The sequence below is a fragment of the Gymnogyps californianus genome, unplaced genomic scaffold, assembly GCF_018139145.2.
Source record: "Gymnogyps californianus isolate 813 unplaced genomic scaffold, ASM1813914v2 HiC_scaffold_51, whole genome shotgun sequence".
Taxonomy (NCBI): domain Eukaryota; kingdom Metazoa; phylum Chordata; class Aves; order Accipitriformes; family Cathartidae; genus Gymnogyps; species Gymnogyps californianus.
Genome location: NW_026114411.1, coordinates 2,455 through 124,350, shown reverse-complemented (window position 1 = coordinate 124,350; position 121,896 = coordinate 2,455). Strand labels below are relative to the sequence as shown.

Here is a 121,896-nt window from a genome sequence, read left to right as displayed (position 1 = left end):
CAAGCACTAAAATAGAAAGGCCCATTTCCTCAGTTTCTCCACTATATGTGAAATTATTTGGCTTTAGAGGAATGAGACACTGGTGTCAATGTCCTAAATGTATTTAAACTTCTTGCCCTGATCCTACAAACTCCGGCTGGAAGGCAGAGGAAGTTCTTATCAGTGAATTCCAGAATTTTCTATCCAACTCCTTTGAACTATCCTGTTCAGATAGGTATTTTTGAGATTTAAAAACATCTCCCCTTTATGTAGAGTTATATACTGTGACTCACAGCAGGATGAGCCGCACAGCAAAGGAAAAAGATGCTTTTTTTCCTCCAGAAATAACAGGGACCTGAACAGTTCCAATAGCATGTCCTGCCAGAAAAAGAGCAAATAGCAAATCTGTCAGCAGACACTCAATTAAATTTAAAATAAAAAAAAAGCTGATTTTTAACATTTTATTTTCCTTCTCCTACACATACATATTTACACATACTGGTTTTAAAAGTATATAATAAAATTTTTAGTTTAATATAAACTTAAAAAATTAATATGTAGAATTTTATACAGCTTAAAAGAGGGTCTTCTAAAAACCCCTTTTGAAGAAGAAGTGCTTTTGTAATCCAAGTAGTGTTGTCTGGAAAACAGATACTAGATTTCATAAGTGACTGAAGAAATGCTGCCCTGAAATGATAATTGGATGCAGAATCTGTTCTCAGATCTATCTTTTACCTGCTTGGGCACATTTTCCCAGTCTGTAAATGGTGGTGATAATTTTCCTTTGTTAATATGCACTTGGAGATCCAGAGATAAAAGTACTATCTAGATGCTATTGGTTGCCAGCTAAGTCCCTCATCTTATTTTGGAGTTAGTTCAAAAAGAACTGAAAGCTGAGAAATGCTACTCCATCTTTGATTTAAACAATTTTATGGGGAGAAGTAGAACTTCATTATAAAACACACATATAGCTACTAACATGACTCATAACTGATACTGCTATGCTAAATACAACAATCCTAACTTTTTTCATGTGTTTGCCATAAACCAGATAAAAAGCAGATGCAGAAATCTCACAGCTGTTTCAGTTTACCATGCCGGTTTATATAGTTGACTGCCATCCAGAGGCAGGAAGCTTGAAAAGGTTTCAGTTGCTACCATTGATTATGTAGTGTTCATCTGTTAATCTCAATGTAGGTAGGATTTTAAGATTTCAAACTCAAGTTTCATCTGGGGGGGGGAAAAAAAAACCCCCGAACAAACACAACACTACTAGAAAAATTTTATGCTAAAAAAATCTTTCTAGAATTTTGCTGGGTAGGGATATGAAATTGGTTTCATACTTTGTGAAAAATAGGTCTTGTTAAATGCTTTTTATTTAATTTTTGAGATAACAGATGTGGTGGATTAGGGATTACTTCACAGAATTAGGAGTTTGTGTTCTGTAAGATGTTTTCCTCTACTACACAACAGTCTTATTAGAAAAAAAAAATTATAGTAAGGCGTATACTAAAAAGAGAGCAGCTACCTGATAAATCTGAAAGGTATGATGATGGAAAGGATATGAAAGCAATTTCTAGCGTTTGGGAAGAACTGTGGATTTGTAAGAGTTTAGGATGAAGTCTATTGTCTGTGAAATGCTATGAAGTTAACATTTTCTGGTTTGTCTGTATTTGAAAGTTAGTTCAAGTTGAACTGAGGTATAAATCTGAATTGTATTAGCTATTTCAAAAGTCCTACTTCCATGCGCAGTTTTATTAAAAAAAAAAAGTGCTGAAACAACTGTAGATGTAGGGAAAACATATAATGTTGTTTTCAGATTTCACGTTAATCGCCTACTTTGACGAGACAGTTCATGCTATTGGAACTGAGGTTTTGGCCACACAGAACTTGGTAAGTGTCTCTGCATGAATTTATACATTGATTAAAATTCCTGACTGATTATGAGAGGCAGAAAAATATCCTGACCTGGGGCACGTGTCTAAGCAAAAACTGATAAAATTATTGTTGGAAGTTGGCTTGAACAGGCAGTCTACTGTGAGTAGGAGACTGGCATTTGAATACTATGCCTCTTGATTAATTCACAAGAGAAGGAATATTTGTGTTGTAAAAGACACATTTGTTTCCTGTGTTCTGCATCCCCCACCTATGCAAAACGTTAGAATTCTGGTTGTATGATAAGGCAAATGGTGTAAAGTTATTGTGTATGGAAACAAACTTATGTAGCAAAAGCTATACAAATACACTGGCTTTTCGTGGCACTCTAGTATTGCTTGTGAAAGAACATTCAGAAGAAAAAGGCTTTATTTTTATTTATTTTATTTTATTTGGATCTCTTCACCAGATTGATACATGTCGTTTTAATCACGCTGATATACTGAAAGATTAAGTTAAAAATATAAATTCACCATCTTAAATAAATAAAAAGTAGTATACTTAATACAACTTGAATGCTTTAATGAGACCCAAAGATGCTAGCTATGGTTAAATGATGGCAGTATTTTAAACGTTTGTACCATTCACTCAAACTTTTCTTGAAGTCTCAATAAGATGTCAAAAGTTCCCTAAATTCAAACTGGGTTATACAATGGTTATTTTAATGTTTGGACATTTTTTTCCCTAGCTCTTTTTGAGTTCAGTGCATAATTGCAGAATTATGAAAGCCTGACTGAAAAACAGAACAAAGAGTGTGTTGTTTAGCATCCTGCAAATATATTAATGTGAGTTGATACTTAAATAGCCTACACTGAAACATCTAGTCATTTGACAACCAAAATCAGCTAAGAAACGTCCACTGAAAGGAATATCAGTCATACGGCCATCCTACCACCACGTGTGCGGTTCTTCCCTGAACAATGTACCTATCGGTCTTTTTTCTTTGTTTAATAGAGCATTACAGTAAGTCAGGTGAGTAACAGGTGCTACACCACCACACAAAGAATAACTGGTGATTGAGAAAAATATTATGACAAGTGGGAAAAGCAATTTGACATACAGGCAAATACTTTGACAGATACAAATCTCTGAGATTAGCTGTTTTTGCTGACAGTGATGCAAATTCATTGAGATTTTCATGTACCCACAGAAGGTTTCTCAAAGCTCTTTGTAGACTATCTTACAGTTGTACTTAGGTTGACAATAATATGCTTGATATTCTATATGCTGCTTGGCCAATACAAAGTATTACTTTATATGACTTACTGAGCAATTCCAAACATTGTTTGCTACAACATTAACCAGGCAATTGGCAGCTAGGCTTTCCTTGCAGAAATGCTGTTTGTTCTTAATGGCATCTTGGTGGAAGTCAAGCATTATTCCTTTCTATTATAGGAGAACAGAAAAACAAAGAAATTGTTCATGCTTGTTCTCCTATTTGAATTAGTAACACTAGTCTCACTTGTTGATCACATTCCTTCAAATCCTGTTCAATGTAGTTGTAATTGAGCAAAGCATCGCTGGTTCTCTCTAATCAATGGTTTTGGCAATGACAGTAAGAATTAAAGTCTGTTAGATTCTCTCTCCTTGAAGAATCATAGAATATCTCGAGTTGGAAGGGACCCATAAGGATCATCGAGTCCAACTCTCTGCTCCTCACAGGACTACCTAACACTAAACCATATGACTAAGAGCATCGTCCAGACACTCCTTGAATTCTGACAGGCTTGGTGCCATGACCACTTCCCTGGGGAGCCTGTTCCAGGGACCGACCACCCTCTCAGTGAAGAGCCTTTTCCTAATGTCCAGTCTGAACTTCCCCTGACGCAGCTTCATGCCATTTCCACGTGTCCTATCCCTGGTCACCAGAGAGAGGAGATCAGCACCTCCCCCTCTGCTGCCCCCTTGAGGAAGTTGTAGACTGTGATGAGGTCACCCCTCAGCCTTCTCTTCTCCAAGCTGAACAAACCAAGTGACCTCAGCCATTCCTCATAAGTCTTGCCCTCGAGACCTTTCACCATCTTGGTCGCCCTCCTCTGGACACACTCTAATAGTTTGATGTCCTTCTTATATTGAGGTGCCCAAAACTGCACACAGTACTCGAGGTGGGGCCGCACCAGTGCAGTGTAGAGTGGGACAATCACCTCCCTCGACCGGCTAGCTATGCTGTGCTTGATGCACCCCAGGACACAGTTGGCCCTTTTGGCTGCCAGGGCACACTGTTGACTCATATTCAGCTTGCCATCGGCCCAAACCCCCAGATCTCTTTCTACGGGGCTGTTCTCCAGCCTCTCGTCCCCCAGTTTGTATGTATAACCAGGATTGCCCCGTCCCAGGTGCAGAATCTGGCACTTGCTCTTGTTAAGTTTTATACGGTTGGTGATTGCTGTGTGAGCCGACACAGGCAGGGCACAGGAACAACCACAAAACCACGGCTGAAATGCAAAGAGTAAATTTATTTTCATTCCCTTGCCAACCGGGGGATCCCCAAAGCAGCACTCAGGCAGAGGCACACAAGCGGGGACGCAGGCACTGTGGAGCTTGGTCCTTGCTAGAGGATCACTGAACCTGCTGTTTGCACCTGTATTTCAGGGATTCACACAGGCGTAGTTTACCACTGTGCTTTGATCTTTCCCACAGCAGGGCAGGAATCTCAAGCATGTTCAATAGGGTGCCTCTGAGTCTATCACAGGCCTATGTTATCTAAACACAGATGTTCTACTTGTCAAGCACACAAGACTAAACAACAATTAGTATGATATATATGTTTTTCTACACCCCAGCTGCAAGTCACTTGAGCATGTTTACAATCCTCCTCACCAATCTTCTGTTATTTTCCCACAATTGCCCAGTGAATAAGTGAACTCAGTTCAGGAAAGCACCTTTTATTCTCACAGAATCACAGAATTCCTGAGGCTGGAAGGGACCTCTGGAGGTCACCCAGTCCAACCCCACCCTGCTCAAAACAAGGTCAACTAGAGCAGGTAACTCAGAGCCACAACCAGTCAGGTTTTGAATATCTAATATTCCTGTATTTCAGTTTGTGCCCATTGCCTCTTGTCCTCTCATTGGACACCACTGAGAAGAGTCTGGCTGTCTTGTTTATACTTTTCCATCTGGTACTTATTCACATTGATAAGAAGCCTCCTGAGCTCAGCACTGGACACAGCATTCCAGATGTGGCCTCACCAGTGCTGAGTAGAGGGCAAGGATCACCCTCCTCAACCTGCTGCTGATGCTCTTGCTAATGCAGCCCAGGGGGCTGTTGGCCTTCTTTGCAACAAGGGTGCATTGCTTGCTCATGTTAAACTTGTTCAACAGGATTCCCAGGTCCTTTTCTGCCAGCTGGCTTTCCAGCCAGTTGGCTTCCAGCATGTACTGGTGCATGGGGTTATTCCTCATGCAGTCCTTAAGGTGACTTTGCATTTCCCTTTGCTCAACAAGATGAGATGCCTGTCAGCCCATTTCTCCAGTCTTTTGAGGTCCCTCTGAATGGCAGCACGCACACCCTGATGTATCAGCCGCTTCTCTGAATTCTGTATCATCTGCAAACCTGCTGAGGTCACACTCTGCCCCACTGTCCAGATCATTAATGAAGATATAATAGTATTGGACCCAATATTGACCCTGGGGTACACCACTGTTGACTCATCGCCAGCTGGATTTTGTGCCACTGATCCCAACCCTTTGAGCTGGGCAGTTCAGCCAGCTTCCATTGCACCTGATTGCCCACTCATCTAGTCTGCACTTCATCAGTTTGTCTATGAGGATGTTATGGGATGCAGTCACAAAAGCCTTGCTAAAGTCAAGATAAACACTATCAGCTGTTCTCCCCTCATTCATGAAGCCAGTCATTTCATTGTAGAAGGCTATCAGGTTGGTCAGGCATGATTTTCTCTTCATAAATCCATGCTCATAACTCCCAATCACCTTCTTGTCCTTAATATGTTTGAAAATGGCTTCCAGGAGGATTTGCTCTGTCACTTTCCCAGGGATTGAGGTGAGGCTGACTGGCCTGTAGTTTTCCAGATGATCCTTCTTGCCTATCTGGAATCTAGGGGTGACATTCACCTCCCCCAAACACCACAACCTTTCAAAGATAATTAATGGTGGTCTTGCAGTGACGTTGGCTAGATTCCTCAACACTCATAGGAACATCCCATCAGGTCCCATGGACTTGTGTATGTCCAATTCATTTCAATATTCCCTAACCTGATTCTCCTCTGTCAAAGGTACGTCTTCCTTGCTCCAGACTTTCCCACTGGTCTCAGGGGCTTGCAATTTCCAGAAGCAAGTCTTACCAGTAAAGACTGAGATGAAGAAGGCATTAAGTACTCTAGCCTTTTCCATATACTTTGTCACCAGGACCCCTGCCCCACTCAGCAGCGGGCCCATGCTTTCCCTTGTCTTCCTTCTGCTGCTGCTATGTTTGTAGAAGGCCATCTTGTTGCTATTCACCTCCCTCACTTGATTCAACTCTAGATGGGCTTTGGCTTTCCTAACCCTGTCTTTGTACACTCAGATAGTGTCTCTGTATTCCTTCTGGGTGATCTGACCCTGCTTCTACCTCATCTATGTTTCTTTATTATGTTTTACTTCTGTCAGAGCTCCTTGTTTACTTCTACAAGCCTCCTACCACCTAGGCTTGACTTCCTGCACATCAGGAAGGACTGTTCCTGAGCTTGGAGGAGGTGATCCTTAAAAAAACCCCAGCTCTCTTGGGCCCTTCTTTTTAGAACCATCTCCCATGGGATTCTTCCAGGCCAGTCCATGAGCAGGCAAAGGTCTGCTCTCCTGAAGTCCAGGGTTGTGATCCTGCTATTTGTTTTGTTCCCTCCTCTCAGGACCCGAACTCCACCATCTAATGGTCATTGTATTTAGGCTGCACAGCCTTAAGTGTCCCAGGAGTAGTTGAATCTGAAGTTAAATTTTACCTTTTGTAAATTGCTCAAGACTTAGAACTATTTGATTTTATATCAAATATATGCGCTCTGTGGATAACATTCTTTTGGAAGTCTTTAAGGCTCCGTTTAAAGAAGGCTTTCTAATGTTTCTGTCTTTATCTTACCTCATTTGATTTTCATTCCCTAAGCATGGAAGTGCAATAAATGCCATACTGATGTCCACCTCTAACAGACTACCCACTGTCTACTTTAAAGGTGACTTCTTGTAAGGAAAAAGACTTTTCTCCTGATCATTTAAAACAGGTTTTACTGTAACCTCCTTCTGAATTGCAAATATTTTGCTACTGCTACTTGCAATTAACATTTCCCAGTAAATGCTTTTTAAATCTTGTATTTCCTGGTCTTTCCACAATCTTAGACAAAAGGTTAATAGTTGCTTTTGTTCAAAGACTTTACCTTTTTACACATAGGTAACATGGAATTTAAGTTTCATGATCTCTGTAAGGGTAATGTATTGCTGTTGTTTTTTCAGAAGCTAAAAGGAAGAGGGAATGATGCAGTTTTAGGGGAAGATTATTTTCTATACACAGGAAAGACTCAGCTGATTAATGAAACAAAAAAAGTATGTTGTTGTAAGGGCAAGCAAATGCTCCATATTCTGAGATTTGCCCTGTACCTCTAAAAAACCCCCACTTTTTTGTTTTCAGAAAGGATTGCTTATTTGTCCTTATGAACAGTCATATTGTTGATGCATGGATGGTTTATCATTTATCATTTGCCTTCACAGTATCTGAAAACTGTGCTCACCAGGGGAACCCTATGAATTGCAAAGTCCCACTCAGTCTAATTTCTGGAGCAACTTTGAAGGAAAGGGAAAGAAGAAAGGGAATGTATGTGTTTTGACTATGCAATGGTTGCTGATAAATCAGTTCTCTTCAAAGCATAGTTTGCACCTGTTTTTACACATTAAGAATAGGAATTATTAAGTAATAACTTTCCTCTTCCAGGAAAGGTGTTAATGCATATTTTTGAGAATTTAATGCAATGACTGTAAAGCTGTTCTCTCGAGCACCCCATCAACTCTGGATAACTCCGCAATTGCAAAGGGCTTTCTGAAATCATGGTTAGAGTTCCAGGATTGGAGCTCAGTCAAAATCTATTGTTTGGATTGTCAGGAGATTGATGTTGGAATCCCCAGCTGGGAGAAGTTTAAGGATTTCTGCACTGCAGGCATGGAATACCTTGGTCTTTGCTAGTTAACCTGACATTATTGCTCGTATGAGTAAGGTGAAGGTAAAATTAAAGAATTTATTTACTGAATCTAAGTGCAACAATCCAGTTACTAAAAGTATAAAAACAGGTGAGCAAAACTGAAAAGAAGCCCCTACATGTATTAATCCAGCACTTAGATCACAGCTAAAGTTTTCTCTTGGCCTACATCCTGTAAGAAGATGTTAAGGCATGTCTGTTAACCATTGATTAGAGAGAAGATGATGTTAGGGCACTGCTTGTACATTGATTCCCCTCCTGCATGTCTACCCATTTTATTTAACTTTTTTTCCTCAATAGCTGTTTTTTATTATAGGAGAGGGAATGGCTCTTAAATACTTTTAAATTTTGAACAGTTTGGCTAAAACAGATTCATTGTTTGCTTCTGGCATTTTAATGGCAGCCTGTGTGAACCAAGGCTTTTGGCATTGTTTCTTTTTTTTCTTGCTATTTTTCTGAAATCCAAATTAATTTTTTTCATATTATTTTCCAAGCTAATTTTGTCCTGTGGTAGGGACTGACAAATATAAAATTTAAAGTGTTTTGCTTCTGTTTTGTTTTTGGGAAGGAGACCAGTAGCTCAGAATTTCATATTTACTATTAAAGGTTTTACCTGAGGTGGGGTATCCCAGTCAGTTCTGACAGCACAGAATTTTTCTATTATTTGTGAATTTTAGAGCTCATTTTTCTGGTACCCTCCACTGAGAGATGCAAGGAGAAAGGACACAAATGTTCAAAGCAATAATAGCTTCTACACCTCTGCTAACTGTCTTTGGATGAAATGTACTAGTCAAAACACAGGAAATCTTTATGTAACGTTCCTATAGATAGAATAATCATACCAGAGTTTAATTTTGCATAATATATAACAAAAGATCTTGAATTCTCCAGTTAAATTTCTCTAAGCTTAAGCTAATTAAGAAGCTATCAGGATGGCTGAAAGAAAGGATTTAACTTGGATCTTAAATCTTGTATTTTTGGAATTTGGATTCCATTTAGAAAAAGAATATGAGTGCACTGATTAGCATTTTGAAATAAGTACTACCTGAAACATATGCATAGGCATTTTTAAATAAAATAAATCTCTGACAATTGCTTGGAATTAAATTCCTGTAACATATTAAGCATCAATAAAGGAAGCACTACCCAGGCTTATCTATGGAGATTCCATAACAACTGACCTTGTTGGAGATATGCGAGAAACAAAAACAAAGGATGCTATTTAGTTAACGAGGCGTGACCTTGAGAAGAGAAACAAGATGACACCATAAGTCAGTGGGTAAAGACATACCAAGATAAGCACAGGGGCAACCAAAGAGCTACTTGAACTGTGAGTGAACTATCCTAATTAACATACTAGAAAACCCACCCTTGAGTAGGGAGAGCCCCCTACCAACAGAAGCCCCTTCCTCACAGAACATGCGCAGTAAAAAAGGAGGACACTGCGACTTTAAGTGGAGATGAGACTTGCGAGAACCAATAGGAACGAGAGTAACTAAGCAAAACTGTAAAAATACTGATAACTGTTGCTTGAAAGGTATAAAATGCTTTACCGTGTGTTAACCAGGTGTGCTAGCTTTGTGGAGTTACCACCTAGCACCCATCTCTGCGCAGACATGAAATAAACAAATATCTCGGCTCTGTGTGTTAATCGGCTTTTTTGCACACCGGGTGAAAGAATCCTGATTTTTTGGGACAACATTTTGGCGACCCAGATGGGACGGCCATAAGGCCTTGCCCGGATCGTCTTGTCGTCCCCGACAGCGGACCGGACCAGACTGAGCTCCAGCGCGCACCGACCTATTGATCGGGGACTCCTCCGGATTCCCTCCAAAGCCGGGGCGACAAGCGACTCAAAGGTGCAACGCCAACCAGAGATATTTGTATCAGGGTGAAAGGGGAATGAATCCTTGGATTGGTGAGTATAAAATTTAATTACAAATTCAATGACTCCCATGGAAGGTTAAAGGGTAAAGTCGCACGTAGACGCTTGGCAACGGGTGCCGTAATTGACCAGGGGGGTCAGAGCCGAGTGCGCATCAAGTCGCCAGGGGGGCGCATAAAGTCGCACGTAGACGCTTGGCAAAGGGTGCCGTAATTGACCAGGGGGGTCAGAGCCGAGTGCGCATCAAGTCGCCAGGGGGCGCATAAAGTCGCACGTAGACGTTCGGCAAGGGTTGCCTTAATTGACCAGGGGGGTCAGAACTGAGTGCGCATACTGACCAAGGGGGGTCAGAGCGGTACTGACCAAGGGGGGTCAGAGAGGAAATTACTGACCAAAGCGGTCAGAGTGGTAATTACTGACCAAAGGGGTCAGAAGGGTAATTACCGACCAAGGGAGTCAAAGCCGGCAAATAGGTAAATTCGGTTAAAATGGGAGCAAGCCAATCCGTGATTCCTCCCTGTAGCCCTTTGGGGTGTATTTTGAAAAACTGGAATAAGTTTGGGGGAAATCTAATGACTAAAGATAAAATGAAAAGATATTGTAATCAATGGTGGCCAAATTATAAATTGGGTTATGATGAAGTCTGGCCAGAAAATGGATCGGTAAACTATAATGCTATATTACAATTGATGTCGTTTTGCCGTTGGATGGGGAAATGCGACGACGTACCTTATGTTGATGTCTTTATGACTTTGTATAGAAAATCTGATATGCGGGAAAAATGTAAGCTAAAGACTGACCTAGTGATGTATACAGCTTCTGAGAAAAAGGAGAGTGCTTGTTGCATAGGCTGTGATGATAGAAAGACTGCAGGGGGAGAAGAGCAGAAAGATGTGCAACTGTTAGTCCCGACAGCCCCACCACTATACAAAAGCAGTGCTGGACAATTGCCAATCGATCCTAATTTACAATCGGGCAATGATAACTTTAGCCCCATTTCCAGCCGGACTAGGGGGCACGCTGAACCAGTTGTACAGGCTCCCCTGAGACAAGCAGTGGGACCGGAAAGACTGCTGGTTTTTATACATGTTCCGTTCACTACCTCTGACCTGTTAAATTGGAAACAATCTGTTGGATCCTATAGGGGAAACCCTGAGGGAGTACATCAACTATTAGAAACTATAATGTTAACACATAATCCCAACTGGGGAGATATACAGGCTCTGCTAAATACATTCTTTGCGGCAGAGGAAAAGAGAATGGTGATTGAAAGGGCCGGGGAAGAAGGGGGAAGGAGAAACAGGCAAGAAGATTCTGAGGAGTTTCTGCCTACTAAAAGGGACCCAGAATGGGATCCTAATAGGGGGGGATGAGGGCTCAACTGAAGCAGTATCAGCAGCTGATACTATATGGGGTTCAGCATGGAGTGCCTAAACCGAAGAATGTGTCTAAGCTTTACGAGGTAAGGCAGGGTCCGGAGGAAAATCCATCAGCCTTTTACGAAAGGCTATGTGAGGTAGCTAGAAAATGGACAGACTTGAATCCGGATGATGAGGCAAATCAGAGGATGTTCAATATATGTTGTTTATTGGGTAGTCGACTCAGGATATAAGGAGAAAGTTGCAGAAAGTTGATGGAGCTGGGGAATGTCGATCTCACAATTGATAGAGATAGCGTATAAGGTTTATAACAATCGAGATGAGAGGGAAAGAAAAGAAAAACAGAACAAAATAAAGTTGCAAGCATCTTTGCTGGCAGCGGCAATAAATGGAAATGATGTTGAAGGGAAGGGTAGAGGAAAAAGTAAAGGAAGAGGAGGATGTGGTGGCATAATGCAGGGAAGAGGATCGCAAAAACGAACCCCTTTAGGGCTAAATCAGTGTGCAGTCTGTAAACAGGAAGGACACTGGAAAAATGAGTGCCCGAAACGAAAGAGGCCAAAGGAACGGGATCATATAGAAAATTCTAATCTTATTATGTTAGAAGATTCAGACAATGAATGAAGGGGACCGGGGGAGAACATTAAAGTCTCCCCAGCTGATCCCCTGGTTCCAGTTAAGCTGGGGAATGAGACCATAGATTTTTTAATTGACAGTGGGGCTACTCATTCAGTGGTCACCAGTTGTAAAGGACCTCTAAGTAAAGTAACTATACCTATTGTTGGGGCAAAGGGAAAAAGAACAGTAAGGCCATTTTTACAACCAATGGAATGCACAACTGGGGGAGCTAAATTAATTCATGAGTTTCTATACATGCCAGAATGCCCCCTACCTTTACTGGGACGAGATATATTATGCAAACTAAATGCACAAGTAACCTTTTCTAAGAATGCTGTACAGCTCCATATCCCACCTGAAACTGCCTGGAGAGCTCAGATCTGCTTGCTGACAGATGAAACATCAGAAGAAATTGAAGAGAATATTCCAGATGCTGTATTAAATGCAGTAATTCCCCTGGTATGGGCTTCAAAAAACCCAGGTAAAGCAAAAAATGTGAGTCCGATTAAAGCAGAACTAAAAGAGGGGGCAAAACCAGTAAGGGTGCATCAATATCCTATTAGGCTGGAAGCTCGCAAGGGCCTCGAAGCCCTGATAAATACCTTTATTCAATATGGATTACTCAGAGAATGTCAATCTGAATACAATACACCGATTTTACCAGTGAGAAAGCCTCACTCCCAGGATTACCGATTAGTGCAGGACTTGAGGGCTATAAATCAGATAACGAAAGATATACATCCTACGGTGTCCAACCCTTATACTTTGTTAGCTTCTGTACCTGAAAACAATGCCTATTTTACAGTGTTGGACCTAAAAGATGCCGCCTTCTGCATTCCAGTGGATGAACAGAGTCAAACACTCTTCGCTTTTGAATGGGAGAATCCGACTACTGGAAGGAAAGGACAACTGTGTTGGACCGTTCTTCCCCAGGGATTTAAAAATAGTCCCACTTTGTTTGGTGAGGTACTGGCTAAAGAATTAGAACAATGGCGAACTAATAATGATAACGTTACTCTCTTACAGTATGTGGATGATATCTTAATTGGAGCAGATACTGAACAGACTTGTACTGAAGCTACAGTAAGCCTACTAAACTTTCTGGGACTGGCTGGATACAGGGTCTCGAAGAAGAAGGCCCAAATTGCTAAGGAGCAAGTCCGGTATCTTGGTTTTAATATATCAAAAGGACAACGAGCACTAGGGGAAGAAAGGAAGGAGGCTATATGCCGAATAGCAGTACCAAAAACAAAAAAGCAGCTAAGGGGGTTTCTGGGAATGGCCGGATTCTGCTGGATATGGATCCCCAATTTCGGACTTACAACCAAGCCCTTATACGCAGACACAAAGGGCCTTGTGGGGAGTTGTTAGAAGGGACTCCAGAGTGTCGGAGTAGTTTTGATGAAATTAAAAAAAACGATGGAAGCTCTCCTCAAGAAACTACATGAAGAAACTCACATGGGAGCCGATGCTATGATAAGCAGTGTTAAGAGATACGCCGTAGGGCCAAAAATGCAGACAAATGCAGATATAATAGTAAAAAGATGTCAAATCTGTTGTGCAAATAATCCCAAAATACAAAGAAAGCCACCAGCAGGTGACGTAAAAAGAGGAATAACCCCTAGGGAATACTGGCAAATAGATTTCTCTGAATTACCAAAATGTGGACAACATAAGTATCTACTTGTTCTAGTGGATACGTTTTCCGGATGGCCTGAGACTTTCCCTTGTCGCAACAATGGGGCTAGGGAAGTAATTAGGATATTACTAAAGGAAATAACCCCCCAGATAGCTAGAGTTGGACCATATGTCGTTAAAAGGGTTGGACAACAACGACTTTTGTTTAATCCGTCATGGTCCCTCAAACGGGTAGAGCTATCAATGCAGATTAATATCTCTGCAGTTAAACCAGCCTGTTCACCATTCGTAAGTGCGTCCTATACAGGATGGTTAGCATGGTTACATGGGCAGTCTCTTACTCTTCCAAATCGAGTAAAAAGAAATGTAACTGGTATCCTAGGGACAGGATTGGGAGTCTTAAACAGCATAGATATGAAATACTTGCAAACAAACTCAGTACAGCCACACATGATCTAAAAAAATTAGAACATCCATTGCGATCCTCCCTGTCAGGTTTAGGAACTCGTCAATGGCTGTTATCTGATATATTGCCTCAGCGGGAAAGGGTTAATGAAAAGGACCACCAATAATCATAGATGCACTTGGTATAGCCCAAAATAATATTTCTCTAGCTCTTAGTTGCATCCAGGCTCAACTGTGGGTGCAATATACAATAGCAGCAATTGTAAGAGAAGGTGAAGACGGCACCTTACCTACTGAAATTCGGAAAATAATCTGGGAAAAGGCAACTGCATTTGAAAGAGAATTCCAATCATGGTGGTATCTGGGCAATTTCACTCACAATCCTATCCATAACAAAGCCACGGCCTTTGTTGTAACCATACAGAATGCATCGGTAAAAACCATCTACCCGATCATTGCGTTAGGCTTAAATCACAATGGGACTGTACTCTATCCATTAGAGCATAGAGTATGGGCCCAACGAGACAATAACAGATGGCAGACTGTTGAAGTTGATGCATGTGTGGTACGGGAACAACAGGGATTTATTTGCAAAAGTAATACCATCAAAGCTCAAGACACTTGTCTTGACACTGGGGAAAATGTTTGTCACTTTGAGATACATCCAAAAGAAATCCCTGGAACTGTACTCATATACATTGGGAAAGGATGTGTGTGTATAAGAACTCTATGTAATTTTATAGTTGTAGATAATATTACTGTCGGGATAAAAAATCACTCAAATACTTGCATTTGTAACTTTTACTAACATTATAGGATGTGATTTCAACTATTCAGCTCCAGTTATGACTTATCAGCTAATACAATCCAATTATACTTTAGTTAAGGATCTATTGCTTACTTCCATTGGGATGGATCTCACACTGGTGAAAAAATTTTTACAACATAATGATCTACGCCAGTTGCTGGAACGTGCCCGAGAAGAGGGACAAAAGACTTTCATCACCGTTCACCATGACACAGAAGAGATACATCGTGTTTTGGACCGGGTGAGGAAAGATGGAGAACATAGGTGGTGGGAAGCCTTCCTTGGATGGTCACCCAAGACAACAGGCATTCTTAATCTCATGCTACACCCTGTTGTGATCTTGTTATTGCTAACATGTTTATGTTTACTGCTTATAATCATACTGTATTTTAAGGTTTGGCACATGATGAAGAAATTGCTCTAATGCAATCACCCAGGGTATGCACGCTCATGACAGAGGGAGATAAATCCCTCAAACTTGAAAACTTCCCTATAAAGGACAGGAAAAAATTCCAGCGAGACATATGTCAATGGGAAGGAACCTATGAGCAGTTTTGGAAAATTTTGAAATCTCCCAGAGACTGAAGTTTTAGAATGAAAATATCTAAGTGAGACTTATTTTAAATAAGAACTATTTATCTAAGTCTCAAAGGGGGGAATTGTTGGAGATATGCGAGAAACAAAAACAAAGGATGCTATTTAGTTAACGAGGCGTGACCTTGAGAAGAGAAACAAGATGACACCATAAGTCAGTGGGTAAAGACATACCAAGATAAGCACAGGGGCAACCAAAGAGCTACTTGAACTGTGAGTGAACTATCCTAATTAACATACTAGAAAACCCACCCTTGAGTAGGGAGAGCCCCCTACCAACAGAAGCCCCTTCCTCACAGAACATGCGCAGTAAAAAAGGAGGACACTGCGACTTTAAGTGGAGATGAGACTTGCGAGAACCAATAGGAACGAGAGTAACTAAGCAAAACTGTAAAAATACTGATAACTGTTGCTTGAAAGGTATAAAATGCTTTACCGTGTGTTAACCGGGTGTGCTAGCTTTGTGGAGTTACCACCTAGCACCCATCTCTGCGCAGACATGAAATAAACAAATATCTCGGCTCTGTGTGTTAATCGGCTTTTTTGCACACCGGGTGAAAGAATCCTGATTTTTTGGGACAACAACCTGAGCTCAGGGAAGTATCACAAATTTGCAATCTTTTTCAGCCCAGATATAGCTTAAAAAATACTTCAGTCCCTTCTCAGTTCAGGTTTGGGGTATGGAAGGTCTTAAAAGCTAAAATATTCATGTCTGAAACCTTAAGTCTTTCAGTGCCAAGATACACAGTTCTTTACCACCTAAGCAAGACTGCAGTTAGATCCTTAATACTGATCACCCACATGCATAGTGCTCAGTCTCATTTTCTCCAGTCAATTTAACTTTTAAAGAGAGCTTGAACTGTAACTCCAGGTAAAATCAATTTAATTGGTATAGATTCCCAGTCAAGTTATAACAAAACCATTAACAACCTATTCCATTACAACCCTTCCTGTTTAAACAGTTAGGGTAAGTTTTCAAGGGTTTATTCCCTAGGGTAATTAAACTACCTCTTATTGAACTTGGCTACCAAAAGAGCATTTAAATGAGAAATCTATTTTTCCTTCCATTTCTTGTGGTCATATTTTAATTTGCTAGCAGAGCATTCAGTGGATTTCATGCCAAATCGATTAACAGAGCTAAACTTGACCTATTAAAGGTGGGGGTTTGTACCTAGACTCTTTGGTATTCCGGTTTTAAAATAAGAAGCCTTTCGCTTTGCTAAAGAACAAGGAAACCAGTTAACAAGGTACTCAGGCCTCGTTCGTGCAGGGATTGGTCAGACGCGCTCACAACTGCACCTTCCCCACGTGTGATGGAGCTATCTAACCGCCTCAGTCACCCCAGCAGGGCGCTGCGTGCGACGTCTGGGCTGTCGTGCTCGCTTCCTCCGTTATGCGGGCGCCGGGGCTGCTCCTTCCCGCCCCCCCCCCGCAGGATCTGCGGTCCGGTCCCCTGGCAGCCTGGGGCGGGTAGCGTGTGCGTGAAGGGAAGCTGGGGGAGGGGTGGACGCGGCCCCGCGCTGGTCCCGCCCTGGTAACGGCGGCCTGGCTGGCTCCTTGGGAAATCGGAGGGAAGAGAGGTTTTTTTTCCTCTCCCCTCTTGCAGGGGGGCCCTCACGGCCGAGCTTGCAGTCCCATCTGCGCGGAGCGAGGGCGCCGGCTCCCTGTGAGCCCCAGCCGGCACGGGAAGAACGGCTGTCTGCCCAGAAACACCTCTAAGGAGCAGTCGAGTTTGCCGCTAGAGCGCCCGCATATTAGGACGCTCTGGCAGGCGCCGCGTGCTTCTCTCTCTCGTCAGGCCCGCCTCTCTGGTTGTGTGTGGCACCGCCGCGAGCGGAGCAGTCGTGCAGGCTCCGCCATGATGAACAGTGGAGGGATTGGGGTGCCGCTCGGCTTCCCCTTGGGCCCCACGTCTGTTATCCAGGTCACGAACCTGTCCTCGGCAGTGACCAGTGAGCAGATGCGTACTCTCTTCGGCTTCCTGGGAGATATCGAGGAGCTGCGCCTCTATCCCCCGGAGTAAGTAGGGTCTGCGCCGGCCTCCGGAGCGATAGAGACTTGGGATGAGGAAGAGGCCTAGGGGGGTCGAGAGGATGGAGGGAAGGAAAGAGGCAGAAGGCCCTATGTGCCATCTTGAGTGTGGACACCAGAGTTTCCCGCACGGGGGGGGGGGTTGCGTGGTCCCACCCCTTTGTATGGGGCAGGAGCGCTAGGGGAAAGGGGCTTCGCCCGGACCTAAGATGGCGGCCCCGGTCTGGAGGAGGGGAGCAGCCGCCGCATCTCCGGAGCGGCCTGTAGAAACACGGCGGGTTTTGTGTTCTCGTGGTGGCGGCCAGGGCCGCGGCCACCCGGTGGAGGCTGCCGGCACTGAGTCACAGCCTAAGGCCTGGCGAGAAGTGTGCTCCCAGGCTGCCCCGAAACGCTTCCCCGGCGCAGGTCTCGTTTCCTCCCTTTTTCCGAAAACCTCTTTTCTGGGGCTCACCTTTCTCTTCGCTCGGACTCATCCCAAGTGGAGGGGGGTGGGGCGGGAGCGCCCCAGGCCCGACTCCCGCCCGGCTGGCTGCCGGGCCGTGCCGCCCGGGCGATGCGTGCCGGTGGGACCAACTCTTTTTGTTCGAAGGGCTCTTTTCTCCTTCGAGAAAGGGCCGCTCGAACAGAAGCCAGCATAGCTGTTAACAGAGGAACGGTACCTGCCCTGTGCTCATAAATGCTCCCGATAAGACGTTTGCAGTAAATGAAAGTTAATAACGGACATTACACATTTCTCTAAATTGTAGCTGTCCTCATTATGTCAGCTGCATGCGAGGGATCCGCTCAAATGGGGGATAATATTGTTATTTTGCGAACCTCAGTGTTTCTTCCAAGCAGATGGTGGCCAACAGAACAGGGGAGGAAAAGAAATAATTTTTACTTAACGCATCTGTTGTATTAGGAAGTGAATGACAGACGTGCCCTTTCAAACCTTTTTTTTTTCTTTTTCCTTATGAAAATTAAATAGGAATAGCAAAAAGGGGCAAGGGGAGTCATTCACATCCATACTTCAATTTTAATACAAAAGACAGAGGAATAAAATTTCAATTTTTTTAAAAACTAAATAGCAAAAACGTTGGTATTTGTCCATTTTTAGCTGTTACTAGATTATACTTGGCTAGGTTTGAATGAGGACCATTCAGAAAAACTAAATGTGATTTAATATGTGTATAAAGTATATGTAGTAGGCATCCATTCATGTAAAGATAAAACAGCCTTACCAAATTTTAAACACTCTTTAATAGATTTACGGTGATTTTTGTACAGTTTTCTAGGTTTTTACTTTGGACTTGTTCCACAATACAGTTAATACACTTGTTTTCTCCTGACTTAATATTTTTTTTGTTATAGCTGTTGCTCTTATTTTTCACTGTTATATAGCAGATTTTAAGGCAAATAGCTATTTTCTTGACATTTTGTATGCAAATAATGTTTGTGCCTATGTATAAAATTTTGCCAGTCTGTATACACATAAAATCTTAAAATCCAGTACCATAGCAGGATTTGACTTGGAAATGTCAAGGTTATAATGTAGTAAACATCAGTTCTAAATGACTAATTTCGTTTTCAGAGATAGGATGTGGGATTGTGATTATTTATTTTACTCTTGGTTTTATTTACAATTTTTATGCATAACTTTTGGAAATATGCATTTACTTGCCAAATAGTTCTGGACATTTGACCTGACTTTCAAATTATTACCTTGGAAAAAAATTAAGTATTTAATCTAATGCTCTTCTTGTGAAACAGTAAAAACATGCTTCCTATTGACTCTGAAAATATATTTTAATATTATGATAAGTTCAGAAAATAGTGTTTCATTGATAAGTGCATGGATAGCAAAGGTATCTCAAGCAAAAAGATGCTATAATAGATGTCTGCAATTTGTTAAAATTATTTTCTGCTCCTACTTTTTCCTTAGGCATTTAATGATTTAAGGCTTAGATTTTTTTTTTTAAATAAATTCTTTCTGTTAATTCAATTAGAAAGGAAGTTTGCTTTTTACATTAGAGTCAACATCAGACAAAAATTCATGTCATCCCAGTCTTAGCTTTAAAAACATTTCTGTTAAGCAATCCAAACTTCCGATGTATTCTAGAGCATGAATTTTGTTACCTTCATGGAACAGTGGTAAACTCACTTTTCAGTCTGGTTTCTAGCTGAAAAACAATTCACTAAATTGAATTAGTGGATTACAGATCTCATGGATATTGACTACTGAATGACGAATATTAATATGCTCTTTTAAATTTATTTCATGCTGAGGAATAAGAGGAAGGTGACATGGTAGCTTTCAGTTGTTCCAGAATATTTGTGTTATCTAAGTTAAGTAAAAGTTTTCACTGAGATTGGGACCCCGTTTGCTAGCCTTTTGCCATGGTTTGACCCCAGCCAGCAACTCAGCACCACGCAGCCTCTCCCCCCTCCTCCCTCCCAGTTGGATGGGGAGGAGGATCAGGAAAAAAAGTAAAACTCGTGGGTTGAGATAAGAACAGTTTAATAACTAAAGTAAAATAAAATACACTACTAAGAATAACAAAACTATAATAATGATAATAGTAATGAAAAGGAATATAACAAAAAAAAGAGAGAAATAAAACCCAAGAAAAGACAAGTGATGCACAATGCAATTGCTGACCGATGCCAGAGCAGTGATCCGTCCCTCCCGCCCTCCCTGTTTATGTACTGGGCATGACATTCCATGGTATGGAATACCCCTTTGGCTAGTTTGGGTCAGCTGCCCCGGCTCTGCTCCCTCCCAGCTTCTTGCACACCTGCTTGCTGGCAGAGCATGGGAAACTGAAAAGCCCTTGGCTTAAGATAAGTGCTACTTAGCAACAACTAAAACATCAGAGTGTTATTAACATCATTCTCACACTAAATCCAAAACACAGCACTGTACCAGCTACTAAGAAGAGAGTTAACTCTGTCCCAGCTGAAACCAGGACACCTTTGTACAGAAGCACATAGTTAAAATAAAGCCAACAGTTCTTATTTTAAGAATAATATATAGTGTAATATTAAAAGAGTATTATCCTAACTTTTTTATAGATAAAGTGATGTGGTGAAATAAAGTTACATGTTGCATTGTGTAGAATTGTAACTTGTTTTCTCTCTAATTCTGTATTGAAAATATTCAGCGTACATGCAAAATATTTTTACTTAGTCAAGCATGAGTTTGCAGAGCAGAGTGAAGTTGTGTTCTCTTCTGTATGCATCATCTCATGTATAAAAAAAGAGCATTCAAGTTAAGAGATTTACTGTAATATTTGTAATCCCATTGCCTTTGCTAGGCATGTTTATTTCTAATGGATATGAACTTGTAGTTCTGTTGATGCTCAACAGTAAACAGAATATATAGACATATATATGTATATGTACATGCATACACACACTTTATAAAACATATGAACTCCCCTTTTTCTAATCTAGCATTATGGTCTTTCCAAATAAAAGTGTAAATTATCCTTCACCTCTTCCAAGTCAATCATGTTTGTCAGCCTTCTACTTCTTCCCTTAATCTTCTGAAGTCTAATCCATAAAATCTGATTGTATTAAATACTTAAATTTTTTAATAACACAACTACTTTTTTTTTTTTTTTTGATTGAAAGGAAATAAATCTCATTCTGGTATTTGTGAATTAACTTGGTCAAGGACATGGACCATTTTGGAGCATTGCTCTTGATAATTTAATTTCTTTTTTAAATATTTTTTCCCATTCTTGGAAGATGCAGCATTACATGTTATCTTTGGATTTTTTTTTTCCTAATCCTCTGATTTTTTGCTCTGTCAGAGCAACCCAAGAGGTTTGTAGAAGTGGTGAATTTGATCAGATGATCATTTCAACCTTATAGGAAATTCCTTTGATAACACTGTTCCAGTATAATTCATTGTGCAGCACCCTACTGCTGACTTGAATGAAAAAAAAGAGAAGATTTATGACTTACTGGGGAGTGAGGATGATGTATCTGGCACCTATAGGCTCTTCAATGATTGTAGAACAAAGTATAAGGCTATGCTATGGTTGTCTGAACTAGCATTATGAGAGAGAAGAGTTCCTTTTTATCCATTTTCTACATTTTTCCAGTCTCCTGTCATTAACATGTCCCTTGGTTTTATAGGGAGCAACAGAGAATTTCTTTAAAAAACTAACAGGAAGTCTCAATTGTTGAATATAATTACTTACAGATTACATTAAATAGAAAGCATATTAATGTTAGATTAGTTCACTTAAAGTTCTTGTAAGCATGCAAAATGTGGAGGGGAAGAGAGAGAAACCACCTCAGTTTTTTTAATGCATTAAATAAAATGCAGGTTCTTTAAGATGACTCTTCAGTATTCCTAGTGAGCTTCCTGAACCCGGTGACTTTTCCCAGCAATTAATATCTTAAGACTGTGGTTTTAAAGTAGTAGTTTCTGTTAGGGTCCTTTATTTTGTATACTGAATTGATTGGGAGGACTTTTATGAATGTTGAGTTAAATCACACTGTGCTCTTTGGTAGTTTGTCACTTCATGTTTTATCTTCATTCATCAAAGTCCTTCAGTTTCTTCAGTCACTGCTAATCAGACATCCCTTTAAGAAGGATGGATTTCATACCTGTTGTGTTCCTGAAAGCCTAGTTCTCCATGAGGAAGTGTCTATCATGTATTAGAGGTTTCCGCACTTTATGCAGATGGCAGTAAATGCTACTTTATTATTATTATTTTCCGAAGAGGCCTGTGTGAACTATGAGTAGTCCACTTTCAGATTCGGCGTTGAGGGCATTGGAAACTCTTGGCACTGAAGAAGTTGTTTCCATATGGTCATCATCCTGATTTTAGCTACTTGTCAGTAAGGCTTCATTGGCACTGAAAGCAATATTCCTTTTTATTGAAAAACCATTAATGTGAATCATCTTTCAGTGGGTCAGAGATGCTTGTTACTGGTGGCTGTTTGTATTTACCTATTTTCTTACAAGAAAATTTTAAATTTGACTTGATTGTATAACTATATACTGTTCTGCTCTCTGGAAGGCTTTCCATTGGAACTTTAATCTAAAAATTGAAAGCACCTATTTGATGAATAACATCAGTAAACAAGTATAAGTTATATGGAGGTGGGAAAAGAGGTGGTATTTTTTTATCCACTCATTTTACTCTTAAGTAATTTGTATTTGATTATCAAATCTTAAAGAGATTAGCTGAGTTTATGTTTTATCATGCTGCAACTGTCTGCTGTATTGGTTTAAAATTGGTGTCAAAAACTTGCCTAAGAAACTTTGACTTCATGAGATTTTTAACCCTTTCCTTGTAAGACTTGTCTCTTAAAGACTGCTGTAGGTGGCTTTCAGTGCTCAAAGGCCCCTTTTATTCCATTTCATTACTATTGCCAAGCATTTTGGTCACCTCTTCTTCCCTGTCCCATAAACAGAGCTTTAGCCTTGAGAAGAAGGATATTCAGAGAATTTGTGTTTTGTTTTGTTTTTTTTTTACCAACTGCTCAGAAATGAAAGTAAGGGATGATTGTAAAATCCTTTCAGAAAATAGGATTTCTATGTTGTTGGGTTTTTTAATTTACTTGTATGTATAGTATTTTCCCTTTTGCTTACATCTTGAGGAAAATAGGATGACTGAATTGCAGGTTTCTAATTTTACCAAATGAGATCTGGTTTCTTCCTGAAGCTAAAGACTTAAATATCATAAAGAAAAGTTAAAGGTATATATGAAAACGACTTGTAAAATTATGGTTAGATAGGGTGAAACAGTCAACAAGAACAGAAAATAATATTACAGTCACAGCCTGCGTAAGAGAATTAGTTTATGTACTAAGAGTTGTTACTACGTCAAGGCCTTGGTGTGGATTTGCCACTTCTGTGTAGAAGAGGGTGGCTTTAGTGGGGCTTTGCTGTCAGCTTCAGTGATATTTTGTCATCAAAGTCTGAGGAAAAATTCCTGAAGTTTTGAATATCTGTGTATGGTCCTGATTTGGCTAGAGATCTGAATTCCCATGTTGAGAATGGAAAATTGCTGTCATTGTTTAACAAGTGCTCCTCAGTTTGCCATTTGCAAAACTTTCCGTGCTTATTGAGTTTTCTCAAGTGGGAATACACAGAGGCCATTAAGGAGGTAGGAGGGAGGCATCCTGCAAGCCCCTGTGTGCAAAAGATCTCTGAGAAACCATGCTTGCGTGGTGATGCCAGGAGCATGAGAGGGTATGCTGTGTTCCCTGCTTTGTAGAATATTCTCTGAAACTTTTGTCTCTTTGCTGCGTGGTTTTTTGTTTTTTTTTAATCAGCCTAAAGTTACTTACACTTAAACTTACAAAATGTGTTGTCCAAGAAAGTATTAATTTGGTACCTTTCTGTTGGCTGTTTAAATAGACTTTTGTGCGAAGATGAAGTATGGCTTCTTTTTTTCACAGTTCCGAACAAGACCGAGACCAGTCTTTATAGATCAGTTTGCAGTACAGTTGAAATCTGAAGCTGGTTTGCAGGGTGTGACAGGTCTTTTGCCTTGGGTATGTACTCCAGTATGCCAACTACTCATACAGCTTAGAATTGTTTTTTGGCACACTAGGAGATCAGTGACGTCTGTAATCAGATTCTTAGTCTCAGTCATGCTTTTGCGTTATGCTTGTCACCCAGTTGAAGTCTGTGTTTCAGAGAAGCATTCAAAATTACATTTGTAGCTATAAGCTTTCAAATGTGGCTGTAAGAGGATTTTTGAACAGTTAAATATTGAAAAGCTTTATTGAGCAACAATTGAATTTTTGCAGAATGAATTGTTTGAAAGCAGGGAGGCACAAACTGTCTGCATTAGGTGTTGAAAACCCTGCTATAATACTGTTTGCTTCTGGATGTTCTGGAGTGGTCTTGGAGGCTAGTACACATGAGTGTTTCTTAGACATCGTTATATCCCGCAGTGACTGCAGTATAGATAAGGCCTTTGAGGTAAAACACACAGAGCCTTATTTAAATGTGATCTGCACAATTATTCCAGAACATCTTATTTTGATAGGTTATTCATTTCTGTTGTTGTCTCCACCACTACCACCATCCTGAGAAAATTTGGACCCTTAGAGGGATGTTTTGTAGCCTTTTATTTGATTTTTCACTGTAACTTTCTGAATAGGTCATTGTTATGTTTTTGGTTGGTTGTTCTGTTGGGAGATGGATGTTACTGTCTCCCTACAAAGGAAAACAAAAATGGCAGAAACATCTGAATACTATTCAGATCTTTATTTCCTTTTTGAGTTTTCTTGCTTTCCTAAAGAAACTGGATTATAGTAACCTTAAATCAGAGATGTAGGACTTGCTTTTTTGCATCAGTGCTTTGTAACCCTAGGAAGAAGACTATGACTCTACCTCAGTTCAGCCTCAGAAAAGATTGGCAGAAAAAAATGGAACAAAAGGAATTAAAACAGAATAGGACTTTTCTGTTTTAAGAAAGACTTCTTACAAAGCCTACTGGGGAAGTTTAGGAGGCCCATTTTGTAAAAGGAGAGGACTCAATCACTGTGAAACCTCTTAGAATTTTAGATCTTTTGGATCTTAATCATCTCCCTTGATGTAGATGCAGCATTGATGTGTTTTCAGCAGAGGTGGTCTCCTTATAAGAGAATTTCTCCTCTTCATCGCTTCTCCAGTGAATTGCATGATTAGCTTAACCTTCAGAAAACACTTTGTACCAAGACTTCTTTTTAGAGCCTTGTTGCAGCAGTGTTCTGATGTTAATATTTTTTAACGTACTTTCCAGATAGCTTTTGTGATTGAAATACAGGGGGGGAAATATTATAAAAAATACATTTGTCATAGCTGGCTCTATAGATGTTGAAATTTATAAGGATTATTTATGGAGCCTGGAACAGAATTATGCTTTTGAGTTAGCAATGAAAACAAAAAAGGAAAAAGCCAAGAGGTGTTAGAAGGAAGTCTGGACCACAGAATCTTCAGTGGAGGCTTCAGCCATTTGGATTGTAACACTGGCGTGTGTATTTAAAAACAAACAAACCCCAAACAACAACAAAAAACCCAAAACACCCTCCCCCCAAATCTATGCACACAGACCCCCTTCTACCCCCCCACCCCCCAAACGAAACGAAACGAAAAAAACTGTGGCCATTTAAAAAAAAAAAAAAAAAATCTTTGCAGTGGGCAAAGTCTGGCTCTTCAGAATATGTAAGATTACAAGTTGTATGCAAACATTTCTGCTGAGTACTGAGAGAGTCATAGCTCTTTGTCAGCTCTGGTGGAAAGTGTTCTGAACACCTTACAGATAGCTCAAAAGCCATTTTATGCGTTTATTTCCTTCCTAAACATGAAAGCTTGAAACTGTGAAAACATTGTCCACTACAGACAAACTAAATGGACAGAAGAAATGTAGTCATCTTGCAATGTTTTTCTAAATTGTATAAGGTTGACTTTCATATTTATGTTTCTCTCCCTCCCTGTTTATTTTTGCTTCCTCAATGTCTCTGTTTTCACAGAATTTTCCATCATAAATGTTTCTGATTGCCATTCTGAAGTTGGCTGGCTCTCTAGATATTTTACCTGGATGTTACCTTTCTGGTAACCAGAAATGTACCAATCTGCCTGCCTCAGACTAAGTTCCTGGTTCATTTATGCAATTAATATGAAGAAATAATGTGTCTAAAACTTCTGAGTTTGTATTTAAATACTAAAGCCTAGTTAATTCCATACAACAACTTTGGGAGTACCTGCTTGGAATTTGAGGGACTACAAGATGGACTGGGCTAAACTTGAACTGCTTCTGGTACTCCAGAAAGTTGACAAGTGTTTCAGTTGAGGGAGGGTCAGGATTAAACAGTTCATGCAGTGTACTTTCCACGATTTACTACTTTTCTAGAAGACAGATGTTTTTTTCAAATGGAACTTGCTGATGTTCCAGCAATATCCTATTGTATTCTGTCTTTGAAGGCTTCACCTGTACTTACTTCATATGAAGACATAAACTGCTTGTATAGAGTATAAACCTTGACTAGGGAATACATTTTTTTAAAAGCAAACTTCTTTGTTTTTGATCAAGATTACAAAGTTTACATATTGTGCTTTCTGATGTCTGTTGGTGTACTTTCTAATGGAAAAGCAAATTACCCAACATACATATTTTTAATTTTCTTCCTTATTCTAGCCTAATAGTGAATTCCTCCTACCTCCTCCAGTGTTATCCTGTACTACACTATGCCAAACTAAGGCAGATGATAAAAAGGATTTTTGTTACATTAGTGAACTAAGACCTAACATTTGAAAGAACTCTCAAGAACTGCTTTTATCTTAATATGAATTAACAAAACTTCTTTCGTGAAGGCCTAAGAAAGAGTATCGGTTAATATGGGCTAATATCTGAAGGACCCACTAAAAAATGACTGGACTTATTGTTTGACTTTCTTAAACAAGGATTATTTGGAGAATAAAATATAAACTATAAATTTTTTACTCGACAGATGTGTCGAGTGAATGTGCTACTTACAATAGTAATTTGGAATGTACCGGTGAATGTTGTTTAGCAAGATTTGTAAAGAAAATCAGCCTTGTTAATTTGGGATTTTGGCTTCTGTAAGTTTCCATTAAAAAGGAGGAGGGGCTATGCTATGCTTTTTTTAGTGACATAGTAAGTAGGCAAATTAGTAAATTTCTATACTCTTGTCTTTTGGGTAACTTTTCCAGGAAGTCTAAAACCTTTTTTTTTTTTTTTTTTTTTTTTTTTTAAGAAATAATAGTTGAAAATACATGCATACAATTATTTAATATGGCTAATTGTTTTTTTTCTTTTATCTTGCAGCAACACACCTCTTGCTTTTTCCTCCAAAGTATGTTATATTAAGTTTCGTGAAGCATCAAGTGTTGGTGTGGCCCAGCATCTAACTAACACGGTTTTTATTGACAGAGCTTTGATAGTTGTGCCCTGCGCGGAAGGTTGGTATTTTAGACATTCTTCTGTAATGTTGGTCTTTGTCCTGTCTGCTAATTGTTTTAAGCTTTCTATGTAAGGAGGTGGTGCTCTGTTGTTGTGTTATTTTATTGCTTTTTAAAAAAAAGTCTTGAAACAAAATTGAAAATTGAATGAAGAAACCCAATTATATAGATTTAATTGAAATTCAGCATTATAAAAAATTAGTTGATTTAAATTAGGATAATTCAATTTTCCATGGTTATTACATATTTTGGGGGAAAAGAAGGTAAAATAATTCCCTTCAATATGGTTTGTGTTGGCAAGCTTATTCCCACACAAAGTTCTCACTGAAGTCAATGGAGCACTGAAAAGATTAGGCAATTTCCTGGCACTGATAAAACTGCAGTTTGGATCTTAATGTATTGCCCTTGGTGTGGTGGTTTTTTTTTAAGATACTAATTATTTTTCCATTTTTTTTTAGACTGAATCCCAATTTTGTCTTGTAGACATGATATATGCATTTGACCATTTTAGATTAATCTAATTAAAATATTTTGCATTTGTGGTGATAATTACTGTTTGAATATAAATGTTTACCTGCTAGTTTAATAAAAAAAAAAATTTCAGTTTTCCTTTCTTGTTTCTGTGGAAAATATTACTTTGTGTGCAATAAAAAGGCTTTCTTATGCATACTGGTACTCCTTTTTGATTTTAGATATCTCTTTAAAAATGCAATCAGCTGTACAGAATGCTTCTAGTATAAAATATTTTTATAACTCTTAATAAAATAAAATGTTTGGTGAATACTAAATTTACAAGTGTTCCTTTAACTAGCTTTGAGGTCATGCTTTTACAGATGTGTTGAATACAAGGTAGTTCTTATTGTTAGTATACTATCTCAGATCTGAATACAGTTCTATGAAGCATGGCTCTACTGTAGGCAGATTGCTGGAGTTAGGCAGAGCCCCATTGACTTCATTGGGATCATTGTGGGAATTGAGCATCTGCCCATTTGGATCTGGACTTTTTGTCTCTCTGGAGTGGAAACATTCCAGCTGGTGGAGTGAAGTTAACTTAACTTTGAACATGGTAGCTGTTTTGCCATGAACAACAATATTTAGAATAATTGATCCATAAACTGCAGCAAGTCCAGAAATATCTCCTATTAACAGGACTTTTCTAACTGCAAGAGTCAGATTTTGGTTCAAAAAATAATGTTGACTTCTTGGAGTTTGTTAACAGTGGTCCCAGAGTACCATTTTTTTGGCATGTTTGCCACATCATGATCTGGATAGTATGAGATTAGTGCTGCTGTAATAATGGTCTGGGGTGTTCCTAGCAAGCTCTGACAAGTCTCCAAAATTTCATAGACTCTAAAATGACCTACAATATACTGTCTATTCTTGTAGCCTTGTTAATATGGGCATATTAACAAGTCTTTGTGAAGCCTAGATTTTTAGTTGCTTTTATGCTTTGTTTTGGGGACTTTTTGATTTTATTTTTGGAACTACTTCTTAAACCACAAAGAGGATATTGCTGTATCCACTTGAAGCTTTGTAGAGGCTTTGGGTAGGCAAAATGTATCAGACCAGAGTCCTTATTGAAAAATTGCCCTTAAATAATTGACGACAAATTCTTCAGGATCTTAGTTTTATGTTTCATTGAAAAGACCTTAACACTGGTTCAGTACTGCCAGAGAGGAAAGATTGCCGCCTAATGAATGAACAATACTTCCTGGTGTTTTTCTTGTGATGAGATCACTGCCTGATGTGATATGGCAACAGGCAGGTAAAGCTACATTTTCCTGTGTCTCTTGATGGTAGACAATGAGTGGAAGGAGAATAAAATCAAAGTTCTGAGAAATCTTGTTCCAACCCTGTTTGTAGCTGACTTATTAGGCGTTTCTGAGAAAATGTATTACAGAAAAATTGTCACTGTTCCAGATCATTCTGGACCCCACAGAGATTTATGCATAATTAGGTGAACAAGTGATTGGGTTGTGAGGTCAAATTTTTTTTAAAGTCAGAATGCTGTTTCCATGTAACTTTCTAACAGAATCACTAATTTTAATTTGTAAAGATGTGAATTCATATAGGTTTAACTTTCTGAGGAATTTATTCTGTGGAATAAGTATGGCTTTGGAAACCACAGTGCAACATTTTTTATTCACTATGTATCATTAATGGAGTCAGTAGAGTGTATCATGGGCTTTAAAAGTAGCAATGGCTATATTCTACTGGAAGGTTAAATTATATCCATGGCCAACAGTGCCAGTAATAAAACATTTCATGTGCTGAATCGAATATAGAGGAGGGGTAAAACAGAACTCTGAAAACTTGGTTTTAAAAACCAGAATAAAATCTGAAATTTGGAGTGTATTTAAACAGTGGTAAATCAAGGGAGTATGAGGAGGGAATCACTACACAATGAAAACAATGTTAATTTTGTGACATTTAATAAACAAATTAACAAAAATATAATTGTAAATGAAGTAACATTATCGAGTTATCAAAATATGACTTTCTTTTGTGTGTATCAGTAGGTTTTTCTTTAAACATTATACTTTGAGAATGCAAAGGTTGAAAGATAAACAAAGATGTCACCCTAATCATTCTAAATTTTATGTCCACATTGTCTAGTAGATGGATTTTGACTATTAATTTGGTTTTGTATGTTTTCTCTGTGTGATATTTGTGCATTATTAGATGACTAGACTGGCCAAGGCAGACCTGTTACACTTGCCTGATTTAGGCATTGTTTGCCATGCCACTAAACCTGCCGCCAAGTGAAATCTTCATGGGGGAAATGAGATCGAAGTCTGGCCTGCTGAAGATGGACGCCCTGTCTCTGTTTTTATTTTATTTTGCTTTCTTTCCTTTATTTCTTTTATTTTTCTTTTATTTTTTTCCTTTTTTGTTTTGTTCTGTTAAATCTCTTTCCCTTGTACTTGTGAACTGGTAATTCAGTTCTGAAAAAATGATGTTTTGTAAAGGGTTCACAGTGTTTCATTTTGAAGTTGACCTGAAGCTGCTTCTGGATGGTATACACAGAATTTAGAATATGATTAACTAAGTTTTATGCTGTGAATTATGGATCAATTTGGTTTGGAATACATTTAAGCATCTAAATTCAACAGATGAGCACATTGTGTCAGACTGAAATAGTGAAAAATATATCAGTTTTAAGATGCATTCTTTCATATGTTATGCTTTATGAGCTTATCTTGGAAGAGGACAGTTAAAACACTTCCTGGAGAAATTAACTTTACAAAGTAAAATCATGATCTTTCTCTGCTATTTTTCCTCCTCTCAGCAGAGTAGTTTTGTTTTAGGTTGCATGGTCTGTTTGTGGTGGTACAGCCCCCCACCAGTGATCTAAACCACTCCATTCGTGAGAGTTTAAATGAAGGCTTTCTATTTATATCTAATATGAAGAGTTTAAAATAATTATTTCTAATATTGAACTTTCATGAATATTGAATGTCATGAAATATTTGTTTGCTTCTGATGAAACCTTGCTCCAGTGAGGTCAGTGGCAGTAAGATTTCATCCTTTTGTTTTTGTAATTTTTAGAAAAAACTGTTTACCACTCATAAGTACAAATGCAGCCTGAGGTTTTGGTTGGAATGTGTTATGTGAGGCACGTTGTCTTTTAACACTGTTATTTGTGGGAAGATTGAAAAGTTCTGTGTGCATGTGTGTGTATGTATGTGTGTATTGTGCTTTTACATGCTCCAGTGGTGATTATTTCAAGAAGAGATTAAAAAAAAAAAAAAAAAAGTGTCATCTCTCAATCTCAGAAGCCCTGGCAGTTCATGCTGGAGTGATTGAGAAGGTTCTCATCCCTAAATGATGTTCATTCTTCTTTCTTGTGAAACGGAAGCCCTGAAACAGAAGTGCTGGACCAGGTGGTGTGTCTAGTCCTCAGGCATTGCTCTTCCCAGACAGCTGCATTGGGACCAATTGGTTTCACTCTGGTAATGCACCAGGCTGTGAACTGCAGCTGGGAAGAGCTTTGCTTCATGATCTCTGTTGGATTTAGCTGTGCCAGTTGAGGTAATTACCAGTAGTTCTAATCTCTTTAATCTCTGCTGCTAAATCCAATAAGAATCATGAATTGGATTACACAGAAATTATTTTATTTGTAAGTGTGCGTTTTCCATTGATTTTAAAATAGTAGGAAAATAACAATTCCTTTAATTATTTTTCGAATAGATGTGAACAGAAAGTATTTTTAAAAGAAACGTACTTATTGCTGAAGCAGTTTTGGGGAGAGGGGAGGATTAACCATGTAGTTTCAGTACAAAGAATAGGAAATTAATTTCTTCTGAGCACATGGAAGGGGATAAAAATACTGTGATTAGTACCTGCTTAACACAGATACTTCTCTTCAGCATTTAGCAAAATGAATTCTGGTATGGACTAGGTTGACTAGGGCTCTTAAGCACTTTGATACAAAAAAAGTGACAATCATAACTGATATTTAGGACAACTGTACATTTCTGAAGAAGCATAAGATATCTCTAGGCAATGCAGAGCTAATCTACATTTGCTTCCAGATTCCTTTGCAAAGCGAAGAATAAAAAATAAATGATCATAGAATCTGTAATTTACTAAACACTCATAAGCTTCAAAGACATATTTCTAAGGATGTGGTATAGATGTGGCATATTTATTTTGTCTGTTTCCCTTATTAGAAAATAAATATCTTTACCTCATTTCCATTCAGCTTTTAAATACCATGAGTTTAAAAACCAAAACAGTTATTCTTAAATTGTCCTACTTTGTTATGTCATTACCCACATGTTTTGTTGTCTCTTTGTGGGCTTGTATTCCTTTTATAAATAAATTCATGGAGATAACACTCCAAAACTTAAAGGCTGTAACTCGTGAGGTTATTTGACCTCATATTAATTTGTTTTTCAAAACTGTCTAAAGAACAGGGAAGTAAATTTGCAAGATATTTCAGGTTTTCTTTTTTTTTTTCCACCCACAACAGTTTATTTTCTATAGAATTGTTAAAAAATTTGACCTGATCTTAAAAACTAGAGGGGATCTTTTGAAAAGACAGTATCTCTGAAAATACGGGCAAATTTTCAGGGTTCTATCTGTAGAGATAGACCCTTCCTCATTCTTGAATAAAATAAATGAGCAGATCTTTGTTTGTGGCATGGAACTGACCAACTAGATTTTGTATTTAAAATAAAACATTATGTTGCTGAGGGACCAAAGTATTCTGGAAATAATGCTGCTAACTTTATAATTTAGATATGTATGTTATTCATTTTTTGAACTGCTATAATAGTTTACTTAACTGAAAGTGTTCAGTTGATTCCTTAAGCAATGCTTGAGCAAATGAATAATTCCAATTATTTCAGTAAGATGACCCATATGCTTAAAGTTTAGGATTGTATTTAAGTACCTTTCTGAACTTGACTCCCTGTCTGTTTAGTTATGTGCATAACTCAGTTCCTATTTAAAAGGGCTAAATGCCTTAAGCATCTCTTAAGTTTATCTGGTTAAGTGTATATTGAATTGGCTGTATGTAAGTGCATACTTAAGTTAGGCATATGCTTATGTACATTACTGACCAAGGATCTAAATTAGAATGCAGATGCACCACTTCAGGAGCCATTTCTGCCATTGGATTTACTTGAGCCATGTCTGTTGATCCCGTAGAAACCTGTATGAGTATCCAGTTAATTGCAAGATGCTGGCTGTTCAGGATAAGGTCTGGTTCATCAATCATTTGAAAACACTTAAGTATTTTGATTTTCAGAAGAACTGGTATATAATTGTATGCCTAATTTGCACACACAATTGCTGGAACTGTATATTTGGAAGCCTGTTAGTTAGCTACATAGTAGGCAGGATGTGAGGCAAGGTACCTGATTCTCATGAGCAGTCAGGCAAATGAGGTACACCTCTCGTTGCATGCCTGACTTCAAAATGAGACCTGTAAAGAGTGCTGAACATTGTGACGATGACTCAGATTCATGCATGTTTTTATAAAAGCCCTGGAAGACATAATTGCACAGTTAATTCTTAAGTGCTAATAATTTTCCTATTTTTCTCCTTTAGATAGCAAAATCAAGTGGTTTGTTACATGTTAAGGAGCAAGGTGTCTCAAAACTTAACATAAATAAAATAAATCTAAATAGGAGGCATGAGAAAAAAAAAAAGAGAGTACTGTTATTTTATCTTTTCTATTCCACCCATGCTATGTATAAATTTTCATTTAGATTTGTTTTGTCCTTTGGTCATATCCAACTGTAACCTAGTCCTTGCTGCAGATCTGTAGAACAGATTTGCAACGCTTCTGTCTTTTTATTTTTTTATAGTAGTATGATTCCTGTGGGGTTTATTGCAATTTTAGCTATACGAGTTCCAGTGTGTTTTGAAACTTATATTTTGCCTTTTTGATAACAATATTTACATATTAATTTTTAAATCCTGAAGTTAGGGGTTTTATAATTAAAACATATACAGTTTGAACCAAAGCAGTAAAAGCCACTGGCACAGTATTTGTATATACCTTGACTTTTAAAACAATGTTTTAAAATGGGGAATATAATATGCTTGAAATAGTAGGAAATACATATTTTAGGAAAATATAGCTGATCAGTTATGATTTTCTTCAATCTCAGTAAATTTAAAGCTGATTTATCAGTTTCAGATAAACTGAGGTGTAAACTGAATGTAAGACAGTACAAATCTGAGTTTTTCTGCCCTCGCCTCCTCCACTCCCAACTTCACTTGTAGTATGTCTTGTGTGGAGTCACAGTAGTTTTTATTTTATTTTTATTTATTTTTACATCAAAAGTAGGTAACACCAGAGGGGGAAAAAGCGCACTAATTTCAGTTAGCACGTACTTTTTTTTTTTTTTTTTTACACTGGTTTGGTTATTTGCCATTTCTGGGGATTAAACTTTAAAAAATGTTCTTCTTTTCTGTATCTGATGTTCTGTGTGCTATTAGTGATGCAGCCAACACGAACGGTTGTCATGTGTAAAACAACTTTCGATCACCGTGAAAACACCGCCCTGGGAAAGCGTCCATGCTTGATATCGTTTGGTTCATGAACATTAAGTTTCCAGTACAGGTGACCCATAGCTCAAAGTGTTAAATAATTGTGTACATTATTCAGTTTTTAAAATAATAATCCATTAATGAGACTGCTAGTCTTTGAAGTTTTGCTCACTTTTGTTTTTCCTAGTAGAGGCAGGGTAAAAGGAAATACTTAAGTTCGTATTTGTTTCTTTGTAAGGATCTGGTAGATAGATTCATTCTTATTTATTACTTCTTTAAATGAAAGGGTAATTGTAAAATCATAGAAAGAGTAACATCTGTGTAGTGTTCCAACCCTGCGTAACGCTTTCATTTGCTTCTTCAGGTAAAATCCCAGATGAAGCCAAAGCCCTTTCTCTATTGGCGCCTGCTCCTACTATGACAAGCCTGATGCCTGGTGCAGGGTTGCTTCCTATACCTACACCAACCCCTTTGACTACAGTAAGTAAAATTCAGTCCCTGTTTTATTTCTGGTTTTCCTCTATACTCTGTAGCCTTTCTGTGTTCAGAGAACAAGAACTCTGATCTGTGGATGTTGTCCTCTTATATGCTAAATCAGTGAGGAATAGCTGTGGTGCCTCTCTTGAGGGTAGATCACAAGATGTCCATGCACTACCTTTCCTGGGTGTTTCTTTCAGATTCTTGTTTTGCAAAATAGTGGGTAAATACTGGTTTTGGTTGTGTCCATTTTAATTGTTGTCCCTTCCCTAGACCCATTAATTTGATCCAGTGGCAATGCTATCCACCTCCTAAAAATTTGTTAAAACATAATAGTTAAATTGACACAGTTCTTCGGAATATTAAAATGCTGCATTAGGGTGCTTTTACTTGATATCTCTATGACAGGGTTTCTGACTGTTAGCCTAACAATGTTTTCACTGCAAAAAGTATAGGAGCTAGCTGCTGCTGCTTCTGCTCAGTTCCCTTTTGCCTCTGTAAGCCTTTCTTGACATCAGCAGGCTGCTGTGCCCTATTCAGGGAGAATTCTGGAAATAGTAAATCCTACTTCAAAAAAATTGGGCTTAATGTCACTAACCCCATGTTATTTGAAGATGAAAGTCCTCAGTCTTCCAAACATATTGCAACAGTGTGCATATTGTTGTTGTTACTGGTACCATCCTGGATTTTTGACTCGTGTTAAGGGAGTCCTGCAGATTCCCAAACCTATCTGTCCTTAAATGATTCCTCATCTGTCTCCATTACCAGAAACATTATTCCCATTCTCATATTCTTAGCTGATACTGATCAGCATCCTAAAATAAATGAATGTATTTAGTGTCTTCCTTCTTTCCTTCCTTCCTTCCTTCCTTCCTTCCTTCCATAAAAACATTGCTTTAACCAAGTTTGATTTCTTTTGCACTATTTCAAAAACCTGCACAAAGGTCAGCATCCTTTTTGAAGCTTGTGCTCCAACAGCTGTTTTAGAGTGTACAACTTATATAATGAAACAGCGGGACCAAAGTCACCAGTTAGAGGTTTAGGCTAATTCTGTTTATGGTTCATAACTGTCATTGTATAAGAGACATTGCATGACTTTGAAAATCATTTTTAGTTCACAAGAATGTTGGCTTGCTTTGTCTTAAAATGGGTGATACTGCCCTCATTGATATGTGAAGTAATAGTTTAGGCATTTCATTAAAAAAAAAGTGCTTACTTATGGTTCCGCTGCATAATTGCTGCTAATGAAGCATAAAGAATCATAGAATCATTTAGGTTGGAAAAGACCCTTAAGATCATCGAGTCCAACAGTAAACCTAACACTGCCAAGTCCACCACTAAACCATGTCCCTAAGCACCACGTCTACATGTCTTTTAAACACCTCTAGGGATGGTGACTCAACCACTTCCCTGGGCAGCCTGTTCCAATGCTTGACAACCCTTTCGGTGAAGAAATTTTTCCTAATATCCAATCTAAACCTCCCCTGGCACAACTTGAGGCCATTTCCTCTCATCCTATCACTTGGTACTTGGGAAAAGAGACCAACACCCACCTCGCTACAACCTCCTTTCAGGTAGTTGTAGAGAGCGATAAGGTCGCCCCTCAGCCTCCTTTTCTCCAGGCTAAACAACCCCAGCTCCCTCAGCTGCTCCTCATAGGACTTGTTCTCTAGGCCCTTCACCAGCTTCGTTGCCCTTCTTTGGACACACTCCAGCACCTCAATGTCTTTCTTGTAGTGAGGGGCCCAAAACTGAACACAGTATTCGAGGTGCGGCCTCACCAGTGCCGAGTACAGGGGGACAATCGCTTCCCTAGTCCTGCTGGCCACACTATTTCTGATACAAGCCGGGATGCTCTTGGCCTTCTTGGCCACCTGGGCACACTGCTGTCTCATGTTCAGGTGGCTGTCGACCAACACCCCCAGGTCCTTTTCCACCGGGCAGCTTTCCAGCCACTCTTCCCCAAGCCTGTAGCGTTGCATGGGATTGTTGTGACCCAAGTGCAGGACCCAGCACTTAGCCTTGTTGAATCTCATACACTTGGCCTCGGCCCATTGATCCAGCCTGTCCAGATCCCTCTGTAGAGCCTTCCTACCCTCAAGCAGATCAACACTCCCACCCAACTTGGTGTCGTCTGCGCTCGATCCCCTCATCCAGATCATTGATAAAGATATTAAACAGAACTGGTGTAATAGCAGTGTTTAGAGACGTTTGTTTCTAAACTAGCCTTCTAAGGTAAATTCACATTGTTTTTATATACATCTTTAATAAATTATCTGTGAACTTTAGAATATCAAAGAGGAAGTCAAGCTGTATAACTGTTCAATAATAAAAGGATGATTTCAAGTAAAGACAGAGTAGTTTTCTCTTGTTACATAAAAAAAAATTACTGGTGGCTTGTTGAGAAGTTCTAACACTTGTTAGAAACTTCGTTTGCTGGAAAGGCAGTTGCTTTTTTGGGTGGAGAAAATAAAACTCAAACCAGGAACTCAGCAGACCAATTTAGTAGTGATTTTTAAGTGACTTTTTATAACATTCCCCAGGAGAAATTTCAATTCCCAATTCTAAAAATGAGAGTTGTATTATCCTCATTCTCTAGGAAGTGACTGTGTTTGTAGGGAAAGATCTTAGAATTAATGTCCTTCGCATTTCAACTGTAATTAATGTTGCCTTACATGATATGTTTGTCCAAAAGGTACCTTATCTGTCCCTTTGATGGACTGATGTTTGCTATGGAACAAATTGGCCCTGGGCACTGCAAATTCCCTTCTTCCCTTGCTGGGCAAGGCCTCAGCAATTCCTTATCCACTTATAATACTTGTTGTGGCAAAAAAATATTAGCAGTGTTTGAAGGCATCTTACTCAATTTGATTGACTGTTTGCATTAGAAATTCAAGCCTGTATGTTTTCTGATTGATATATTGCATCCCTGGCCAGACCTCTTTGATAAGATGGTAACTGATAGCACACAGAAAATCTTAACTATAGAAGGTTATTTATGGGTAGATTTTTATTCCTTAAAAAAAGTATTTGTGGTGGGTTGACCTTGGCTGGCCACCAGGTGCCCACCAAGCCGCTCTATCACTCCCCCTTCTCAACTGGACAGGGGAGAGAAAAATATGACGAAAGGCTCGTGGGTCGAGATAAGGACAGGGAGATCACTCAGCAATTACCGTCACGGGCAAAACAGACTTGACGTGAAAAAATTCATTTAATTTATTGCCAATTAACAACAGAGTAGGATAATGAGAAATAAGAACAAATCTAAAAACACCTTCCCCCCACCCCTCCCTTCTTCCTGGGCTTAACTTCACTCCTGATTTTCTCTGCCTCCTTCCTCCGAGTGGCACTGGGGGACGAGGAATGGGGGTTGCGTTCAGTTCATCACACGTTGTTTCTGCCACCCCTTCCTCCTCACACTCTTCCCCTGCTCCAGCGTGGGGTCCTTCCCACGGGAGACAGTCCTCCACGAACTGCTCCAACATGGGTCCTTCCCACAGGCTGCAGTTCTTCAGGAACAGACCACTCCAGCATGGGTCCCCCATGGGGCCGCAGGTCCTGCCAGCAAACCTGCTCCAGCGTGGGCTCCTCTCTCCATGGGGCCACGGGTCCTGCCAGGAGCCTGATCCAGCACAGGCTTCCCACGGGGACACAGCCTCCTTCAGGGCACATCCACCTGCTCTGGCGTGGGGTCCTCCATAGGCTGCAGGTGGATATCTGCTCCACCATGGACCTCCATGGGCTGCAGGGGGACAGCCTGCCTCACCATGGTCTTCACCATAGGCTGCAGGGGAATCTCTCTGCTCCGGCGCCTGGAGCACCTCCTCCCCCTCCTTCTTTCCCTGACCTTGGTGTCTGCGGAGTTGTTTCTCTCACATCTTCTCACTCCTCTCTCCCAGCTGCTGTTGCACAGCAGTTTTTCCCCCTTCTTAAATATGTTATCACAGAGGCGCTACCACCGTCGCTGATTGGCTGAGCTTTGGCCAGCAGTGGGTCCGTCTTGGAGCTGGCTGGAACTGGCTCTATCAGACATAGGGGAAGCTTCTAGCAGCTTCTCACAGAAGCCACCCCTGCAGCCCCCTCCTCCACTACGAAAACCTTGCCACATAAACCCAATACAGTACTCAGCTGGGACCTTACAGTTTAAAGTCTTACCTATATTCATTAGATTTATTTTTACAGAAATGCACAAGGCAGGCAAGTATTAACAAGTGAAATATCTCCCACCAGTGCTTGGTTGCAAAGCATATTCTATTTTTGTGTTTTCCAGCTCGGTGTTTCACTTGGCACTTTGGGGGCTATACCAGCAGCAGCATTGGACCCTAACATTACGGCACTGGGAGAAATACCACAGCCACCAATTATGGGGAATGTGGACCCATCCAAAATTGATGAAATCAGAAGAACAGTCTACGTTGGAAACTTGAATTCACAGGTAGCTTTTTTTTTTTATTGGCAATACTAATGGAAGATGCAGAATTGTAATTTATGAATTATAATCTTACATTTTAAGAGTTTTCGTTAGTTGATGCAAATAGGAATTTAAACAAAACAAAAAAAATACTCTTTGTTTACTAGTGATATTTCAAATTCTGAATGCTCCTTTGCCAATCAGATCAGACCAGACTGTGGAATTCATTCTAGCAGGATACCAGAGAAATCACACTGTAGCTGAATTCAAGAAACATACTTATGATTGTGTGTGTTGATCAAATGTCCAGCTGGGTTGTGTTAGCTGAACAATGCTTCAGAAGTCGTGAGATCATGGTAGCTGTCCCCCACAACACTGCGCAGTTGCTTAAGTACAGTAAGAAGGAATGATTTGTCCTAGTGGAAGTTGGAAAATTAGCATAAATACCTTTGAGTTTCTCTGACAGGAAAGTTAGGTCTGTCAGAAGTTTGTTTTTTCAGCAATTGATTGAATTAATTGAAAAACAATTTGCTTTTGACTGATGGTATTTGATTTTGGGTTTTTTTGACTGCCAAAGTAGCTACTAAAGTGTAAAAGTACTATTGATCGCAATAAAATAAAACAAGCTGGAAGCTAGTAGAAAAACAGATAAAAGTGAAGTCTTGTAATACTGTTTGGATTTTTTTTTTTTTTTTTTTTTATTTGATCAAAATTCACAATCAATAGCTTGGATGTAGGTGTATAAGGAAATTCCTCATCAGTTATTTCAAATGAGTTGCCTGAAAAGTGCAAAATCCTGTGCAAGTGCTTTTTTAACCTAGATGTAGGACTTGAGGGCTTGTGGTTGCACTATTTTAAATTGTAGTATATTCTTTAGATTAATGGAAGAAAAAAATACCTTTCTCTCTCAAAGTGTAACATTGCCAAATTCATGTTGCCTGCGTAATAATGGTGAGATGTCTTTCCAAAATCTGTAGCTCTTAGATTACCTGATATGTTGGATAAGTGGTTTTCATTATATGTTTTACTTCAGCTGAGCTCTTTGACTCTTTCTAGACTACAACAGCAGATCAGCTGCTTGAATTCTTTAAGCAAGTTGGAGAAGTCAAATTTGTGCGAATGGCAGGTGATGAGACACAACCAACACGATTTGCTTTTGTGGAATTTGCAGACCAAAATTCTGTACCTCGAGCTCTTGCCTTTAATGGAGTTATGTTTGGAGACAGGCCACTGAAGTAAGAAATTAATTATCCATGTGAATATTGAATGAGAGATTTCTTAGTATCCTTATACATTTATGACTCTGATGTGCAGGAAACTGCTGTGATGAATATTTTTTCAATATAAGGACCTATTGTTAGTAAACTGGAACACTTTTATGAACTCCAATTTCAAGGTTGGGCATAACTTTCTCCAAGAAGAATATGGATGGCATTGAGTAAAATATTTCTACATCTAATCTTGAGTTAGTGAAAGCCATAACAGTGAGAGAATCTGCAGTCCTTGGTACTAATTAAGCTTTATATATGATGTGTATGTAATTAGTAGGCCTTAATGTAGAGATTTGATCTGAAATAGAGAAACAGATTTCTAGACTTCTACTAGAAAATATTTTAACACAGAAATATCATGCCGCATTTATTTAAAAGTGGTAAGATTTGAAAGCAATAAAAGATAGACATTTCAGATACTTAGAACAGATGAGTGTTAGGAAAAATCTGTAGTTTTGCTGAACTTTGAAGTTTTTAGTCATATGTGGAAGTTGAGGTGTTTTCTTATTTGTTTTTCATTTTCCCTTTTCAAGAGTTTGGGAGTTAAAGGTTTTATTTTTCCTTAATTTAGAATAAATCACTCCAATAATGCAATAGTGAAACCTCCTGAAATGACACCACAAGCTGCTGCCAAGGAACTGGAAGAAGTGATGAAGAGAGTAAGGGAAGCCCAGTCTTTCATATCTGCTGCTATTGAGCCAGGTAGGTGTATTATGTTTATTACCTAACAGACATGTTTTGTGTGTACCTTGGCACATGCTTTTAAGAGCACTTTCAAACACAGGAAAAGGGTACTCAAAGGTAAACAACATGTGTGGGAGAAAAAAAAAGAAAATAATCAAAATTGTCTTCATGCAACAAAGCAGTGGAATGAAGCTATTTCATCATATCTTTTCAGATACATGCTCACTGAATGTTTTCAAAAATACGAAGTCAATACTAAATTAATACTTAATGTTGGTGCTTTTAAAGTTCAAAGTACTTACAAACTTTAATAAAATGCTTTATATTTTGTTTTGTTCTCCTCTAGCACCCATTAATGCCATAGTTTCATGATCAGAGGGAGCTAGCATGCTGCTGAAAGCAACGATATTATGTTTTCTTTCAGCAGGTTAATTTTGTCACTGTGCTATGCTCTTTTTCATGCTGGCTCAAGACTATGTGCATCCTCATAGCAACTGGGATCAGAGAATGAATCTGGGATAAAACTTAACATATTGTAATGGACTTTTTTTCATCCAGATTGGTTCCCTGATCCCTGTTAACACTGAAATGCCAGGTCAAGGAGGAAGGTGTTGGTGGGTTGAGTGGTTAGACAGACATTTCAGTGCTGATTTATGCTGACTTAAACTGATTGCAAAACTACAGCATAAAAAAATCTCAACTTGTTAAACTTGCAGTTGAAATCCTCCTTTTTCTTTTCATCAGCAAGATTTTGTCATTCTTCTTGGGGGGGGGAAGTATTTTCTGTTGTTTTTTAAGGTTGGGAGAAAAATAGTTCTAACATTTCCTCAGTGTTAAGCAGCAGAATAATAATCTTTTAGAGTCTGAACCAAAGTCTGCTGAGGTCAGTGGTAAGCTTTCTGTTGACTTCCTGGCCTTTGGATCAAACTTTTCACTCCCTTCTCTCCATCCCTTCCTCCCCCAAAACAGTGTTTGAGGAATAGAACTTCAATATTTGTACAGTGGTTGGAATATCTAAAAGTATAAAAAGTACTAATTATTATTTACATTTTATGCTTTTTTTTCCAAACCATGCCCTCTAAATTTATTCTTCTGAGGTTATTTTAAAAAAAAAAAAATGTAGTTATATTAAATAATATACCAGAGGAGAACGTATTGTAATCTTGTGCATTGTGGCAGCAACGTAAATCCCATTCCTAACAGAGCTAGCTGTTTATAATTATCTGGTTTATGTGTACTGCTGCAGGATGGCTGCACTCAACGAGTATATGCAATGACTTTCTTGGATGTTTCTGAAGGATATTTGCAAAGAAGGAAGATGTGCAAAGCATAGGCCCCTTGCACTATATGTGTGGTACATTCCACTTGTGCCAGATTGTTAACTGGGATCTTTAAATGTTCTGAGCTTACACTGCAAAGTGGTTTTTTCCTCTCAGAGTCTGGAAAGAGCAGTGAAAGAAAAGGCGGTCGATCTCGTTCCCATTCTCGTTCAGAATCCAGGTCTAGCTCAAAATCCCGATCTAGAAGGAAAAGATCACACTCAAAACACAGGTAGGTATGTTTTTTATTTTGGACTAAGAGATCATACTGGGTCTTTTTGAGTGGTGGTGGTTACTGAGATTTCTGACTGAGTTATGAGACAAGTATCCCTGTAGAGAAGATTAGTAACTTACGCTGACCAGATCGGAGTAACTAGGAACTTTGTCTCTGAACAGATACTCTTTCCCTCGAAATGCTAAATGTTTTCAGGATTACTTTCAGGTAAAACACACTAGAAGGTACTTTTTGTGCCATGTAGCATAACCATTTCTATGGTTTCATGGTACATTTTGTGCAATGTAGCATAATTTCATTTTGTGACCTCTGTATTTTAAAAAGAAATAGTTATCTGTGTTTTGTGGATGGAACATTTAGTTTACTGATAACACCCTGAACAGATAGGCTGGCTGGTTTTGCTAGTAGAAAGTTCCTGCTGTCCTGAATTTCTAAACATCTAGTTAACAAATGCAGTATTTTTATTTACTGTACTGTAAATGTAAAGCTATATTTTTTTAAAAGCCAGAAGAAAAAGGCTTTAGGGGCAGTTTTTCATTCTTCAGAGTTTGTTTGCTTTGCTAATTTGTTCAGTTCTGAAACAGGCTTTGAGATATAGGAGGAAATAAAATTACTAGATCACCCTTAAAGTTTACCCATTAAGATTGTTTTCTGAGAATGAGACAGTCTTGCTATGTGAGACTTACAAACGCTTCCTGAAATTGTTCAATGTCAGGAATGTCTTCTGATCATTTACATAATCAATCTAAAGATATTTGGCTCCATTAAGTATCAAAAAAAAGGAAACTCAATGTATTTGATAGCTTATACTTTAAAAAGGTGAGTGTTGCAGCGACAGCACTGTTGCATTCTTTCATCCATTGTCTTTTAACAGGGCAACTAGAATTCTTTTACATACAGAAAAGCTGGCCAGAGGGACACACCACATCAGTTATACTACCAAACAAATAAGATCTAAGTGCAGGCTTCAGTTTTGTAATGGTGTTACACGGTACATGTTATCTAATGACATGAAAACATTGGGTATCTTTTTAATGCAAGAAGAATCATTTGTTCGTTTCCTTATTGCTTGCTTCTCTTCTGTTTCTCTAACTCAGGACATAACTGAAAAACAGTCCTTGTTTTGTGTAACACTAGTAATCTCAGTGCTATTTTGTACTGACACAAACCGAATTGATTTTTAGAAGATAAATTTGCATTTTATTTTTTACTTGCAGAAAACCTGTGCTTTAAACAATTGTTGATAGTTATATTTTTTTAATGATTTTACCACTGTTACTATCAGTTTTGAGAACGTGCTGAAAAAAGGCCAGTCTGATCTGTTGAGGCAACTTCATCCCTAAGAATAAACTGTCCTTACCACTTTCCAGTTTTACTGTTTTATAAAACCCCTAAATCACTTTCATCTCTATGATATAAAATTTATTCAAGGTCTTATTTGGACTAAATTGTAATTAATTTTCCCTATAATTAGTTTGTATTTCTACACTGATACGTGGAGCAAAGCTGTAGGTAAAAAATGATTGCCTCTCCTCTCCTCTTGGTATATCTTACCCTGTGTGTCTTGAGCTGCAGAAGACAGGTGGAGCTGGTATTTTTTGTATCTCCCTGTTCTTCAGGATTTATTGAGTAATATACATGAATTTCTGTCTTTGGTAAGTTTAACTTCATCGTACCTTAACCTCTCAGGCAAAGTATCCAATGATGTGTTCTTTTGAAACTTAATGTTCAAATTCAGCTTTTTATTTTTGTTTTCCTAGGGAATATGATCTTCCAAATATAGGGAATATTTTGGGAAAAAAGAGTATAGTAATTTTTAAAAGTCTTGTTTTCTTCATCAAATCTGAGACTATACTATATATGTTTATCAGAAGACTTTAATTGGATTTCTATTGGAGTATCTGCACATTATTTGCATTCCTTATTTATCGTGTAGTAAATGCTCATTCCTTTTCTTGAGAACTCTTATAATTCAAATCCATGCTAACATATCCTTTCAACTGAAAAGGTAACTTGACTAAATGCTGAACCACAGATAGTGGGGTTTTGGTTTTTTTTTTTTTTTTTTTTTTTTTTAAGTTCAATTAAATTGTAAGGCTGGAGAACAAAGAGGCCAGTTAAAGCCATCTTTCTTCATTGACCAAGACTGCAATAAGTGACTGGGCCTGGAAAAGAAGAAAAATGTAACTAATTATTTTTACAAGCTGCTAGAAATTGTCTATAGTAGATTTTATGCACTAGATTTACTAAGGACAGCTATCCTAATATGATATGAATTTATATTTTCCAGAACATTCATGGAAGTTATTATGAAACATGAGTATTACTTAAATGGTGCATTGTTTCAAAGGAGAGCATGTGCACCTGGTGAAGCTTAAAGTATCCATATTTACAAAAATGTTGGTAGGCAGTATATTACTGAGGTGTAACTCTCTCTATATATATGTAGTGAGGCAAGATTTATGTGGGTTTTTTCCCTTCTTGGTTGACCTAATTTTTACGAAGTTTCAATATTAAAGTATTTTTCTTCTGGCGTTGTTCATATAGAAGTAGATCTGGCAACAGATCGCTCTCAAGACACAAGGACAGACGCAGATCCAGAAGTCCCCTGAAAAAACGGTCTAGATCTAGGGAAAGGCAGAAATCAAGAAGTCGCTCTCATTCTTGGTGAGTTCCATTCCTAATGATACTGTTCTTCTTAGCACACAGTACAAAGGTTTTTGAAAAAAATCTAACAAACCTTTTAAGTGATGGCAAAGGATGGAATCTCTAAATGCTTTAGCCTGTCCCTAGGCTTTGTTTGTAGGACAAAAGAATAGAAAGTAAATTTTTATGCTGAGTGTACTGGTTTTGGCTGGGATATAGTTAATTTTCTTCATAGTAACTCATATGGTGCCTATGGAGGTTAAACCACAACACTGAGGTACCTAAACTTTGATACCAAAGTCTAGTCTACATTTATACCAATGTGCAAGCTGATCGAAAATAGGTAACTTTAATTGTCAGACTTCAACCAACGGATTAGGTATGTTCTGTGTAGCCTGTGCAGCACACAAAAAAGTGGATGATGCTTCTTCAGCCTTCTCAACAGATATAGATTGGATTCAGGCTGAACTTGATCCCACGTTCTGAGAACACGTATAAAGCTTTTGTGCACGAGCTTTTATTTTTGCCTTTGGCTATTTCATATTGGCCATACACTGCTGTAGGCACAAATGTATATGTCTGTTATGTGGCATATTTACATTTCAGGATCTAATACATCTATATTTTACCTAGTCTATTAATTTTTAAGTCTGATTGTCTAATTATTGAACTGTGAAATTCCAACAAGATAATTCCTTTATCTCCTTGGATGATAATAATTTTCTGAGGGACGAAATAGTGAATATTCACAAAACAAAAGTGCCTATGAAAGTAGCTTCATGAATAGAAGCCTTGGTACTTTTCTTTCTGTTTCATCTCTGTAATTCCCCTGACTCATTTAAAGGGAGCTTCATACTTAGGTTGTGCAGTTGTCTCTTGTTTTCTGAGGGGAGAAGTTTTGTGGGAAAGAGAACTACAGATCTGTGGACCTCAGTGGGAACAGTTAGGAGTAGGCTACGTAGCTGGGCTTCGTTGATGGATCCTTTTGCCTCTGTTGCTGTTGTCTGGAGCTTCTTGAGATATCTGCTCACTGGAAGGGGCAAGTCCAATGAAATCTCTGTAATAAATAACTGGAAGGCACTTCTTGGGTCATTGTGAGACCCCTTGCTATTGCAGGGATTGTGTGCTGTTTCATCTTTATGATCTTATATTCCTTCTGTGAGACATCTAAAGAGGTATTTGCCAAAACCTGATGGGAATCAAAGTCTTCAGGTCACAGACCATGAAACAAGCCTATTATTTATTAGTAGCCAAACACTTGTTCCAATGAAGAAAGGTGAGGGCTGTATGTAGGGCCTTTCATGTCTGAAGGAGTCTCTTTGAGAATCTTTAAAAATCCTAGAATAGGTACCAATAGACACAGCAACTTCTGTCAATCTGGTTCTCTTGGACATGAAAAGGCCTGCTGATCAACAACTTCTCTTGTACTTTCTCCTGTTTCTCTCTCTGAACAGTTGTTCATTTTCATATGTCCTAGAGGCAGGTTTAGGAGTTGTGTGTCTCTCTTCTCTTTGCTAGAAAGGAAAGACGGTTCAGAGTCTCGCACTTCCAAATAATCCTTTACCAAAATGTAATCTTCCAGCCAAAGCTGTGATCTAATATATTTTTATTTGGCTTGACTACTAGAACATCCATTGGAATTTTCCTCACTGTTTTTATGAACATGTATCATTCTGCCTGTCCTAAAGAAGCTGACTTGTTCTGTTACCTTGCTTCTGTTTTTACTGTCTTACCAATTTTTCAATAATTTTCAAATTCCTAATGACATTACAGATGATTGAATTGTCTTGGTTGAGTTTTGACCTTACATTTGCCTTTTGAGGGAATTTGGTGAAATTTTATCCCTTTTTTTTTTTTGTTTCTGTGTATTAATTGATGTTGGACTTTCAAGTAGTTCCAGGATATTTATGTGAGAGAACACTGTAGAATAAAGACTTCTGTCCAGTCAGCTGTCATTATTCACGTGGGGGTGGTTAATCTGCAGTCCATTTTACGTGGACACACTTTTAGTAAAGAATGGATTTACAAATTGTAGAGTTTCTCGCTCCTGACAAAATGTAGAAAACTTATGTATGTATAGTAATGTAGCTGTGAGGTGAAAAGACATATTCTTTCAAAGTGTAATAATATCACTTTGAAGATCACAGTTTGATTTGATTTTGGCCCTCCCTTCCTCAATTTGGTTTCCAAATTTTTCCTAGCTATATAGCCTCTCCCTCATGGTGAACAGGGGTGGAAAATTAAAATTTTGAATAATTACTATTTTTCAACAGAAACACATATTTTCTCTTGAACAATTAATGTATGCTAAAGAGTTAGTTGTAATTTTTATTGGAAAGTTCAAAGATGAATTAATGGATTTGTGTTTGGCTTTTCACAGGGACAAGAAAAGAGACAAAGAAAAGGTCAAGGAAAAAGAAAAGGCCAAAGAAAAGGAGAAAGAGAGAGACCGAGACAAAGAGAAGGAGAGAGACCGGGACAGAGACAAAGAAAGGGAAAGAGAGCGAGATAAAGAGAGAAACAGGGATAAGGAGAAGGACTGGGAGAGAGAGAAAGAGCGAAACAAAGATCGAGAGAGAGTCAGAGACAAGGATAGGGACAGAGATAGGGACAAGGAAAAGGAAAAGGACAAAGATAAGGAGAAGGAAAAAGACAGGGAAGAGGTAGACCAGAACAAGGAAAAAGATGATGTTGAGAAAGAGGAGAAGGACAGAGAGAAGATTAAGGACAAGGAGGGAGATAAGGACAGAGGGGACAAAGAGAAGGACAAAGAAAAGGAAAAAGATGAAGATAAGGAGAAGAAGGAGCGAGAAAGAGAAAAAGAGAGAGATGATAAAAAGAAGAAAGAGAAGAGATCCAGAACACCCCCAAGAAGCTATAGCTCTTCAAGAAGATCTCGTAGCTCCAGCAGGTTTGTTTAGAATTTTTTTCATGCTTTTTTGGACTTGTCAGTACAGTGATGCACCATGAAGAATGTGCATCCTAATTTTTATGTATCAATATCATCATTTCACTTATTCAATTTGTATTTCTGTTTTGTAGATTTCCCTATAAAGTAAAATCTATTACAGAGAGCTCTGTATGACGCTTGATAGAAAATAGTTTCTTGTTGGGCAGCTTGTGCTTGCCTTTCACATAACTATATAGTATAGACCTTGAGGACAGTAAGTAGATGGTTCTTATGCCATTTCTCTGTGTTGGAGCCATCCAAAAGTTATGATAGAGGGACATCAAACATCATCTTTGTCCTGATGAAAGTTTGAGTCACTGTTACATAGTTCCTTGGTAACTTACATACTGTACAGTGTCGGTCTGTAGAGCAATTTCTTGGGTTTACGAACAGTTGGGTGGTAGTATTTGCCACTTGGCCACCTTAAGGATGGCGAGCAATGAATTTTCTTGGCTGGATGGCTGAACAGCAGGAAGCAAGCATGTCACTTGGCTGGCTAGCCATTCAGAAAGTGAATGTGTCTCAGTTGGAAGATAAGGATACCTTGTTTAGCTGGTTAGATGGCCAGATACAAGTAAAAATTAACATTCCTTAACCATGCTGATAGTAAACAGGAAAGCAGTCAGGGTTAATCTAGCTGTTGTTTTTGCCTCTGAGGGAGGGTAAACTGGGTGGAAGTCTGGATAAATTCAGTACAGCAAAAGGAGACTATGAGATTGATTATAAGCTCTGTAAGTGGACTAACTCAGGCATATTCTAAAAGTGTTGCAGCTAACTTAAGTTCAGAAGCTTTGGTGGAAAAAGTCCTTTCTGAATATCTCAGCAGTTACAGAGTTCAATAATATCATGTGTCAAATTTAGATACCAAATTTTATCTGTTACCTTGAGAGAATGAAATGCTGGATGAATTGGGAAAAGTTCTGTGTATTATAATCACTTCCCTGGACAAAAGCAAAATTTCCGTAGCCCTCAAAATTCGGGAGTTCATGGTACATATAATGCAGAAAAGGCTGTAATGGTTTCTGAACATTCTGTTTGGGTTATATGAAATGTCCATGTTGTTTTGGAGGTTTATGGGCAAAATATTGTGGCTTCTTTAAGCATATGCAGCTTCCTATTTTAATGCATTGTTAACATTATTTCATGGGTTGAATACCTGCACAGAGTAGAGATAGTTCTGTCAGCTTTGAAAACATAACATTTTCTGCCTGTATGCCTCAGGAATGTTGAATTAGATAAGTAATTGTGCTGGGTTGACCTTGGCTGGATGTCAGGTGCCCACCAAGCTGCTCTATCACTCCCCCTCCTCAGCTGGACAGGGGAGAGAAAATATAACTAAAAGCTCGTGGGTCGAGATAAGGACAGGGAGAGATTCACTCACCAATTACCGTCACGGGCAAAACAGACTCGACTCAGGGAAATAAATTTAATTTATTGCCAATCAAATCAGAGTAGGGTAATGAGAAATAAAAACCAAATCTTAAAAACATCTTCCTCCCACCCTTCCCTTCTTCCTGGGCTCAACTTCACTCCTGATTTTCTCTGCCTCCTCCCCCTGAGCGGCACAGGGGGACAGGGAATGGGGGTTGCGGTCAGTTCATCACATGTTGTTTCTGCCACTCCTTCCTCCTCAGGGGGAGGACTCCTCACACTCTTCCCCTGCTCCAGCATGGGGTCCTTCCCACGGGAGACAGTCCTCCACAAACTTCTCCAACATGAATCCTTCCCATGGTCTACAGTTCTTCACAAACTGCTCCAGCATGGGCCCCATCCATGGGGTGCAGTCCTTCAGGAACAGACTGCTCCAGTGTGGGTCCCCCATGGGTCCACAGGTCCTGCCAGGAGCCTGCTCCCAGTGCAGGCTCTCCACGGGGTCACAGCCTCCTTCAGGGCACATCCCCCTGCTCCGACGTGGGGTCCTCCACAGGCTGCAGGTGGATATCTGCTCCACCGTGGACCTCCATGGGCTGCAGGGGGACAGCCTGCCTCACCATGGTCTTCACCAGGGGCTGCAGGGGAATCTCTCTGCTCCGGCGCCTGGAGCACCTCCTCCCCCTCCTTCTTCCCTGACCTTGGTGTCTGCAGAGTTGTTTCTCTCACATATTCTCACTCCTCTCTCCAGGTGCAGTTGCACAGCAGTTTTTCCCCCTTCTTAAATATGTTATCACAGAGGCGCTACCACCATCGCTGATTGGCTCGGCCTTGGCCAGCAGCGGGTCGACCCAATACAGTAACGTGTAGCTTATATAAGAGCCTTGGTGGAAGACCCAGTTCCTAATGTCAACTAGCAAGTGTAGTTAGCTGGATGTTATAAAAAATTCATACTCTAGTTTGCAACAGTTATGCTCCCCTTTAAGCTTCCCGCTATTTAAGAAAGTGTCATGGAAGGCTCAAATGTCATGTACTTGGGCAGAGAATTCTAGTTAAATTTAGTGCATCTCTTCTAATGGACTCGCAGTACAAAGCTCTACTTTGATATGAAATTAATTTTTTGTACAGATGCCATTAAACAGGGATAATCTTCTTTTTGAAGATGGAGGATGAGAGAAATACATTGGTTTTTATATGTATCTGTCATACAAGGAGAGGCTGAGAGGGCTGGGATTGTTTAGCCTGGAGAAGAGAAGGCTGAGGGGGTGTCTTATCAGTGCGAATTGAATACCTGATGGGAGAGTGTGAAGAAGATGGAGCCTGACTCTTCTCAGTGATGGCCAGTGACAGGGCAAGAGGCAATGGGCATATATTGAAATATGGGAAATAAAAGGTTTTTTCTAATGTTTAAATTGTGTGTTTTCTGGGCAAACTGGAACCAGTTGGCCAGAGAGATTGCGGAGTCTCCATCCTTGGAGATATTAAAAACCTGACTGGACATGGCCCTGAGTAACCTGCTCTAGTTGATCCTGTTTTGGGAGGGTGGAGGTCTGGACTAGGTGGTCTCCAGAGGGCTCTTCCAACCTCAGTAATTCTGTTATTCTGAAAAATATTTGTCAATAGGTTGGGCTACCAAGTCCCAGTTAGCTTGTATTTAGGGGTGTCCGTTTACTTTGGTGATTGACTTTGCCTAGTTGAAATGGTTACAAACCATTCAGGAGAAGATTATCCAACAACCTGGCATGTCAGCTGTCTGGTTTTACATTGCAGCACTGAGTTGGGACTGTTTTTGAAGATGCAGATCCTTTTTCTGAGGAGTGTAAAATATTGGACAAATAGTCTCCTAGTCTTTTTGGAGAAGAGGTGGAGGTGGAATAGAACATACAGGACCTTCTAAGAACTAGGTGGCAGCTCACCTTGCTTTACTGACAAACAGCATGCAAGTACTAGAAATCACATGGCTATTTTTGATTCCTAGCTGAAGGAAGAGACACAGACCAGAGGAAGAGGAGAATCAGGCTCCTTTTCCAAGAGACATCTACAGGCTAGCAAAGGAGATAGGTAGGGACTTTGTCCAAAGAGAAGACTTCTTGATGGCTGAAGTGGTATCTTCCTTCATAACCATAACCCAGTAATGGCCCAACCTGAAGGTGGTAATATCAAGTCCAGTCGGTCTTACCCGTTAAATATTGTTTGTCTGGGATTTTTTCTTAATTTTTTTCTTTAACCTAAAGAAGGCAGAGGGACCCCATATATTCCACTGGCAATTTCTGCTGGCATTAGCAAGGCTCAGATTCCATCAGGGTCAAAACCAAAATTTGTGCCTTAATTAGGGGCAAACAGAATATGAAGAGGCTGAAAGCTACCTCTCTTTCCAGGAAGTTAGTTCACACTGCCACAATTCTTCCAAGTACTGTTAGTTGGAACAGGTATCAAGAAATCTCTCTGCCCCAAAGCTTCTGTCTGTCTCAGAATTAAAAGATTCTAGCAATGCTAGACCTGGTGTTGGTCTAAGGCAAATCTCGGAGCCATTCCTAGTGAACTTTATTTAAATCAACAGGAAGTTGCCTCCAGTCATGAGCCTGTGGGATTTTTCCTTTGAGACAAGAATGTTAGTTCTGTGTATGATTTAGAGACATGGGATCACTATCAAAGTTTTCAAACTTCTTTTTCTTAAATTTTGCTGTATTAGTGTTGCTTAAGAGTGTTAATAAAAACAGGCGCACAAAAATCTTTGTATAGACAGATGTAACATAGATGTAGGAACGCTGTCAGACACAGCTGTAGTTCTTCAACTTGAAATATGAAAAGCAGAAACTGAAAATTAGATTTCATGAATAAACAGTTTCTAGTTTGAACACAATTACTAGGGCACTTACTTGGTTGCTCACAGATACATATGCAGGAAAGCAAAATAAAGTGGGGATGTACTCAATGTAGACCAAGTGGGAGCACTGTCAGAATAATATATTCATTTCCAATATCCTCATTTGAAAAAAGGTGATGATAAATGTGAGTGTCCTGGTTTCGGCTGGGACAGAGTTAATTCTCTTCTTAGTAGCTGGTACAGTGCTGTGTTTTGGATTTAGTGTGAGAATGATGTTGATAACATGCTGATGTTTTAGTTGTTGCTAAGTAGCGCTTATCTTAAGCCAAGGACTTTTCAGTCTCCCATGCTCTGCCAGCAAGCAGGTGTGCAAGAAGCTGGGAGGCAGCAGAGCCGGGGCAGCTGACCCGAACTAGCCAAAGGGGTATTCCATACCATGGAACGTCATGCCCAGTATATAAACAGGGGGGAGTTGGCCGGGAGGGGCGGATCGTGGCTCGGGAACTAACTGGGCATCGGTCAGCGGGTGGTGAGCAATTGCATTGTGCATCACTGGTGGGTTTTTTTTTGTGTTTGTTCGGTTTTTTCCCCTTCCTCCCCCTCCTTTTTGTTATATTCCTTTTCATTACTGTATTGGGTCTAGCTGAGATGGAGTTAATTTTCCCCACAGCAGCCCTCGTAGTGCTGTGCTCTGTATCGGTAGCTAGAACAGTGTTGATAACACACCAGGGTTTTGGCTACTGCTGAGCAGTGCTCCCACAGCATCAAGGCTGTCTCTCCAACATTGCCCCCCCCACCAGTAGGCTGGGGGTGGGCAAGATCTTGGGAGGGGACAGAGCCAGGACAGCTGACCCAAACTGACCAAAGGGATATTCCATACCATATGACGTCGGCTCAGTATAAAAGCTAGGGGGAGGAGGAGGAAGGGGGGGGCATTCGTTTGTTTACGTTTGTCTTCCGGAGCAACCACTACGCATACTGAAGCCCTGCTTCCCAGGAAGTGGCCAAACATCGCCTGCTGATGGGAAGTAGAGAATAAAATCTTTTGTTTTCCTTTGCTTTCGCGCGCGACCTTTGCTTCTGCTTTATTAAACTGCCCTTATCTCGACCTACGAGCCTTTCGTTATATTTTCTCCCCCGTCCAGTTGAGGAGGGGGAGTGATAGAGCGGCTTTGGTGGGCACCTGGCATCTGGCCAGGGTCAACCCACTACAGTCCATTTTGGTGCCCAACGTGGGGCAAGACAACGGCAGTTTTGTATTAAGCGTGCTATAGCTATAGTAGTTATTAAGTGGCAAGCTCCTGTGCGGGTCACGGAGTTTGTTGGCTGCACTGCTTATCTCTTTATTTTGCTGAGCTTGGGAACATGTTAATAGAAATAATGGCTCTGTGCTTTGCCCTGGCATTGATGGCCTTGCTGTGCTGGGGGAGCTATTTTGTGGGAAGGATGAAGGAACTTGGGAACTTGCTGGTACAAAAAATGGCTATGTGCTTTGTCCTGGCATTGATGGCCTTGCTGTGCTGGGGAGCATGGTCTCACCTGGAGCCTCTGGCAGAAAACATCAGGAGAAACCCGAGGTCGACCATTAGGGTTTTGGAGCCGGGGGTATCGAGGATCAGAAGCCCACTACACCCCAACTGAAAAAGAGATACTAGCAGCATATGAGGGGGTTCGAGCCGCTTCAGAAGTTGTTGGTACAGAAGCATATCTCGTCTTGGCACCACGATTGCCTGTGCTACACTGGATGTTCAAAGGAAACATCCCCTCTACACACCACGCAACCAGCGCTACGTGGAGTAAGTGGGTAGGGTTGATCACGCAACGAGCTCGACTGGGGAAGCCCAACCGCCCAGGAATCCTGGAAGAGATCATGGACTGGCCAGAAGGCAGAGATTTTGGAGCATTGCCTGAGGAGGTGGCTCATGCCCAAGAGGCACCACCACCATATAATGAGTTATCAGAAGATGAAAGGCGTTATGCTTTGTTTACTGATGGATCCTGTCATGTGGTAGGAAACCATCGGAAGTGGAAAGCTGCTGTGTGGAGTCCCACACGACAAGTTGTTGAGGCCACTGAAGGAGAAGGTGAGTCAAGTCAGTTTGCCGAAGTGAAAGCCATCCAGCTAGCCCTAGAGATTGCTGAACGAGAAAAGCGGCCAGTACTCTATCTCTCTGCTGACTCCTGGATGGTGGCTAATGCCCTATGGGGGTGGCTACAGCAGTGGAAGAAGACCACTTGGCAGCACAGGGGTAAACCCATCTGGGCTGCTGCATTATGGCAGGACATTGCTGCCCGGGTAGAAAACATGGCTCTAAAGGTACGTCATGTAGATGCTCACATGCCCAAAAGCCGTGCCACTGAAGAACATCAGAACAATGAACAGGTAGACAAGGCTGCCAAAATCGAAGTAGCTCAGGTGGACCTGGACTGGGAGCGTAAGGGTGAGCTATTTGTAGCTCGATGGGTCCACGAAACATCGGGACATCTAGGGAGAGATGCAACATACAGATGGGCTCGTGATCGAGGGGTGGACCTGACCATGGAGGCCATCACACAGGTCACTCACGAATGTGAAACATGTGCTGCAATCAAGCGAGCCACACGAGTAAAATCTCCCTGGAACAGAGGGCGGTGGCTGGGTTTTCAATATGGCGAGGCCTGGCAAATTGACTATATTGGACCACTGCCACGAACACGCCAAGGCAAGCACTACATACTCACCATGGTGGAAGCAACCACTGGCTGGCTAGAAACATACCCTGTAAACCATGCCACTGCCCGAAACACCATCTTAGGCCTCGAAAGGCAAATTTTGTGGCGACATGGTACTCCAGAAAGAATTGAATCAGATAATGGGACTCATTTCTGGAATAACCTCATAAACTCCTGGGCAAAGAAACATGGCATTGAGTGGGTGTATCATATCCCCTATCACCCACAAGCCTCTGGAAAGATTGAGAGATATAATGGACTGTTAAAGACTATGTTGAGAGCATTGGGCAATGGGGCATGGAAGCACTGGGATACAAATTTAGCAGAAGCCTCTTGGCTAGTTAACACCAGAGGATCTGCTAACTGTCCTGGTCCTGCCCAAACAAAACCGTTAGATACTGTGGGAGGAGATAAGGTCCCCGTAGTGCACATGGGGAAGTGGCTGGGGAAGGCGGTATGGATTGCTCCTCCCATGGGAAAAGGCAAACCCATTCGTGGGATTGTCTTTGCTCAAGGACCTGGGTGTACTTGGTGGGTAATGCGGAAGGATGGGGAGACCCGGTGTGTGCCTCAAGGAGATTTAACCTTGGGGGAAAAATAATCTGTGATGTGAGTTGTATGTTGTAGGAAGTAATGCAGCAGGAATGACCTGAACTAACGAAGAGTGAGTTTCACAAGGAACAAGATGAGTGCAATGATGACTGAAACCAAGCCAGTGTTGGTGCTCAACAATCAAACATACTGCTTCTCCTGTCCTGAATGCCCATCTTGACAGACGGGGCCCAAGTCATAGCCTGTTTGTGAACATCTGGAGGAGTGCAAGAAGCCCATGGAATGGGAGAATAATATCTCTCTGTTAAAGGACAGAAGATAGTAGTTAATGAGAATGTGTAAATCTGTATGTTGGGTATAAAGATGGTTTAAGTATGTAGTTTAAGTCGTAAGTGTTGGTAAGAAGGGATTTCAGTAATGAGAATTAAATACGATGGGATGGTTAGAAGATATATGTATATGTATGTGTGTATTAAATTATGTGGGACCTGAGCATGACGCAAATGGTATGGAATAAGGGGTGGAGATTGTATTGGGTCTAGCTGAGATGGAGTTAATTTTCCCCATAGCAGCCCTCGTAGTGCTGTGCTCTGTATTGGTAGCTAGAAAGGTGTGGATAACACACCAGGGTTTTGGCTACTGCTGAGCACTGCTCCCACAGCATCAAGGCTGCCTCTCCAACATTGCCCCCCCCACCAGTAGGCTGGGGGTGGGCAAGATCTTGGGAGGGGACATAGCCAGGACAGCTGACCCAAACTGACCAAAGGGATATTCCATACCATATCACATCTGCTCAGTATAAAAGCTAGGGGGAGGAGGAGGAGGAAGGGGGGGGCATTCGTTTGTTTACGTTTGTCTTCCGGAGCAACCACTACGCGTACTGAAACCCTGCTTCCCGGGAAGTGGCCGAACATCGCCTGCTGATGGGAAGTAGAGAATAAAATCTTTTTGTTTTCCTTTGCTTTCGCGCGCGACCTTTGCTTCTGCTTTATTAAACTGCCCTTATCTCGACCTACGAGCCTTTCGTTTTATTTTCTCCCCCGTCCAGTTGAGGAGGGGGAGTGATAGAGCGGCTTTGGTGGGCACCTGGCATCTGGCCAGGGTCAACCCACTACAATTACTATTACTATTATTATATTTCATTATTACTATTGTTAGTATTATATTTTATTTTAGTTATTAAACTGTTCTTATCTCAATCCACGAGTTTTACTTTTTTTTTTTTTCCCCCTCTTTCCTCCTCCTCACCCCACTGGGAGGGGGGAAGGGGGAAGCGGCTGCGTGGTGCTGAGTTGCTGACTGGGGTTAAACCACGACAGTGAGGATGTTCAAAATGAGGTGCATGTTAACCAGTGAACAGCTGATCAATGATTGTGGGGGTTTTTTCCATGATTTTGAGGCCACTTTATATTTTTGTATACCAAAGATTGAATCAAACTTAAGAGCTTGCTGAACAAAATAGTTATGAACTTTTGTCCTGTGCAGCTTCAGGAGGTCAGGCTAGATGATATTGTCAGAGTATGAATCCAGATAGTGATACTAGGTATATCTTAATATATCCTTTTGTAATTTATCTAATAACTGTTGTTTTCTTGGCCTTTCTAAATATTAAAGAAATTAGGTGTGAATTGCAAAAGCTGGTATGCGTAAGTGTAGCTTTTGTGCTGTATCTTAAAGTGCCCTGTCAATTAGTTTTTAACTTCCCTGTTTTTCTTTGATAGTTCTTCCTGTCTGCTTTTCCTGCTCTATGAAGAGGTGATAGGAAAGAGTCATCTTACTTTGACAGAGATAGGGTCTACATTTATGTTGAATGAAGCTTTACTTGCTCAATTTTTACTTTATTTTAACGCGTGCCTCAGTATGTTTGCAACCAGTTATTTAATGTTCTGTTCTATTCGAGATTAGACTCCATAACAGCAACTTTAGCAAATTCCATACATCTGTGTAAAACAGCTGTTTTGTAAAATACTAAGAGCTCTTCAGTGCGTTATAGAATGATACATAGGTTTGCTGAGCATGGACTGCTAGGAAAACAATAGATATTAACTTATTTGTTTTGATTTTGACAATAGCTTGAGCTTCATTTTGCACTGTTTGCTTCTAAACCAATAGGAATGCTAGCTCATGTATTCAGGAATTAAACTTCAGTCACGCTGAACTGAAATTCCAGTGATCTTAAGTTTGTAATGTTAAGTTTTGAAGTTTGTATTGCTCAAGTTATGCCTTTTGTCTTAATGTGGCTTTTCATTCAATTGGATTCTTTTCTTGACTGAAGAAACTCTTACTTAATACAGGATTGGTGAATTCAGTGTGTTTCCGTTGTTATCAGGTATAAGTACAAGCATGTGAGGATAAACATAAAACTAAAATCTGAAAGGGCACAACTTTTTTTTTTTTCCTACTTCCCACTTCCATTCTCCCCTTTCCTATCAAACTGAAACATATGAAATTTTTTCTTTGCTTTGTACAGTTCATATATTATTGGTGATATATAATGTTAAATTCAGGGATATTTACTTAGTTGTGTCAGATGATTTTAAGAGCTTTCTGTTTTTATGCAATTCCTGAGTTTATTATTTTTCTTCTTTGGTGATCTTGAACTTCTTGGTCCTGCAGAGAAAGGCGTAAAAGGAAGAGTAGAAGTCTCTCCAAGTCTCCTAAAACAACAAAAAGAAAGTCTTCACAAACTCCTTCTCCGAGAAGGTCAGTTTGATGTAAACATAAAAGTTAATGAGCAGTAAAGGAGGAAAAAGTTATAGTATTTTTGTTAAATTGAAATGTGATATAGAGATCGGTGTTATGAAAGGAGCTAACTCAGTTTGTGTTTCTTCTGGATTTTTTTTTTTGTTATGCAAGAAGCTCTTTAATAATAATTTTCTTTTCTAAGGAAAAGGTCTGTTTTTCAATAAACAGAACATTCGAAGGTAGATGCAGATACATATATTGAAAACAACTTGGGAAGTATTTTCATTGATTTACTGCCTTTTCACTAGTCATCTCAGATAATTTCAATTGGTCAGTATGATTCAGTTCTGATTTAAAACAAAACAAAAAAAAAAACCCTTCATGGATTTGATCTTTGGTATGCTTTCAACTGGAGAGTTTTAAATCTGTTAGCGATGCAAATTTGCTTCAAATCAATAAAAACCCTTCATCGGATACAGATTAATTTGGTTTTCTCTTTGCAATTACCATGTATACTGAACCACATGCATTCTTTAGCTCTCCTCCCTTGTCTTTATGGTTTTTTGGAAACCCCCCAGATGAGAGTTTAGTTTGCAGTTAAATGGTTTGAAGGTGACTGAACCTTTCTGAAGGAAAGCAAACCAGGATACCACCATTCTTAGTTATTGTACTGTGCAATTTACTGTACAGTACACTCAGTGTATGCATTGGTAGTACATTTGTTGCTGTTGGATCAAATTCTGATTTGAGTAAAAATTTTCTTAAACAGAAACAAGAAAGAAAAAAAAAGAGAAAAGGATACAAATAATGAAAGAAGAGAAAGGGAACGCTCCACCTCCAAGAAAAAAAGTAGTAAAGAAAAAGAGGGAAAGGAGAAATCTGACAAAAACACCACTACTTTGAAGGTAAGCTGTGTGACCAAGTGATAAGCAGAGTGGAGTGCTGCAAGTGGAATGATTATTGGAATTCCCTCCTGTCCTGGTTTCGGCTGGGATAGAGTTAATTTTCATTTTAGTAGCTGGTACAGTGCTGTGTTTTGGATTTAGTGTGAGAATGATGTTGATGATAACACCCTGATGTTTTAGTTGTTGCTAAGGAGCGCTTATCTTAAGCCAAGGACTTTTCAGTTTCCCATGCTCTGCCAGCAAGCAGGTGTGCAAGAAGCTGGGAGGGAGCAGAGCCGGGGCAGCTGACCCGAACTAGCCAAAGGGGTATTCCATACCATGGAACGTCATGCCCAGTATATAAACGGGGGGAGTTGACGAGGAGGAGCAGATCGCTGCTGGGGCATCAGTCAGCAGGTGGTGAGCAATTGCATTGTGCATCACTTGTCTTTTCTTTGGTGTTATTTTCTTTTTTTTTTGTCATATTCCTTTTCATTACTATTATTATTATATTATTATTCTTAGTTAGTAGTGTATTTTATTTTACTTTATTAAACTGTTCTTAACTCTCAAGTTTTACTTTTTTTCCTCCTCCCCACCCCACTGGGAGGGGGGAGGGGGAAGCGGCTGCGTGGTGCTTAGTTGCTGGCTGGGGTTAAACCACGACACCTCCCTTCTTTTTCTTTCTTTTCCTCACCCTTCTTTTTCCCCTGTTGTCCTTACCAAATTATTGCCACTTGGGTTTAGGTTTTGCCAGTTGGGAGACATGAAAGTCATTCTGCAGTTGATGTTAGTAGGCCAGTTTGAGAAGTCTGTGTATTTGAACTTTACTGGACCTATAGGAGCTTGTGTGATTAGGTTATGGAAACACTTTGTTTTGATTTCGCTCTCTTTTCTGTTCTGTGCCATATGTTAGGAGTTGGCTGGCTGCCTATCTGTATGAGCAGGCAGGAAGCAGACTGTGTAACTAAGCAGCAGGGTTCAGGGTTAGTTTGGCTGTGTCGTGGTTTAACCCCAGCCAGCAACTAAGCCCCATGCAGCTGCTCGCTCGCTCCCCCCCCCCCCCCCCGATGGGATGGGGGAGAGAATCAGAAGAGTAAAAGCAAGAAAACTTGTGGGTTGAGATAAAGACAGTTTAATAGGGAAAGCAAAAGCCGCGCACGCAAGCAAAGCAAAACAAGGAATTCATTCACTGCTTCCCATGGGCAGGCAGGTGTTCAGCCATCTCCAGGCAAGCAGGGCTCCATCATGTGTAACGGTTACTTGGGAAGACAAAATGCCATCACTCCAAACGTCCCCCCCTTCCTCCTTCTTCCCCCAGCTTTATATGCTGAGCATGATGTCATATGGTATGGAATATCCCTTTGGCCAGTTGGGGTCAGCTGTCCCGGCTGTGTCCCCTCCCAACTTCTTGGGCACCCCCAGCCTCCTCGCTGGTGGGGTGGTGTGAGAAGCAGAAAAGGCCTTGACTCTGTGTAAGCACTGCTCAGCAATAACTAAAACATCCCTGTGTTATCAGCACTCTTTCCAGCACAAATCCAAAACATAGCCTCATACTAGCTGCTATGAAGAAAATTAACTCTATCCCAGCCAAAACCAGCACAGGCTGTCAAGCTGAAAAGATTTTTAATAAACTTTCACTCTGCAGTTCAGCCTCTCCCTGGTTGCTTTGGTCCTGGGCTGCATATTGGACTCTGCAGGGGTGAAGTTGAAGGTTTGAGGAAGAGTAGTATGGGTTTTTTCCCTTGCAAAATAGAAGGTGGTGTGATTAAGAAAAGAAACATCTTGAAATTGTTTAATCTTAGAATTTGAAAAGCAGCATGCCTTTAAAGAGTAGTTTGAGGTACTCAGAATTATTCAACTGTTATAAACCAGCTGATTTAGGTGACTCTGTCCACATGCTTAAGTAATTGTCTTACCCAAGAACCCAGTTACCTGACAAAAAATATGAAAGAAAAACTGTAATCCTGTTTTATTTAAAAAATATGGTGAAGTCTTAATTTCTGGAGCTGTTTCTCATAGGTCCCATGATGCTGCTTGTTCTGTTTTACCTGAATATTGATGATAAAGACAGATGACTTTATGGCAATGATTTCTTGGGTGATGGGTTGTTATGAGTGCCTAACTTCAGCCAATTGAAAAGAAAGCTTTTCTTTAAAAAAAAAAAAAAAAGAGCTGACGCCTCTATTCTGAAAGTTGCTGAGACAAGATAGGCATGTAAAAATTGAGGCAATCAAAATACCAAGAGTTGGTTGGAAGTCATATCCTGTAATGCTAAGAGTATGATTTTTTTTTTTTTTTTTTTATAAAATAATTTTATCTTTGGTAGGACAAAGATCACACTAAAGAGGATCCGAATTCAGAAACTGACAAGGAAGTAGGCAATAGAGATACACAAAGGACAGATCAAGTCAAGCTGCAACAGAATGGGAACTGTCAACCAAATGATGAAAACCTCTCAATTAAAATGGAAGAGGTTTAAAGCAAAGAATGGACCTCTGACTCAAGTAAGGAATGAAATCCAAAGCTTTTTATTTCCCAGAATGAGGAAGAAAATGTCAAAGCAATTAACCTGAACATGGTGATAGTACTAGTAGCTCTTCCAGTTCTTGCGATAGCTTTGTCAATTTCTTGCTGTAAAGCAAGAGAACACGGACTGTGAAAAGGCAGATCCCATCAGAACTACTCATCTCTAAATATCCATGCATTTCCATGATGGCTGTACTTATTTGTAAAATGATTTATGTTAACTTTTGGTATAAGCTGTTACAAATAAGTAGAAACTGAAATATGTAAAACTGTACTATCCAAAAAAAGCTGAAGATATGCATTGAAGGTTGTTTAAAATACTGCTTGTTGATGAATTTTGTATTGTTTTACTTTGTGGGTTAAAAAAATCCACAAAAACTTCAATGTGTACTGTTTGATGTGCTTGGAAATGGTGCATAAATATACACACTTTCTTTTGTTGTAAATGAAAACTATAGAAAAAGGGTTTTTAAACATAAACACAGTTTTACGGTTCTTATGTTAAATGCCCACTGACTAGTTTGTTTTTCATTTGCTCACTGCTTGAGATTCTTGGGTTTTATTTAAAACGATTTCTTTTCTTACTAATATCCCTAAAATGAGTATTTCTTTTAAAGTATTTGAACAACGCATGCTACTTTTCTGTTCCTAAAAGGAACATTGCCATGTTATAGATAATAGGTTAGCTTACTGGGTTATTTTGTGGTTGTTTTGTTTTGTTGTTTATTTTTGTCCTTCCAGAAGTGAGCACATCTGTATGATATTATTAGAACTTACAGCTTTGTTTTGAGCCGTACTGCAGTGTGTCTGTTCAGCTGCAAATAGTACAGGTGCCATTATGAAAATAATTTTTTTCTTATTTGTTTAAAAAAATATGGGAGCACAAGCAGAAGCTTTAGTGCCTTCTTAAAATAATGTGGTATTTTCTAGAAATGTATATGTGCTATTACTCATTTTCAGCTAAATCTTACATGATCTCTATTGCTATTTTGCCACCACTATACTGTAGACAAGAATGCAAGTGATTTGTCAGAAGGATTGTTTGATTCACTTGTTAAAATACTAAAGCTCCATTTTTACTTTTATTTTTTATTTTTTAGAAGAGATTTATAGGTGAAAGCAAAGATGCATTTTGGGGACCACCACTGTACAAAAGTAGTAGCCGAATACAAAGCATTTTCTGATCACCTGCATCAAAGACAGCCCTTTAGACATTTAATCTACATTTGGATGGCCTTAATTGTTACCTCTCCATCATCATCTCTGATACCTGCTGGGTGATATAAAAGGAATCGTATGCAAAGCTGAGGGGATAAATAATTTGGGAAAGAAAAGTTCTAATTTACACAGGAGTTACGGTAGAGATTCTTTTTTCATTCTTTAAAGAGAAAGCATGTAAGAAGAGAATGAATAAGCAAATATTTTTGTCAAGGTAAAACATGGCTTGTGCTCTCTGAACTAATTTAATCAGTTTCATCATTGTGAGATTTCTTAAGTCATACCTTTAAAATTTATACCTAAAATCAAGTAGATTATTTTTAATACAACTTAATACAATCAAATGACTTAATTGCCTTACCTCATGGGAAGAGTTATTTCTTTCAGTTAAAAAAAAATCTTAATAGCATATTAGCTATTTGCTTTCAATTTGTTTTTCTTTTCCTTTGCATAGTTAATTCTTACCAAAAAAAAAAAAAAAAAGCAAAGCATATTACAGGGAATGAAAAATTTGCCCAGTTCCTAAGGTAATGAAACCCAATTTGATTGTGAAGCTGCTTAATCATTCTTCTTTTTTTTTTTTATAGGATTTTATGTTCTTGCCACTGTGTACATTTAAGACTATAGAAAATGCTTTACTATGTAAAGTATAGACAGTCATTTTTGTGATGCTTAAGCCACATGCTGTTGACTGGTAAACAGCTTATTCTGATAAAAGAATGACAAATCTGTATGCTTATAGAAAGACTGTGAAGGATTGTGTCTTGCAACAACAGCTGTCTTATTTATGATGTGTAAGTAGCATAGAGCAAAGAGATTCTTTGTATACTTGTTATCTTTGGTACCATTTCACTAATAAAATTAAGTATTTTAGAGGGAAGTTTCTGCTGTTATATATTTTTAGTTGATCTGGTCTTATTCAGGCAGCTTCTTTGATTTGAAATGTGGATACAAGTGAAAATATACATGTATTATTTATAATATCTTTGAAAAGCTAAGTTTCTCCTTTGGGAGAAATTAGAAGTCTTGCAGTGTATCATGTTTCAGCTGAGATTAGTTTGATTTCCTGAGTTTTGTTATCCTGAAATTGCATAGCTCTATTATATAGCAGTTACAGAATATGTAAAGGATTGTGTACAGTTAGCTAAGAAACATGCCTTTGAAAATTAATAGTTAAGGATGGCAGCCTTATTAGCTAACTTATCACATGTGTAAGTCCATATGCAGCACATTGTTATATTGTATGTGAATTAATGGTTCCCTTACAAAAAGTTGTTGTTTTTTTTTTTAAAAAAGGCAAACAAACAAACAAAAAAAGAAAATCCACCAAACATAAATTTCATCCCCACCCCAAGTCATATTTTATTACACATGCTGTATTTTCTGGTTTTGCTTTGTAAATACTGTGCAGATCTGTTGAAGTAGTTAAGTTATATCTATTCGTATTACATGTTTTACGGTTCCCTCTTCCTAAAAAGCCACCACTAGAGAACTATTATTTTGTAAAATGCCTATCTCTGCAGAGGGTAGCTCATTTTTAAACTAGTAGCATAGCACAGTAACAAAGTTCCTGCTTGCTCTGCCAGGATCGTGTGCATCATCCATTAAATGTGTACATCTTCCACTGGAAGTTCATTGCCTTCATCGTTAATAAGTTTGCATGCTGTGCTGCCATGTCAGGTTGTTTGGTTTTGCACTTTATAAATGAGATGAAATTGAGTGGAGGTTTTGAGAACAGTGTAGTTCATGATAGCTGTATTGTTTTAAATGTAATTTCATTTGAATCAGCCTTTATTTGAAAATGTTGTGACTCGTAATTGCTCAGAAAAGCAGTGATATGATGCCATTTTGCTAAGACCATGTAAAGCACTTATGTGGAAGCTTCCATTAGTGACCACAGTTATTTCACAACGGTGTTTCTGGAAAACAGATAGGATTTTTGTTTGGATTTTAAAAGAGGAAGGTAACAGAAGACAACTGCTGGTGGATGAAGCAGGATTCCAAGCTCAAAATAGAGGTGGCTGTGACTTAAATTCATTGAAGTAAATGGTAAACCCAGATGTGAGGGATGAAATTTTGTTTGCGAACACTGTTAGTAGTATGGTGTGTTTAAAAAAAAAAAAAAAAAAAAAATCTTGGTTTTCAGATTTCAGAATTAGAACTAAGAGGGGAAAAAAGCACTTAAGTTGGAAACTAGAAACATCTGAACAATGCCTGAGAAATCAGTGAGACGTGAATTCTGCCTACTCATTAGTCGCCTGCTAATTTCTTTGATTGCAATTTCAGATAGATACATCTGAACTAGCTTTAAATTAGCTGGCTAACAGTGGCAACCTACATACAGCTTGGATTCTGAAATGAGGCTGACCTTTTGAGTGCATTTACTCTGCTGCTAAGAAGGTAAATTCTGCAGTCTGAAGCATGCTTGTCATTGCTTGCTAGTGTTCTCCAGCCCAGTTACATCCAAGGCAATACCTGAAATTAATTTGAAACTCTGTAAATCTCTTTGGTAGCTTATCTGTGTTGCCCTTAGCTTGAACTGGTATTTTGTAATAGTTTTTAGATTTAGGGATTTGTGTGATTTTTCTTTTGGTCTAAGGAAGAGATAATAAGTAAAGGCTGCTTTGTATGATACAAATTCTTGTATACTGCATACTTGTCCTTATTGCTGTGACCAGTTTTTTTTTTTTTTTTTTCATTCATGTGTATGTTGCAAGCAGTAATGCTATAGTGATGTGTGTATCTTCTGCTTTTAGGTCTGAAGCATCTCTGCATCACTGTCTTTTTGTTAGTTTGTAATGAATTTTTTTTGTTAGTTTGAAAATTGCATTATAATGGTAAACCAAATAATTTTAAAGACGTGAATTCTGAACAATGAAGTATTGCAAATTGGGGCATATTACGGGTCCTGTCTGCCACTTGGTGATACTTTCAGTTTTATAGCAATGTATTATTGCCTTTGGTGTTGTCATAATTTTAAAAGTGAGAACTGGACTTAGTGACAGAAATGCTGAGATCTGTAAATGGCTAAAATAATGTAAATCAGTAGGCGCTCAGTTCAGAGAGATGTAGTTTTCTCACCAGAGAATGGAGTGTGGACAGTTGAAATTTGTAGATATTGTTAGTGTTATTACCTAAAGAGAATCTAAAACTTAATTTTGTTTGCTAATATGTAAACAGAAAAAAAAGTTTTCAGCCTGTACCTTAGGTTTATTTTTATATGTTGAAAAGTGTAATTAAAATAATATTGAAAACTAAAAGCACTGTATAAAAGGGATTTTTTTTAATGTAAGAGAAATACACTTTCAATTGTGTTTAATTTTAAACTTCTCAAAAATGTCTCTGCATGCGGTATTTATTTTTATTTCAAATTCAAGAATGCTTCATTTGTAGGTAAGTCCTATTGCAGGATCTGAGCATGTTAGTATGGGGTTTTCTTCTGTACTCTCTTCAATATAAAATAGCTTAATAAACTTGTCTGACAATATGTGGAGGCAGCTACTTTCCCCCTAGTTTGAGGAGGCACAGCTCTAACTTTGATTCTGTATTGTTTAAGTAAATACTACAGTTGAGAAGCTATCTATGAACTTCAGTTTTCACATTGTTTTCTGAAACCATGAACTCTTGCTATCGGGGGGGGGAATTGTCATGGCAGTTTTATGACTGAGCTTAATACAGGAGGACACTGAAAGCAAAAATGAGTTTTTAGCTGTTTATATATTTTCTTCTGGAAAGTTTCAGCTTACAGTTATTTTTTTATTAGTTGCATTTTTTCCATTAATCTAGTGCCAAATAATTACTCACTAAAGCAGGAAATAGAAATAAAGAGAAATTATTTTTAGAGGAGGTGATTGAAAATTGACTAAAAAAGTGTCAGTCTTTTAAAAATCAAACTTTTTTGTGTACATGGCTTGTTTGTCTACTTGTTTTAAGAAAACAGGCAGACATGAGTGTTAGTATTAGTCTTTCCTTAAGTGTGCTGCTTCAGTTTCAGACCTGGGGAAGACTCCGTGCTTCTCCTCCTTTTCTGTTTTTCTCTCTATAAATCTTACGTTTCTTTTTAAAGATAGAGCCTAAAGAAAACCTTTAATTTTAAAGTAATATTTTAAAGGGTTGATTCAGATTACTGGATTTAGAAGTTCAAAGCAAATGCGTTGGTCCGCATGAAATGTGAATGTTGAACAAATGTATAATCATCTGCTTTCATCAGATTTGTGTATTACTGTGGTGACCTAGCATTTTCCATAATTGCTCCTCTGCTTTGTTCAATTTTAAGGGGATACTATTATTTTACTAAGACTTGTTTAATAAGTCTTCTGAGCTGTTAAATACTTGTCTTTCTACTAGCTTGGCATTTTCCTCACAAGTATTCAGTTCTCATGCATCCCAGTCATCCTGCCTAGTCTAGTCTAGACTACGTATCTAGTAATAGACTAGACTTGTCTGAACCGTGCTGTAAATCATACTAACCCATGTTCCAGGTCAGCCTCAAGCAAAATGATCTGTATTTCTGAATGAAACATAATACAGAATAAATAGAGAGATGTTATGAGATGTATATATTAACCAGGAACAATCATGAGGTGCTCTTTGGTGTATTTTGGTGTGCCCACTTTAATTCTCCTCTTGCCAGAGGAGATTTTGGGAAGATATGTTATTAAAGAGTTAATTGGGATGCATAGAAGAGGAGCCAGCCTCTACAAAAGATGTTGACTGGATATTAATGATGTTAATTATAAGGTGTTATTTGATCTGTCCAAATTTCACTTGTATCAGCAAGGAGATCCTTTGATCTGTTAAAGATCCTTAGAGCTGTGATATGTTTGTTCTGTTGCTTAATCTCCAAAGAGGATGGAAAGATGACAGCTGTACGTTTATGGTGTGGGCCTGGAGAGCTGGAGACTGCTTTATAGTGCCATTTCTCAGATAATGTGGAACACACAGTAAGTCACTGGAATATTCTGTTCTTCACTCTTATAATTTTATAACAGGACTTACAATACTTGCTTTGTTCAACCGAAGTGCGGCAAAGCTGAATTTATTAGTTTAAAGTATACTTTACAAGCTTTTGATGGAAGAAAGTGTTAGACCTGGGTCATTGCATTGCACTGAATGTATTAGGAATGGGTGTTTATTGTGCTTTTATGGCTAGATGAAAGATGGTAGCCAAGTATTGCATAAGTTAATTCAGTCTAATAAATCAGATTCCCTTTGATCAGTTTTACCTGGGGTAATTTATAGTTGTAAGGAATGTAGTAATTCAGTAGATGATAATAAAACATAGAAAGCCTACTTCTTTTATTTAAGAACTTTCTGTTCTTCTGTCAGATGTGTAACTATTCCAATAGTAGCTCATAACTGCAATTGGAAAGAGTAGTACATCCGTTTTGAAGTGATCTTGTTTTATGGCCTCTGTGTCATCCTCTGCCTATAAGATAAGAAATTTTGCCTTTATGCTCTTTATAGAGAGATACGAATAGAGATCTATAAAGAGCATAAAGGAAAAAATTATTTTAGAGGCTATATCAGCCTTCCAGATCATAGTTCTCAAGAGCTTTATAAAAGCAGTCAAGCATCATTCCTCTCCCTGCCTCCCACAAGTTTAGAAGAGCACAAAGGGGTGCATAACTGTCCAAGCCTGCTGGTTCCAATATTGATTCATCTTCTGACTTACAGTTACACACGGGAGATGTAAAATGCCTAACATTAGTGATCAAACATCTCTGGCTATGATAATATGATTATTTATACCATGTAAACTGTTGCTGCTGCTTGATGCTTAGCTAATTGGAAGCTGTGACAATGTTTGGGGGGGGGGTTGGTTGTTTGGGGTTTTGTTGTTGATGTTTGGCTTTTTTTTTTTCTTCTTTTGAGAACTGCATATGATTCAGTCTCCCCATTCCTTTTTGTATTATGAAGGTGTGAACTTCATGAAGGATTAATGGCTATACTGGTTGAAGAGGACTGCGTGTGTAGAAGTGGGTTAGTTGCAATGTGAGACAGAGGAATGAAAGTAGTTTGCAATGAGGCCCTGCTGTTATAGGGGTGCTTAGGCAGGATGCTGATTTGGGGCTTATACAGAAACTTGGCTTTACCACTGTGATTTGATAACCTTGAACATGATATTCCAGAAAGCTGGTGGTGGTCTTACTTTTTGGATCACTGGGCTACTGTTGACAATATACCCTTTCCATCACAATGCTTTGAATCAATAAATGGGAACCTTCCTTTTATAATATGGTTCTGTGTATCACTTACCAAGGCTTTGCAAATTGCAGTCTGGGATTTGCTGTAGCAATACCTTGTTTTGAAAATGTTGCCCTTCATTGCTGTGAACATATGCTGGTTGTAAGTCCTGAGAGAGAAATCTCCAAGAAAGGTTCAAGCTCCTTAAAGGCTTGTTGAGGGAATTACAGTGGAGAAACAGAAATCATAGAATAGATTTACTTTCAAAAAGTAAAAGTGTGATAGCTGGTGTAGGAAGAGCATCTTTTTCAAGAAGTTACACTATGCTTCACTGCAGTATAAAATTCAGTGCTATAGCACCCCCTTTTGAGCTATTGCAGTAACTTTTCAGATATCATTTGAAATACTGCATATTTAGACATATAGTGTGCTACAGACTTTGTTACAAGCCTACTACAAAGCATTGCTATTTTTAGTATCCTACCACTGCTATTTTAGTACCCTGATGCAGTAGTAATCTGCTAAAATGCACTGGAATGTGATGTACCTATTTATACATTAATAGGAGATATTCTGTGTACGGGTTACAGGGCTTTTTTAGTCATGTCTGGAATAGCTTCATTTTGACTTTGAGGACATGCCACATTCGTTACCTGGTGCTTTGGACCACCACTAGGGGACTGAGGCTGATATGTGTTGGAGGTTTGCATTTGATTACATGCAGCATCATAGCTGATGAAATGTATTTGTTTAAACGGTTTCTTTTTGGGGGAAAGAGTAATTTAAAATGCTTGGGAGCAGGAAGGTGCTTTTACTTAATCTAAATCAAGAGAAAATGAAGTAAATCTGAACTATGTAGTCCTTACTCAGTCTTTGACTGCAATGAGGTGGGAACTCCAAAAGATATGGGAACTACAAAAGAGATGGAAACTGTAAGGTTGGATTCTGCTGCCATGGCACTAGGCAGATTACCATGGTGCCAGTATGCAACACTGGGCCTCCCAGGCAGCATGGCTGGTTCCAGGTCTAAGACATATTGGGACTGCTGGAAGGACAGACTATGCAAGTGTAGGAGTATAAGGAAAAATAAACAGTGTATCTTCCATTCTGTTCCTAGTGCTTGGAGCTCTGTCAGTCAACATGTTCTCTGCATCCAAACCTTCCCTTTTGTTCCTCGAAACTTTCCAATAACCAACCAGTATTTAAAAAAAAAAAAACACAACAAAAACAGCCCACGACCTTATAAAAGATGCTGTCCTTAGAAGATGAAAAAGTAGCTTTCTCTGTTATACCTGTAACTAGTTCTCCAGTGTTGCTTCTCCATGTGCTAGGATCAGCACACCTTTTCATCAGATCTGGAGAGCAGAAACTGAGTCACTTACAGTATTACAAACAAAATAAATTGACTATTTGCCAATAAAATATTTGATGGACACAGAAGGCTGGATTTAAAGTAAAGTTCACTGCAATCCTGCAACTTCAAATACACAAATGTGGAAACAGAGAGGGGAAACCCTGATGCTTGATGAAATGTAAGAGTAAGAAACATTCTTACAGCAAATGGCATCAAAGCAATTGTATAGTGGGTTTATGAGTACACACACGACCCTTTTTGGAATTGCAAATGACTCAATCATTCCAATGGAGATATGGCCCATATATGGTGAATTTAAGTATACCGCTATAGCTTGGCTTTTCTTATTTACATTTTGCAAAATCCTGAGGGTCTTCTGACCAAGGTTGAATGGACATTGAAATAGGGTGAATAGAATCATGTTCCACTGGCTTGCATTTTAACTGTTTTTGGAGCCAGGACTTTTCTCAGTGTCTACAAAATCTCTATGTTAGTAGTGGAAATATTTTTATTTTTTCCTAGTAGGATCTTTACTAGCAATGTTAATTTTCATTGAGTCAGTGTATTCCATATAAATTTTATCTTAATTTTTCCACAAATGCTCTGTAGGATTGGAAGGACATTTGTATGACCCAGCGTAACTGGAGCTAGCACATACTCACATTGAAGTTCTAATTTGTTATTGCTTTTTTAGCTATGAGGTACTAAGCCATGCAGTGTTGAGAAGCTACAATACACTCTGTGCCTATATAGATAGCTCGTCTATGTATGTTTTATGGGCATTGGCAGTTACAACTGGTTTGACACAGCTATGATAATTCAAAATTGCAGAAACACAGGTAACCTCCTTTCCAGAAGTGAGTATGTAGCACTTGAATATAACACACAAAAGTCACAGTGGCCACATTCATTTCAAGATAGAATGTAACCCACCAAAGCCATCCAGATACTGAACACACAGCCACAGTATCATACCAAAAGGGAATTACTGAGCCTTATGGATCCTAATTCTGGTGACTCCCAGTAACCATTCACTTGAAATGAATGCCAGAATGGTTATTTAATTGCCACTCACAAGAAAGATGAAGGTTGCTGATAACTGGGTACGTTGGCTTGAACTGCTACCAGCAAAGTTCAACAGTAGCAGTTACTGTTTGGGAAAGGTCAGAGACTACTCATGAGAGCTTTATGGTTCTGCTATCCATTTCCATACTAGCCATCCATCAAAAACTGGCTGCAGCCTGCAATTTTTCAGGTAAAGTAGCATGTCTACTATTCTCTAGTCTGCCTAGACTCCAGTGTCTCCAGTAAGGACCTGAACCTGTTTCATCACAAGTTCCCTGGCCTGTGCTGGCTGTTGCTGTGCCTGTTGTTCCTTAGGATTTTTCTTTGTCCTGCCTGTGTCTACCACTTCAACAAATCCAAATTACTTCCTTGGTTAGTTTGTTTCTGTAAAGTTTCTGCCCTGGCCCAGGGAAGGCTTTGTGCTAGGAAACACCGAAGGGATCTCTGAGGATGGGTGATGTGAATGACAGTTTCTAGCACTGCAGATTGTTTTCAGTTTTATTAATCAAACTGGTGCTTCCACTGTAGAAATAAAATAGATATGGGGATAAGATTATTTCCCCCCATAGGCATGGAGTGATTTGTCTTAGCGGCAATCTTCTGTAAACAGTGCTCAGAAGTGACTGATGTAAGCTGTCCCAAGTTTTATTACCTACTTTCATACAGATCCCATCAACACGGTACTAGAACACAGTTAATGTCATTCAGGCAGTAGACACACAGTTCTTCAAGAAAACAGTGCCATCGAGAGAGAGAGAGCGCAAAAGGCAAACCAAGAGCCTGTGACACAGAGTCAAAAGCTCCGAGACAAGTGTCTTTTGTAAGTAGAGGGCTTTGATGAAGTGCTTCATTATTTTACAATTTTTGTAGCAGTAAATGGGGCTGACTCTGATAGGATCCCCCTGTGCTCTCTGCTTTCAAGAGGACTCTGTTCAAGTGCAGATGCCGTTGCGCCATAAAGGTGGCTTTTAAGGTTGCCAAAGTATCCCAAAGGCTTAGGTTTTTAGGGGATTTATAGATATTCTGTGGTGGTTATTATTCTATTTGGTAGTTAATACAGAGTGAAAAAACTCTGGAATATTGTGGTCACTGCAATCTCCTGTTCCAGACTGAGTGGCTATCTTGTATCTGAAACACTGTAATAATTTTCAGTGCTGTCTAGCTACTGCACTGTAGTCTGACCTTAAGTATAAAAAGAAGTGTAGAAAAATATATCTCTTGTGTCCATACTACATTAAAGTATGCAAGAAAAAACTGATCTACTCTGGGTACCAGAAAAAATAGGTATGTATTAACTTTGCTCTTTGATGGTGCTAATGTACTCACTACCATAACTATACTCTTTTTGGTGTCACAGCTGACTCAGTAATGTGCCATGACTTGGCACCCACAAGTCTTTTTCTGAGTTACCTACCTAGCTTTTGAGTCTGTGTTATTAGATACACTTTAGAAATGTGTTTACTGAGAAGAATTTGTTTTCAGGAACACAGGTATGGAAGCACTCCTGTCATGAAACAGATTTGGCACGTTTGTCTAATTCTTTCTCTGGCATCATGCACTGTGCTGCTGGCAACCAAGGTGATTATTTAGCCATAGACCTTATCTAGGCTCTATGAAAATGATCATATCCTGACCATTTAAATGGTGACATACAGCCAGCTGTTATCCTTTTGTTATTCGAATATAGGGCAAATTCACTTACCTTTTGTGTTCACCAGTTTTACCTCATTGTTCATTATTGTCCTATACTGTGATGCTGGATGTTTTTTTTAAACCCTCCACTACTGCTCAATAGACAGGCCATATTAGAGACTGAATATTACATTAATTTCTCTGTAAATATAAAATGCTAAAACACTGTAACCCTGCAGTATAATACCCCATGCTATAAATCAGTATGCTTATGTGCCTCCAGGCCTACAGTTAAGTGTCTAAGCTTTTACAATGTCTAAATTCTCACTAATGCTAACGGTGGTCATCTAGAGCTACGTTGACTAAAAAAAAAAAAAAAAAAAAAAATATTAAAAAATGCCATGGCATTTATGGTCCCAAGCCTTTATATTTGCAATTTCACTCTTGACGTAGCACACATCAACAATACTGAAGCTAAGAACACTACTGAAACCACTTGAACAGTACTATAACACATGAAATAGCTTGCACATGTATTAGTAGAGGTAGCCTTCTGCAGTCATTATACATCTGTATATGCATACACTTTTTCAAACTAGTTGCCCCTAATCTGAAGACCTGAGCACTATGTGTCTCCTAGTCTGTGTCCCCGAGTAGGTACGTTATTCCACCAAAGCCTCCTTTTTGGCTGGATGAAACTGTTTAGCAAGTGTACTCTTCTATTTCTCTCCATGTAAAAGGTTCTTTCTTTGCTCTCAAAGGATACATCATGATGGGATGAGTTCTTCATTTATATCTAATCTCCATACCAGGATTTTTAATATATCTCTCATTCTTCCAAATGTACAATTTACAGCCATTATACAACTATTGAGTGTGGTATTGCTCTAATAAGATCAATAATGAATTACATATACTGTGAGCTTTATAACTGAAAGTCGAATACATCCATCCCTTCTATTTGAGGCAAATAGGTCCATGTGTACTTCTAGTGAAATTCTCCTAGCCTGATGAATGGATTTTCCTCAGCAAGATGTCAGTCAATGGCTAATATCGCGGAGGCAGTACTCACCGGGTCAAAAGCCCAAACTGTCTTTTGAGTTTCATGTATGGAGGCTGTTTCATATACTGAAACTGCTCACAAGCCATTGGCTTGATTCTACTTATTTACTTTATACTTTCTACATAACATAATAATATGTACTGTTTTGGTAAGTGCAGAGTAAGAAAAAATGAATTCAGTGTTTACAGGGATGAGTAAGTTATTGAAGGTATCAACTACACCAGGAAGATAAGTCGTTCTGAGCAGAAAGGAAAGAAATATTATAGGTAAGGAGCATGGATATTTCTTAGATTTGGGAAATGGACACACTAGGCTGTGTTCAGATGACTACTTGATAATGATTGTATATGATTTGAGGACTTTATTGTCCATAACAACTGTTCATTTCAGCCCCTCTACTAGATACTGCAAGTACCAACAGCTCCGCTAATAGCAGGATCATATGTGTTCTCCTAAATTCAAATCAGGCAAAGTCACCTGACTGAAGTTAAACAAATGAAGAAAGATATTTAAAAGATTTCTCAAACCTTTGAGGTGGTCTGGGGAGTGCTCCTGTTACTCCTTTCAAGGAGAAGTAACAAAGGTGGGTGGTAATGGGTACATTGCTTTGTGGCAAAACAATGCATTTTAAGTGCTAAGAAAGAACAATGCAAAACCCACAGTGAAATACAGGTTGGTCCCTGCCAATCCTAACAGACATAGAGAGATATAAATAAAGAGAAAGTGAATATAAATAAGGAAAGTGAATAAAACAGGTTTTGTTATGGGGCTTCACTGAATCAGTCAAGCAGGGGGATTTGCAATTGTTTTGAGCTTTTTTCAAGCATGGCTGTTCTATAACTCATACTACCTAATATGCATTGAAATATTTGTGTGAATGTGACTCATCCTTCGCTTTTAATGAGAGAATTTTAAAAGATGTCCATCTAAGTAGCCCCCAGTGCTTAGGGTACAGTTGATCAATTTCTTTCTCTACAAAATAATGTTAATAAAATGCTCCATAAACTAGAGATGACAGTAATAAACTGGGTCTTCTAAAATAACTGCAAACCATTAATGCCTACAGAGTTCATGGGTGAGAACCTGTTGTAAGCTGGAAAACCAATTCAGACTCCTTGCATCGTGGAGATACATGATGGAGTCGCATAGAGAGCATACTATGGAATATAGGGGCAAAAAGGGTCTTCCTATGACACCTCTATGCAAGCTTTGAGGGGATGACTAACTGAACTATCTATTCAGCTCTTGAAGTCTGTTCGACAGATATCATCATTGCATACAGTGTGAAATCATATCTGCAACTACATCTCATAACAGAACATGAATGGATTTCTATGTCTGTATAGATACATGTAGGAAGAAATAGCCTTATTTTAATGCAAGTAAAAACTTGAGTAATAATAATGATACTTATTATCATCTTCACTTACACAGCACTATTCATCTAAGATTAAGTGCTTTACATAGATGGATAAGCATCATTCTCCATTCCTAAATTCAAGGCCTCCCACTTTTTTTTGGCCAGCTTTGACCAACTGGAGAGCTTCTTTGGAGTGGTAGACACTTTTGCTGGAATTTTTACTGAAGAGCTTATCAGACCTGAAAATCAGATCTTAAACTGGTCACACTGATCAGAGAACTCTCCTGATGACTAGAACAACATTGTGTTTAGAGTAGAAGCCTTGCAATGGCTTCCTGAGTGTCCTGGGACTAAGCAACTAGCAAGATGTACCTTACTGGAAGGTTTTTCATACAGTTCCCTGAAAGTTTTGCCTGTGTGAAGACAGTAGGAGTTTCCACAGAATGACTGTGGTGAAATAGCTAATCTAATTATATAATCAATCTATTTCACCAAGGAAGCTTATTGAAATAGAGAATAACTATTGTCACAAGCTCACTGTCATATAAGGTCCTAATGGCTCCATTCAAGCATCAGAGGTTTTGGAACTTGATTTTATGGTATGGAAATTATCAAGATGCTTCAGTTCAAATTGACTTGTCCCATCAAAGTTGGTCCAGATGGCAAAAATATTACCTGGCTTTGTTTGAGGTAGTCTTGGGGAGCAAACAAACCCTGATGCTCAGTTTGTGCTGGCTTACTGCTTAGTTCCATTTCCAGATGAGGTTGAGCAGCTCTTGTAGGCAGCTTCGCTGTCAGACTCATCAGGGCTTTCTGGCTGAACTCCATGCTGGTGTAGTCATTCAAGAGTGGTACTGTAATGGAAATTATTCCCTCTTTTTCAGTTGTAACTGCTTTTTCAGGGATTTCTTTGTGCCTTAGGCTTATGTTTATGTTATTGCTAGGTTCTTCTGACTGATAAGTGTCATACTTGCTGTCTTCTCCACCATCTGTAAAGAGGTCTAGCTTCAAAGGAGCCTTTGACTCACGCTCTATGACATAAAGGCTGGTGGTATCATTGTCTGGCAGGGCCTGAAGCAGTGACCTTGAAATGGGTTTCCAATTAGTCTGCAAGACAAAACAAGGAGAAAGACTAATTTCAGTATCATACTTTTGCAAAGTGCAATTGGCAATTTACTGAAATAAATGACAGAAGAATAAAGCTCGGAGACAGGCAACCTGGTCCTGCCTATATAATATGGCTAACATCCATTTTATCTCATCTTCAGTGATTTTAGAAACATGAATCAAAAAAATATTTATTTCCCTAATTCAGAGGACCATCTTCTCTTCTCCCTTAGTATTTAAGCAAAGTTTTTCTTGCTTTTATGTGTGCTCAGGACAAAATGTAGTGGTGATAAAATGTAGGCTTCATGATGTTCTGTTCCGAATCTCACAGCTTTCAAAAAGTTTAACCAATGTGTTACTATAAAAAGGCAGCAGCTTGAATTGAACAGCAGCCAAACTAGCTTTTGATATCAGCCTCTGCAAGCAGTTTGTTATTCACCTTAATGCCATGTTGTGATCTAAGTATACCTTGGGTTACAAGTTTTTGCAAATTCTGGATGATTAAATGGAGAACAGTTTGCAACGTGAAGCATCCTTCTTTTCCACTTAGATTGTTCTGCTGGGTTTTCCTACTTTTTCCATAATATTTTTTAAATTATGGCCAGGTTGGTATGTTCTCTGATATAACTATTAGCTCCCCCCTCCAGTTGCTCTAAATTTGTTTAAACTGTTATGGTTCTTTTGCAAGAAATAAATAAGGATTCCCCCCCCCCCCCCCCCCCCCCCCCCCCCCCCCCCCCCCCAATTTCTGTTCTGACTTGGAAAATGAGTATGCTGTTCTTTGAAATCTCAGCAATCCCACATAAAATATCTTTATTTTTCTAACTGGCACTCGTAATGGGATGAGTAGTCACCTCTGCATGGTCAGCATTTGCCTTGTTTTGAATAAAGACCTATGTGATCTGTACCTCCATTATCATGTTTATTATGAACGGTAGCCCGAACTCTACACCTAACAAATCTAAAATAAGCTCTGTGTGAGCTTCTGTCTGAAAGAGGCACTAATGGGTGAAGAAGAAGCGTCTTTGAAGAATCTTGTCTAAACATGAAGAACAGGATACTGATTGGGTGGCCATGTTAGTCACCATAGTTCATTTTCCTGATCTCTGTGTGCTGACTGAATTGAGAGTGTTCCCAGTTCCTCCTGCTGCTCTGTACAATGGGATGTATTATTGCCTTAGATTGCAATAAAGAATGTTCTGTCTGGATTTAAAGTACAAATTCTCTTGCCACTTATCTGGACTATATATGTGTTTCTGTCAAGAGTTTCTACATTGCTCAACTAATCTGACAGGGTTCAGTCTTGAAACAACCTACAAATAGAATAAATATACAGAATATAGTAAAATTTACTACTTGCCTCAGTTTCACAGTGCTCATTTTGGGAATACCTTTCTCCACATTTCATGAACTGTTCATAACATCAGATTACTTCTAGGCAATATATCTGATAACTGTTTTATTGTACTGTCTACTCACATAGAGCTTTTTCTCCTTTCCCCAAAACCCTTATCTGATATCTGTTATTTCTATTTCTGCCACATTATCAATGTTATAGTATTTCTCTACCAGACTTGGCTAATACAAACTTCATTTCCTTTTATAGCTGCTTTGCCTCTGCAGGAACAGTTAAATGAATTTTAAATAGGTATATTTTGCTTTTAAAGTATTTACATCAAAGTGGCACTTTGGTTCATAAAACCTATTTGTCCTTTCTATAACATGCAGCCTCAATGTATTTCACCTGCACTTCTTCACAATGGCAAATTATTCTTTGAACCTATTAGATTATTTTGGCTGGTAGTTCTTACTCCTTTCTTGCTGAACTTCTGTCCTGCAATTCAACTCCCTCCTCCACCTAACCTTATTATTACATTGAAACAGCTTCAGGTCTTGCACTTTCTTTAAAGCAGAAATTCCCTAAATGCTGAGTATAATAGATTCCTTTTTTGCCTTTGAGAAGTCTCACTTTGAACAAGTATTGAATCTGCAGATCTCCTACTTTCTAAATGCATGGTGGAGAAGAACCAAGAGAATTAAGTGGAGTTATTTTTACTGGAGTGGTCAGTGAGGGACATCTGAATCCCAGAACTGAGAACTGGAAGTTGCCTGGTGCTCATAAGCAGATTAAGTTCTTTAACTGAACAAAACAGTGAAACTGCAATCTTCTAATAGCATCACTTTTGAAACTCTGTCTTTGTACAGCTGTACATTTGTACATCTGATTCTCCTTTGTTCAGCATTATCTGGCTTTGGCAAAATGATTATCTGAGACTACCTCTGAGCTCACCACTTCTTTATCTACGTTTAGGTGGAAGAAAGGAAGAAAGCAAGCAAGGAAGTCCTGATCTGGAATATGAAAGTTCAGACTTGCTCTGTCAAAGGAAGCAATGCTGATGTTCAGCTAACCTTTTGATTACCAGCAGCCTGTCAGAGTCTTCTGAAATTTCCTTGCTGATGATTTCATTCTGGTGTCCTAGATTTGGACAGTGTCTGGCTGTAGATACCTTCCAGCTTCTGCCTGATCTTCGATTGTGCTCTTGCCTTTTCCTATGTGAATACATAACTTTGAAGTCTCCAGTCCCTGCCTTCAGCTTAGCTTGACACTGGCATATACTTCCTGTCGTCATCCTAATGCTTAGGAACAAGGAAGCGACACACTTGTATCTCTACCTATCAGGATCCACAGAGAAACATGTATTTCACTTGGTCATTTATTTAGGATAATTTTTCTCTGTCATGCTTTTGTCCTAAATAGATAGAAGTCTGCTTTGTTAAAGCTCACAAGTTGGCTTGAGAAACTAGATCTAAAAGTGTCAAATTAAGTTCAGGTCTGCCAGGAAAATCAAAGTGATTTAAAAAGGAAAGCAGTACAAGTTCCTGCTCCAAAAACATAATGGTTGGTGGTCTGAGACTTGGGAGATAAACTGAGGTGTCCTAGAGGAAGAACTTTTAGTATCAGGTGTCAGCAAAACTGGAGCAGAAGCACTTAAGGAGAGGAAGATGCAAGGAAGTCTACTATTAGGCAAAAGCAAATAACGTGGTCTCCATCAGCCTCCTTCTAACAACTAATTTCCAGGCACTTCTTCAGTCCTGAAATTCAGGTATCCTTACCAAAGCATACAGGAAAGCTGTGGGCAAGGTTTGAACGTGCTACTGAACCTTGGTGCCTTTTGACTAGTAGATGCCTCCTCAGACAGCTACCAGCTGACAAGCCAGAGCCCCTGGATTGCTCTGGAAGCAGGTAGAGACTGAGGGGTGAGGAGTGGATTTCAGAAAACACCATATACATTACCTCCTTTGTGATGCTTTTGTGGAATTAGGGCACAAAATGTGTTACTTTGTATTTTGAGTAACTTGTACTTAGTAATCAGTTCCAGTTGTTGAAAACTGACTGGATATAAAAAATGAACTTCTCCCTTTAGACTCCATCTCCCCCCCATTTGACTTTGCTTTGTTCTTTTAACAACCATACCTTTAAATATGCTCTATAATGTTCTCAAAAAAAGTCTGAGAACCTTTATTAAATTTAAAATTGTGTACAGTCTCTGCCTAAACAACCACTCCCCCATCCTATATTTCTAATATTACCCTAGCTTCCCAACTGTTGATATTAGACATTTACTAGGATGAAGCGTGAGAAGTCTAATAACTAGCGTTACTGATTGTCGTGATTTAACCCCAGCCAGCAGCCAAGCACCACGCAGCTGCTCCCTCACTCTCCCCCCTCTCCCAGTGGGATGGGGAGGAGAATCAGGAAAGAAGGTAGAACTCATGGGTTGGTTGAGATAAGAACAGTTTAATAACTAAAGTAAAATATAATACTAACAATAGTAATAATGAAATATAATAATAATAGTAATGAAAAGGAATATAACAAAAAAAAAGAAGGGGGAAAAAAAAAGGAAAAAAAACCCCAGTGATGCACAATGCAATTGCTCACCACCCGCTGACCAATGCCAGAGCCGCAATCCGCCCCTCCCGGCCAACTCCCCCCTGTTTATATACTGGGCATGACATTCCATGGTATGGAATACCCCTTTGGCTAGTTCAGGTCAGCTGTCCTGGCTGTGCTCCCTCCCAGCTTCTTGCACACCTGCTTGCTGGCAGAGCATGGGAAACTGAAAAGTCCTTGGCTTAAGATAAGCGCTCCTTAGCAACAACTAAAACATCAGGGTGTTATCATCAACAGTATTCTCACACTAAATCCAAAACACAGCACTGTACCAGCTACTAAGAAGAGAGTTAACTCTATCCCACCCGAAACCAGGACACTGATTAATCAGTAAAAAAGATCTCCCTTGTATATTTTTTCCCACCATCAGAACAGTACTTGCCATATCTTGGATTGCACTGCTGTTTCTTGGATTTGGTATGCTTGGCCAGCATGATATTTTCAACCTGTAAAGAAATATTCTAAGTTTATTGTCAGCTTAAATGACTGACATTTCCTCTGCATTTAAATTAACTGCCATTTATACATATATTTTATTGGCATTTTCATGACCATCAAAACAAGATGTTCTACAATGACTATTAAGCATAATGCCAATTAAAAACTGAAGACCAAGCTTGGTAGTCTGAGTTAGTGAAGTTTAACATCTTTGTTTAAGGACAAAGGAGCTGCGACAGGAGCTGGTAATGTTGTCTCTTTCTGTATGCTTATCGTTGCATATTCCTAATTTGCTATCATTTCCACAAAACTTCTGTCTTCCTTGATGACTCTCAGACATGTACAAGAAAGTTTGTTTTAGTAAGTATTTGCTTCTGGGTTTCTACTTAGAAGTTTACTTTCCCTCAAACATAGAGCAAGCTTTTGCTGTTTTATAGCTTCTGTGCAATGAAGCCAGTGGCCTGGAAGAAGCTCTCCCTAGGACCTGCAGACCAGAACAGGGCAGGCAACACAGCTCCTGCTCATTCCTGATAGCTTTGAGTTTGGCCCTTTCTGGGAGCTATTACAGTATCTCACTGTTTCACCTGACACAAACCTAAGCACACCTTTACTAAAAACTCACACCAGCTGCTTCTGCTGTAGAGGAAGTGGTTTGCAAGGTAGAGCTGAGTTTGCCAATTGAGCCATTCAAATTGGTTTCAGCTGGCTGCTTGTTGACAGACCTCTCATCAGAGCCCTTTCTTTCAAGCTCCTTCCTTGTACCCAGGGGCTCAGAAACAACAAAACTGGCAACAAGCTGCTATGCTCTCCAGCCTCCTTGGGCCACCCCCACCATGGGCATCACCTCAGGCATTATCCTCCCTGGCCCTTCCCAAGAGGACAGGACATGATGGCAGTATGCCCGTTGTTCCCTGGGATGCTGGTGCTGGCCGCTGTCCCCCCAGGCTAGCAGGGGCTGGCTGTGATTTCCCTGCAGAGGGGCGGGATGAGAATTTCAAAAGGAGTTTCTACTGGGCTGACTGTGTCCCTATTGGCATCAGTCACTCCTGACTGCTCATCTGCAGGAGCAGAGGGAGACGGTCTCTTGGTATTTTTGAGCTGATCACCACCCTGTCAGCAGCTGTCAGAGCAGCACCCTGTGACCTTTGGGTAATGACTCACCTCCATAGGAAAAAAATTCAACACAGCTGTGAGAGACTGGGAGGTTATGTAGTCCATCATCCTGCCTCAGTGTTGACTTCAGTGTTATTTGGTCTTCAAGTCAAATCTAGGCTTTATTAGCTGTAAAGTACTTTGCCTCTGTTTAGGCTGTGGTTTGAGGTAAAGCCTGAGGCTGTAGAGTTACTGGATCTCTGCTGATCCTATGAAGATGGCTGTTTGTCTGGCTGGTGAGTCATTTTTTTACAAGTTAAGCAGGCAATAAGGATGAGGGGATCCTTGGGACCCTTCATCTCAGTTCCAGGTGTTCAGTGCTACTATGTATTTCATTACTATTTTGTAGTGTTACACTGGGCTTCTGTGTGCTGGTTTTTTTTCTAGTTTTCCAAGAATTCTTTTCTAATGGGCCCGGACAATGAAGTGTGATCTTATCTTTAACAAAATAAAGTTCTTTCTGGGGCAAAACTTCTGTGTAGGTCTCAGAAGTTCTTGTCAGAAAGGCTGGATCAGATATTAAAATAAAGTCTGAAAAGGAAAGTGTACAGCAGACTTCATGTGGAGTGCAGTCTGTTTCCCAATAGCAAAGGCAGGAGTTTAGTCTGATGTATAAGCTAAAGCAAGTTATGTCATGCAGTATGGTTTTCAAGTCATGGGTTGTATTGTCTCTCTGTTCTGTCCTTTAACAGTTGCACTTTCAGCTTCTGAGGCTGGTGCTTTGTAAAAGGAGAAAAAAGGAGGGTAGCATTCTAGGACATCAAAATAGTAATATGAATGGTTGTATGTAGCTAGGTTTATCAGAAAATGAATATTGGAACCAATTACTATGCAAGCCATTTTTCTCTTAGTGGTAGTGTATGCTGCTAATATTGTACCTCAGATTAATTTGAGGGGGATGTACTTTATTACTGCAGAGAATAATTTCTCCTAAAATAAGAGGACCTCATTCATATCTTGCAGGTGCCCTTGTTATTCTCTTTTTTTCCCTACTTATCCATCCATTACTCCTTCTTGTTATGTGCGTAATTTATACAGTTAACATCCAAATGTGCTTGAAGGAAACTGCTTAGATGGCAACATCAACTTGTGTATGCTGCTGGAATTTATTTTTGTATTTCAGTAGAAGAGATGTGATTATCAGTTGGGAATGAAAAAGCAAAATAATCAAATACATGTTTTTTCCATATATAAACTGTTTTCCACTGTGAGAAATGGTTGTTGAGATGGGAGGTAGTCAGATAACTGTATTAAAAGCAAAAGATTATAGATTTTTGACAAAGTATTTTAATCAGCTTATAGTGGTTTGTAATTGCTCTCACTGTGTAAATGAGTGGAATGGCTTTTGTGTTGTGTGCTTTTTGAGTTGAGTTGCTTTTAATGACAAAAAAGGTCCGGTGCTATGAAACTCAAGGTTAAGTAAAACAGAAGTGCTGCTAACAACTTCAGTCAATATTCCCTTGCCTTTTAAGCACCAGAGAACAAGTGACAGGTGCAAAAACCAGAATGAACATCATGCTGAAGCAAAGGCCAGTCACAAAACCTTCAAATTCTCCTTTATCTGATGGGAAACAGAGAGATTGAATCAGACTTACAGTATCAAGTATACAGAGGCTATATTGTCTCCATGAGAGAAATATTTCAAACAGAACTCAAGTCAAACTTTATACATGTTTTGGGATTCCTGTAAGTGAAATCTAGTTCAAACAAGACTTGGCATTTTGGGGGTAAGGTCTGAGGCTTTCAGGTTTGTATTTTTAAGATATCTAGATATACGTTGTTGAGTTTTTAAATCCACCATCCAAAGACAAACAGTTTATAATAAAAGAAGTATTCCTACTCCCCATGCTATTATGTGAGCTCTAGCTTGTTTAATGATACTGTCTTGGCCTATTTTATTTTTATTTTTTTTAGAAAGCTTCAGTTGAGTGAAGCTGTGGTCAAACCAAAAAAGGGTCTACTGCGGTGTTAGATTTAGTCTAATGTGTTAAAAAATGAGTCCATGTTTAGCCAGCCCTATATGAATACAATATATGAGACTTCATAAACGTAACTGTATTGATCTTCTTAGCCTATCCAGCCACCTTTGAAACAAGCAAACTCTTGCCAGTGAACTGTAGGACCTGTTACATAAAATGTACTTAAATTATTAGAAAACAAAAGATACTTTGATTAGCTGTCACCCACAATAGGAGCAATTGAAAGAGATTTTTTTTTTTTTTTAATAGTTAATGGCTCAGGGGGCTAACTGGAAAACAGTTCTACATGATTGCTTGGGATTTTGCCAAGAACAAAGACTACTGAACTTAACTAGTCACAGACAGAATATTTAAACTGCTGAAATCTATGATAGGAATCGGCAATAAAGAGATGTGAATACAGCTAGCATAAAAAGGTCAGAAAACGTTTCAGAGATGAGGAACCCTAGCTAAGTCTTCCCTGCATGTTAGGTAATGAAATATAGGCAGAGTTGTTCTGTGATACGTAGTTTATCTGTAACAAAGGAATGATTTTGTGTGTTTGGTATCAGTAACTAAGGATTGAATAATAAATCTTATGTATAAGTGCTTTGTTACTCCTTGAAAAGCAAGAAAGGGTAGAGAATAATGCCATATATAGTGCATAAAGCAAAGATTCATGCTGAGTAACACAGATGCATAGAGCTTCCACAGTACCATATTTTGGAGTGTTGAAAAGTTGTGAAAGAGTCGGAGGTCCTTTGCCAGCATTAGTGAATCCTGAAATCTGCACATGGTATATGGTTTTTTCCTTCAGTCCAGTAAGATGGTAACTTGTGGTAGAAGAATTGAGAGTAACAGCTGAAACACAAGAGAGGTTGGGGAACGAGATTATTAGATGAACTCTGATGGCTGAGTCTGTATCAGTGTAGCTGACTGGGCAAAAGGCAAAATTTCTGTGCCCTAATTCACACCTGGAGGAAGCTGCACTGTGCAGATTTTTTTGATGGGTACAAGATTTCTCCAAAATATTTATGTATATTTTGAATCCAAAGGTAAAAAACATGAGCTTCTAATACATCAAGGATGTTTAGGTGGTAAGTGCAGTAGGCTGTGTATGATGAATGACAGGGAAATATACCTAATGTCCTGAACAGTGAATACCCTCAGCTGTAACAGTTGAAATAAGGACTGGTTTTCACAGCAGTAGTAGAATGAATGTCCGTGTTAAGTCCTGTGTTTGTCATTACAGTAATCGGTAGTTATTCGCCTTGATTAATATCAGTGCTATTACTTAGCGTTCAGTACAGAAAAAAAGGATGTGTATTCTGCTTCATCTACTTTTAGGGCTTTCAGTTCAACCTTTCTTTTTTGATGGTGCAGTGAGTTTCCCCCGGCCAGAATAACATAACCATCAATGCTGTAGAATGCCTTTAACATGGCAGAAATTATTTTTCAAGTTTGCCACTGAGAATTTAAGACTTTCGTGGAAGTGGAAATGGTGCTGTAGCCTATAGGCTTCTCTTCCCCCAAATTCTCCAATAAAATTATTCTTCCTGCCTGGAAAATATGGCAGTTGGGTGTCGTGTCACTGTTGTATTGACTGATGGGGGGGAAGGAGAGGAGTTCAGTCCTGGACACTCCCCTTCTGGTCTCCTCTTATGCTCTCTGATAGGTATGTGGGGTGGATTAGAGCCCCCTGAAGACAGTGCCAAATCTCCTGCTAATGCTGCATACTTGAAGCTTTTGTTACTCTTTAAGGTCCTGTAAAGGCATATGCCAACATGAATTATAGAACTCTTGTTATTCTCCTTTGTCAGGTCTTAGGTGCTATTTGTCTTCCATAACGTGCCTTTAATTTTATTTGAAAGTCAGTATGTGCGAAGTTAATGCGTTGTTATTTATGGCAAGAAGACTTTCCACTGCAGACCAGAAGGAAAATGTTTATCAAAAGAGATGTGGGGATTTTTTTTTTTTGTAAACTTAAGTGGTTGGTGCTCATAACTTCATTTATTTCAATGTGTAGAAGTTTAATCCCTTGCAGTTAAACATAAAAGCTATCAATTTAAGAAAATGTTTCTAAAAATGAAATTAATAAGTGTCTCTGAAAATGGGTAAGAAATAAAAACTATTCCCTGCTAATTTAGTTCAAAAGAGAAATATATAATTTCTTAAGTTCTACAGTAATGCTCAGTCAAGCATGGCTGAGTTGCAGTGAAATATAAAAGTATTGTGACTGAAATCTTAATACCTCAGAAATACTGAGAGTGTACATCTTCCTTTCAGTGTTACTAGAGAATTCTGCAGTAGTCTTAGAACTGTAAGCTTTAAGGAAAATTTTTCTTATCGATATGTAATTTGTGAACTCCTCCTTTCAAAAGTTGAATACTTTTGTGTATGAATTCACTATGATCAAATTCATACAACATATCCCTTCAAACTCTTCACATCCATGAACTTGTGCCAATAATAAAAAAATCAATTGCAGCTCTATTTTGCAAAGTAGCGTGCCTAACGCTATCAACATCAGTTAACAGATCACTCAATGCAATGGAAGTAGCATTGGTTTGCTTACTCAACCAACATCCCAAATTTGTCAATTTTTTCAAAGCTGCTGCTGCTGCAACCCCAGGTGCTAATGCTGATGTTGCTATGATTTCCCCAGGTCCCCAAAAGGTTACTTGATTATCACATTGTGTTGTAAACTGATGGGTGTGTTGTTTTTCTCGTTTCTTATTATGAATCATGGTAAGATTAGGAGTAAGCAAAGTAAGCCTCCCCAAGCTACATGGTCCACTGTTAAGCTTCGATGGAAGCCCGCTCCATGCTCTATCTCCACAAATCAAAAAGACTCCATCAGGCAATGTAACAGACACAGAAAAAGACTGCGAAATGTTAGGAGAAGTATAATTACACCAAGCAGTAGCATTTCTATATACAAGCAGTGTTGCATTAACATTCTGTCCCTTTCTGGTCGAATTATAAGTGTAATTGAATACCACACAAGCATCCATCATAATTGATCCTAACAGTTCCAATTCCTGAGGTTCCTGAGTAACTTGTGGCATGTGTGCATAGATACCATCCCAATTGTCAACATTGACCCTTGGTTCAGAATGATTACAGGGTCCAGGTCCTGTTGGACGTGGCCACTCATCCAAAGGCAGTCCCACCAAACAGGTAGAGAAGGGGTTGTCAGGATTTGCAACAGAAAGGCACAAGGTATCCTGGTGGGTCACATTTGCCAAGGTCACCCATGCATTTTTCTTGGGTTGTGGGACCATCCATCCTTCAGCGGGCAGAATCACCAAGCACAGGGCGGACACAACGAGCAGGCACCCACCGAGGGCCGTTACCTGTTGAAACACAAGCATATCCTTGCCCCCAAGTTAGTAGGTCACAGGGGTCTGACCACTGACCTGTCTGCAGATCTCGAACCTTGACTTTAACCCCAGGGGAAACCCCACTGGTGTTAGTCAAGGATCCGAAATGTCGTGCTATTGGAGGCTCCTGAGCATCATCAGAAACCTATAAAAAATTTAAGACATATGTTACTTTGTTCAATCGGGCTTTTGGAGACTCCCTTGTCATTCCACCTTTTTGTTTTTGCAACAGTTGCTTTAAGACACCATTCATACGCTCGACAATGGCCTGCCCAGTAGGAGAATGAGGGATGCCTGTCACATGAGTGACACCCCAGGATCGAAGGAATGAGGATACTCTTGCAGACACATAAGCTGGGCCATTGTCTGTCTTAACTTGCTGGGGGACATCTGCAACGGAAAATGCTCGTTGCCAATGGCGAATAGCATCCCGTGCAGCTTCTCCTGCGTGAGCAGTAGCAATAACAACCAAAGAAAAGGTGTCAACAGAGACATGAACGCATTTTAGTCGGCCAAATTCTGGCATGTGGGTAACATGTTTGCCATATTTGGAGAGCTTGTAGCCCCCTAGGGTTGGTCCCATAAAAGTGAGGGACATGTTGGCCCTGGTAATCGGGACACGCAGCAACGATGGCGTGGGCCTTGGAGTTTGACAAGTGAAATTGCCGTTTCAGGGCTCGATACCCCTGGTGAAAAAAAGAATGAGACAACACAGCCTGCTGTTTAACATCCGGGGTATTCCAAGGACTGTGGGAGGTTTCTATGTGTCCTGCGTCAACTTGCTCTTTAACTAACAGGTGCAGGGCTGCGAGTTTTTCATAACTAAGGGGCCACTGATCTACCCAGACAGGCTTCTCTGTTAACCACGTCAGTGCCAGTGTGGGTCATGCCACGCCCTGCAACACAGTGACCCCTACTGAAAATCTGTTGTTATTTTTACCCCCCACTGCCCAAGACAATCTCTCCCCCACAGATTCAACGGTGCTGATGTCACATAGGGTCGGACAGTTGCTTTCTGGCCCTCAGGATTGCTGACAAGGACAGGCTTGGCAGCCATAAAACTAATGGCAACGCCCCCAAGGCCCATCACTCCCATATTATTTGACACCAGAGGCCAAGCAGGAGGCCAATCACGTTGAGCAATAATGGTGGTAACAGCCCCTGTATCCAGTAATCCTGAAAGACTTATCTGAGAGGGGACTGCATGGTCCATGGCGAGCGAGCAGGTCATCTGCGGCCTCTTGTCTGTGACAGTCTGGGACCAAAAAACAGATGGCTTCCCCATCGATCCAAAGCCGCTGCCTCCATGAACAACTTGCTCTGTCCTAGGAACACAGCTCACAAAAGGCACAAGTTGAGCAAGTCTAGTTCCCTGAGGAATGGTGACCGGTGGCGTTGCTGTGGACACCATAGCACAAATCTGACCTGTGTAATCAGCATCAATCACTCCCACATGTACCATCAATCCTTGTAGTGTGCTACTTGAGCGTCCTATCAATAAGGCACTTAGTCCATTACCAATTGGTCCCCAGGCATCCAAAGGCACCCGATAAATTTGGCGATCAGAAATTGTTATTGCGTTGGCGGTGGATACATCCATCCCGGCTGATCCGGCGGTCTTCCCTGACAATTGGTCACATAAGGTTGAGGGTTGCATTGCTGTTGCATTGCCCCCGCAAAGGGGTTGCCAGGGCTGTAGGGCATTTGTATCTGTGTGCGCCCTTTCGCACTCTTCCTGCCCTTTCCCTGCAGTGGCTGCCCATTAACATGATACTTTGACCTACATTGTTTAGCAAAATGGCCTTTCTTCCCACAATTGTTGCATGTAACCGTCACTGAGCCACTAACTACTCCCCCTTTTTTGTTTGGACTTCCCATTTTCCCTTTCTGTCCCAAACTATCGGGGCATTCGGACTTAATGTGTCCTATCTTTCCACACCCAAAGCATTTCCGATCTTTCACATGGAGGGCAGCCAGAGCAGTAGCGAGTGCAGCCATTTTGTGTTCAACAGAGCCAACCTTAGCACACGCCGTAACCATGTCCTCTAGGGACGGATCGCCGGGCAATGCCTCAATAATTTTTTGACAATCCGGGTTGGCATTATCTCTAGCCAGTTGTTTAGTCAGCATGGCTCGGAGACCCGTATCAAACACTTGTTTCTCTATCGCGCCTTGCAACTTTTCCACGAACTGTAAAAACGGCTCTCGGGATCCCTGCTTAATTGTTGTATACCTCGCTTTTGGTTCTGCTAACTCCGCTGTGCGAAACAAAGCCTGCATGCCTATGCCCTTTACTTGCTCAAGGATCTGAGGGTGCCATTGCGCCTGTGTATCTAATGTTCCCACATTAGTATAAACACTACTTAGCAATAACTAAAAACATCAGTGTGTTATCAACATTCTTTTCCTACTAAATCCAAAACACAGCACTATACCAGCTACTAGGAAGAAAATTAACTCTGTCCTAGCTGAAACCAGGACATCAGGTCATTCACTGCCAGTGCATAACTGCTAGGACCAAAGGTAATGCTAACTGGAGAATGCTGTTAAGTCACCTGGAAAAGAAACTTTGTGTAGGATTTCTTTTATTGCTGCAGATAGGAAATGAGAAGAAATATAAGGGATGAGGTTATATAAAGGATAGGAATACCTCCTTCAACTGAGTAAAAGTGGGTTACTCCAAAATCTTTTCATGTCTTGTGAAACTTTCACACTGACACACATCAGATGTATGTACTATTATTTTGTACAACTTGTATGGCTGAAAATTGTCTGGAAAACAAACGTACATCAAAGTTTACTGAAAAGTTATAAGTGAGAAAGAAAAAGAGGAGGAGGAGGGACAACAACTTTATAGCTTTTCTGTATAGTTCTTACTTTCTGAGCCTCAAAGCATAGTATAAATTTACAGTGCTTTACACTGAGTGCAAAATATGTGCATCCTTCCTCATCAACTCTAGACCCTTTATACACACTAGTTCAAAAGCAGAACAAGACATAACACTGGTTTGATTTTTAAAAGATGCCAGACTTGCTCATAGTCTGCATCTGGAAGGCTTGAGCTGCTGAAGAAGTAGGGAACTAAAATGGCTGTAGATATCTTAGTTCAAGGACAGATACTTCCCCCTCAGCTAGCATATTTAAAAACAAGCAAAACAACTAGATGTAATGTGGCAGTGCAGATGTTGCAGGAGGACCAAGGAAAACAGTGCATTCATTTATATAAACCTGAAGTTAAATTCTCTCTACTGTACATTGTCGTGGTTTAACCCCAGTCAGCAACTCAGCACCACGCAGCCGTTTCCCCCTCCCCCTCCCAGTGGGGTGAGGAGGAGGAAAGCAAAGGAAAAAAAAGTAAAACTCGTGGGTTGAGATAAGAACAGTTTAATAACTAAAGTAAAATATAATACTAACAATAGTAATAATGAAATATAATAATAATAGTAATGAAAAGGAATGCAACAAAAAGAAGGAGGGGGGGGAAGGAAAAAAAAACAGTGATGCACAATGCAATTGCTTACCACCCGCTGACTGATGCCCAGTTAGTTCCCGAACCGCGATCCGCGCCGCCCGGCCAGCTCCCCCCTGTTTATATACTGGGCATGACGTTCCATGGTATGGAATACCCCTTTGGCTAGTTCGGGTCAGCTGCCCCGGCTCTGCTCCCTCCCAGCTTCTTGCACACCTGCTTGCTGGCAGAGCATGGGAAACTGAAAAGTCCTTGGCTTAAGATAAGCGCTACTTAGCAACAACTAAAACATCAGAGTGTTATCAACATCATTCTCACACTAAATCCAAAACCCAGCACTGTACCAGTTACTAAGAAGAGAGTTAACTCTGTCCCAGCCGAAACCAGGACAATATCCACCCCTTATTCTATACCATTTACGTTATGCCCAGATCCCACACTTTCCAATACATTTCCAATTAATCACCATCACCTTTCCTGTCTTTTAATATATACATATAGATATCATTCCCGTGGTCTATGGGCCATCTCTATCAAATGTCTGTTCAGTTCATTCAGTCCATGACTTTGAGCTCCATCTATTGTAACAGTCTGTCTGGGCAGGAGGGATGGTGCAAAGTCCGCTCAGTCGGCAGAACAGGATTGGGCTTCGGTGTGATGTGGCAGGCAGGTGACATTGGGCGCAGCAGGAGGATGGTGTGTGGTGTCGGATTGTTGCATGCCAAAGTCAGTCCTGGTTCCATCACTACTGCACTTCACTCTGTTTTGTCAAAGTTCATTCTTCATTAATCTAAGTAATTCTTACTGTAATACCATTAATATAGCATATAACAGTTATAATAATGATGACATACAGTGGCAGGGTTATATAGCAATTAATAGCATACAATTTAATCTATTGGCTGTTCTCGCCTAAAATCAAATCCCCTTGAGGCACACATCAGACTTCCCCGTCCTTCCACATCACCCACCAAGTGCACCCAGGTCCTTGAGCAAAAGCAATCCCACGAATGGGTTTGCCTTTGCCTGAGGCAGGAGTAACCCAGACTGTCTTCCCTAGCATATTTTTTATGTGCACTACAGGGACTTTATCCTCTTCTACAGCATGTAAAAGTTCTGATTGGGCAGGGCCAGCCCGATTGGCAGATCCTCTAGTGTTGACTAACCAGGTGGCCTTTGCTAGATGTGTATCCCAATGTTTGAAGGTCCCACCACCCATTGCTCTCAATGTAGTCTTTAACAGTCCATTGTATCGCTCGATTTTCCCAGAGGCTGGTGCATGATAGGGGATGTGATACACCCACTCAATGCCATGCTCTTTGGCCCAGGTGTCTATGAGATTGTTCCGGAAATGAGTCCCGTTGTCTGACTCAATTCTTCCTGGGGTCCCGTGTCGCCATAAGATTTGCTTCTCAAGGCCCAGGATAGTGTTCCGGGCGGTGGCATGGGGCACGGGATATGTTTCCAGCCATCTGGTGGTTGCTTCCACCATTGTAAGCACATGGCGCTTGCCTTGGCGGGTTTGTGGGAGTGTGATATAGTCAATCTGCCAGGCCTCTCATTATTTGTATTTCAGCCATCGTCCCCCATACCAAAGAGGCTTTAACTGCTTGGCTTGCTTAATTGCAGCGCATGTTTCACATTCATGGATGACATGTGTGATAGTGTCCATGGTCAGGTCCACCCCTCAGTCACGAGCCCATCTATATGTTGCATCTCTTCCCTGATGGCCTGAGGTGTCATGGGCCCACCGAGCCATGAATAATTCACCCTTATGCTGCCAATCCAGATCTACCTGAGCCACTTCAATCCTAGCAGCCTTGTCTACCTGCTGGTTGTTTTGATGTTCCTCAGTGGCCCGGCTCTTAGGTACATGAGCATCTACGTGACGTACTTTCACAACCAGGTTCTCTAGCCGGGCAGCAATATCTTGCCACGATGGGGCAGCCCAGATGGGTTTCCCTCTGCGTTGCCAGTTACTCCGCTTCCATTGCTGCAACCACCCCCACAGAGCATTTGCCACCATCCATGAGTCAGTAGAGAGATAAAGTATTGGCCATTTTTCTCGTTCAGCAATGTCTAAAGCCAGCTGGATGGCTTTCACCTCTGCAAACTGACTCGATTCACCTTCTCCTTCTGCAGTTTCTGCAACTTGTCCTATAGGACTCCATACAGCCGCCTTCCACCTCCGATGCTTTCCTACAATGCGACAGGACCCATCAGTGAACAGGGCATATTGCCTCTCATTTTCTGGCAGTTTATTATACAGTGGGGCCTCTTCAGCACCCGTCACCTCCTCCTCTGGTGATATTCCAACATCTTTGCCTTCTGGCCAGTCCGTGATCACTTCCAAAATTCCTGGGCAACTGGGGTGTCCTATTTGACTTCATTGTGTGATCAGTGCAACCCACTTACTCCATGTAGCATCAGTTGCATGATGTGTAGAAGGGACCTTCCCTTTGAACATCCAGCCCAGCACCGGCAGTCGGGGTGCCAACAGGAGCTGTGTTTCAGTACCAACCACTTCTGAAGCAGCTCGAACTCCTTCATATGCTGCTAATATCTCCTTTTCAGTTGGAGTATAGCGGGCCTCAGATCCTCGATATCCCCGACTCCAAAACCCTAGGGGTCGACCTCGGGTCTCCCCAGGTGCTTTCTGCCAGAGACTCCAGGTAGGGCCATTCTCCCCGGCTGCGGTGTAGAGCACATTTTTAACATCTGGTCCTGCCCGGACTGGCCCAAGGGCTACTGCATGAACTATCTCCCGTTTAATCTGTTCAAAGGCTTGTTGGTGCTCAGGGCCCCATTTAAAATGGTTCTTCTTCCGGGTCACTTGATAGAGAGGGCTTACAATCAGACTCTAATTTGGAATATGCATTCTCCAAAAACCTACAACACCTAAGAAAGCTTGCGTTTCCTGTTTACTAGTCAGTGGAGACATAGCTGCTATTTTGTTGATCACATCCATTGGGATCTGACGACGTCCATCTTGCCATTTTATTCCTAAAAACTGAATCTCCTGTGCGGGTCCCTTCACCTTACTCTGTTTTATGGCAAAACCGGCTTTCAGAAGGATTTGGATTATTTTCTCCCCTTTCTCAAAAACTTCTTCTGCTGTGTTGCCCCATACGATGATGTCATCAATGTACTGCAGGTGTTCTGGAGCTCCACCTTTTTCCAGTGCAGTCTGGATCAGTCCATGGCAAATGGTGGGGCTGTGTTTCCACCCCTGGGGCAGTCGATTCCAGGTGTACTGGACGCCCCTCCAAGTGAAAGCAAACTGTGGCCGGCACTCTGCTGCCAAAGGGATTGAGAAAAATGCATTAGCGATATCACTTGTGGCGTACCACTTGGCTGCCTTTGACTCCAGTTCATATTGAAGTTCTAGCATGTCTGGCACGGCAGCACTCAGCGGTGGTGTGACTTCATTCAGGCCACGATAGTCCACTGTTAGTCTCCACTCTCCATTAGACTTTCGCACTGGCCATATGGGGCTGTTAAAGGGTGAGCGAGTCCTGCTGATCGCTCCTTGGCTCTCCAGTTGACGAATCAGCGTATGGATGGGAATCAGGGAGTCTCGGTTGGTGCGATATTGCCTCCAGTGCACCCTTGTGGTAGCGATCGGCACCTGTTGTTCTTCAACCCTCAGCAACCCCACAACCGAAGGGTCCTCAGAGAGACTGGGCAAGGTGGACAACTGTTCAATTCCCTCTGTCTCCAAGGCAGCTATACCAAAGGCCCACCGGTACCCCTTTGGGTCCTTGAAATACCCTCTCCTGAGATAGTCTATGCCAAGGACGCATGGGGCCTCTGGGCCAGTCACAATGGGGTGTTTTTGCCACTCATTCCCAGTGAGGCTTATTTCAGCCTCCAATACAGTTAGCTGTTGGGATCCCCCTGTCACCCCAGAAATACAAATAGGTTCTGTCCCTTTATAGCTTGATGGCATTAGAGTACACTGTGCACCGGTGTCCACTAGAGCCTTATACTCCTGTGGGTCTGATGTGCCAGGCCATCGAATCCACACAGTCCAGTAAACCCGGTTGTCCCTCTCCTCCGCCTGGCTGGAGGCAGGGCCCCTCTAGTACTGGTCATAGGATTCTCCACTCACTTTCTGTAAAAATGGATTAGAATTCCTTTTCATAGGATCAGGAGTAAGATCAGCCCTTCCACTCTGTCGGCCACACCGCTCGCAGTGCTCACTGGAGTCTGAAGCAACCATTTTCCTGGAAGAATCCTCATTTGTGTTTGTTTTTCCTCGCAATTCCCGTACCCGTGCATCTAGGACTGAGGTAGGTTTTCCATCCCACTTCCTCATATCCTCTCCGTGGTCAAGCAGGTAAAACCACAGGGTACCCCGTGGTATATACCTTCTCTCTCTTCTCTCTTGCCCAGAAGAATACCTTCTCCTAATAGCTGAGATATTGGTCCGTACAGGTGGGCGGCTAAACTTATCCTCAAATCACTGGAACTCTCGGGACCATTTCTCAGCTAGCGTGTCTGGCAGTTTCTCCACAGCCGCGACGAGGGAGGAAGTGAGACTTTCTTCATATTGCCGAAGTCGGCGAGCCAATTCATCTACTGTTGGTCCCTCCTCGTCTTTCCAGTCCACTACTGCCAATGCATTGGCATATGACGATGGTGTGCTTCGTACAAACTTCCGCCACATGGGTCGTGCACATTGGACTTCATCTGGATCTGTGGGTAACCGCCCATCGTCTGGGTCATAATAAACCATCTCCCGCACGGCTAATTCCCTCAGGTACTGGATACCTTTCTCCATGGTGGTCCACTTGCCTGGGTGACATATAACATCTTCCTTGAAGGGGTATCTTTCCCTCATGCCCGATAGAAGTCGCCTCCAGAGGCTGAGGGCTTGTGTCTTTTTCCCAATCGCCTTGTCAATGCCCCCTTCCCTAGAAAGGGATCCCAATTGCTTGGCCTCCTTACCCTCTAATTCCAAGCTACTTGCCCCATTATCCCAGCATCAGAGCAGCCAGGTGATAATGTGCTCGCCTGGATGATGGCTGAAGTCTTTTCGCATATCTCGCAGCTCACTCGGGGATAGTGACCGGGTGATTATCTCCGGTTCTGCCTCTTCCTCCTGTTCTCGTGATGGCCCTGCTTCACCTTCATCCTTCGCTAAGTGAACTGATTTTTTTGTATATTTCTTCTTCTGTATAGGGGTGATTGATATTGGCACCGGTTGGTTCTCTAGTTCAGCTGCATCATCCATCGCCAAGGTTTGAGTAGCCACAGTGCCTGTTGCTGGGGTTTGAGTAGCCACAGTGCTTGTCATAGGGATTAGAGTAGCTGCAGTAGCTGTCGCCAGAGTTTGAGTAGCCACACTGCTTGTCGCTGGGGTTTGAGTAGCTGCAGTGCCTGTCGCCAGAGTTTGAGTGGCCGTAGTGCCTGTCGCCAGAGTTGGAGTAGCTGCAGCCGTGGGAGCTGATCTCTGGGTGGTATTTTTAAATAGTTGTTTAACCCTAGACAAGATCTGAATCACATTCAGGAACAGGCTGGTTCCTAGCAATAGGACCATGCTGAGTTCAACATCCCAAGGATATTAAAAATTTACAAACTCCTTCAATGCTATTGCAATTAACCTGGCAGAGAAAAGGAAGATGTGGGAAGATGTCTCCCCAATAGGTTGGCTCCCCGAGGAGAAAAGGTAGAAAGTGCAATTATTAATATTCTCTAGGAGATAGCACCCAAAGTACGGAGATCTCTCCTCCACAGATTGGTTCCCAGAGGGAGAAAAGGTAAAAGGTACAATTATTAATAGTCTCCCATAGGCGGCTCCCGAAGTACAGAGGTGACAACAATGCCGAGTACAAACACCCGATTAGTTTCATGGCCTGCACTTCTGTCATATCATAAGCCAGTGTTACAAACAACAACACCATGATAACTCTAGCCAGGTTCCCACAGATGATAAACAGCACAACAGGGAGCATATACTGCAAGTAGGGCATTGCATAACGCAATTTCAAGAACCAGAACGCCAACTTTGAGAGCAAACGAACCCACATTGTAACCAGTAACTATCAAACCAATACAATGAATACTTATAACAAGTTTGTTTTAACACACTCTGGTCAGATCTGTCGTTATCTCAACCCTTCCTGCCCCACGTTGGGCGCCAAAAAGGCTGTCGTGGTTTAACCCCAGTCAGCAACTCAGCACCACGCAGCCGCTTCCCCCTCCCCCTCCCAGTGGGGTGAGGAGGAGGAAAGCAAAGGAAAAAAAAAGTAAAACTCGTGGATTGAGATAAGAACAGTTTAATAACTAAAGTAAAATATAATACTAACAATAGTAATAATGAAATATAATAATAATAGTAATGAAAAGGAATGCAACAAAAAGAAGGGGGGGGGAAGGAAAAAAAACCAGTGATGCACAATGCAATTGCTCACCACCCGCTGACCGATGCTCAGTTAGTTCCCGAACCGCAATCCGCACTGCCCGGCCAACTCCCCCCTGTTTATATACTGGGCATGACGTTCCATGGTATGGAATACCCCTTTGGCTAGTTCGGGTCAGCTGCCCCGGCTCTGCTCCCTCCCAGCTTCTTGCACACCTGCTTGCTGGCAGAGCATGGGAAACTGAAAAGTCCTTGGCTTAAGATGAGCGCTACTTAGCAACAACTAAAACATCAGAGTGTTATCAACATCATTCTCACACTAAATCCAAAACCCAGCACTGTACCAGCTACTAAGAAGAGAGTTAACTCTGTCTCAGCCGAAACCAGGACAACATAAAAGCCAGTCCTGAATGGCCTTTGCAAGAGTCTCCTATGTGATCTTAATCACAGTTTTTGATGACTGTCCTGTAAACTGCTTCCTGGCTGCAGCTCTTCATGCCTAGCTTGGTAAGCAGAATACTGGAGTTGAGAACTTTTGCTTTGACAAGGACAGCCATTGGGATAAAAAGTAATCTAAGGGAGACTGTAACAGAGCAGTTTATATTTAAAGTTAAGTTTACCTAGGGACAAGGGAAACTATTTGGGTTTTTTAGCCAGTAATGTATAAGTCTGTCTGGAATGAGGGGAAGGAGAGACTTCATATAGCAACAGCAGCTTAGCTGCGTTTCTTGCCCAACTGTGACCAGAAGAATCCTACTGAAAACTCTTATCTGCTTTGGTGCTTCTAAAAATTAGATGTTGTCTCAGTGCTGGACAAAGATACAAGTTGCACTTATCTGAATCTTCAGTTTGCTCTTAAAACCAGGATGAAAATCCTTCCCTCCCCAACAAAAAATAACCAGTAAATGAAATGGTGCCTCCATTTGTAGATGTGGTTGTTGCTGTTACTTAGTGTGAAATTTCCAGTAGCCATAGTTACTATTTTCATGTGCATATCCTCTTTACCAGTGCACCAGTCAACCACAAAACATTTTGGACTGTATTCTGGAGTCCAGGTGACAACCGCATTAGTTCCCTGATGTTTAACATGGATTTGACCAGGCAAGTCTGTGAACAAATATACCATTAGAGATCAATAAACAGGAAAGCAGTCTTTTCCTCTCTTGCTTGCTTTCTCTCTTTTGCTCTTTTTCTAAGATTATTCATTAAGTAGTTATCATTGCAGGTGACCAGTATATAGTAAGGTTTACTAGTATGTCAATAAAGGAAATTTAGCATCTAGTACTTTGCAATGGTCTCTGGGAGTTCCAGTGTTAATTGCTGTTCATGATCTTTAGTTTCTTATAATCAGAAAAGGGGAAATGGCTGTTCCAAGCTTCAGGAAGAGGAGGAAGCCTGACACTGCTAAATAACCTCCTGTGAACTGCTATTAACTGCTATACATAGAGCAACTGTGAGATAGTGCTTACCTGGGGGAGGAGGAGAAGGGGCTAATTATGGATTATGGCTATATAATTTAATATTTCATATACTTTGTATTTTCTGCAAGAATTTTAAACATTTTGACTTTTTTTAAAGACATTATCAAACTAGGAAAGACATTCTAACTGAAACTGAGGGGGGAGAAGAACAACCTGTCGTTTTGGGATAAGAAATAGATCTTGTGGCAGACAGACAAAATTCTCCATTTCATCTCCTATCTGAAAACCAATATAATAAAGTGGAATTAAAGAAAATGGCTGTACTAGCCAAGGAAGAATTGTGCATGCTGAGAAGGAATTTATCTTGGGAATGCACTTAATGCAAGTATCTTCCCAGTAATTCATAGATACAGAGAACCTGCATAGAAGTAAAACCAAATCTAAAACAGGTGTCTGGAGAGAGCCATGAAGAATGGGCTGAGAGGTTCAGTAAACAAGCAGCTATCAGTCAAAAGATGGCTTGAGGTGGTAGTATATATTTCATCAGAAGAGAGCTAAAGCAGTTAAAGGAGCAAAACCAAATTAAGTCTTTGCAGGGCAAAGGAGAACAGAATGAGGGGAGTGTGTTAGAAAATACTGGAAAACCAATTAGTTGCAGTTGTCTTGAGATCAACAAGGGTACTTGCACACTTGTTTACTTGTGCATGCTATAGCTTAATTTTAAAAAAAATCTTACCTTGGAAGAGAGAGGTTTTTCTAATATTGCAATAACTATATCAAGATTATAACAAATGAAACTATCTTATATTATAAAAAATGTTGTTAAATAGTTTTATTGTTTAAATGAAAAACCTGTGTATTTAGGCATCACAAAAGCTTACATCTTCATTGGAATATGATGTGTACATCCTATCTATTCCTCCTCCCACGTGCCAGTAGGGGTAATATTGAAATAAAGGACAGTAACAGGTCTCTTAATAGTTACTAAGCTCAAAAACCTTAGATTTGCACATAATTCTGAGAACTTTGTTTAAACTGCTGGCATCTACTTACCTTTGAGTACACTCCATAAGCCTTTTTGATAGGTAAATCTAGCACATTGTTTTCTTAAGCTAGAGAAATAACTAGAAGTGCTACAAGGAATGTTAAATTGCTTAGTCTGTTAGTTAATTTCTATCAAAATCCTTTCTTGAGAGTCAGTATTGTTTCTTACTAGGCAAAAAATATAAGCCTAATGAATATTCAAGAGAATGCTTATCCCTATCCCAAAGACTGTCAAAAGGTAGCCTAGAGATTGCTCATAAAACTTCTCCACCCCTCAAATGAATGATAAAGTAAGTACCTGTTGCAGAGAAATCTGGGACAATGTAGATGGTTTGTAGAGATTCTCCTGCTTTGTTATAGGCAGAAATATTAACTCTATAATAAGCCATGGAGAGATTTAGAAGAACTCTTCTGTCCTTTAGAATGATGCAATTTGGTGAATCCCTGCATCTGTTGGGTATTCTTTCAACATTAATGTAATATCCAAGGATGTTCTCACTTTGTGTTACCTAGTAAGAGGAAAAAGATTATTATTCTATAAATGTTATTATGTCCTGTGCAGAAAATCAAGAGGAATTAAATTATATAAACAATGTCACCTTTAATGATAAGGATAAAAATCCCACTTTTAACTAGGTTATTAGGAATCAATAAAGCAAAGCATTTCCTTAAAATTAAGAGCATGCTTAGATTGAGATTATTTAAGCACAGGATTAAGTGTTTTGCTTAATTGGGATCTTAGTTATGTGTATCCAATTAGTAATAACAGCAGTGAAGCAGCTGTAGTGTTCTCTACATTTCACTGGAACATACCCCTCATAATTAGGAACTTGAAAGTTAATGAGGTGTTTAATTGCAATATATGCCTCTGGGAATCTTCATCTACTAGGCTCTGTTAGGCATCTGATCTCTTTGAGGATAAATGCTAGTAATTATACTACAACTTTGGAACATGTTATATATCTATTGATCCAAATTTTTAAGTGGTGATGGCTCACGTGTTATTTTACTGTACTAATCTTCATGAGAGATCAGGAAATGAGTGCACAGAAATGGAAACTGCTGCAATCTAGATAGAAACTGAACTCAATACACGAAGGTCTGTGAATTCTGCAAAGATTACTTCTGATATCAAGCTTGTCTGTTATTTCTTGGCATAAAATTAATAGTGTGAAGACACCACAAAGCTAGGAGATTGGGTTACCTTAATGAATAATTGGATACTTTTGGAGTAACATAGGCAGGATGACATTCAGTAATTTAAAAGGCCAAGACATATGTGTTGAGAGGAATTTCTGCTAAAGCTGGAAGCTCTTAAAATGGAAACAGAAGTCTTTCACAGGACAGGGAGGGAAGAATTGGTGCCATTATTTGAAGCTCTGGTAAAGCTGCTGGGGGAATAGTGTTATGGTTCCCTCACCAGGCTTTGAAACTGGAAAAGGTTTCTGTGTAGGAGAAATGATTCCTAGGATATGTGAAATATGAGGTCTATCACACAAGAAGAAACTAGTAGAATTTAGCTTTCTTAGCTTAGCAAAATGAGACTGGAAAAGGCTAGCACTGCCCTATCTTGTGCAGTCCTGTAGGAGGTCCCATGTTATTTGCAGCCATGAAAGCAATACACACTGCCTGGTTGGATGTTTAGAGCTGAAGCCAGCTATCTTGTGCCTGTCAAGTAACCTCTATGCAGTTTGGATCACTGAATGTTGACAAAAGCAGAGGAGCTATGGCTAGCCTCTAACATCTTTAAACTATTTTTTTGTTTCAGATTGGCTTAAACAAGTATGGCAGCAGAGCCCAAGATTATTTTTTTTCCTCTCCCTTTAATATATTAATTATTGAGTGCACTCCTTTCCTCTGCCCCTTCAATATTTGTTGAAGCCATCTGGACTTGAACATTTTTCAGTATAATAGACTAGTACAAGTGTTATCCTGAATGAAGGTCCTAGCCCTGATCTTATATTTAATATTATGTAATTTTTAACTAAAGCATTTAGATGGAGAATAATTTCTTCTCTTAGCTTAACATTTAAATTGGCATGTACAGTCAATTGCTTTATTAAAAAATGAATCATTTACTGTGCAGCTTTGCTTTCTTCTCAGGAGATAAGGGAAAAGGGGGATATCTCATCCTTATCAGGAGATGAGGTATCTATTTCCTCTGCTGTCTTTTCTTTCCCTTAACAAAAATGTGAGGGGTAACTATAAAACTTTCTACATCATCTGATATTTCAAAACTCTGCCAGACTCTGTCCTTTCTGCCAGAGATGTCCCCTATAGCAAACTTCTTGGAGTTTGTAGACACTCTTTCTCTCAGAATCTAGATAGAATTATTTTCCACGCAAACAACTCTAGTAACACCTTGCTTATTGAAATTGCCTGTGGGCCCCTCGAATATAAATTCAAGATTGTCAATTGTCCATTTCTTATCAAGAGAACTGCAGCTGGTAAAACTGACTGATATACTGTAGTCAGTCAGCTGATAATGACACCTGCTGCAGAAGAGGGGATGCCTCTGACTTGTAGGTTTGAACTTTAAATGTTATTATGGGAAGCATGCAGCTGTTATTCTAGGCCAGAGGCTCGTTTTCCTTCCTGACTATAATGTATTTGCACTTCTGAATTAGTAAATTAGTAGATTTACCAAATGCTTTTCTAAAAGATTTTGGTGTCTCAAGGATATGAATGCTCCTTAGGAACACATGAAACAAGGTGTGTCACTTGTATGCACTAAAAACTTATAAGGATCTTTCAAGGAAAGCTTAATTCTAAGAGAGAAACTTGAGGCACACCAATTCTTAATGCAAGCTGGAAAGAATCTTTATTCTAGTCAATGATTTTGAGCCCAGAGACTGCTGTTTTAATAATTTTTCAAGTTTATAAATTGGTATAGTTTTTCCTTGCTAGTTTCTAGCACCTAAAACACCACCATACAAATTCAGTGAATCCTGAAGCAAGAATACAATATTCAATGCCTTTTACTTGTACAGTGTAGTCTCAATACAATGAGAAAGTCTATTTTTTCCTATAAAGTAATGAATTAATAGCATGGACATAACAGAAGGTACCCAGACTCAAAGTGAATGTTATCTCCCACTTAAAAAGAATACTACTTCTGCCTGGAGAGATTTCTGTGGTTGCATTACATGATATTCTTGGCTTGTTCGTGAGTTCTGGTAAACATAGAAAAAGATGGAGACATGCGCTCATATGAATCAGTTTGTTCTTCATATTTTCGATAGTATCTGACAATACTATTTCATATGATACAAAATTGGAAAGGCTTTTACGTTCATGCTTATTCCCAGTAGGACAAAATTATATTTCACTTAATGTGAGGGACCAAAATCTCTTTACTCCAAACACGCAGTGGAGACCATCCTTGGCTATGCATCTGAGCTGAGCAATGTATGAAGACGTAGCATTTAAATTTGAAACAGTGATGTTGACAGCATTGCTTTCTACAGGCACCTAAAAACAAATGATGTTTAATTTATGTGGCAGCAATAAAACATAATCTTATATTAACTGTTTTCTCAGTCAAGAACCAGTCTTCTGACTGTAGCTGGAAGTTGGGGTTCCTATGATCAAACAGGAATTACTACACATTTTAGCCAATTTCTCTTCATTCTTTCAAGACAATACCCTCTTTTTTCATAAACTCATTCTGCTTGCTCAGGATGTGTAAGCAGCAGTTTAGGTCTAAATATTGCTTTTAAAATCAATTAGACATAAATAATCACTTAACTCTGAGCCTTGCTGGTATTCTGAAGAATAAAATGTCAAGGTCAAATGAAATATTAAAAAAAAAAATCCCCTTATTCTCAAATGCTACAGTATGTCTAAATAGATCCATGTGACTGATATTGTAAGGAGCATGGCTGGACTGAACATGTGACTGCCTGTGCCTTAGCACCACAGAACTAATGTGCATCTGCAGCTGATGATGGCATTGGAACTCCAGTAACTGTATAGGGAATGTAGATTGTCTTGATGCAAAGATACCACCTGTGCTTAAGGAAATCCCTGAGCTGAAAATTGTAGGAGAAAATACTATGGAAAACTGTTGCTATATGTTTGAACTATTTTACACTCTTCTCTAGACATTCATTGTTGACCCCTATCGGAGCAAAAATATCCTTCATTAAATAGACCTTTGGTCTGACCAATTCTAGGTGTTATGATGTTATTGGTAGAAGTGCTACCACAGATTGAAATATTTGTTTTAGCATTTGTCTGCTATGAAGTTTTGTTTGCTTAAATATTTCCTTAAAAAACAAACAAACAAACAAAAAACAAAAACCCCAACCACCCAAATCCCACACTATTATGTGGCCAGCTCCTCTCTTTGGTTTTCTGCAATGCTTTCTTTTTTTATTAAAGTTGTAATTAACTTCATATACTTTTGTTAATAAAACTAGCTTGGTCACAAAAAAAACCCCAACACACTATCATAGAAAGACTCCAAATCTCTTAAAGAACAAGAGTGAGGTGAGATGGATGTAAGACCCAAGTGTTAAATTACATTACGTGTACATTAATCCTACTCTTGGTAAACACTCACTATTTCTCAGCTAGCTTTATGTGCTTGTATGCCCATACTTACCCTTTCCCTCTAGTCCCATGTGTAAATGCAGCCTATAGGCATGTGATTATGAAGTGTTTACAGCCTAAGTTCACAGGAGTAGCTGGGCCATGGGGGATAATGAATATTCATAACCTGTAGTCTTGGTCATTCTCATCACCCAGTGTGGCTGTCTCTTCCAGTCCTTCGCATTACTAACTTGAATCTCCTATTATCTCCCGTCTCCAGAACCTGTAGGACTGTCATAGTTTAACCCCAGCCAGCAACTAAGCACCACACAGCCACTCACTCACTCCCCCCACCCAGTGGGATGGGGGAGAGAATCAGAAGAGTAAAAGTGAGAAAACTCATGGGTTGAGATAAAGACAGTTTAATCAGTAAAGTAAAAGCTGCGCACGCAAGCAAAGCAAAACAAGGAATTCATTCACTGCTTCCCATGGGCAGGCAGGTGTTCAGCCATCTCCAGGAAAGCAGGGCTCCATCATGCATAACGGTGACTTGGGAAGACAAACACCATCACTCCAAATGTCCCCCCTTCCTCCTTTTTCCCCCAGCTTTTTATTACTGAGCATGACATCATATGGTCTGGAATATCCCTTTGGCCAGTTGGGGTCAGCTGTCCCAGCTGTGTCCCCTCCCAGCTTCTTGTGCACACCCAGCCTCCTCGCTGGTGGGGTGGGGTGAGAAGCAGAAAAGGCCTTGACTCTGTGTAAGCACTGCTCAGCAATAACTAAAACATCCCTGTGTTATCAGCACTGTTTCCAGCACAAATCCAAAACATAGCCCCATACTAGCTGCTATGAAGAAAATTAACTCTATCCCAGCCAAAACCAGCACAAGTACACACATCTCCTTCCTTACTGCTCTTAACTCTGTTCTTCCACGTGCTGTGTACCAGACTGTCTGCCTGTGGTTATCTATTGCACTACTGGGTGGAGTGTGGCTGGGTATCTGGCTGTCCTAGAATGATCTAGGATTTGTGTCAATGAACAAGGGGACCCTTCCAAGACTTGCACATTCTTTGTACAGAGATGAAAACTTTCTTACATGGGCCTCTTAAAATGCTCCTTTTGAAGAGGCTAAACAAAGTGGCAGCCAGCTACAAAGGAAATGGAAAAAATATCATAGGTCTTCTGATATAAAGGGAAGAGCACAGGATATTCTGGTGGTATAAAAGAAGTGAAGAGACTCCTAAGAGAGCAGACATGCCCAAGAAGTGGGAACAGTTGCATTTTAGACTGTTTTCTTCTTGGGATCCTGTTCTGCCTGATAAACACATATTCCTCATCCAACTACAGATAACAGAGCTTGCTAAACAGACAATTTCAGGGACTCAGTGATACAAATCATGTATGTGTGCATGCCTGCTGGCGAAGCCCTTGCATGATATACTGAATGGCAAGGGGCAGGATAAGCAGCCTTTGCTGCTGCATGCAGATTTTACTGAAATTATGACTGTTTTTCCCTCTTTTTCTTAGTCCTTTTAGTTTTAGATAACGTCCTCTTGCTGCACCGTATTCTCACTGTTGCACATCCTAAAATGCAACTAGAATTGATCTTGTATCACAGAGAAATTATTTCCCTTTTTGTCAAAGAAGGAAATCTGGAAAACTGATGCAAAACAAAAATGTGTAAGGTATGAATTGTTACCTTAAAAATCACAGCAACCTGATCTCTAATCAGTTTGAAAATTTAATGATGCCAGCAAAAAGAGTAATATGGTCCATCACTTAAAGTGTAATCAGGACTTAAGTTTGTATGGCATTTCTGATATCCTCTTCAGCTTTTGCATTGCTGATGGTTGTAGTGTCTCATTGACTGGTTAATGAACCAGCTGACATACTGTTGTTTTTTCTGTATAAAACTATTAATCTTTCTCTCTCAAACAGCTTAGGATCTGTCAGAACAAAACCAAGAAACCTTTGTGAGATTTGTCTACAAATTGTCTGCATGCTGTGCCTCCTTGCTATCCGTGTTATGTATGCTCTTCAGTAGCATCCTGTTTACATCTTGCCATATGTGCTATGTACTGCTGAGCTGATAGTAAGGCACCTCATGTTCTCAAGCAATTGTCATCTGGAAGTACTTACCAGCGTCCACAGAGTGGATTCTGTGAGTGCCTCTCTGTATCTCAGCTCATATTGTGTAGGAGTTGCAGGCAGGTCCCATTTTATTATCAATTGGTTTATGATCTGATGAGCATTTATGTTAGATGGTGTCAAGCACTTCCCTAAAATGGGGAACATGCAGATCTTATAAATACAAGAGAAGCAGGAAAGCTTTGGTAATTATCTGTCAGGTGTGTTTTATAAAAAATAAAAGACTTGGCTCAGAATACTGAACACTGAAAGACTTCAAAAAGACTGGAGATAATTGCTAAATCTTTATGGTATCAACAGAATAGGGTTGTTCCTCTTGCCTTTCTTTTGTGAATGCTTCTACTGATTTCAGGAAGACCCTTTTTCTAAGCAGGTGCTATTCTGAGTGAGTCTGAAAGGCAAAATCAAAACGTCAAGAGTACCTATAATTGTGAATTGTAGAAAAATTTCCAGAATTTCTTAATGGCTTCTGTGATGGATGCACTCGACTTCTTGACCAAACTAGTGGTAGTTTGGTTCAGGCTCCAAAGGAGGTAAAGGCCTAAGCTGTAACTGGGCCAAGAACTTCTCTAGTTCCATTCTGTTCTCTGGAAACCCCCAAAGGAAGAGTGACATGGTGAGCATTGATGCATATGAGCTTGGAACACCGATCATGGATTAACAAATTAATAGCAGGTGGCTTTTCCAAGACTCATTTATCAAGGAACAAAGAAAATTGTGGGTACAAGGAGTATCATTGTATTGGGTTTGCGTGGCAAGGTTTTGGTAGCGGGGGGGCTACAGGGGTGGCTTTTGTGAGAAGCTCCTAGAAGCTTCCCCCATGTCCGATAGAGCCAGTGCCAGCCAGCTCCAAGACGGACCCGCCGCTGACCAAGGCTGAGCCAATCAGCAACAGTGGTAGCGCCTCTGTGATAACATATTTAAGAAGGGGGAAAAATTGCTGTGTAACAGCAGCTGGGAGAGAGGAGTGAGACTATGTGAGAGAAACAACTCTGCAGACACCAAGGTCAGTGAAGAAGGAGGGGGAGGAGGTGCTCCAGGTGCTGGAGCAGAGATTCCCCTGCAGCCCCTGGTGAAGACCATGGTGAGGCAGGCTGTCCCCCTACAGCCCATGGAGGTCCACGGTGGAGCAGATATCCACCTGCAGCCTATGGAGGACCCCATGCTAGAGCAGGTGGATGTGCCCTGAAGGAGGCTGTGACCCCATGGGAAGCCCGCGCTGGAGCAGGCTCCTGGCAGGACCTGTGGCCCCGTGGAGAGAGGAGCCCACGCTGGAGCATGTTTGCTGGCAGGACTTGTGACCCCGTGGGGGACCCACGCTGGAGCAGTTGTGGAATAGTATACCCTTTCAAGATGTCAACTTTCTGAAATGGCTTCAAAGAAGACCTCCCAATCCGTTGTAACCATCCCTCTATTTTTTCTAGTAGTTCTGGTTTTGATATTCCAGTCCATGGGTCTATATGTAGGCCCAGATACTTTTCAGAGCTACCAGGTTCAATCATAGAGGGGGGTGCCATTAATTGTCCACAGAGGACAGTCATTGATTGTATATGAATCTCTCGTAGGCTGAATGTAAAAGCCATGGCACTTCTGCCCTTGTGTCTTGAGGCCCGTTAGTTCACAAAGACCTCTAAAATTTCAATATTTTTCTGCATTCCTTCCCATGATCCACTCAGCAGTACCAAGTTGTCTGCAAAAGCCATAGCTGTTATATGTTTTGAACAGTGTTGGAATCCACTTCCTTCCTCCTCCAATTTACACAGTAGGGCGTCCACAGATAAGTTAAATAAAATTGGAGACATTGGATCACCCTGTTTTACACCGATCCAAATCCCAATGGGATCTGACTGTTCATTCTTCATGTCAATACAGGTATTGATGTTATGATATAAATTCGTAATCAGGGTAATAATATGATTGTCCACCCCCTTCTGTTTCAGAGCTGCAATGATGTGAGAATGGCTCACAGTGTCAAAGGCTTTGGCTAAGTCAACGAAGACTACCCCCAGGGGTCGATGTTCCTTCTTTGCATTTCAAATTAGAAGCTGTAATAATTTCAAATTTTCTGCACGTCCTGATGACCTTATAAACCCCCTTTGCTGTGGATTAATGGGACATGCCTTAGTCAACCTTGCTGTTAAAATCCTTGAGAATAACCTCAAGATGGTCAATCCGATGGTAGTTGGTCGCCAATTATTGATGTCATTCTGGCGCTCTGGTAAAGCAGATTTTGATATTAACACAGTCTGACGTTCTTTTACCATGTCTGGTATGGTACCAGATACCAGCCATAGATTGAAAAGTTCCATTAATTGGGTAGAGTGAGGATCTATCTTAATAAGATCCCTCAAACTTAGCCCATCTGGTCCTGGTGCTGCGTTCTTACTCATCTCTTCGATGTTTTTAGAGACTTCTTTCGCCGTGATCATGGCTTCAAATGCTGAGTTGTCAGCCTGACCAATGGTCTTGAAAGCACCCAGGCCCTTGAATGTTCCTGGCGATTCCCATCTTGACTTGAACACCTTGTGCACCTCGTCCAGTGGGATACCGCACCTCAGGGATTCCACATCATTCAGGATAATACCGGCAAGTTTCCCTCTATCCAGGAGAGCAGGTGGATGTGCCTGAAGGAAGCTGTGATCCCATGGAGAGCCTGCACTGGAGCAGGCTCCTGGCAGGACCTGTGACCCCATGGAGAGAGGAGCCCATGCTGGAGCAGGTTTGCTGGCAGGACTTGTGACCCCGTGGGGGACCCACACTGGAGCAGTCTGTTCCTGAAGGACTGCACTCCATGGAAGGGACCCATGCTGGAGCAGTTCGTGAAGGACTGTAGCCCATGGGAAGGACCCACACTGGAGAAGTTCGTGAAGGACTGTCTCCCATGGGAGGGACCCCATGCTGGAGCAGGGGAAGAGTGTGAGGAGGAAGGAGCAGCAGAGACAATGTGTGATGAACTGACCCAAACCCCCATTCCCCGTCCCCCTGTGCCGCTCGGGGGAGGAGGTAGAGAATCCAGGAGTAAAGTTGAGCCCGGGAAGAAGGGAGGGGTGGGGGGAAGGTGTTTTAAGATTTGGTTTTATTTCTCATTATCCTACTCTGATTTGACTGGTAATAAATTAATTTCCCCAAGTCGAGTCTGTTTTGCCCGTGATGGTAATTGGTGAATGATCTCTCCCTGTCCTTATCTCCACCCACGAGCCTTTCATCATATTTTTCTCCCCCTGTCCAGCTGAGGAGGGGGAGTGATAGAGCAGCTTGGTGGGTACCTGGTGTCCAGCCAGGGTCAACCCACCACACTTAGGAACAGCGCAGTCTAAGTTTGGCTGGGGACTCTAAGAGTGACTAGCTTACAAATGCTTCAGCTGATAGCATCTCTATAGAAGCAGAGCCATTTCACAGGTGCTTCTCCCCTTCCAAGAAATCAGGGCTCCTGGAAGACCCAAGAGGCAAGACAGTAAATGCAGTGGGGTTTGGTGCTTATTGCAAGTCGGCACCTGCTGCTACCTCCAGTGGGAAAATATTGAAGGTGATGGGGGGAGGAACCACAGCCCTGAGGTGGTTGTTTTGCTCCTCTGCAATGTGCAGAAGATCACCCTGGGGAATTTCCCAGTGTAGTGACATTTCCTTAGCTTTAGGAGATGCTCCTAACCACAGCTCTTTTTTTTTTTTTTTTTTTTAATGCAGAGTGGTGTGTTATGTGGCAAAATAATCAGCAACGAGTATCAGAATTTGCCAACAGCATACAGTGTTGTACCCTGTGTACCCCATGACATGGCCTCATGGCAAAGATCGTGTCTTCTGATCTCAGTTCTCTCTTTCTAAACATACCCTTAATCTCATGGGAGATCCCAAATATGTAGATATAAAATGAAGAAAATCCCTTTTGTAATGCAGGTACTGAGGCAGCAACCGGCTGCGCTTTTTTTTTTTTTTTAAACAAACCAATGGGCAAATGTTGATTTAATCTGCCTATCTACATTTTACCTGGCTGCTTTGTTTTAGCTTTCTCAAAAAAAGGAGCAACTGAAAATACCCATATTTTAAGGTATCAGTTTGAGATTAACCCTACAAGTTCATTCCATCTATTAAACCAATACTTGATAATTCAGAATTGCAACAAAATACTTAAAAATCTATTTTTCTTATGTGCCACATCTGACATCTCCTTGGATACATGGTATAACATATAATGTACAATAAAAAACAGTTGTGGTTTGGTTTTTTTTTGCTTTGAATGCATTAGTGTTGAGTATTCAATGCAAGTCAATAGATGCAAATAAATGTAATTGATTAAGATGATCTTTGGCAATAGTGTTTTAAACAGATGTGTTGGAAGCATGGAAAGATGTATAATGACTCTTGCAAATTATATAAAGAAGGAATCATTGTTTCTCAGATAAGTATGATTTACTGGGGGAGGAAGGGTTGTTGCAAAATCATTCCCATGTTCTCCAGTGGGTAGTGAAGAAAACTACTGGTTTAAAGAGCTGATTTCCTTTCTCTGTAACGTAGCTACTAACTTACACAGTTGCTCTATTACCTTTTCTTTAAAACTGGGGGTCTCAGGCTGGTCAAAGTTGAATGAATCTGTGGAAGAGACAGGTACTTGCAGTTACTACTGCCAAGGTTCTCCCATTCTGGTCCTAAGGAGCTTGCCAATCATCCCTCATGAGCCTAGGAAGTGGTAAGCCACTCTTCCTCAAATTAGACAGTAGGCTTTGCCTGCTTAACCTAAGTTTCTGCTTGGCACTGTGTATGCTTGCCAATCTTTCATCCTCCTTGCGCTTTAGAAGGTGCAGCTCTTACCAAATCAATAGGTATTGAGATGTGAGGAAAGATTTTGACCAGTATTGTGTAACAACCTACAATGTGATGAAATACATTGGAACAAAACTTGGGCAGGTAGGAATCATGCTGAACAGCAATGACAGCTTTTCATTTTCTGAAATGACTTTTAGACTTACCATTTTAAGAATATGGTATAATTAATAGTATTTGGAGCACTGGGTACTGGCAGCCAGGTACAGGTTAGATCCTCATTTAATTCTTTGTAGCATATCAATTCATTGTCCAAATCTGCAAGATGAAAATATGTGGACTGGAAAAGACCCATCACAGGCAGCTATTTACTGTTAACAGATGCAAGGTGACTATGAGAATCAAAAACAAATACAAAACAGGCTATACCCCTTTGTGCAACAAAATAAGAACTAGCTGTGTGAGTCCTTACACCAGGTTTACTCTCAAGGCAGGTAGTTCACTAATGTTTAGAACAAGGGGCAGAGACATTTAGAAAGATTAAACCTTATCAGTCCTAATGTTTCCAAGTAAAACCTAATTTTCCTACATGAATGATAATTCTTCCTGTGTTTTATGGTGCCATGTACCAAACAATGTAGTGCTGAAATGCTTCCCATGGTGTTTCCTACAACTTTGGTGCTGTTACACCTTTGAACTGTGTTTCTTTCCTATAATAGTGACATCTTGCTTGCTGCTTGCCTCTACACTTATTTAAAGCTTAAATTGTGTTTTGTGGGCTGTAGTTTTTATTTCTCAATTCTGAATGGAATATCTTTTATACTACTGGAAACACTACTGCATTCTTTGGCACAAAAATTGCAGAAACAAATTGCACGTATACAAGGAAGCATTTCTAGCTTTTGACCCTCTGCTTTGGTAATTTTGAGGAAAGCTATTGCAAGGTAATTTCCCTAAAACAGATGACAAAATTACTGTGCGCCTCTACCCTAAGAGACCTTAGATTTTTATCTCCTAACTCTGTTCTGGTTTCACACTATCCCCATCTGACAGACAGTGCCTGTCTTGCCTCAGTGTTTCTGCAAGTACAGCAGGCTGGGAACAGGAGCTGTGTGCCACCGCTCAATTGCTTGCTGAAATCTGTACAAAGCATTGGCTTCTGGTGGGTTACTTCAGATCTGGGGAGCAAACCGCTTCCCCCAGGGGAGTCGCTATGACTTGGGAACCCTGGAGAACCAGAAATATCTGCTTTGCATGGAAGGGAGGCCCTGTTCACCTGCAGGATTATAAACCAGAATTGGCAACAGCTTTGCCTGGAGCAGCTTATCGACTGTTAAACACAAATTTGTAGATGTTTTTGAAAGTATAGGCCAGAACTGAGGGTTTCATAGACTGCACACACCCTTGTGAAACATCTTAGAAATTATTTCCATGCAATTAAGTGGGGGAAAACAAAGGAGAGAGGGACTGCATTTTAGTGAGTAATACCAAGGGCCAATGTGATATTTCCAACTGGCAAGAATTACTGGGGAGTTTCTTGCAAAGCATTATACACTGCAGCATAGGGCTAATTATCAATGGTAGAACTGATTGACTAGACCTCCAGAATTACTCCAAAACCACCAGTCATCTCTATCTGGAGTTCAGAATAATGCACTATTGCTAGAGAAAAACAATATGCTGCTTATACTACCAGCTTCATAAAGATCACATTACGAAGCAGGAGGAGCATAAGTTTATATACAAAATGACTCATGCTTAATTTTTGGTAAGAAAAATATGGTTGGTTTTTTTTTTTGCAATTGAACATATAGGTTTTTCAGCTGAAGAGAAATTAAAACCTGATGACATTCTTAAAGGAACTCTTTTTTTTAGTCTCTAGTGGTTAAGCTTATTTAAGTATTTCAGAAATCTCTTATTGGAAACTGTAGTGATAAAATATGACTGTTCTCCTTTTTCTTTGTGTCTTACTGTCTGAACTATTAGTTCAGAAGAATCAGCCATGATGTCTCAAAGTACCACCCACACTTTTAAAAAAAGACACAGAATTTTTTTTTTCTTTTCAGAAAAGTAGATAAGAATCTCAACAGGTACAGGATACTTAAGGTGATAAAAATGAATTTTTCTTCATGAGTAATGTGTTCTTTATATCTAATAGGTTTAACAAGTTACCAATAGGCCTATCAATCTTTAATAAGAAATGTTTTACTATTTGATAAGTAAATATGTGTATCTCTGGAGTTGGTGTTACAGCATGGTTATGGTATCTCATAACCTAGGTTATGAGATAAAAGATCAGTCCTCCTCTTTTCCTCATCCAGAGCTATTTTTTCCTATAATCTGAGTTACAGAGTATCCTTGGTATTCCTTTCATCATTCAGATGGTAGCTGTATATTTAAGTTAAAACTGACTTGGACCAAAAAGTGTCAGATGAGTGTAGCTCAGACTTTAAGACCCCCACCCCATGACACCTTTCTCCTACCAAAAGAAATGTGTTTTTCTAATGAAGTTATGCTGCATCAGTTTAGATGTGTGCAGCTTCCTTTTGGGAAGGTGGAGATCAGGTCTTCCTTGTTTCTATGGCAATGTGAATAATTATTGAATTCTTTGCTTTCCTAGTCCAACCGCCAAACCAAATCTTGGCCACCTGCACCATGGACATGGTGCTCTAACAATTGGGGAAAGCAGCAATTGTTCTCACATTCTCCTCCTCTTTTACTCTGAATTAAGCCTTTCATTTACTTGGTGTTTCCTTTTTTTTGTTTGCTTTAAAGAAACACCTGAAAACAAAATCTTTTTGGAACTGCTATAACACTTAATGTCAATATGTTTGTAACATACAGCTCCTGAAAGTATTTGAAATAACAGTTCTGGAGAGACTGATGGGGAGGAAACATTTTCATTCTTCTACTAACTTCTTCCCCAAATCATTTCTATTAACTGAGATGCAAGTGGTGACCACAGTGTTGCAGACGTGTCTGCTTATAGAAGAGTAGGGGGTTGTATTGTTCCTCATACTCTTGATCTTACACCCCCCCCCCCCCGATTTTCTCTATGAGACAGTATTAGAACAGACAAAGTGAAAATCGTAGATTTTATATGTGGAAATAGTGTATTAGCTCAACCAACACACCACCCTGCTGCAAATATGCTCAAGTCCTATGTTACATTTTCCAGCTGAACATAATGAATGTTACACACTGGTTTTTCCACTTGTCCTATTTGTGGATATTAATGTCCACATGCACATTCAATTTTATCCTATTCCTTTTTGGTTTTAATGTAGCGCTTCCCCTTAAAGAACATGTGTTTTATTAGTTCTTCCAAGCCCTAAAATAGTACTGGTCTTGTACCAATACTGCGCTCTAAGAGCTATGCAAGCAAAGAAAAAAAATCGTTCACTGTTCTAAAGACATCACAATGCAGTTTCTTCTTAAAAAAACAAAACAAATCAAACCAAAACAACACCCCACCCCACACACACCCCCCCGCAAAAAAAAAAGGCACTTAATTTTTTCACTCTAGAACTTTTTGGTTTTCTTCTCATTTACCTGGTGTTCTTAGTAATGCTTTAGTAGAATTTAGTCTGATGGGCTAATAGCAAGGACTAGAAAATTATCCATGGCTAATTTCAGAAAAATATAGTCCTCCTGATGAGGTCTCATCCAGTGCCACTGTGTACTCAAAAACCTGTCTTCCCTGCTGTGGCTCTTAGCAAGTAGGATATTTCCGCCTACAATAAATTCAGCATGAAGTACATCAGATGACCACCAGCTGCTGTGTAATACCATCTATTTGAAACATGTTGGACTGCTCCTTTTTGCCATTAACAGTAATTTATGAATTAAATCTAAAGCAGAAATAATTGTTACCTGTCCTGATTTCAGCTGGGATAGAGTTAATTCTCTTCTTAGTAGCTGGTACAGTGCTGGGTTTTGGATTTAGTGTGAGAATAATGTTGATAACACCCTGATGTTTTAGTTGTTGCTAAGTAGCGCTTATCTTCAGCCAAGGGCTTTTCAGTTTCCCATGCTCTGCCAGCAAGCAGGTGTGCAAGAAGCTGGGAGGGAGCAGAGCCGGGGCAGCTGACCCGAACTAGCCAAAGGGGTATTCCATACCATGGAACGTCATGCCCAGTATATAAACAGGGGGGAGTTGGCCAGGAGGGGCGGATCGCTGCTGGGGCATCGGTCAGCGGGTGGTGAGCAATTGCTTTGTGCATCACCGGTTTGTTTTTTTTTTTTCTCCTTTTCCCCCCCCCTCTTATTTTTGTTATATTCCTTTTCATTACTATTATTATTATTATTATATTTCATTATTACTATTGTTAGTATTATATTTTACTTTAGTTATTAAACTGTTCTTATCTCAACCCACGAGTTTTACCTTCTTTCCTGATTCTCCTCCCCATCCCACTGGGAGCGGGGGCGGGGGGGGGATTGAGGGAGTGGCTGTGTGGTGCTTGGCTGCTGGCTGGGGTTAAACCATGACAGTCCTTTTGGCGCCCAAGTGGGGCACAAAGGGTTGAGATAACAACAGATCTGACCAGTGCGTGTTAAAACGAATTTGTTATAAGCATTCATTGTATTAGTTTAGTAGTCACCGGTCACAATGTTGGGTTATTGGCTCTTAGAGTTGTGGCGTTCGTTCTTAGAGTTGTGTTATGTAACACCTCACTTGCCGTATATAGTCCCTGTGCTGCTGCTTATCACCCATGGGTAGTGGATTAAGGTTTTTGCTTTGCTTTACTATGTAACACTGGCTTATGGTGTGATAAAATTATCGGTTGTGGGACTAATCCGGTATTTGTACTCAGCATTGCCGTTATCTCCGTACTTCGGGAGCTATCTAGTGGAAACTATTAATAATTACACCCTTTCCCTTTTCTCCTCGGAGAGCCAATCTATGGGGGAGACACCTTCCTTCACCTTCCCCTCCTCCTCCAGGCTAATTACAGTAGTGTTTGAGAATTTCGAAAATTTTGAATATCCTTGGAATGTTGAAACATAGTCCTATAGCTAGGCACTAGCTTGTTCCTGAATGTGGTTCAGGTCTTGTTCAGGGTTAAACAACTATGTAAGAGGATCCCCCAGAGATCTGCCCCAAGGCGGGAGAGTTATGAGTGGCAGGGTGTGTGGGGTAGCATGGGCAAATGCCTAGGACGGTGGGGACCTCCAGTGTTTTGGAACTTCACCCTTGAACAAGTGCAGAATCCTGAAAAACTAGTAGAACATTTGGAAAGAGTATGCTGTCACCCCGACGATTCCAGGGAGACACAAATCACTGCAATGTGCTGGGGCCTGGCCCATGCCTACCGAGCTCTGTTTAACACTGTTCAGTACCCTCAAGGGGAAGCGAAGGTCTCTGGATCTGACAACAAAATGACAGGCACTGCAGCCACTCCAGCCCTGGTGACAGCCACTGCAGCCACTCTGACCCTGGCGACAGGCACTATGGTTACTCCAACCCCCATGACAGGCACTGCAGCTGAACCAGAGAACCAACCCATGCCGGTATCAGTTGCCCCTGTACAGAAGAAGAAATACTCAAAAAAGACAGCTCGCTTAGCAAAGGATGAAGGTGAACCAGGGTCATCACGAGAACAGGAGGAAGAGGCAGAACCAGAGGTAATCACCCGATCCCTATCCTTGAGTGAGCTGTGAGATATGCGAAAAGACTTCAGCCGTCATCCAGGCGAGCACATTATCACGTGGCTGCTCTGATGCTGGGATAATGGAGCCAGTAGCTTGGAATTAGAGGGTAAGGAAGCCAAGCAGCTGGGATCCCTTTCTAGGGAAGGGGGCATTGACAAGGCAATTGGAAAAAAGACACAAGCCCTCAGCCTCTGGAGGTGACTTCTATCGGGCATGAGGGAAAGGTATCCCTTCAAGGAAGATGTTATATGTCACCCAGGCAAGTGGACCACCATGGAGAGAGGTATCCAGTACCTGAGGGAATTAGCCGTGCGGGAGATGGTTTACTATGACCCGGATGATGCACAGTTACCCACAGATCCAGATGAAGTCCACTGCACACGACCCATGTGGCGGAAGTTTGTACGGAGCGCACCATCGTCTTATGCCAATGCATTGGCAGTAATGGACTGGAAAGATGAAGAGGGACCAAAGGTGGATGATGTGGCTGGCCGACTCCGGCAATATGAAGAAAGTCTCACTTCCTCCCTCATTTTGGCTGTGGAGAGACTGCCAGATATAATAGCCGAGAAACTGTCCCAGAGTTCCAGCGATTTGAGGATAAGTTCTGCCTCCCACCTGCACGGACCAATATCTCAGCTATTAGGAATAAGCGTCCCTCTGCTCAAGAGAGAGGAGAGAGAAGGTACACACCATGGGGTACCAACAGGTACCAATGGCACAACAGGTGCCAGTCGCTACCACAAGGGTGCACCGGCGGCAATATCGCACCAACCGAGACTCCCTGATTCCCATCCATACGCTGATCCGTCGACTGGAGAGCCAAGGAGTGATCAGCAGGACTCGCTCACCCTTTAACAGCGCCATATGGCCAGTGCGAAAGTCTAATGGAGAATGGAGACTAACAGTAGACTATTGTGGCCTGAATGAAGTCACGCCACTGCTAAGTGCTGCCGTGCCGGACATGCTAGAACTTCAATATGAACTGGAGTCAAAAGCAGCCAAGTGGTACACCACAAGTGATATCGCTAATGCATTTTTCTCAATCCCTTTGGCAGCAGAGTGCCGGCCACAGTTTGCTTTCACTTGGAGGGGCGTCCAGTACACCTGGAATCGACTGCCCCAGGGGTGGAAACACAGCCCCACCATTTGCCATGGACTGATCCAGACTGCACTGGAAAAAGGTGGAGCTCCAGAACACCTGCAATACATTGATGACATCATCGTATGGGGCAACACAGCAGAAGAAGTTTTTGAGAAAGGGGAGAAAATAATCCAAATCCTTCTGAAAGCCGGTTTTGCCATAAAACAGAGTAAGGTGAAGGGACCCGCACAGGAGATCCAGTTTTTAGGAATAAAATGGCAAGACGGACGTCGTCAGATCCCAATGGATGTGATCAACAAAATAGCAGCTATGTCTCCACCGACTAGTAAACAGGAAACACAAGCTTTCTTAGGGGTTGTGGGTTTTTGGAGAATGCATATTCCAAATTAGAGTCTGATTGTAAGCCCTCTCTATCAAGTGACCCAGAAGAGGAACGATTTTAAATGGGGCCCTGAGCAACAACAAGCCTTTGAACAGATTAGACGGGAGATAGTTCATGCAGTAGCCCTTGGGCCAGTCCGGGCAGGACCAGATGTTAAAAATGTGCTCTGCACCGCAGCCGGGGAGAATGGCCCTACCTGGAGTCTCTGGCAGAAAGCACCTGGGGAGACCCGAGGTCGACCTCTAGGGTTTTGGAGTCGGGGATATCGAGGATGTGAGGCCTGCTATACTCCAACTGAAAAGGAGATATTAGCAGCATATGAAGGAGTTCGAGCTGCTTCAGAAGTGGTTGGTACTGAAACACAGCTCCTGTTGGCACCCCGACTGCCGGTGCTGGGCTGGATGTTCAAAGGGAAGGTCCCTTCTACACATCATGCAACTGATGCTACATGGAGTAAGTAGGTTGCACTGATCACACAACAAAGTCGAATAGGAAACCCCAGTCGCCCAGGAATTCTGGAAGTGATCACGGACTGGCCAGAAGGCAAAGATTTTGGAATATCGCCAGAGGAGGAGGTGACGCGTGCTGAAGAGGCCCCACTGTATAATAAACTGCCAGAAAATGAGAGGCAATATGCCCTGTTCACTGATGGGTCCTGTCGCATTGTAGGAAAGCATCGGAGGTGGAAGGCAGCTGTATGGAGTCCTATACGACAAGTTGCAGAAACTGCAGAAGGAGAAGGTGAATCGAGTCAGTTTGCAGAGGTGAAAGCCATCCAGCTGGCTTTAGGCATTGCTGAACGAGAAAAATGGCCAATACTTTATCTCTCTACTGACTCATGGATGGTGGCAAATGCTCTGTGGGGGTGGTTGCAGCAATGGAAGCGGAGTAACTGGCAACTGTCGTGGTTTAACCCCAGCCAGCAACTAAGCACCACGCAGCCGCTTCCCCCTTCCCCTCCCAGTGGGGTGAGGAGGAGGAAAGAGGGAAAAAAAAAGTTTTACTTTAGTTATTAAACCGTTCATATCTCAACCCACGAGTTTTACCTTCTTTCCCGATTCTCCTCCCCATCCCACTGGGAGTGGGGGGGAGTGAGGGAGCGGCTGCGTGGTGCTTAGTTGCTGACTGGGGTTAAACCACGACACACACATAAACATTACAGATTTTATTGTCTTTTGAAATCATGGTAATTTGTCCAGAGACTGTACACTATATAGGATTTATTCACAGCTTGTTGTTTACCTCTGCATAGCAGTAAATGCTCTACCATCATACAGACAGATATGTCTATGCTGTCTTGGGTGTTTTTTCCCTTCAGAAATCTGCAAACGTTTCTTTTCAGATAAAATTTTTTTGCCTAACGTTTGCAGCCAGTGCGAGGTGGTCTCAGCAGCTTAACGAGAAGGGAGCGGGAGCGGCGGGGAGCCCCCGCACTGGCGGCGGGGCGGGCGAGCCCGCTGCGCGTCCGCGCTCGGGGGCCGCTAGGCGGCCCCTCGGCACCAGGCACGGCGCCGGACCCTGCGTCTGCAGCCCTGGGGCGGGTGCTGTGTCAGAAATTCGCAGCTTCTGCACGCCAAAAAGCCCCCCTCCAATGTTTCACATGGAAATAATTTCAGCTGGCAGGTTTCCTTCAACAATGACGTTCATTTTTGCGATTAAGTAGATATTACGTGAGAAATATTTATCCACCTGGAAGCTGCTTGCACATTGGAAAATCCCAGCTTAAGCAGTTGCAGGAATCTGGGGAATAAAAAGGAATCATTTAACAAGACATAGGAAAAAATGTTACTGGTGGTTGTTTCTCCTGCCCAGAGAACTTAATTCGGTCATGATTTTGGTCATACAGCCTTACCTTTGAATAATGTTAAGAATTTTTACTATTTATAGACAGTAGTAAGTTATGTAGCAAATGAAAACTCACCTGTTGCAAATAAAAAGATAGCTGTGAGCAGAGAGTTCATCTTTTCTGAAAAGAAGCATAATGATTACCATCAACATCACACTGTCTTCAGTCTATTTTTCACACTTCCTCTTCAAACTTCCTATTCATTCCACTATCTATACTGTTACTGGCTGAATGTCATTAACAAGTATGTTACTTGTAATGTGAGGGACACTTGGGCTATGAGTTATTATATTTATGAAATCCTAACTTAACCTTTCTGAAAAACAGAAACTTTCTCCCTTGGTGTTTGTAAGAAGTCATAATGAGATTCTTAATTGTGTCTAAGATATCAGCAGTACAAACCGAATTAAGCTTATATAGGTACTTGAAGCTCCTTTGAAAATCCTAGCCTAAATGTCAATGTGAATTAGAGATATTGATATCAATGAAAAGTAAGTCAAGGTGTTTGACTTACTCTAATATGGATGCTTGGATACTGTAGAAATAATAGCAGCAGAAGACCCTGCCTGTCTTCTCTTTCTGACTTTTTCCCCCATTCAAAGTAATTCCACCACTGCAAAGATGCTGTATCTACGGTGTTGGTAGCAACACTGGGAGCCCTAACGTAGACAGAAATCACCATAGCTGTAAATCAGGTGTAACTACAAAATCCACATCCATTAAGTCTGGTCAGACAACATTTAAAATAAATCTGGGCACAGAAGCCACCAGAATCACCATAGCTGTTGCTGCTAAAGCAATAAAGGGAAATTTTCAGAAAATTTCACTACTGTGGGAAATTTCCCTTCTGGGCTTAGATAGCTGCAATCAGAGACTGGATTCAGACCTACCTGGTGATAGGCAAATGTCGTGGTTTAACCCCAGCCAGCAGCTAAGCACCACGCAGCCGCTCGCTCACTGCCCCCCCACCCCTGGGATGGGGGAGAGAATCAGGAAAAAAAAACTCGTGAGTTGAGATAAAGACAGTTTAATAGGACAGAAAGGAATGAAAAACAATGATAATGATAATAATAATAATATGACAATAGCAATACTAAAAGAATTAAACTATACAAAGCAAGTGGTGCACAATGCAATTGCTCACCACTCATTGACCGATGCCCAGTTAGTTCCCGAGCCGCGATCCGCGCCGCTCGGCCAGCTCCCCCCTGTTTATATACTGGGCATGACGTTCCATGGTATGGAATACCCCTTTGGCTAGTTCGGGTCAGCTGCCCGGCTCTGCTCCTCCCAGCTTCTTGCACACCTGCTTGCTGGCAGAGCATGAGAAACTGAAAAGTCTTGGCTTAAGATAAGCGCTACTTAGCAACAACTAAAA

At 40.4% G+C, this 121,896-nt stretch overlaps 2 protein-coding genes across 9 annotated transcripts; one reads left to right on the top strand and one right to left on the bottom strand.

Moving 5' to 3' along the window:
* The first annotated feature begins 17,297 nt into the window (after positions 1 to 17,297).
* On the top strand, positions 17,298 to 64,079 carry LOC127028955 (splicing regulatory glutamine/lysine-rich protein 1-like). 8 transcript variants are annotated; one of them, XM_050914625.1, is made up of 13 exons: positions 17,301 to 17,433; positions 27,228 to 27,361; positions 34,731 to 34,846; positions 39,114 to 39,278; positions 40,311 to 40,489; positions 41,097 to 41,227; positions 42,646 to 42,760; positions 45,311 to 45,430; positions 47,790 to 48,072; positions 48,217 to 48,320; positions 58,438 to 58,524; positions 59,276 to 59,411; positions 61,720 to 63,012. In XM_050914625.1, the coding sequence occupies exons 1-13, from the start codon at positions 17,375 to 17,377 to the stop codon at positions 61,870 to 61,872; spliced, it is 1,782 nt and encodes a 593-aa protein (XP_050770582.1). In that variant the 5' UTR covers positions 17,301 to 17,374; the 3' UTR covers positions 61,873 to 63,012. The 8 variants fall into 8 exon arrangements, with proteins under 8 accessions (XP_050770580.1, XP_050770582.1, XP_050770584.1 ...); XM_050914622.1 differs by adding an exon at positions 63,020 to 64,079 and having other exon boundaries at positions 17,303 to 17,433; positions 47,790 to 48,320; positions 61,720 to 61,897; XM_050914623.1 differs by lacking the exon at positions 61,720 to 63,012 and adding an exon at positions 59,652 to 59,805 and having other exon boundaries at positions 17,298 to 17,433; positions 47,790 to 48,320.
* A 12,339-nt stretch (positions 64,080 to 76,418) lies between these two features.
* LOC127028961 (uncharacterized) lies at positions 76,419 to 109,201 on the bottom strand. The gene is given in 16 exon segments (XM_050914639.1): positions 76,419 to 76,904; positions 81,242 to 81,305; positions 83,914 to 84,010; positions 85,125 to 85,268; positions 87,827 to 87,935; positions 88,731 to 89,413; positions 89,575 to 90,123; positions 90,441 to 90,479; positions 90,482 to 90,562; positions 98,572 to 98,730; positions 100,387 to 100,592; positions 103,174 to 103,261; positions 103,422 to 103,451; positions 103,454 to 103,559; positions 106,764 to 106,903; positions 109,024 to 109,201. Coding segments are annotated over 16 exon segments (3,159 nt in total).
* Between the last annotated feature and the right edge of the window lie 12,695 nt (positions 109,202 to 121,896).

Coding starts and splice junctions, on each gene's coding strand:
- LOC127028955 (XM_050914622.1), top strand. CDS start 17,375: ATGCGTACTCTCTTCGGCTTCCTGGGAGATATCGAGGAGCTGCGCCTC. Junction 58,525..59,275: donor CAAACTCCTTCTCCGAGAAG/GTCAGTTTGATG, acceptor TTTCTTAAACAG/AAACAAGAAAGAAAAAAAAA. Junction 59,412..61,719: donor AAAACACCACTACTTTGAAG/GTAAGCTGTGTG, acceptor TATCTTTGGTAG/GACAAAGATCACACTAAAGA.